This window comes from Clinocottus analis, unplaced genomic scaffold (genome assembly GCF_023055335.1).
Source record: "Clinocottus analis isolate CAN_PGR_092001 unplaced genomic scaffold, fCliAna1.0.p SCAF_9, whole genome shotgun sequence".
NCBI lineage: Eukaryota > Metazoa > Chordata > Actinopteri > Perciformes > Cottidae > Clinocottus > Clinocottus analis.
The window spans coordinates 9,147,219-9,291,397 of NW_027176251.1; the positions used below are offsets into that span (position 1 = coordinate 9,147,219).

General features: G+C 39.0%; 1 protein-coding gene across 2 annotated transcripts; it reads left to right on the forward strand.

Moving 5' to 3' along the window:
- The first annotated feature begins 24,190 nt into the window (after positions 1–24,190).
- Positions 24,191–111,517, forward strand: grik3 (glutamate ionotropic receptor kainate type subunit 3). 2 transcript variants are annotated; one of them, XM_068569179.1, is made up of 17 exons: positions 24,191–25,078; positions 73,411–73,584; positions 73,818–73,927; positions 74,030–74,075; positions 74,188–74,369; positions 77,223–77,276; positions 80,008–80,178; positions 82,242–82,385; positions 85,664–85,771; positions 87,815–87,928; positions 90,309–90,512; positions 97,807–98,030; positions 101,394–101,512; positions 107,061–107,278; positions 109,694–109,919; positions 110,156–110,406; positions 111,111–111,517. In XM_068569179.1, the coding sequence occupies exons 1-17, from the start codon at positions 24,964–24,966 to the stop codon at positions 111,474–111,476; spliced, it is 2,826 nt and encodes a 941-aa protein (XP_068425280.1). In that variant the 5' UTR covers positions 24,191–24,963; the 3' UTR covers positions 111,477–111,517. The 2 variants fall into 2 exon arrangements, with proteins under 2 accessions (XP_068425280.1, XP_068425281.1); XM_068569180.1 differs by having other exon boundaries at positions 73,818–74,075; positions 111,109–111,402.
- Positions 111,518–144,179: the final 32,662 nt, after the last annotated feature.

A 144,179-nucleotide genomic window follows, 5' to 3' on the forward strand; every position in this document is an offset into this window, starting at 1 on the left:
AGCAATGCTTTGTTTCTTGTTGCATTATACAAGAGTCCAAAAACATAACTTATTTCTAAATCCCTATGTGTTGGTATTAGACTCCTTTCAGAAACAATTGACCGTACTAATATTTTGTAAGTGTTCATGTTAGAATTTAGTTTGTATATGAGTGAATCATACTAACCATCTGAATCACTCTGAGAAGAGAAGGAACACAAACAGTCATGCATTAGTCAAAGATATTAGAGATGAATAGATAGATAGATAGATAGATAGATAGATAGATAGATAGATAGATAGATAGATAGATAGATAGATAGATAGACAGATATTATTATTATTGTCATTTGCACAGTTAACAGAGTAACTCTGTACAGTGAAAAGCTTATTTTGCTATTCCACACAGAGTTACAATAACTTGAAACTTATTTTTTTAAATTTGAATTAAATGCTAATAATATAAGAAAGTATATAAAATAAGGCACATAAATATGAGAACAGTTTTGTACAATCAGTTTCACTGAGTATATAAAGTGCACTATGCATTGTTGCAAACACTTTGAGTACGGTCGTGACATGAAGTCACAGCAGCAGCTGTTCACCGTATTATGGCTTCTCAAGCCTCTGTACCAAATTCACCATTCCAAAAGTAGCTGCAAATGTTTTCTGCCCTTCAATGTGATTGTAAATTATCTAAAGCTAAACATGTACCACATTTAATCTTAAATGAGACTGGTTCAAATTTGATCACATTTCCCTTTTGCAAAGCATCAGTCAGAATCGTTCACGCCTTGTGAAAAATCTGAAGCCATGATGCGAGACGAGTCTTATCAGTAAAGACAGATGGGATTGTCGATAGTTGACAGACAAGCTGATAATGGATTTTGGTTTTTATCTTCAGTCACTTCATAGGGTGGAAAGCCTGACAGCCTGCATCTTCAAAGCGACAAAAGGCCAGAATCACACTGTGCTCAAACAGATGGAGATCCTGTGTTTTTAATAACCTCAGTGTCACCACGGCCCGGCAATGATGCCAGACACGTTGGTGGCAGCGAGGGACATCACACTGTTGTGCCTTCTTGGCTCTCACATCTGGAAGGTGGCAAAGGTGAGATAATCTTTTTCAACATAAAAAAATATATGGCGAGAGGACCACTAGAATGTCTCCTTTCCATGTTGTCAGATATAAATGTGACAGCCAGATGTCGGCTCACACGTTTGCATTCCTCCGAGGTTTCTCAATTTGCAGATGGTTAAAGGCACCATTCCTAAAGGCTGTGCACTGAAGTTCATATAGGATGGCATGTTGTTTGTTTATTATTCACTCACATGCTGCAGCCATCGAGTAAACACAGTCAATGTCAGGTCAAAGCCATTTATCCTAAGTAGCAAAGCTCCATCCATGTGACGTCCCCACATCTGGACTGACATCTCAAAAGCTTCAGCAAAGCTGCTTTAACTGTCTCCCTGACAGTTACAGTAAGAGCCACAGATGACCGCAGAGTATTAATGTGAACTGATCTTGTCTCTTAACAGTGCACTGAATTATAATGCCAACAGTCATGCTCATTTTATATTAGCATTACGAGTCACTGCCTCGGCTCAACTGCCTCTACTATTGCTCTAATGACTCACTGCTGTGTCGGTTAGCTGAAGCACTACGGATCATTCCCTCAACAACTCCGGGAAACTTCTCGTTCTGTGCTTGACTTCTCTGGAAAAAATCCAGGAATTTAAAACCACTGGATATAATATTTAAAACAATGAATCACACATAGTGAGGCACTTGTGCTCCAGTTAAGGAGTGAAATTGAGAGCGCCGTAGAGAAAATAATTATTGACTGGCCATTAATTAATTATGTATAAGTCTACAGTGCAATTTAATGCAAATTGCAGAATGGATGCTATGACATATGTTGTATGTATAATGGGGCCACTGTTGAAGTGTTAATAGATATTATTAACAGCCATTGACGATTGACTTTACCTTCATTTGAGAATCAAACTGAGAGTCCAAGTTAAAGATGGTAAAGGCTTGCATAACTATAGTTAAGAGAGTGTTGAATTTAGCCTCAGGCATTTACAACAAGTTTAGATGTAGTGTATGTATATTTCAATTCTCATTCAAACATAAATGCAGCAGTACTAATACAGTTGTACTTTAGAGCTGAATTCCTCAGATGTATTTTTTTTCATTGCAGGCTATTGGAGTATACACAAAATTGAATGTACACCCAAGTTCTGACCTACCAAGTTGACAGCGTTCTCTGTAGGGCACACAATATGTAATATAGAATGTAATACATACAATAAAGACAGTCAGAACCATGTTGGTGTTATATATACATGACCCACATCAACATCCAGCATCTCTGTCCAGAGAATGAAACTCAAACTGAGTGGTAAAACGTGGACACACCTGCTTGCTGAAGGAATAAGAAGACCACGATTCCACAGCCACACAAACAGCTCAGTGAGGCTTTACTTAGTTTTAAACTCAGGAGTGCTTTGAGCTAAATGCTATTGTCAGCGTGCTACCATGCTCACAATGATAATACTAACATACAAAATGCAAAAATAACATTAACTATGGCACACCATTTTATACCTGTTTAGCCTCTTTACCTCTTTTGCTAATAACACGTGTTTCTTATCCATCCAATGATTGTTGAGGTATTTCAGTTTAGACAAACAGGGTGAACCAACCGATAGTGGACATTGCCATCCACAGAGCAATACTGCTGGTCTTGCACGTTGGAGGAAGTGACAGATTTGTTAGGTTCATTGTTTTGACTGAGTCGCTGCAACCTAAAAATATAATGTACTACCATCGAACAACTTATACCTCGAAAATGACAGCTGACTCTTGACGCGCAGAGGGAAACCTCAGGCTCAATCAATGCACATCTGTCAGGCAGGTTTGAGCAAAAGCTTCCTGCATTATTAATAACGCCCCGCTTAGGGAGAAGCTGGAGGCCAAGCCTTGGGATGACATTTGTCAAAGAGCAGCACATCTCTTTCTAGGCTGAGGTACTTCAGTCCGGACTGGCGTAAAGGAATGATGAGTGTTCGCATGAGGGGGGTTTCTCGGTTGACTCTCAGTTTCCTTCACCTTTATTCATCATCCATTCATCCTGCTGATTCTCTTTAATGATTGTTCTTTCTCTAGTGTGGTTTTACGCAGCTTTGTCAGACAACACACTTGAGGCTATTCTAGAACTCATTAGTTTAATTGGCAATAAACTGCAATTATTTTTGCAGCTGCGAACTGCATTTCTAAGCAACTACAAACACTGTTGGACTCGCGAATGAAAAGACTGCCAGCACCAGCGTCCCTGGTTTTCTCCCTCTACATCCTGCATGGCTGTATAGAGAGATAATAATTACTACTGAGGGGGTAAGCAAGTTCATCTTAAAAGTTCCCCTGCACCAAAAGAGTAAATTTCTTCTCCCCCCGCCTTACAGTAATAATAATACAATTGTGGGCTTGTCTGTGGCTTTCCATGACTCAATAAAAAATAGATGAATAAATAATAAGCTCAATTGAAGGCACTTGGTAGACATTCAAGCTCCAGCTTCTTCTCCCTTACATAGAAGCCTCCCTATTCCCTGCTCACATGCATTATTCATACTTTTAGGAATGCAAGTATGTTTTTGGAAACCTGACTGATGATAGGGAATTGTACACATGAATAAATTATGGTAGGTATACTGAAAACATAATATTTTGTAGAATTTTTGAGGTTTATTATTACAACCACTTGAGTCAAAAGCAAACGTCTTAGATAATACATGCAGTGGAGTGCATGATAGCGGCTAGCGATGCCTATACTTACAAATATAGATATTAACAGATTTTAAACAAGTACACAATGAAGTGGCACTCTACTCAGGAAAAACAGCAAGTTGTAAGATCCTCACTCAATGAAAAGGAAGGAGGAACGAGACAATCACATTAGTGAAGAAAATGGACCGACTAAAAGATCAAAACTCATTTGAGGCAAGTTAATGGCCACCTAGTCAACTGTATAATGTAGCACAAATAGGTACAAGGTCTGGTTCAAGAATGTTGTGTCAGAGGTTGTGCAATTAACCTATGTGAATGACTCTTTACTACACCAGGATGAATGGGTTGTGTGTGTGTGTGTGTGTGTGTGTGTGTGTGTGTGTGTGTGTGTGTGTGTGTGTGTGTGTGTGTGTGTGTGTGTGTGTGTGTACATTTTCTATGCATTTGTTTTTCACATGTGCTTGTGTACGTGTGCGCATGTGTGAGTATATCTCACAGGCAATGAGACCTTGGACAGGAGAGTAATTGATTCACAGAATCTTCAAATCAATTCTTGGACAGCTGGGACTGAGGAGATTAGAAGTGAAGCACAGGCGGTCCGGAGTGCAGTCAGACAGGGCCGAGAGCAAACAGTAATCTCAGGATTATAGACCTGGGGGAGATGTACCTGTTTTCTCTCATTTCGTTCCCTCTTGCTCTCCCAGCAGTGACAGTCTATATTCACAACTAACCATTTTCCCCTAAAATGCTGCACTCCCTTCTTCCATCTGTAGGGCTTCCCAAGAGAAAGGTAACTAAAAGCACTTGCTGACATCGAGGTAAGATTTCAATGAGACTTTATAAATGTAAGGCAATTGGGGGAGGATGTATAGCCTGGCTTATATATGCAGCCAGATGACTTTTGACCCTTTTTACTGTCTACATTTTCCTAAAATAAAGCTCATTGCTAAATTAGCCAAGTCAGAAGCCAATGTAGCTCAAAGAAACCACTTAACCTAATGAAGAAAATAAGGTAATGTGTTCAAAGGTCATTTGTATAATTGTTTTGGTTGGACTGAGTGCAGACGAATGATGCAGACCTTTGTCCCATGGCTGGAATATATCTCACTGACTTTTCCAATTGATTGAATTAAATCACAGGAGTAAATCTGTCAGCTTAATGGTGGAAAAATTGGCCTTAGAAGAAGGTAAGGAGAAGTGATTTTAAAAAGAGCTCAGGAACAGACAGCACCACAGGCTGCAGTTGACACAAAAGAAACCCTTATAACTTGCTGTATGTGCCGTACTTGCAGTTTGACTTCAGACTGTTTTTGTAATTCTGTCTCTGAGCAGCCATGAAAAATACAGTATATAAACCCTTAATTAACTAGAGCTGGCAAGGTCCACTGAATGCATCTTCACGTTCACAAAATATGGCAAATTCATTATGCCATCTTTAGTATTTTTTAAAATCTGAATTGTTTTTCAGGCGATTTTAATGAAGAATACCACAGCTGAACAGAGGGTAGTGGGGCAGTGCATAATCACCAATCTCTCACAAAAGGTATTCTCTAACTGAAATGATGCTCCGCTTCTCATTACCAAGTTTAATATTCAGAGAACCCATCCAAATTGTATGAATAAAGTATTTAAATATTAAAATTTAGCCTAATATCCCCCACAAATGAGCAGTAAATACAATTTGACAGTGACTCACAGTGTATTTTGCTCATGAGCATTTTAACAAGCTGTAGGACAAGTGTTTACTTCCACAGCATAGCGGCAGGTCTGGAAGAAAGAGATAACATTTACAAAGAATAACAACAGAATGCATAGCAGTACAATTGAGCTGACACTACCAAATGAGCAGTCTCCATAATGTTGTAAAGTCTTCGGGGACAAATGAGTCACTCATGCTTGACTTATCAGTCTGTTCATCAAACTACCTCATGTTATTTGGCACTGCAACACTGAAGACAGCTTTTATTTTGAAGCGTTGGACATTTATTCTGAGGAGCTGTTGAGATCTCTCTGTAGGTTAAAATTGAACAGAAGCTGCAGGGATTGTAGAAGCATCTTCATTAGTGCAGAAAGGATTAGTCGACCAAGACAACAGTTGATCAACAGAAAAGAAGGGAAAAGAATAATTTAATATTTGCAAACTTTTCAAGTTTGAGAAGCTGCTTATCTTTGTTTTATATCTTAAGTTATCTAGAATTTTAGTAGGGACAGAATAAACAATTTGAAGGTGTCACTTTGGGCTGTGGGCCAATTGTAAAAAGACTCCTTCTATTAATCATTAGTTGCAGACCTAATTTACATATATCTGAAACTGCCTTTTCTTTGAACAGTTTGAGATCAGACCTGGAGGTCCTCACACTCGTGTCTGTGAAAAGCTGAAATTGAAAATGTTCTGTGTGAGGAGATTAGAAGAGGAACAATAGCTAGAGGATGGATATCTCCGTCAGCACATTCCTGCTGGAGGGAGTTCCAGTGATGCCCTGTAACGGGATGAGACTTCTGTCAGCTGTGTGGTCACATTGATGAGAACGGTGGCTCCAACAACGCTTTGTCGAGGGCTTGACAGGCTCGTAAGGTGATTACGAGATGATTAGCATTACAGTTATCACAAGATGATCCCTGATATGGAAGTGATTGTTGCTTCACAGTGCACGGCCACGGCAGAAGCCTCATTTCTGGCGAGTGAGTGAGATATGGGCAGATGAGAAAACCTCTGACCGTGTTCATTGCCAATGGAACATGATCAATTGAACTTACACGGAAACACTGTGATAATGCATTTAGCAGCAAGTCTCTCAGTCTAATTCAGGCTGACTTGTGGTTATTCAGATACTAGTAGGGGATCTAATGTCTTGTGATAATGTTTGCTTTTTTAGACTCCCACATCCCCGGAGAGTTACTGAGATGTGTTTGTTAGTGAAATCTGACTTTGGAAGGGGTACTCTGTAAGGGGATTTGGTGAAACCTTACGGCCGCCACACCAAGCTGACGAAGCTGACGAAGCAGCCGTAGGGTCAACAGAGTTTACGTAAGTACTTAAACTTAACGGTTGCTTTGTTTATATTTTACACCAGCCGTATCCTCTCACAAGGGTTGTGGTATTATAACACTTTAAATTAAGTTAAGCAACAATGTGGTTCCGGAAATAATTAAGAAAACATGAAAACAAAACGATTAATTTTGTTCTATAACAGGCACGGTGGGGATTTCAGCGCACGGTTACCATAGTTTTAAACTATACTCATGTCATGTTATGATTAACTAAGGCCTAGTCGTGCGTTGAGATAAATCATCTTGTCAGGATGGTAATATGCTCACAATTGCCATGCTAATACTGTATGATCATTGTAGTTTAGCGTGTTAGCACGCTAACATTTGCCTTCAAAACACAAATTACAGCTCAGGTCGATGATGGGTATGTCAATAGTTATGCAAATATTTGTTCAAAAATCAAAGTACTGGATGAATAATGATTTTACCTGATGATGTTCAAAAGTCAGGGAGTTGACGATATTATTATAACCAATCCTTTGAAGGGCATAAATGCAAATAACAAACTGTATATCCATCAAATTATTATAGAAACATATTACTTAAAACTAAAATGTTCAACATAAACTAACTCTTGTGGGGACCATAAATGTCATGGTGAATAGTTATTTAGATATCTTAACTGACCGACCTGGTCATCCCTAAAGCCACTAGCAGAGCTAAAAAAAACCCAGATGCTGTCAACTTTAAATTAAAAACTACACTTCATAGATTCACTTATTCATAATATATGCAAATCCTCTTGCAGATTGCACTGCTGAAATAAGCAAATCCTTGCGAGTGGCACTTTGAAAACAGCGAGGTGTCCTTGGATTGACATTTCCCATTGGTGCAGAGGAAAAGAGAGAATCAAGGCATGGTGGTGCAATAGTAGAATGTTACTACGACATTTGCGAGGATTATTCCAGAAATCAGATGTAGAAAAAGAGAAAAGAGAGACAGACGGGGCTTGTGAGTGGGCACTGGTTGTAATGCACCACTGCATGTGTGCAGTGATCCGAAAACAGGAGGGATCGGATCAGGAAGAGAAATTAGAAGAGCTCCTCGCAAAGCTTTCTGCTGAAAGCCTGAGGTTTGACAAAACCGTGTAATTTTTATACTTGTCAGAATGTGTACCGGATGCATGACATGTAAATTAAACTGGCAACAAAACACAGCCAGTGGGCAATAAAGGCAACTGAGGTCTGAAGTTACCCTAAAATATCTAACAGTATTACCAAGGAATGCATTTTGAATGAGTGTGCCATCGTAGCTGCTGGAGGAGCTCCATTACTCTCCACAAAAAAAACATTTGCAGGGTTGAAATTCCTGCCTCACTCGTCTAACATTGCCAGTGGCAGTCAAAAAATCAATAACTCCAAAATAAGACCGCTGTTCCTCCAAATCCTCTATGATTACTCCCACGTCACCAATAACTACTGCAAACACTGTCCTTAGCCACACTGCCTCGGATAATCTGATATACAGTACGGGCCAAAATGACCCACAGCTGAGCATGACCTCTGTTTAAAGAAAGTGACAATGCGTCACATATCAATGTCTCTTTCGCTGCCTTGATGCTGAAACACAAATACGACAAGTACAGTTAATCTTAGTACAATAAAGGCAGGGGGTGGGGAGTCTTTAGGAGGAAAGTGGAGCATGGAGAAGGGCTCATTATGATGGCCCTCCTTCAAATATACCCCCCAAAATACCTACACTTGGGGAACACCATATATGCCATAATTTGGTATAAAAAACTTTGACATTTTGAGATTTCATCACATGACAACATCACATGAAAATATTTGGCTAAATCCACAATTTCAGGACCATTTAGGGACTTCAGTACACCTAATTATTCAAATACAGCATTTTTTAGAATATTCATAATAATACATACCATTCTGAACATGTTTACGGCATGCAAAAACTATATAGGATTAGCATGTAAAGGAACATTTATCTTTAACAAATATCTTGAGGTAAGAGGCACCCCATGTGAATATGGCAATGCTAGTTTTTACCACACCAAAATAAAGCCTAAATTCGGGGCATTATTTACACTTGTTCCAGACAAGCTAACATGACATGGTTGGTACCAATGGATGCGTTATCAAATTTCTTATAATACCAGCATTGTCTCAATCTTTCAGCCTGCTAAATCCTCATGTTGGCCGAGGATGCTGACTTTCTAAAAGATTTTAAGAGGTTAATGAGTCTCAACCTGAGCCGTTTTGCTCACACCACATTGTGCAGGCTTGTGGCAGGTGTGATTCTCGTGAGGTTAGCTGGCAAAACCTTCGCAGTGGAATTCTGGGAGGATTTCATGCTGGTGGAGAGAGGAAAGAACTGCTCAGCACCCCCTCTGTGATACGACTCTGACACTTGGATGCAATGTAATTGTATGTAATGTGTTTTTTTCAAAGCATCGTTTTGTGACAGGTCTTGTAATTTACCTTTTTTTCTGTGCCCACGTTTTTCTTTTATACAGTATTTATTCCAGAATGACTTTCTACAGTACGCAGCCAGAGATGACACCTGAACTTTTGTGGTTGAAAAGATTGATAGCAAAATAGTAAAAGTAATAAAGTGGAATTTTTTCAGGTCACAAAGAGGTGAGTTGCACCCATTACTCAAAAACTTGTCCTTCGTCTGTGATGGATTTCTTCCTGTATGATTGCTGAACATGGAGGAAACAAGGTATGTCTAGAAAGAGGTCCTTGCTCTCTGCATCTCAAGTCCTGATAATAAAACCTGATGTTTACATTGATGTTGTAGATAGCTTAGTTCCGCTCTGTCAAACTGCAAGATAGCTGCACTGAAAATATCTCAGTCACATCATATGGTCCATGGTTGACCAGTTATCCACATTTGATTTCAGGAGTTTCTTATGGAGCAGCCTTTTTTTTCCAATTTTCAGGATAGTGAGAACATTAGTGTGATTAGCAGGTGGCCCCAAATGTTGATTAATGTGATTTCATACGGGGAGATAATTCTGCCTGGTGCCTAATATTTAGCTGATCTAAAAGACAATGGACATTAATTATCATCGTTACTAATGCTTCTGGCTTCATATGTTCTCATTACCTATTTCCATCTAATTGAACACCAGGAAAAGGCAGAGAGAGAGCAAGAGAGAGAGAAAGAGAGAGAGAGAGAGAGAGAGAGAGAGAGAGAGAGAGATTTAGCAGACGACAGAAAATATGAGAGAGGAAAACAGTAAGAAAAAAAATCAAGTTAGATCGATAGATATTTTTCCCATTTCACCATATTGCCTGGAACAGTGATGTTATCAAACATGCTCCATTATAACTAAAATTACTACATCTCCACTAACATTAGCTTCATTACTTAGTCTTGGTCTCTTTAATTTCTCCAGCTAACTCATATTAAAATAGGATATTTTTAAATAATATTCATTAAATTAGAAATGACTCAAGGCTAAAGCTATACATGTTCTTACTAGTCATTGAAAATGGAAATAAAAGAGCATTATTGTTTTTGTGTCGCAAGCTGGATCTTTTACAGTAAAGAATTCTAAAATAAAATAATATTACACTATTATTTATTTCTAACATAATGCTAATCAGATAGTATACTACGGAAGAACTGTAGAATAGGTTACTTGGACAAGCAACAACGCTTGTTTTTTCTTATTTTCTTCTCATGAGAAAAGGATTCAGGGATGAAGCTAAACTTCCACAAGTAATTTCAGGTACATTTTCTTACATCCAATTAGAGTTTGGCAAAGCTAACAATGCTGCTGTGACTCTGACACAGCGACATCGAGGACCATTGATACACTAACTGTGATGCAAATGATGAAGACCTCAAAAAGACTGAAAAAGTCTTCTTGCATTCAAGCCCATAAAATAATAATAATAATAATGTAGCTACTAGTAATATGTCTGTGTATCACTGTTGATCCTGAATGGATTTTATTTTCTATTTAATTTTGAATCAATTCAGGATCAATTTGACAAGGAATATTTTAGTTACAATACCAATATGGTGTGGAGATGAAAGAGATACTCAGGAAACTAAATCTGTAAATTGCACACTATAATAATGATGTTTACATTCAGATTTGTGCCAAAAGCAGTAACATTTTTGTCGTTGTAATTGTAATACATTATCTGCCACAAGAGGTCATGGTCATTTTCATGTATTTCTGTGAGATCATTCTAGACGATCCCCGTTTGGGGAGAGGGGTTTGACGGGCATTTTATTTGCCGTTAAGGAGAGAACCTGAGCTATTTGTATGTTTGTAAAAAAAACGAAAATGAAAGGCATCCGGTAACATTCCTCACTTTCTTTTCACAGACACATTGTGATTCATAATATCACACAACTAAGAGAAATTTCAAACACATACAGCATTTTTTCTCTATGCAGGCCTCAATTTGGTAGCTGATGGAGGACATATTCTGAGCCTGTAATACACAACCTTTTTGTCCTGTTGAAGTGAGATAACCAATCCTTAGGCAGAGCTCAGGAACTGCCTCTCCTTGAGATGATAGAAGACCTGTGCAATGTCTCCCTATCCAGCATGCAATGGGAAAACAATAAACAAGCCAGAGGGGGAGACGGGGAGATTGATAGGCATGCAGTCCTGATCACTCAACCAACAGAAGCTCACTTTACCGGTTCTGTGCTTTATGCACATTTGTGTTTATGAAATTGAAATCGATTGTTTCAATTACATGCACGGTTAGACCATGGCGTTGTCCCAATTGATGTGCTACTCTGTGTCAACCTTTGTAAAAATCATTCAAGTTGTAAGAACTTATAAGTAAAAACTCATTTTTTTAGACTTTTACATCATATCCAACTGGAGTCTAAAACACTGCGGTAAAAAGTTAAACAAATACTCGACTTCTCTGTAGACACACTTTACTGTGTGTGTGTGTGTGTGTGTGTGTGTGTGTGTGTGTGTGTGTGTGAGTGTGTGTGTGTGTGTGCATACTAGTCTGTCTATTTCTGTGTAGGTACAATTAAAAGAAAACAGAGTTAAATGTGAATTTGACTCTGTGGGATGGTCTGGCCTCTTTGGGATTGAGGTGTTTCTTTATTTGATGTTTGGCCAAACTCTTTCCCCACAATTAAGGAGTTCAGTGATCTGAAATACCGTGGAGTCCAAGCACTATTTCTTCACATTGAAAAGAAACACTGAATGTAGCTGATGCACCATGTAAAACTCTTAAAAGAAGATCAAGCATGATATGCAGTGTTACTTCCTGGTTAAAAGCTAATGAAAGATCCCAAAATGTGTTGTGTAACAGTGGACATGGTGTTGCATCATAAATACTGTGCATAGGCCTCGTTTTTACTGACAGTTTGAAACAGCAACAGACTGAACTTAGAATCATAAACTGAAGTCCAGACTGACCAACAGAGCGTCTTCACAGTGGATTAGATGGGACGGCAATCGCTTACTTATGTGTGTTAGTCTAATTGGATGAATCTGCAATGCAAAAGGACTATACAATGCCAACGTTTAGTAGTTGTGGAGAAAAGGGTCCAATTTTGAGAGTTTCTATCTGAATGTACTGTAAGTGAAATATGCATAAAAACTTTAGAGACCTCTTGATGAGTACAGCCCTGATTGCTGCAGTTGCCACTATATTGCTCTCCACAGACTGGTGGATGTTATTTGGCCAAACCAGTGTCATCCCTCCTCCAATTAAGCTTGAAGAGAGCAATGTTTAGTGTTGTCTCTCCTCACACTGCTTAACCAAGTGCTGCTGCTTTTTGTGTGATTGCATTGTTAAATGTAATCATTGCACCCTGCCAAATGGCCACACAACTCCATACACTACCAATAATAGGAAAGGAAAAGAGAAATGTATTGAGACATAATGACGAAAACACATTTTGTTGTGTAACTCCGTCAGGAAATCTTTTGTTATTCTTGTGTTACTCTTTTGTATGACCACTGCACCTGTGTTTGGGTATACTGTATGATTTGGTGTGTCTCTCAATCAAGGTCAATTATGCTTTTTGTGTGTTTTCTTGTATTTATATTCTTTACCTAAGGTTTTAGTACAGAGGCAAAGACCTCGTGAGAGAAATACAAAAAAACTAGAGTTACCAACTCATCTGTCCTTTCCCACAACATATAAGCCACCCTCCCTCACCCAAAGTCTTACAATTTACTGAGGTAGCACTAAGGTGTTGCTGGGAATTTCGTTGGCAATACACAAATCCCTCCCTCTAATCCCCATAATTCCAGCATATTGTATTGTCATTGACCACTCACCGGCTGATAAATACAAATCCTTTCACTTTGCAGTCCATGGATAATTTCTGTAGCCTGTCCTCAGAAGCGTTTCCATGGGGAGGACCAAGCAGAACCAGGAAACAGGCACAGTTGCACTTGACACCATAATACGGAGCTACAAACTGGAGCTCACTGGGTAGCGTAAGGGAGGGCCTTGTGCAGGTCTGCCATCACTGACAGAGCACACAGTGGCTAATAAGACCGTTGCAACCTCCCAGTGGTGAAACACTTTAATGTGTGGTCTTTGAGTTGAAGCTCCAATCTTAAAGGCTGCTCCCTGGCGCAACCAGAGCTTGATGTTCTGCGGTTTATTTAACAAAACTGACTCTAAACTGAAGCTCCACCACTCTGCCCGTAGAGAAGAGTGAACAAATACACCATGGACTGCAAACTGTCAATAGCAATATACCAGGTAGAATGTCATTTGAAAGAATAATATTTAATAATAATATTTCTAAAAAGATTAGAGACAGAAAAACAACATGTTGCTTAATAAGACATTGTGTCCGCAACACTTTACATAAAATGTACATTCATGTCAGGTCATACCTTCGTATTGACTGTTCAAGTAAAGGAGGAGCACTCCTTTGCACTATTTCCCACAGGGCCTTCAAGGATTGTTATCGGGAGACGATGTAGGTTAATTAATTCTCGTGAGACTTGTTCTGGTCTATGATGGCTATGATATTTATGAAATAACAGAGCAGACTAAAAGAAAACGTATCTTAGATATGAGCAGCGACAGCAAAAATAGCATCAGTGGAAGCAATGTATGATGAAATAATGATATTCTCTAATGATTCACAGGATCATGCCATTCAGCAACAATTCAGTTCATATTAGTATTGTTTTTTTTAAATTAATATTGCTGTGGGCTCGTCCCTGATGTTGCACTAAACACGCCTGTGGAAAATGCCATGCCCTCCACATACACACCCGTCAGAGGTGCTGAGGGGATGATGGTATTTTTTTGTTTTGTCCATCCCTCCTCTGGTCTTTGTAACCGGCGCTATCTATTATTTTCTAAATGGTTTCCTGTAATATTTTGTAAAATGTCTTGTAATAATTTGTAAGTAAGACTATTGATCTGTTGTGGCATGAGGGTTTGGACCGGCTTTAAACAGCCTTTCCAGCATGAACAAAATAAAATTCAAATTCAGCTTCCAACCATCAAACCAACATTTCAAAAAGGTGGTTGAGTCACGGTTGATGACAACTAAAGTAACCTACTTTTCTATGCAGTCCTATTGTTTCACAGACAAGATGTACGGTGCTTCTGTAAAGATGTGATTTAATTTAATTCAGTTTTGAATAGCCCAAAATCACAAATTGTCTCAGGCTTTACAATCTGTACACATACGACATCCCTGTCCCATGATCTCACATCGGCTCAGCACATTCAATGAATATGAAATGAGATGGAATGATTTATATAATGAGTAGTAGGCCTGGACCACGATCCAGACAACCACGATCCATGTCAGTAGAGAGGAGGGGCATCACCAGGACCGGCTCAAGAAAGCCACGATCCATGGAAACTTGAGGCGAGAAAGCACAGAGGCTCCCGGGAAGAAGTAGAGTTAGTCATTTACTGTGTTGCAGGGGCATTATGAAAGTATTTTGAGCAAAACTGTAAAGCTGTAGTTTTTATTGGCTAAATTACAAATGCATTGTGTGTAGAATCACACAATTTATTCTCTCTCTCTCTCTCTCTCTCTCTCTCTCTCTCTCTCTCTCTCTCTCTCTCTCTCTCTCTCTCTCTCTCTCTCTCTCTCTCTCTCTGTCTGTACACAGATTTTTATTCTGCTTTCCTTTTCTTTCAATCCCCTTGTGACCCTTTTGATTTATCTCACCATCCTTGGTGGGTGGGAGTCCCTGAGGGTGACCACAGGTTGTGAAAAATGGCTGAGCTATAATGTGTACTTCGTTAGAGGTGAATAGGAAACATTGATGAATCCGCTACAGGTCATTTGTTATTTAACTGCACATCTCTCTCTCTCTCTCTCTCTCTCTCTCTCTCTCTCTCTCTCTCTCTCTCTCTCTCCATATATATATATATATATATATATATATATATATATATATATATATATATATATATATATATATATATATATATATATATTAGAGCTGTGAAAAATAACGAGTTAACGCGCTATGATTAAATTACAGGATTAATGCGTTAATTTTTTTAACGCATTTAACGCATGAGCAGAAAGAGCTTCTAATATACCTATTCAACTATTTCCGCTCTAATGCAGTCAGACGAAGATGTCCACTAGATGTTCACTCGGGAAGACGTTGTTGTTTCACCAGCACAACCAGCTTAAGTACCATCTCAACGCGCAGCATGTTGGTCGGCGAGGGGCGTTCAAGAGGAATGCGTCAAACCAGCCTCACTGAACAACAAAGACCCCTCACTAAGTCTGCCTGTGACAAGCTGAGTAGCACAGTTGCGGAATTAATATTGTTGAGGATGAGGGGATGAGGGGTTCAAGTTTTCTCTGACTGTAGAGAGAACTGTCATTGGTCGACTGATCTCAGGGTTGATAATTATCCTCCAAATACGACCATGTTGAGCCTTTTGTACGATACTACGCCATCACCAATCTGGCAACACTGAGCACCTTGTCACCTCCACTTGCGACGAATATCCTGTTACGCTCTGAAGAAACTAGTTTGGCATAAAACATCGCTGCATCAATAATCGACTGGAATTTCAGCGACAAACTTTTTTTTTGGTAGTTTAGCACGACTGTGGAGCGGGATGAAACGATAACGGGGTTCACCTCACGGCCTATAGTTGCATTGTTTACAACAGCACCCCATTGTATAAATGACAATGTATATATCCGTCTTTTATCATAAATCTTTATGTTTTTACAAAAATATACCGAGAATGTCGATAATTTGTGATTAGTCATGATTAATCCACATAATTCACAGCCCTAATATATATATATATATATATATATATATATATATATATATATATATATATATATATATATATATATATAGACACACACACACACACACACACACACACATATATATCCACTTCAACCAAATTACAGTAAGCCTACAATTGATTTAGAATTGCATTCCAGCCCTCCATTACACAGAATCAACATCAAACTATAACCGCAATGATGTGTGAAAAATGATTGGAAGAAAGTGCTTTTGATGTGTTCAGCTCCACACGGGTAACATCACATGCAGTGATTCAACGGATGGAGTCTGAGTGAGACTGACTCCTGTAACTCAATATATGCAAATGTCAGCCAAGCAAGGTTCACTTGTAGCAATTATCCATGTACAAGATCTGTGATTAAGCCAGCACGGTGCAGTGTACATTGATTGAAAGAGCATGTTTCCCAACGACCCCAGTATCTTGTTACGTTTTTAAGCGAGGTGGTCATTTCTCCAGTGTGCTTGATGCAGTCATAATCAGTCAGTCAACAAGAGCATGCCTTGTAAGCATCAACATGTAAATATATAGTTAATCTTACATTAATGATGTCTTGATGGTAAGAGTAACACAAACACATTTAAATATGTATACACTTAATATCAAAAACACTACACCTTGATTCATTCATCATCATGTTTATCTCATCAGATGCAACCCAAAGGTCTACTTAATGTTCTCTAAAAAAAATCCATCGCATATCATTTTGGATATTAAGAAATACCAGCGGGAAGAAAGTGCACGGATAGGAGATTTGTTGGTTTAAACCTGCACATTTCCAGCATGTTACAAGGTTATAAAGAAGAGGATACATGTTTTTAAAAATAGAAAAGGTGTTTTAAATGCTGTGTTAAATGTCTCATATTGATTTATGTGTGATATCTTTATGTGTTGGTCAAAACTGGACTTGAAGCAATCATAACCCGACGTGTTCCTTAACTCAAGTGTGACAAGAGGGACTTGCCCAACATGAAACTATGAGTGACTTGCTGCTGGTTGGTATGTGCTTCACTTCACACTCATCTGCTCCTACGATGATGGACAGCACACACACACACACACACACACACACACACACACACACACACACACACACACACACACACACACACACACACACATTGGTCTCCACAGGGAGAGCTGTTTCAGGCATAGGCCATACAAAACATAAATGATCCACGGTGCCTGAGGAATACGTTACAGTGAGTTCATTCATTCATGTTGTCAGCACTCTATCGCTGCTATTCACTTTCTTAAAAAAAAGAAAAAAGACTTCAGCTCCCCTGCTGCCTCCCAGCTTCTGTGAGCATTACACGGCTTTGCTACACATTATATTTTTAAATTCCTTATCATTCACAACACAAAGGGCAATCCCTCCCTGACATCAACACATACCATGGTGTGAGTTTATCTCAGTTTAATAAACATGTTTTCATGATTTAGGGAAGCTAGTCCTTGTACACCACCAGAGTGAATGTAATCGTTCAAGACTCCAGCAGAGACATTAATGCAGGAGAGCGTGTGCACTTTGTAACATAATTAAAAGTTGTCCAGGGGTAGGGACTGCTGCAGGCTGCAATTACTCATAACTGCCAATGTGATAACATGAAAGTCTGCGGATCACTGTATTGTGCACGAATGCAGGCACGTTTCAAATTAGTGAGACACTTTATTTCACAGGTTGTCTGAATGTGTGCACATGTGCGTGTTGGAGTGGGACTTGTTTTTACACACACACACACACACACACACACACGCACACACACACACACACACACACATGCACACACACGATACAACCAACTTGTGTACTGTTATAACAAACAGGAATCATACAGTTGATATCAAATGTGGCACACCTCAAGGTCCCTCTTTCTAAATAATAAAGATATATATATATATATATATATATATATATATATATATATATATATATATATATATATATATATATATATATATATATATATATATATATATATATATTTATTGTATTCACTCCTGTTTCAAAATATTTGACAAGTTCATGTCTGTCAAACATTACAGTTAAATCAATGAAGATCCCACAAGAGGATAATCATATTCAAAAAGAAAAATGCTGATTCTCAGAGCTGGCATACTGTGCAAACAACTTGCGCTTTCAAGATATCCATTTTATGTTGCTGCAGATTTTTTAATGGGCCATTGATTTGGCAGACGCAAACGAAAACAAGGTGGAAATGCATTCTAAACCATTTATAATGTAGTTTTGAAGCCACTAAGCGCGGCTGGGTTGGATGCTGCATATAATTAATTTTGAATTGTTTGTGTGAGACAGGGTCATTGAGGTTAATTGAGTCTTACTTCAAAATTCTGGCTCGGAGCCACACGTGCAGTCTTTACTGTATATTCATTTTAATTAATATAAAAGGAGTAAGCAGTCTTGCCAAGCCTAATGATGGGCAAACGCTGTGTAAACAACAACAAAGGCTGGCCCTGTTCAACCAACACAGCGTCTAATCGTGCTGTGGCTGTCACCGCTGCTCCCTTTCCGTCACTGATAGATAGGCTATTCGAGTGAACTGAGTGGAGAGCAAAGATAACCTCCGAAACAAAGCTTTGTGGGTATTGGCTGCTGGAGTATTTGCAAGGCATGTCATGATACAGACCTCTCACTCCGCCTAATTTTAAAGCCCTGAACGAACTCTCTAGAGATGGTAAACACACTTGAAGGGTGCTTCGCTGATGGCCTTGAAATTGTTCTAAAACCCATAATTATGTTTTCACACAGATTCATAGTGAAAACTGCCAGACCTGATAGTTTGCATGAAGCTCAGCACAGTCCACCTCTCAGGGAGAACATCAGTATCACTGCAGTCTTTGTACAGCATTATAAAGAAACATAGCAGTTCATTGTGACATCAGGGTTGGATGCCATTTCATCTCGAGTGTTGCAGTCGTGCCTCACTCTTGCTCAGTATATTTGAAAACAAACATTATCGGGCTTCTCAAATGTGGAGACTTACAGCTCCTTTGTCTTATATGATAGGATACTAAATATCGTTAGGTTCAACATCTGCATTATCATTTTTTCCCACTTTCTGACATTTAAAAACTTTTTTTTTCATCAGACTCAAAGAAATAATAAGCACATTTATGGACTGTAAAAATATGAATTACAGCATGTCCTATTTTGTTTGTAAAATTAGTGTATGGATTTGTGGTGGTCTTGTTGTTATTCTTGATTTTGTGTTTTTACGTTTTAGATTCTCTTATGTTTGATACTTTGGAAACAAAAAACAATAAAGAACTAGCAACAGCATATACACAGTTACAATACAAGCAGCTGAAAATACTCAATAAAAGAAAGGGAACATTGTCACTTGCAAACAAATCAGTCAAAATAAGTTTTGATTACCATAATAAAACAATGATAAAAGACTAAAGTGAATGGGTATATTATACTCAAACTTTAAAAAGCTGACATTCTTTGACTATTGTTGTATCAGGCCGATAGAAAATAAATGTAGTAAAAGATAAGGAAATAAATCATTCAAGATGTAATAATGACTTGAGAATGTGGGAATGTGTTTTATAATCCTACATTATAAGTGTTTTTTATTTGGTTTGATAGTTTGACAGAGGAGACCGACAGGATATGTGGATGGTGACATGCAACAATGGATATCACATCTGTGATTGTACCTTAGCGCTCTCTGCAACAGGGTCTTGTATAATATATATATTTTAAACTTTGTATAAATAAATACATAAATCAATGTGAATAGCTTCTGAATACATGCCTTTAACTTTCACATACTGTTGGTTGGTGGACAGAGAGCTCAGAAAAACAATGTAAAAAAAGCCTGTAGAAGCAGGCATATCCAAAGGGTGAACATAACTATGCAAATGATATGACCTCAGCATAGGACAAAAACAACATCCTGGCCGTGACTACATTCAGAGCACAGCATGAGTGTAGGTCCAGACCAGTGATGCATACGGTGCACGCAGGGTCAAGAATAATCACACAGGGTTTTGGGAGAAAATGAATCACTCCGTGATTGCACTCTATAGGTTTTCCCACCGAAGTGTTCAAGTGTGATTTTAATTCCCCAGTTTGCCTCCTTGACCTTAAGGTCTGCTTGAACATGAAGCACCAGTCACTTGAGAGATGAACAACAGGATTGTGTAGCAGCAGGAGAATTATTCTTTATTTGACAGCCTCATATAAGAATCTTTGTAACAACGAGATTCATCTTTTTTTCCTTTTTCTCTTTGCTCAAACTCCAAATATAGAAGTGTTGATTTGAAGGTCATGAAACTGTTTTTTTTTTTCTTTACACATGCATACAAACTGCTCCTACAATTTTAAACTGGCAGTAGATATGGAAGATAGATGACAGGGATGATAAAGATGATCACACTAATAATTCAATTGATAAATCAGGTTGGGTCAGGAATCTATTATTACTCTGTGCCTTTCTCATCTATAACCAGTGGCTGAAACCCCGCTAGCAGTCATTTCCCATCTCACAGACTGTCTGGATGACTGATCAGGGTTGTGATTGTCTCCCCTCTCCCCAACACACCACAGCTACATACGTCAGCAGCAGCACATACATCTTGAGCAGTCTCTAACTCCGAGTCAGAGCAGTAGCCCCAGTAAACGTTGCAATCAGCACCAGAATTGGGCCAATTCCTCATAACCTTGTCTGCACATGGCACCTTGCCTTGAATCATAAGAGCGTGAGGCTGTAGCAAGTGTTCAATCTATCAGCAAAACTGCTATATTGCCCCAGTACAGTTGAAGTGGGTAAATCAACGTTTAATTATCTGTCTGCTCACAAAAGCTGCATGGGCGTTGTAGTCCTTATGTAATGGAGTTGCCACAAACCCTGTCAGGAACGCAATATGTACAGACAGCAGCCGCATGACATTGAATCTCGCATAAGGTATGTTGAGTCCCACGCTCAGCCTGAGAGAGGACATGTATTTTGAACAAAGCTTTTTCAAATGTTTGAATTCTATGAAGATACAAAGCCTTTGCAAAAGACAGAAGCGTGAAATAGACATCGCAGGTGGACTTTAGTGAATACCCAAGTATGGATTATTTATTTTATAAAACTTATTTTATAAGTTTCTATGCCTTCAAACCAATATCTGATTCATCACTCTCTTTTCTTCCGAGAGATCAATGTAACTCCCTCATAGTTTGAAAAGTTGACTTTGTGTTTTTTTTTATGAAACAATTATCTCTTTTTTCTTTTTACAAAGCTAAAGCCGTCAAAAATAGTAAATCCAATCAAAAAGGTCTGAAAAAAAGCATCTAATTTATAACCACGCAGACTTAGACTTAGAAATGAGTTCCTATTGACCCATTGTTGAGGGGAGATGTTCGATCTTCAGCATTATGTTCAGTCTGGTGACTGGAGTTCTTTATGTTTCTCTTGAAGAAAAAAAGACAAAATCAATAATGAAAATGTTTCACATGATTCATTTTTGAGGCTCAATCGAAGTGCAGCAATTTCTCCAAATAATTATGAACAATCCAACATCTTGGATTGCACATCTTCTTCAGCCAATCATAGATGTATAAGCAAGCAGTGTATGAAAGCTGTCGTGTGGAAATTGATTGTCCTCTTTTGCCTCTCTCACAATCTTCAAAAACTAAACAAAATGTGCTGATCAATCCAGTCAACTAAGTACACCTCTTGTCAATGTCTCCAGCTTCACAATGGAGACTTGATGTTTCTGGAACCATTAGCAATGACCAACTTGCCAGACGAGGCATTGATCGCTGGCCGGTTGTAAATGCAACAGCAATCATTTCACAGGAGAAAAAAAAATTGAGCTGACGAAGCTGTCGTTTATGTATAGGTGACCTGCTTAAAAGTGTCAACTTAAATTACTTTTTAATTTGCTCAAGTAGAGACTGGACTGAATTATTTTAGTCCACTCGAAGGGTTTTATGTTATACGTTAGTGTCATTCAGAGTCACTTTAACACTTATTTTACTTCAACATGGCCTTGCACAGATATCCTATGAAAAACATTTACCAAAATAATATATTTTAGATATCAATGGGAAGTGTATTCAGCCATCAGTTCAGCCAACAAAGAGACATCTCACCTCTCAATTTAAATACCTGTTTGAAGCCTGTAATAATATGACCTTTTAGATTTATCGAACCCAGATTAGGAACCACTTCACTAAACTACCGTGTTGTAGATAAAGTACTAAGAATACGATACAGTAGTATCGTAAGTACTACTTACACATTATTGCATCAGTGATAATAATAACCTATGTATTATATAATTAAAGGAACACTCCTAAAGGACATTTATTCTGCAGAATGAGTAGGTTGTATTGATTTATGTGCATTCAGCTGATTTATATACTTACGTAGGATTTTAAAGAGGGGTCTTTATTTATTTACATAGCTGTATAAGTTGTTTACCTGAGTACACTGATGTCAGCCTTTGTGTGCAACATTACATACCGTACAGTATGTGACACGGATGTGCGACGCCAGCACTGCTCTGGCTCTGGTCTCCTCTAATAATCCTTGTAGCTCCACTGCCTCTCACTGGTGAAGTGCATTTTAAGTTATTGTAATGGCAGGTGACACTAACAATAACAATTCTTACAATGATAAAGGGACAGGGAGACCAACAAAAAAGGATGGCTGCACAAAGATTTAATTTGAGCTGCTGTAAGAAACACAAACAATGCCCATGCAGTTTGCTTCAACAACTATACTTCAAATGTAGAAATGGAACTGCGGTACTACGTCTTGTGCTTCTCGTTTCCTCTCTCCATGTCACAGCGGGGAACTCTCCTGCTCCAGGGTCTGACTCCAGTTATCAGCCCAGGTGATTGAGAGCAGAGACCGTCATCTCTCTATAGAGGGCACCCACAGACCCAGAATGTCTTGTTTGCAAGAGCTGTGTACATTTTGTATTTGAAAGAGCAGCAAGTCAATGAATCTCGATAATGCGAGAGCCGGGCCACATAACTCACGTTGATAGTCCTTACATTGTGCCAAGAGGCGATAAATCTGCTCTGGGAGACATGAATATGCAGTGGCAGTCAGTCTGGCTTGTTCTTGCTTGCATGCCCCCTGATGCACAGTTTATTCCTCTCCCTCATTCCAAACAGAAAAATAAAACCAATGAGCCACAGCACCATCTCATCAACAGTGTTCTATTAAGCACAAAGAAATGTAGCAGTGCATTTGCAGAATATGCTTAAAAAACGGCTAATCGTGAATGTAGGAAATGCACTGTATGGATTTAGTTTATTCTGAATATATAATTTAGAATATCTGCTTTTATTATCATTATTTGTTACGCCAATTGGATTTAGATTTTTTTCAGAAAATAACTATATATCTATTATCCATCTATATATCTTGCTATTTATATATTAAAAAAAGGTAATGAACACACCAGAACATATTTCTTTAAGAGCTTTCCGCGTTCTAAAGTAGATTTCAGTCTTTTGCTGATGCTCCAAGTTTTAGTTTTCTGTTTTAGAAAAAAAAATGCATAACTCACTTGCATTCAATCTGTGCCATAAACAGGTACTTCTTTACTTTCAGCTGGGCTTTCACTCCTGCACTGCAGTAGTGAGAGAGGAATGAGATGAGCAGCACTCACTGTGTCATTGTATATCTAACCTGCAGCTTGTATTTGAGGGCACTTTGTAAAGCATGAAAAATGGACAGACAGATAGGCAGCAAGCAGTTACGGGGGTTTAATGTACTCATAGACATAGACTGAATGTCTCAAATAACAACGATAAGAAGCCTGCTCTGTCAATGTCCCAATTCTCAGTTGACACTTATTTCCCTCATGCAAATAATTCATCCCATTCACAATACAGACGGGGGTTTCCCTGTCTGCTTTAGTCACAGAACATCCATCTCAGTGCAGTAAATAAGAAACAAATCTGCATATTTAAGAGAACACAAAACCCTACAACTCATAATATAAAATGTATAATATATCTATATATGTGGCAAGCGTTTACAACAACTGCAAAAGCAGAAGACCGGGTGTTTATTCGGATCCATCTCACCTCCATGAAATACTTCTTGGACATAGTTGACAAGTATGCGTAACGACGCGTGCCTCCAGTGGCACGGTGGAAGGAGGGTCGTCAGACGCACGCAGATGCACGGCTTTCTGCGCTGCCTTTCCATCCAGCACAAACTAGAAGGTTTTTTTTTTCAAATGAACACTGTGTAACAAAGAGCCTTTTTGTACAGATTTGGACGTTCTTCAATAGCCAGCCTCGTGCCATCACCGTGCGCAACTGGAGAGGAGCGTCGCAAAACGGCTTTACCGCCTTCTCAAAGCGCATCTGTGTGAACCGTTTTCATGACTGGAATGGGAGACTGGAGTGATTAAACTACAGAAATCCTCTTTTTTTAAACGTCTCAAGTGCGTTCATATTTCCCCAGCATTCATCGTGTGACGTGTTTCTCTGTTTGTCTTTTCGGGCGACAGAATCGTTCGAGGCGACCCAAAGTTCCGCAGGCGCAGTTCTCCTCCTCCACAGCGTAGCGGGAGTCCGGCTCGGCTGTTGCCGTGGTACTTGCCAGTAGACTGATAGCATCGTCGGTAGGAGGGGATACAGAGACTCCTGCGGGGTAATTGCAGCAGCCTGCGTTCGCAGGTGTTTCACTGATCCGCCTGTGCGGGGCTGCGGGCTTCATCCTGATCGAGCCGCTCTCAGACTTGTGAGTAACAGAAGAAGAAAAAAAACAAACAAAACAACTGAAGAAGCTTGCACCAAGTACAATGAGCGCAAATTCATCGAAGACACCCAAATCCATATTATGCTCCGTCGAATTCAGTTTTGATGACCAATTCTGAGTCGTCTTTGGAATTTTAAAAAGTGGATCTCGCGACTTTACAACCATGCGAAATACTTGGCTGTCTCCCCGGAGTGCGATTTGGGAATACTGGACATTGCTGATTGCCTGTCCCTTTTGGATTCACTACTCTAACGGGATGCCTCACGTTATTCGAATAGGTAAGTGTTCCACATTTACACACATACGTTTTTGTTCTTGAAAGTTGGACTCTGTTCCGCTCATCCGTGCCGTCACAGCAGCAGCGGGTGTTGTTTTGGGGGTAAAGCCGGAACGAGCAGTCCCTTTTTATTTCACGTTCGCCACAGTCGGGTCGTTATTTGACTTAAACGAGGGGCAGCTTGCATGCAACAAGAGAGCAGTGCATTATGGCACACGGTTACCTGTAAAATTGGGGGTGCCTCCTCCACTCAATGCCAGTGCCGTGACATCTAGTGGGTTAGTGTGACCTCTGTGCACTCTGCTTTGTCTGTTCCATTTTTCTGCAGCCAGCGTGTTGAGTCACCAGCTGAATTCAGGATCATTGCCATGCCTTCTGGGAGTGATGCTTGGCTTTTAAGAAGTCTGTTAAATTAGAAAAAACGACAGCATCACGTTAAGAGATACACCATGAGAAAGTTTCAAACAATTTCTTCAGTGGAGTGGAGTTTGATCTGATCTTATTTTATATTCTCTTCTCAAGAATTTGTAACAATGCAAAGTGCACACACGGTATACAAAAAAAACAATCTGTTCAAAGTTTTATTGCACTGTTAAATCCACAGTACCACCAGATCTTTTATACACACAAAAAGAAAACGCAGGGTCTGTGTGCTGGTGTTGTCTTTTTCCAATCACTCACTGACGAACAATGTGAGAATTGTCATTTGGAGGCTGGCGATGCGATGAAACATTTTGCACCACCAAGAGACAGGAGCAGAATGAAGATCAATAAGGTTTTTGTCATGAGGCAAATCGTTTTTGACATTTGGCAGAGTGCCATGCAGGACAATTACTCCAAATGGCATTGGCCCACATTAACATACCACTACAACGGCCGGGGTACAGACGGGGAGTGAGCGCAGCTTAATGGCATGGGGCTTTTTGTCTTCCAGTTATAAATGATGGGTGGAAGTGGATGAATGTTATACAATTGCATATTCTATATTCCAGTGCTCGAACTGAGGCGGATAGCCTTTCCAAATCGGTAGCCCCCTGCGAGACACATCTGCAAATCACCAACATCCCACTCTGATTTTGTAATACGATCCCTGTCAAGCTCAGTGTGTGGTCACTAAGCTTCATTTATTCAGATGAAAGTTATTAGACTTTAACAGGATGAAGTATCACTATAGCTATAAGCCTTCTGTACATTTGATACAAATTCCAAAAAAGCAATTCAACAGAAACACGTAGAATAAAGTGGCCGACCGTAGAATAATGTTTCGTGCTAAGTGTCAGGCAGGCCCGGGATGTCCCTGTGATTGACGGCTGCACTCTAAAGAGCCATGACTTCTCTGACATCGCTGTGCATGGACTTTGGTGATGTCTTAGAAACCGCATAAATCCTTAAAGCTCTCGCTATATACTGATGTGAGCTGGAATCGTTTGGTCAAAAGGACATTTTTTTTTCCTTTTTTTATTTTGTATTTCTTCTCTTTTACAGTGGCAGCAGATCAAATGAAGACCTGAAATAGAGTTGACAGGCTTTGTTTTTAAAAATGTCAAAGTGCTGAGACAAATTTACCTTGAATTGTGCTACAGTCACACTATTGCTTTTTATAGAATCTATCATTGCTTGTGGTGCAGGAGCAGTTTGTTTTTTTGTGTTCCTAAGATTGTATTTTGACAAGGTTGCTGATTTTGCCTCAATGCCAAAGAAAAAAAATCTAATTCAAAAGGCTTCCTATGATCTTTTGAAGCTGAGTGTTTACATAAACGGCCAAGTGTGCATCCATTTCATTTTGACCTGAGTGAAAATAACAAGAAATTGGAGAAAATATTCTCTGCAATTGCATTTATACAATTAAATAGTGTGTTTTAAGACGGTATAAACTTAGCCTGCTGATTTGTTTAGGCATGAGCGCTTTTTTAAGTGTGTTTAGTGCCCCCCTATTTTTGTTGTAATATGGTTTTTGGTATGTTGTGTGTGCGCGCGTTGTGTGTGCGCGCGTTGTGTCGCAGCCACCCCGCTAAAACCAACAGAGGGCTTTCTTATAGTCGGCGCATGATGGCCAACGTTGCTCTTCAGCACTGGTTACCGGCACAAACAAACCAGTGAAAATTGTGGAGGTGGGCGGTGGTATTTGAGCGTGGCGCTTTCTGTCTGTGCTGTGTCTGCTCTTGGTTAGGTGGCCTGTGCAGTTTTCCAAGTACACCATCTGGGTAATGGTGGGCATCCAAGGTAGAGTTGTTGCCATTGATTTTAGTGCTTTTACAGTGCACTGCTCTAAGTTGAGGACAGATGGTCGCTCCGTCTTGTTCTGTAGCTTCTATTTGTTGGAGGGAAAAAAGATTGCTCCTCCTGTATTTGTCCACTTACATGCTGTGCTTCTCTTTGGACTCCCTCCGCCTGCTTTTTTGTTAATTCTCTTTTCTCCCTGACATGTTGTGCAACCTCTCATCTCTTCTTGAAACCATTTCAGGCAATAATGAAATGTTGTTATAATAAAGACCAAACTGCTGGAGGATGTCATTTTTCTCCCAGAAGGTAGCATGTGTCGGCAGATAATTTGTATGTTTGCCAACGAGGAAATACGACTCAGTAAACTGATGATTTCCTTGAATATGATGGTTATTTCTGTGCTTGCTTCTGTTTCCCCACTGAGGCAGTATTTTATTTGCACAATTAATTATAATTCGGCATCAGATAGGGATTGCTCTATTTTGATCACATGAACATGCATTCATACATCGTTAGTCAAATCCTACAGTAATAACCGATTATTATATATTGTCTCGTTCATCTGTGGATTGAAGAATCTAATTCATCATTTGGTGTCTCTTTTCTCTCTCAGTAAGGTTATTCACTGCCTGACGGGGATTTATTGTATAATCAATTACTTTATCTACCTAATACTCAAAGCACTTAATCAGTGCCATTTAATCAATCTCCCTCATGATTTCATGTTGATTTCATTTCCTTTGCTCTCGCTCTGCCCCTACAACACCTGGTCACATGCATTTTTCATTTAGCCTCCCTAAAATGCTCTGGGCAGCCATGACTGCAGACTTAATTATTGTGTGTGAAACAGCCTGAACATTTAAATGTAAGCTGACAAATGTGCAGCACTTGAAGCTGTATGCAGTGTGACCACTCATAAGCTTCAGTGGGATAAATCGGGTCTGTGGTCACCACTTTGGTTGAAGTCTGCAAACACAGAGCCACTTCAGAGGCTTGTCTTTATCCCTGCACCAGCAGCAGAGAGAGACTGAGTAGTTTTCATGTGATTAACTCTTTAAGCGAGCTGTAGAGAGTGCACTCTCCACTCGCATGCTCCCCGAGATCCTTACTCCCCAGTTGTTGTTTTTTTTTTTTTTTGCAAATGTCTCATCTGAAATGACTCAGACATATTTCAAGAGACTGCAAAAGCTGTAATGGTACTTTGCAATTCTGCTTTTAACAAAGTCAAACCCAAAAGGCTGCTTGCATTGTGAATTACACACAGGAGAATGGCATGGTTCGCAAAAAAAAAGGGAAGAGGACAGTACAATAAAATAGAAAGTGTTTGGTGATGAAGAAGAACAATGAGGAGATGTTGCATCAAAAGTTCTATCAAATAAAGATGGCCATCAGCTGCTGAGTGGAAATGAATATTTCATTTTCATCTAAATTTAATCTCTCCCTAGACAGAGGGAGGAAGCAGGGAGAAGCCTGCTGGTGGAGGCTTGGGGCTGGGGAGTTGTCGTGGTGAATATGAACAAAGGCTGGTAGAGGTCACAGAAGAATTGGATACAGGGGGAAGCTTCTTTGATGTGTAATTCCATTATCTGTTAGCGAAAGCAGAGATTGAAGGGGGAAGAATACGACGGTTGTTTTACCTGCGCTTACACACTCCCCTTCATCCACTTGTATAAACATCAACTGCAAAGAAAAAAAACAGCGACCTGTTTTCTACTACTCCCAATCTCCAGCTACACACACACACACACACACACACACACACACACACACACACACACACACACACACACACACACACACACACACACACACACACACACACTTATGCTCACATTCTGTATAGAGCCATACTCCATCCACAACATTTTCAAAAACATATGTCTGGTCTCACTGGGCCTCTTGTACACATCCAATTCTATTCTCTCTGTCAGCACACTCGCGGCTCGTCATTAGCTTCAATCTCGCTGATGAGAAACGGCAGATGTTCGTTTTGTTGAGCAGAGAGCCCGTCTCTGAACGTCTTCCGTCCTCGCCTGTGATCCGGTTCAGGCGCATTAGAAAGGGACATTCTCCTTCCACAAACAAATATGTGCTCCGGGCGTGCTGTAGTCTGTATTATCTCAAGCGCAGAGTCTGTTTTTAAGTTGGTAAGTCAAAGTCAAACTGTACAAAATAAACTAATAAATGTGTGTCAAAGACGAGGTAAAATTAATGCGTAATGCGCTGAAAATGTGCTCATAATGCTTCTGATCACGAACAAGACTTAACTGCGTCAGGGAAGTGCAGGTACTTAGCTTCTTGTTCAGTCACACATAATAATGATCATCCAATAATCCCAGCCACTAGAGGCTAATGTAGCGGATCTACCAACCAGTAAAATAATCCTGTGACACAGCAGGGCCCCATCTAGCCCCAGCTAGTGTAGCCTAGCCGCTGCTAACACACCAGATGGTGTTTTCATATAATACTACAAAGTGGGTGCTCTCCAGTGAAAGGCCTGCTCTCAGCATATGCTTCTGATGCTTATTGACATAAATAAGGTTCCGAACTCCTTCTGGCTATACATTGATTCTCTTAATTTCGAGAAAAAAAAGGAAATCACTGCTGGTGGATATTATTTTGCACTGTTTCATTTCCTGTCATTTGACCCTAAACAGGAGCTCAATTGTCCTCTTTGACCAGTTTAGGCTTTACATGCTTTTGCCGCCACTGAAATTACAATGCAAGTCAAAGGATTTTGGTTTGTTGGGTTGACAGCATTTATAATTTATAATTAAAATTTTACTCGATAATCTAAATAACCCCCTTTTTACAGTTTTTGTTGGAACTATTTATGAGGTATAAACAAATTTCAATAAAACCTGCACATAGTTTATGGAAAAACTAAACGCTAACTAATGTATTTTTAGTACATTAAATTTATACATTAATATTTGTTATTCATTAATATAATAATAAGCAAATTTATATTACAATTAAAGTGTAACTAAGGTAAAACTTTGTAGTGCATCAACTAATTGGTCAAACCATAATCAGAATTACTATTATACTTTATACATTATCACATAATGTATAAAGTATGTAAACATATCGTTTAATTGAACCGATACCCAATTGAGCTACTTGAGTCTCTATCAGCGCGATATTCAACATCGGTATCAGTGAGTCACTACTGAATGTAATTCTTTATGCCGTGAGCCCTGAGAAATAAATTCCTTCTGCAAAATCTCTGACAGACGATATTTATACAGAACATTTAAAACAAATAGGAAGTAAACAAAGTGCTTATAAACAATCACAAAATTACAATGTCCAAAAATAATCACGACATAAAATCACTGCAAAATAATATACGATATAAATACTAAAGGAAAGGGAGGAAATTAAAATTCATTAAACTGGACTAAGAGACTAAATGACGACAACAATTAAACTGTGTGACAGAATATACTGTAATGTGGTAGAATAAAACCCAAATTATCTGTTTGGCCTAATCCCGTAAATGGTACAAAAAAGTACAATAATTTGTAAATTGGGCAAAGCGACCCTTTACTCAACGTGGAAATGTCCATCAGAAACAACAGTCTGATTGATTTGCTCCACAAGCTGCCAGAGTCCCCCTGCAGGCCCCTCTGGGACTCAATGTCATTATCGCAGGACGTGTGCTTTTTGGATTTGACAGTGTTTTGAAATTCATGGCATGTCAATGTTGGCCATTTCCCTGTGAATGTTTCTGTACCAAAGGCAATGAATCAAATTTCATGCTCGAGCCATTTGTCTTTATTATGTGCCCTTGTCCTTTCTATTTGACTCTGCCATCTCAGCCCTCCTTGGGGCTCTGCTGGAAAAGTCAAATAACATCAAAACAGTTTGAACAAAGCTCAATCACGGGGCATTTCGCTCTTAGGGTCATGCTAGCAATATAACAGTTAATTACAATGATCTTGTTGGAGGTAATTTAGTGATTTCCCTTTTTTTTTTGTATACACTTTTTCAGACACTATTTGTTGGAAAAATGCACATAGCAGCAGAAGAGACCAAGGCAGGGAGACAGAGAGAGGGTGGTTACAGAGATGAAGCTAGGGGACTCTTATTTAGCTTGTTAATTAGCTTGAACCTTTTGATCCCAATTTTAAAACCCGCCACGTTGCAATGCTGGCTGCCTTTTGTGTGTTGCCCGGAGCCAGATAAAGCTAAGCTTTATTCCTGTGCCTTTCAAACACCATGGCATTCACCGGAGCAGTATTAGCTTTGCTTTCCCTCCCCACGTTAGCGTCATCCTTATCTATTCCCAGACGCTCTGTGTAAACTCGGTCACCTCTGACACCTCAGTTACATGCTGTTACTCACCTGCATTACAATAACAAGACCTTTTCTTCACACTGCTTTAAAGCAATCAGGAATTGACGGCGGAGGTATCAGCCACAATGCACAGGTTTAAATCCTATTTAACTTTGGGCTAAGGACAATGAATGGAGGATGACACTGTTTCATTCTGCCCTTTTAATCAAGCTCTCATTGTTATAAATGTCAGGTCTTGGTTGTGTGATTCCCTCAAATTGCTGTTCCATGACTGTAGGGAGATGTGTGTGCATGAGTGTGTGTTTAGGAGAGAGAGGGAGTGTGAGTATGTGCATGACAAGGGGATGTATAAGGGGAGCTGGCATAGAATCCCTGGAGCGTCGCGGTAGAGCAGGAGTTACTAATCAACTGTGAGAGAGTAGGCTGGAGAAGTCTCACCCTCTATTTTCCCTCAAGAGAGAGAGATAGAAGCAACAGATAAGACAAACCTCTTCAGGCCAACACCACTACAAATGAATGGCTATCACCAAAAATATCAGGGGCAAAACAGAGATATTTCCTCCACATTCTACCTCACATATCTTTTTCTTTCTTCTTGTCCCCGTCTCTATTATTCCGGCAGTAACAAATGTGAGGACGACCGCAGAAAGTGCATAAGACTCTGCGGTTTCCTCTCTTGCCTCTGTGCTCGTCCCTCCACTGATGGATAGCCAGAAGGTTGAAAGCCAATGTCAATTAAGTTAACACAGCCAATACCCAGAAGATTTCACTCAGCACTTGCGCTGTGTGTGCAGGCAAGACGATGTGGGATGGTCGCTCCTGTCTCAGCAAATGTTTTACCGGCTGCGGATCTACTGTCCAGGTTGCCCCCGGAGAGCAGTGTGGTTAACCGCAAAATGTTCCCCAGTGACTCATCTGGAGACGGCTTGTCTGCATGTGACCTGCCTCAGATATATGGAACAGGACAGAGATATCCCTGACAAGGAGACGATGAAGAGAGGAGATTCTGGTCAGTTTGAGGCTCGCGGCACATTTTAATACAACTATGAGTGATGTTTGGACAAATGTGGGCCTTTAATGCAAAGCTAGAAAAAGGTAGTGACTGAACCGTCCTGCAGGTTTTCACTCGTTCAGATAAGGTTGGAGAATTAGAGATGTCTGTCATAGTAACCAAGTAGAAAGTGATTGGTGGAGATTATAGCGTGTGATTAGACTATCATCCAAGCAGCAGGTTTTTTTGTCTTCAAATCAATTTTCTATCAAAGAGAGTTAATGAAAAATGTGGCTTCTGATTGTTTTGTTCCTAAATCATGTTTTCCAGTCTCAAGTGTTTCTGTTTCTTCACTTCCAGCCTTTTTTAGAATCCTTCTTTACTTGATCAGTCTGGCGTATTGCAGTCCTTGCACCCACTTTCATTTAAAACCTAGGTAAATTGGTTCAATAACTTTATGATTTTTTTCATAATTACATAATTCATTATAGCGCAGTCATTACAATGATTGCGTGTGGGCTATACTAATCCAGTATATACATACACACACATATATACGAAAATACATTGCTATGCAATGTGTTTTTTTCACTTCCTAGGTATTCACCACACACATTGACGTTAACACTATGTTTTTACTCATCCAGAGCAAGAGAAATAAAAGACAGTTAATTTTGTGAAAGCTGGATAATTTCTGTATAAAACCTGGTAAAATACCAGCTATGCTCCTAATTGCTTTTCATCAAGAGTGTAAATAATATCACGAAAGTGTCCTGCATCGAAATAGGATGGAATCAGCAAGTATTATCTGGTTTGATGAAAAGGATCAGTTGAAGTAATGCTGCAATAATCATATGCACATTTAATGAGACATCTGCAGTGTATTAGGCTGACTATTTTCTTTGGTAAAGCAAACAATGCAGGTCCTTCTTGCCTTCCATTTTTAGTAAAATATGCAATAAATAATTATCATAAATATAATCTGTCATCTTCAAAACACTGTTTCAATATTTTTAACACGTAGATGATTAAACGTCTTTATCAGTTATATATATATATATATATATTATTAAGCATATATATATATATATATATATATATATATAGATATATATATATATATATATATATATATATATATATATATGCTTAATAATAATAATAATAATAATAATAATAAATAATATTTTGTTCACTTTAATTACATGTCTAGACTTACAAATCTATTAGGACAATTTAAAGCGCAACACAGTTTTGAAATGTCAATATTGTAAATGTCTTAAAAGGTCAAAAATAAATGTCAAAAACTATATGTAAGAGGGAGCAAGGTTCCTAATGGTGGCAAACACAGAACTCCATCACTATCATTAAGCTGATGAAAAGCATTCCTATACTAAGTATATGATGCACTTTATTTCCAATCTAATTTACAATGCAAATTTCCTTTAGGTTTTTTTTTAAACAACAACATAGCTGTTCGTGCTTTTGCTGAAGAATTTCCTTTTTAAATGCCTTTTCCATTTCACCAAGAAGCTTTTGTTAGCGTGATTGGTATATGGAGAAATTTACAACCATCAGAACATTGACCACATTTAAAATAATTGGCGTCATGCTGGCTTTACAGAATTAATGCTCAGTTAATGTCCTGCTCAGCCTCCCTCTGCACCGTTCACATATGGATCGGCTGTCTGCCAGAGAGGTAATTACTTCAAATGTGGTTTGGACCGTTCCTGTAGAGCTGTAGTTCTGGAGAACACAGGCTACACTGTACAGCATGAAAATAAGCAATCTCTTAATGAATACATTTAAAATAGGACAAAAGGATTAGTTAGTCGACAGAAATTGTCTTTTTGTATCATTAATTCACAAACAATATATGTGTGTGTGTGTGTGTGTGTGTGTGTGTGTGTGTGTGTGTGTGTGTGTGTGTGTGTGTGTGTGTGGTAAATCATATGTGGCTGTTGATCCCTCCACTACAGATCTTACAACTTATTTTAACATTTTATAGATGAAATATATAGATTTATCAATATATTTGGACCCCAAAAATTTAAATCTAAAACTATTCATAGACCAAACGATGATAGAAATAATAGGCACAGTTTAATTAATGATGAAAATAATCAACAGTTTAAAGAAGCATGTTCATCAATGATAAACCAATTGTTTACTTGTGGCCTGAATACAAAATAAAGTAGATTTCATCACAAATACTTATATTGTAAAACTGCAACATTCTCCTTTGTTAGATGAACACATGTCCATACCCACCATGGTGGAGATTTAAACACACAAGAAGGAGGGATGGCTTCAAAAAGAGAGAAATATGATCTTCTGTAAATCTATCAAGGCCTTCAGGAGGCCAAGAGACAACCAGCAGGGTTTGTGAGCTGGATTTCGAGTGACGGCTGGCTCGTGCCCAGACAGATCAGATATTACACACTCTTTGTCAATATTCTGCCTCAGCATCGGAGGACAGTATAGGGTGACAAGATAAGCCTGTGTGTGTGTGTGTGTCTGTGGTTTTTTGAGTGTAACTTATTAGTGCAAGGTGTCTCTTCAGCCACTGTCAAACTTAAAACAGAGGACAGGAAGACATATTACCTCTAATTATGTAATGTGATGCATCTGTGAAGTCTGAGCACTATCAAGTGTCCGGGCTGGCAGACTTTTGTCTGTTCATGAATATGTTTTTGTTTCACATTATACATATCATGATAGAAAAGGAGCCCCCACTCGGCATTTCTTGTCTGCCTTCTCTATCACCCATCTTCCTTGAAAAAAGAAAGATGTCATGACAAGTCATGTTCTTCTAAGAAGGTAAAATGTAAGCTTTTGTTTAGGTTTTACTCACTTTCTCTTCCCCCTTTCTGACCATACTGAAGATGTGACTCTAACATATGCTCATTGTGTTAATCCTTTGTCGGGGTAAAATGAAAACTCCCTTCTCTCACCTATCTTGACCCGTACCCCTTCTGTCTCCTCAACGCACTGTATTACAAGACTTACATTTCAATTTGCAAGCCAATCACAGGGATCTTCTGTGCTGCTGGTTGGAAAGCAATTGCGCCTCATTCAATCTGTTCCCCTCATGTTTCCGATCCATTTATGATTATTTAAAGATATGAAATGGCTTGAATTAACCGCATGCAAAAACCAAAAGTTTTTTTCTTTCTCTTTTACCCCCTTTCTTCTAATTTTTTTTCACACTTTATTTGATTGCACCCCCACCAGCTACCTTTGCTCCATCCAATGCTTCCCTGGTCATCTGTGCACCTTGATTTGAGAGACGAAGGTGGGGGTTGGCAATAACCGCACATGGAAATGGGCTGGTGATTGCCTTCCTCCCCGCGTAGTGATAGAGGGCTTGAGTGATCGCTACCCTCAAGCTCCTCCTTGGTGGTTGATTAGCTGTGAAGTCCTGGAGCTCCGGAGTGACACACTGGCTCATCAGACCCCGCTCAGCCTGTCAGGGACCCCCTGATTGCATGGTGCTTCATAATTGTCCCCTATTCTGGTCTAGGGTCCGGTGTGCTGCCATCTCATCTTTGTGTCAGAGAGTGCGACCTGCTATGCTTGACTTTTTCTGTTGCTTTTTTAGAAGGTACACACTTAAAACGTTGCCATATGAAAACGCTGCTTAATATAATGTCATCCATTGGGAAGATTTGATTTACTAACCGGAGATAACACGGTAATGCTTTTCCAGACATTCAATGCGTAGTTTTCATTCAACAGCCTTTAAAACGTGCTATCTCTCTGAGGTCTAAAATGATCTCACAATGTCCAAGGCATATAAAATGATCAATTTAAATGATCAAATGATGGTCAAAGGAATACTGTGTTATAATAATGCATATTGAATTGTGACATTTATGTCAAAAAGTGCTTCTTCTCCCTCCCTTACCTTGCCAGCAACAGCAGCTGCAAATGGGGCCGGTGTAATGTCTTTTTTTTAGTAAGGCAATTGGAAAAGAATTGCCATCGTGGCATTTATAATCATTGAGTTGGTCGACATGATTAAAAGTTAAAGCAGTCAGAACAGAGAACTCTGAGGGCTCAGGCCCAGGTTATTGATTCTCATAGCTCATGTGGGTGAAATGCCCAAGGTGGGGAGCTCATCAAATAATGGACTGTCTTAATTTTTTTTATGTCCTGGCATCAGCCTCTGAGGACACTTGCATTTCTTTAACTTTCTTAAAGACTTGTGGCCATGCCATTGCGATTAATCTGTGACACCCGGCCTGATATCAGCTTCAAGCAATTCTTTGAACCCAGCACTGGACATCTGGGGGTTAGGAATCAACCTATCTGAATTGATTCAAGGATTCAAATGTTAATTTAACACATAACAAAACGTAAAGCTGTGTTAAAGATTAGAGTGAAAAAATGAAATAATGATATAAATTCAAGATAAAGAATTGATAAATACAAAAACACAAATGTGCAGAGGAAAGTGAACATACAAGACATACAGAGGACAGAGTCGACGAGAGGATTTCCTGAGTGTAGAAGCTGGGGTACTGTGAGTAAGTCCTGCAGAGTGGGGAGTGGAGATCCAATGGTCTGCTTGGCTGAGTGACTCTGCGTCAGGCTTTATGGTCCTGAGCAGAGCATTTCCCATACCAGTTGGTAATGACCCTTGCTTTCCACAGCACCGGATTAAAAGGTCTTTTGAACCCCAGAGATTTTTTTTTTTTACATTTCTTAAACCGTCAGAGGTGGTGAAGGGTTTGCCTTTACTTGCCAAAATGCCGATGGCTACTTCGGCCTTCTCGTCATTGTTGGTGATCCAGTCGATCATTATCACAAAGGAAGGTGTTTCGTCCTAGTTCTATCAACATGCTGTTATCCCATATGCGTCATAGTATGTTTCAGAGCAGGTCTGACATGTCTACACATGAGTGTAAGGCTTTTCCACTCACAAGATAGTTGAGATAACCTGCAGTCACTTAGCTCAGCAGCTGTTTGTCTTTTTCACTCATCCGAGACATGAAATGACATCTCTCCTCTGTTTTGGCTCCTAGAAACCATTTCCCCATGTTCAACACACCCCCAACACCAATGGAGTAAAACTTAAAATGTAAAAAAACAAGCTCTGTGTTTTGTTTAAATTAAGCTTGCCTGCATCGATGATGTTTGCGATTGCATTTAACTGCATGCCAGCTTTTATCATATTTCCAACTAAAGAAGTGGTGGCTGCAGCCACAGGCTTTATCATGTTCAGACTTCAGTTTAACTCACCTTCCTGTTGTCAAGCTTTGGCTAAATTCACTTGCTAGTGTTTGTTGGTGCATTTTGTTTTATTTATGATTCTAATTTTTCTCATGCCAAAAGGAAAATAATGGTCTTCGGTGGCTCATGTCTGTACAGGTCTTTTCTCGCTTCTTTAGCTTGGTGTAATATTCTATCAACAATGGAACATTAGCTTTATCCACCTATTACAGTTTCAGTGATTTCACCTGCGACATGTTTACTAGATTTTCAGCAAAAACCGTGTCTGTTTCCTTGGTGTTTCTTTGCTAGAGATTATAATGTCACAGCTTTCAAATGAAATTGGGCTCAGTGTCAGCCTTGTACGGGATGATGGACTTTACAGTGCTGGAGGAGACTTGCATTGAAAAGTAAATCCACCATCATATTCAGCACAAACATTTACATAAGAAGTAGAAGGCTGGAGCAGATGAGTGGTTTGTCGTACCATTACACATTTGTTCAGTCGAAAAATGAGCTAAGGTGTGTGTGGTGCATCAAAAGAGGAGCCTCAGTGAAAATATTGGCTTTGTAAGGTCCCTGTAGAGTGCTGCAACCTGGGTAAAAATGACATGTTGGTTTATACCAGCTCTCCTTGAGTGTCTGTGTTCGTATCTGTCTGACTGACAACAGAGGGAGGATGAAGATACAGTCTTGCATATTTGCACAAACTGGAATATTTTGGATTTGCCTTGTATTAGTGAATTGATTTAGGTCATGGCAATGATGCATGAAGATACACTTAAAATTATTTATTTTTTTATGTTGTTGCCCTTTTCACACATACTCTTTTTGTCATACATTTGAACTATTTAATTGTCAGTGAAAGCATCAAAGCACACTGTTTTCATATCAGAGCTCCCGATAATTCTGAAGTAAATCCTTTGATTACTGAAATATTTGTATTATTGCTGCACAAACTCAGTATCAATTGTCAACCTCCATTTTGGATTATTCTCACCAAATGGAATGAGAGATACAGTTACACACACACAAATAAGACAAGTGACACATGACGTAGACCAGTGTTCACGGAGCCACTGAGACATGGTCTGTGTCTGTGTTGGGGAACAATACTAAATAAGGGTTGTCATTAAAAATTGGTTTCTATTTTTTTGAGAACTGGAGAATAATTAACAATTGTGCTGTTTTAATTCCACTACTTCTAGAGAGGAATCAAAACATAGTGGTTCATCATCCTAAAGCAGGTGGAGGTGGTAGCTTGTTGACATAGTGCACAGACACTGAAGAGTGAGTAGTCACTTGATGACAAACTATACAAGAAACGGTGACAGGAAAGTATTGTGTTTGAAATAACACGTGCTCAAAATCCACCAGACCTCATTTCACCCCTGTGCCGAGCAGATAAGAGGTGTTGCTTACGTTGGTACCATGTTGGATGTTTTGACACTTTTGCCTCAGCTTGTTTGTAATTGGGAAAATATAAATGACAGCCAGTCCTTACAAATATTACTTTATGCAAGGCAAACATTATGAGGCCTTTCACTTACTGATGTAACATGAAATATGACTTGTAAGTCCAATGCCCACCATGAGCATGTTCCTGCTTTACGGGCTGATTCATATGTAAAACCATGTAAAGCTGCACACCTTTCTGTTAATGTGTCATTGCTGGAGACAGATACACTCGCCTCAGTTCAAAGTAGGGCATGTCATTTTGTTGACAAGCTGTAGCTGGGAGCCTATGAGAATGTTTGTGCCTGGATAGACATGTAATTTCGAATTCTCTCTCAGAAAAATCTGCATTGTGACAGAGAGTCTGTCAGTGCTGTGCGCTCCGATCACTTAACTGGAGTCCCAGAAGGGGCTGATTATCAAAGGCCGAGGAATGATAGACCTGATTCAATGTTTAACACATAAACAGTTGCTTGTGCCTGCTGATAATATAGGTAAGAAACAGTGTGGGTTGCACATAATGAATAGTTGCTTAATAATACATTACCAAGGAGAAAAGCGCTGGTGCACCTTCAAGGTCAGCCCACCTTTAGTGAGCCTCATGTGTCTATCACAAGGCACGCAACCTCGCACCTCCTAACTCTTCTGAATGTATGAACTGTGAGTTTAGTTTCCTGTTTTGTACTGCAGCTCGTGGGTAAATGATAGATTTGGCCATTGGGTTATCGTTGCAGCTGAGTGGTCTGTTATGCCTTCAACCACTGCAATAATTGAACTGCATGCGGGACAAATGGTCTCTTATAGAAATGGTTAGTGGCTCTTGGTGGTCTCAAGCATCTTCCTGCGGGAAGCAACTAAAATCGTCGGTGGTTAACTGCCTTGCTCAAGGGTAGGTTTATTGTGTTTCTTGGATGTGAGATAAGAACCCCTTTAGGCTACAAGACTGACCTCTTGGTTGTAAACCCAAATTGCCGACCTCGTCTCTCGGTGTTAAGCCAAATGAATGTTGAAAAGAAAAATTGTAACCTGTGGGGATTGTGTGCATTATGGCTTTGCTCCGTGCAGTGCTGAAGGTCAACGTTGATGCACATGTAGCATTGTCCTACCTGTTGTTTCCCAGACTACATTAAAACACTGAAACACTCATAAACTCTCTGTAGCTACAAGGAATGTGTGAATCAATAGTGCTTGCTGGCATCGTGTGGGCACAGTGATTAACTTGTCCAGAAGCTTAAGGTACTGTATGTGCGCTCAATTGAGGACATGGACTTATTGGAGACGTTAGTTTTCTGCACTGAATTTGGTTAAGAACCAAGCAGTTAGCATTGTGCCTAGCAGTTATTATCTTGTTGTGATTCAATATCTTTTTAAAGGTGACTCCTTTCCATTCTTTGTAGCCTCTTTCAGTTTAAAACTTCCTGGTAATTTGCCATTCTGCGCATATCCAGAGTGTAAACATTATCACTTGAACATATTTATTGTTAAAGTGTAATTACATTTACCGTTTCAGCCTGCATGTCTCCACCTAAGACACACTTTTGAGAAATTACCTTCAATTAAATTTCTGCCAAAGTGATGTCAGTGTATCTCCCAATGTAATCAGTGCAAAGTTTGTTCAAATATAAGAAGGAAGTGATACTGCTCTTCACTCCAGGTTCCCCTTAATTAACAAAAGGGTATGCATTGCATTCCCTTCCATATCACCTCACGGTTGTCATGCTCTTTGACAGCGTTTAATTGAAAAAGAGTGCATCTGACTTTCACGTTAATTCCAGATTTTCTTAATGCTCATACTGGTTTTGTGTTTTTTGAGCCATGCGATCTTACGAAAAGGTACTCCTCATTTTTGGTGTGTTTATGACAAAATTCATCAACATAACAACGCTTGTTACATGTATATGAAACTCGGTTAGGTCTGGGCAATAAACAACTTAGTTGGGATAGGAAAAGATCATTGTTTGGGTTATAATAACCACAGCAGTGCCCATTATTGAGGTACTTAAGTTACGTGACAAAAACATAAACATTGACTTTTTGTTTCACAAAAGTAAACAGTGCTCTTCCGGATGAAATATTGCTGTTTGGGGTGATCTGTAGGCTTTAGATTTCATTGTTGTTTTGTTTATGATGCTGAATCATTGTGACAACCTGGATATATCCTTCAAACACATATTATACACCCTATGTCTGCTTCTTTTTGAAATAGCTTACACCAACAAATGCTCTTGGGCCATTCTTTCATTGTGTCACTTTTCATTGTTTGTAGAGTATAGCTAAGTTAGCTAGCTACTTGGTGTTGGTGGCGCATATTGTGCAGTGTTTGCCCCAGGTTTACAGCTTCAGGAGGGGGGGGCGGCACAGACCCTTATTGCAGTGGTTCTCAAACTTTTTCTGTAAATAACATCATTTTGTGACTCCCTCTCCTTTTATAGTGACAGAATAAAGGAAATTACAATAACTTTCAAGTAAACCAGGTTGCTCCATCAGACCAATTTCTTTTTAAATTGCAATTACTTAGAACAATGAAAATAACGTTCTAACGTGCAAAAAATAACTAATATTTAGTTACTACTAAATAGGTCATTGTGGAAAACTATGAGCTAATATTTTTTTGACAAAACAGAATGCGTGCAGATATGTGAGCATCAGGTTGTATCTGTATTAGTGGCTGTATTGAGCAGCTTTCCTCTACAAATATGAACTGGGTTGTAGATTTGATACGGCCGCTCTCAGTTCAGGCTCCATGTTCATCTGAGATCTGTTTTCTGTTTCGAGAGACGGAACAGCGGAAAAAACCCGGCGAAGACTTCTGGAGATTGACTTGGTAAAACGCCAAGAATTGGCGAGTCGCGCATGCAAGTTTAACCTGTTAACGGCGTAACTAAACATTTACCCGACAGTACAGGCATTTCTTCATATATTTATTAATGACTTAGTTTTATGTCCGTGTAGTTTTATGTCCGTGTACTTTGTACTTTTGTAATGTGTGAAGCCAGCAGCTTATTGTTGGTACAAGACACGAGCACTTTGGTTCGTTTTGCTTTCAATTCAGAGAACATCGTTCAGAGAGCTGCTCCGGCGCTCCTTGCAGGAGAGCTACTGATGCCATCTTCAACCTGGGAGCATTTAAAACGCAGATATAATTTAGTTGTTTACTTTTCACGCGACATATTTTTCGACGCTCTCTGTCCGCTGCTCTGCGTCTGTGCGCATGGGGCGGAACTCGTGCAACCATGTAGAGACATAAATGACAAGCTGTGTGTAGATCCGATCAATAAAATACGGCCGTTTAGTTTGTTCAATAACAGATAAAGGTGTAAATCTGTTCTACGGGAAAGAGAACCGTAAATGACATTTTGTGATCTGGCGCTATAGTGAAAATTACAAGCGGGCGGGAGGTTATTTCAGGGGGCGCCGCCAACTTTGGTCCCATCGGGGATATTGGAAATTGAGGGACTTCAGTTCACAAAAAGTACTCCAAATAGTATTGTTGTAGAATCTGTAATACATTCAATGCAATACCCAGCCTTAATCTCCCTCTCTTCTCCTTCATTTGCACGCACACACAGACACATACACACTTCCTCACTCAGATAAGACATGTGTGTTTTTTAGCTTGTGTTCTTACATCAGGCAAGCATAGATATGAGACAAGTCAACCATTATAAGCACTTGATTGGTTCTGTAGTGGCAAATATCACAGCCCTATTGAATAGCATCACCGCACACGCACACACACACACACACACACACATATACACAACTCCGTGCTTCCTGCCCCAGCCTTTTTCATAATTTTCTTGTTAAGCATAGTAGACAGCCTAATGCGAGAGGCCAACCACAGAGTAAACAGTGGACAGATTTTAGATGTATCACTGTAATGGAGTAATTACCCATCAGGACAAGGATTCTTTCTAACTCTGGTTCAACTGTATCAAAATGAATCTTCAATTGAGTTATTAAAGTTTAATTAGTAGCATCCTTTAGCAGCTTAGTTTGTAAAAGCACAAGTCAGTCCATTTTTCAACCTTGATGCTATTTCCCCATCTATCTTCATATCGTCCACTTCATAAGGCTTTAAATACATAGATTATGTGTACGTTATAATTAAAGTATCCACTGACAGAGTGACGTAATGATATACATTGAGACAATATACATCTTTAAACTGTGATAACATTCCCTTTAATACCGTCTTGTGCTGAAGAAAGAGTAGTAGTTCTAAATGAACGCACTGCATATTTAAGTAACAATCAAATACATTTCAATGTGATTAGGTACTTTGATTTGCTGCATCAGACAAACACAGACCTCCCTGCCTTGTTTTTTTTTTTATCTATTGGCAACTTCTCAATAGATTTTTTTGACGGGATGAAAACATTGCAGGAATTGTAATAGAGGATTTTATCACTCACCTAACCCTCATAAGTACCTTTTTATAGCAAAGCAGTTGTCAGGATTTTGGTCGAAATCGATCAGTATAATGAAAAATGATTGCAACATAGAGATGAAAAAACAATGGAGGTAATAACCATGTGGCAGATTTTTCTCTCACTTTTTTTTCATTGGGCAGCATGCACTGGGAGGTATGGGATCACTCTGGTTTCGACAGTTTGTGGCGGCCGCCATACTAAAAAAAAAATATTAGATTTAATAGTATGTAGGGAAGAGAAAAGCAATGAATAAATAAGAGGTTATACAGTGATGCAATGCAAATTAGCTTGGATTCAATTTGTCGATGGAATGGTAATAGTAAGGATGCAGAGAGGAGGCAAAAAATGGTATATGATTTCCCCCACTCACTTGCATCACACCATGCTAATTTGTGTTTCATGCTCTGCAAATGCAAGCCAAACTGCAATGTTTCTCTCCCTCAACCCTGGCGCACAATTATGTCTTTTTTTGTTTGTTTTGTGTGTTCTATAATTATTTATTAATCCATTTGGTTACTTTGAGAGCATCAACCTCAAACGCTAGTTTGAATGGTCGTCTTTCACAAGAACTACTTTCAACTGGAGTGGCGGCTCACATTTCGTTTTCATGATGTCTGCGTAGCCTCGTGGCTATCTTCAAAGACCACAAAAAAAAGTGTGAATAAGAAAAGTACAGTGTAAATGGCCTTCCTAATGACTCTCAGCAGGACTACTTCTTGTATCTTTTATGAGCCAGGAAGAAAGGCGCGCATCATTATACAGTGCCCATCTGAAATCCACCAGCAGCATGATGCTCAACAAAAAGAATCCCCTCCCGGCAAATCGGGCGTAATGGGACACATTAGCGTATCGTTAGCCTGTTAGCGTGCCTGGAGGTCAGACACTGCCAAATTCCTACTGCTGCAGAAAAAGAAAAGCTGGCTCTAGATGTCTGTTCATTCATTTGTGAACAGATAAAACACAAGCGCAGACATGTCTTTTTGATATTTTGAATATTTCTCCAGGATTTAGCATGGATAGTGATTAATAAATACATTCACATGTATTGTGTTGAGAATAGACAATCGACCAACTCAGCAAACAGCGACAATAACAAATGTCTCTCAAACTAAATGCTGATGCCTCAGAGTAACAGCTTAGTTACTCATGCTTAAATACAAGCAATGGGAAATGTTAAAGTTTATATGCATTAGGAGCAAATGTATTACTTTTCTTATTTAAAATAAACTCAATACTGTTTTAGCATTTGCATCCAATAATAATAAAATAATCTTGGAAGTCTTTGGCAATAATGCGATGGAAACACTAACTGAAGAAATAAATGTAGGTTAACAGAGGAACATTGTATTTCTCCATCCATTCTTGAAATCTCTGCTGGGGACATACTATACGACAGGTGTGCTTTGTTTAAAATGTCACCAGTTAGAGCTCAGCAGATGTGAGTATATTATAGATGACAAGAGGCTGCCCATCAAATTACAGTAATCAAAGCAAATCATTCATATTGACAAATTCAAATGATGAGTTCAATATACATCCTAACATTACTTTTATGGGTTATGTTCATATACATCCTTATGCTGCAAGAAATGAAGTGTGGGAATTGATATCGTCAGTGTAAGAAATGTGTGAAAAAGCACAAAGGATTTACACTAATGTAAATTACAGGACAGCGAAGCAGAGATTTATAGGAAGATGTATGGAAGCCACAGCTACTGATGATGTAGATGACGGTGGAGAAAGAGAGAGATTGATGGTTGCGCTCAAAGAAAGGTTAATAAGGAGAAAGTGAGAAAAGGCAATGAGGGCTGTGACTGTAGCAGTCACCTAGTTTAATCTGTCACTCTCTCTTTGATGCTCTGTTGATGAGACCCAACCCCAAAATATCATCTAATTTGATTCACCTTTAAAATGATGCGCACCATCAGAGGGACCAGCGTGCGCTGCATTGTGGGAACATTTCTGAGTGGTAAAATAAATGACCTGCTAGGTCTCGATGCAGTATGGAGTAGGAGATGCTTTGATATCCAAGGAATGATGTGCAATGCTTCAATGTGTCATTGTGCAATCTAGTGAGGGTTGAAAGGTGGGAGAGTGGGGAATTGTAAGGCTAACAAGTGCAGGGTCTAGTCAGCAAATAATGGGAAAGTCTACTGTGAGAGATGACTATCACTTAAAGGCACTTAAGGTGCTAATGATCAGCAAAGGGTTCCTAATGAGGATATGTGAAGGTGGGATCACATTTCTGGAAGTCAAGTGCGGTGTTAAGATTCCAGCAGTATGCTAAAAGCCATGAATGCACACAGGCACACTCATAACACTATCAAGGTCATTAGACACTGTAATCAACTTAGCTAGCACTATTTCAGGGCGAAACAAAGTCGCTGTGTTTAAAGCAGCGATGGGAAACCGTGTGCTGTCGTACAGCAGGTGATTACATTAATTAGTTCCTTCTGTCAGCTGGAAGGCATGCTAATCAGTGAAATCGCCCAGTGTAGTGTTTGGTTGGAATGAAAACCTGCACACTCTCGGCCATTTCCTGTCAAATGGTTGCATATTCTTGCCTTTATTTCAAAATTGGGGACAATGAACGGATCTCAAACTGTTATTTTTTGTCTGCTTCAATATCTATACTTTTCAAAAACAAAGGTTGAAATACTATAATACAAGAAAGAAAAGTATAATATTCTATAATCTTTTTTAAAAGGGCTTTTAAGACAAAACCATATTTTTTTGTAAGACAAAACAAAAATCCCTGTTTAAATCTCTGTTTAACAATACATTTTACATACAATAATTCTTCAAGATGTTTTTCCATATAGCTGTTGATGTGGATTTCCGCTGTGCACCATATGTTTCAAGCTTTAAAAAACCCTTCAAAAGTAATACCCTATTCCATTAGTCTTAGCGACAGAAGTATTGTCAAAGACTAATGAGAACTGTAGCAAACAGTCCTTCATCTCTGTTAAAGCTCCACTAATCAAACTTTTTTAAGCGAAAGTGGTTTCTCACAAGGCTAAACTCCAAATTAGAGTTTTTATTTTCTCTGACCTCATTGTTCAACTTTTAGGGCCAGCACGTTTATTCTACATCTTACTGCTCTCAGCAAACCTGTTTTCAGCAACACACTGTACACTTCCAGCTCAGCACCAAGCTGACACAGCTATAGTGACTGGCTGGTAAAGGAAGTTGAACATCTACGGAGCTAAAGACCTTTCTTCAGCTCGGTGCTGACTCTCAGGGATTGGTGGAGACCAAATCAGAGATTACTAGAGAGTAAATATTGGACTCTCAATCATCAAGGTAATCAAAAACATGACTACAAACGCTCTGCTCGGTTTGCTGGACATGAAAGGTTAAAAGTCCCAGGTAAGATTATGAAATCTAGGTCATTAAAGACTGATTTTAGCTGTCTACCGGCTTCTTCTTTTTATTTTTTTGGACAATAATACTACTATATTACTGTAAGAAACCGGATCATGCGGAAATAGTCAGATCTACATCAGTTAATGAGCTGTGTAGGCACAGTGTGGATAAAGGACTGCTCTGTCTGAGCTTTAGAAACGCACCATTGTCTGTACGGGAAAGAGCATGATACAACTCAGCACTCAGCACCTCCGGGTATTTGATTATCTCCGTAGCAACTTGCTCACTGATGACCCCCATTACCAACCTGGCACACAGGTCAGGCACGTATTGCATCAAATAAAATGTACTTCTTGACAATCTCAGACACAAGGCCACAGAAAGTGTGGAGGGCCTGGAAGAGAGTCCTCAACAACAATGGGACCACCTGTGCATCTATGGCTGATTGAATTGTAAGTTGCGCTGCTGTACACTATAATGTATTTCCCAGATGTCTGTTTGGTGTTCAATTACAGTATATTTTTTAAATATGTCTTTCTACTTGGGGCCATTGGAAGAGCTTGATATCCTGCATTGCAAATGTAATTTCACTACCACTTATCTTTGCTATCTCTCACGCATATACCTCTAAATTCAGAAACCTTTAAGGTTCCAGAGACATGCAAATATTAAAAATAATATGCACCTTTATTTTGATTGTTATGCAAAGGGATATATCGGCGTGATTTTTGACATTAAAGGACACAAACATTGGATTCATAGATGCAATGGTGTGTGCCTCTTAGGACTTGCTTGCTAAACTGATCTTGCATCACCTTCCCAAAAGGCCTCTTATATCGTCACAGAGACCACACACATGCTCATATGAAACATCCACCCTGTATTGTTATAGATTTGCCTTAAGCAAAGATCTGGTCTCTTCTTCTAAGAAATTTCTAGCAGACTACACACTGCAAACCATTTTTTTTGTCTCTCATGAATGCTTTATGCTTTGTTTCCAGTGGAGTCACCAGCAACCACTACAGAGATGTGCCAAATGACCATAACAGGAATATCCAGGATTAACACTTTAATTTGAATACAGCGAATGGCAAGTGTACTGGTTTGGATTGACAAGACTCATGAAAGGGGAATTTTTCTGATCCAAAGTGGTGCCACGTTTATGAAATTTGGAGCACACTGAATACTTTGGGATATGGAGCAACAACATGCTGCTTTGTATTTTACAGAACCATGAGGATGTTGTCTGCGATCAAGAGTTGATAATATGAGAAAACGCTCCCCTCCATTACTTTTCCATTTTGATATGACCACAGATGTGATGTTTGCCATGTGCAACAGAACTAGGGCACAAAAGTACATCCAATGTCAACAGAACTGTGTGGCTCCATCTGTTGGTTCTACATTTACCAACTGTAAATCCATAGGAAACCTCGTCTCGATACTGGCATCATTTCAGGGAGTTCATTTTCAAGATCAGTACATGTGTTAATGAGAGCAAGCCCCCCCTGAGAAAAATAGAAAGTGAGTTTGTGTGGGTGCCAAAAATGTAATTTTTCAACTATGAATATCATTTTAATAGTAGTGTTTTTCACCTAGCTTCCTTTGGCAAAGAAAAAGCGTGACTGAGTATGTCTGTGTCATTTGGCCATGTGGGTGTTTTGGTATGCAAGCTTTCTCATATATTGCAGGTTATTTTTTCATTCATTCAACTGTTAAGAAAATGCTGAAAACATAAGCCAGTTATTATGTTTCTCTCATAATAACAATGTTTTGAAAATGGCCCTGCGCGTTGCACAATGGTTACGCTTCTCCTGAACTGTAAAATTAAGTCATTCTCAGTCTGCCTGTCATCTTAATGGCAAATAAGTTTGTTTTGTGTTCCTGGTAGTTCCCCATTTATCATTCCTCAAACATTACATTTAGCCATACTCTATATCACACTATGCCACGCTTCATGACACAGTCACACCCAATTAAACTGCTTAGGATATTACATGCAGCAAAGAAAATCATTGTCTCTATTTTCTGCAATGTTAAGGAGATCAGAGACAATAGTTTCAAAATCAAATAAAAACTGGGCCAGGCACATTGTCAACTTCTGCTGTGCACTACTGGCAGAGGAAGCCATATGCAAACATTGGTTAAACCTTTTCTATATGTAGCTTGGTGAAGTCAAGCAGTACGGTGAATACAAGAGACTTCGAATCACGAACAGGACTCCATACAGTGTTCAACAAACTGAACAACAGTCATGGCCCCTGGATCAGGCTCTCAAGAGAAGTCCCTAGCACCCGCCCACAGCTTCCAGGGACCGGCCTTCCTGCGGTTGCCTCTCCTCTTCCCCCTCCCACTGGCAGCAGGGCGGGCGGTAATTAATTTCCACATTTTAACTGGGAGGCAAAACGCTAGCATCCTGGGACTGAGGCGCGTGCCACCAGCCTACATTCTGGATTCAAGGGATTAGGATAATTAGCCCCCGGAAGAGTGGGCAGACAGATGGAGAGAGGAGATGGTGGCACCTCGTGGCCGGGGAGGCTGATCCCTCCTGTTCTTTCCTCTCGCTTGTGGAAGCAAAGACGCTGTACACAATAGTTTCCTTACCAATAAAGAGTAAACAAAAACTAAAAATCCGAGCACAGACAGATTGCCAAATACTTTTGCCTCAGGATAATCCACAAGGGTGTGTCATAACATAATTTTGGAAACATTTCAAACGGCTTACCCTGAAAACTTAGGGTGCTAACTCATCGCAGACATAGAATGGAGAATTCATGTGATATTGTCTGTGCATTTTTTTATAAGCACAATGTAAGCGAGCCCTGTTATTTCTCAAAATGGGCGCCTGCTAATGTGTGTGACGGCTGGGCAGGGTGTTTTGACAGCAGCTCTGCTCCCTGCTCTGCACAGCCTCCAGGATCCCTCAGTCACCTAATGAAAAAGAGAGTGGACTTGTTGCAAGTCACTGATGCAGAAAACAGATTAACTCTGCTGAGCTGTACTTGCCCAATATCATGTACAACAAAAGCATCACCTCGATAGTGGGCATGAGGGGAGAAAGCACAGGAGGCATAGAGGACCGGTGTATACTATATACTGTGTATCAGAGTTGAAATCAATATGACAATATTAAAGTATTTCTCGAAATCATTGTAAATTGAATCAAACTGAAATATATTAGACTAAACTCTTTAAATAAAACACAAACTTTACACCTGTTTCTTTGGTTATAAGTAAGATTTATAAATAGTTGCCAAATACCACAACATGTATAGTCTTAATAAGTTCAAGTCTTTGCAGGCTTTTCATATGAATACATAGGAATGAAAGAAAATGATTGACATCTGAACATCTATGACTCCTTCGATTCTCGTCGGATTTCTTTTCAACACTAATTTTAAATTGATCCAATGGTCCTTTTTTAATTATGTAGAGTGCAAGGAAGTCTACATATTGACTCCCCGAGCACACCAGACATTTGTCCTGAGGAGGTTTTTCTGAAGGGCACCTTACAATTCTCTGTAGATGATTCTCAAGTTACGGAGAAAGAAACCTCTATACGGTTTCATTATACTGCGGCACCTTGGGAGTTGGTTATCCAGACACTTATTGTAGGATGTTTGAGCAAGAGATGTAGCGATACAGCTATGATATCAGATATTGTTCCGATACTGACTCAAAAAGCTCAGTGACATACTTTCAATGAATAACAATCACATTTCTCTTTACGTAATTGGTTGTTATATTTTCTTTAACAAATCTAAGAAAGCAATGTTTAGGTCCAGCCTGATGTTGCCTTCTACATACAATAATGATGCAAATCACTTACACACAGTGAGGCATTCAGCTTCTTTATTAAACACATGTCTCGGTATCAAGACTGAAAAAGTCTGATTGCATCCCCAGTACAAACCTGCATTAGCTGATTCATGTTTGCTCCACTTGTAGGGAGTGCAACAAGCTGTAAGCACAGCAGAAACATATGTGCCTCATTAGGTTGTGTATGTGCTCATTTAAACATCCGGCAAATACAGAGAAACATGAAACTTCATCCTGACCTCTGGCCACCGGACATATGTAAATGCTAAATGGAAAAGAGTGTTTTCCTTGAAAACAGCTTTCTACTATTGCTAAACACTGGGGTTGATAAGTGCTTTGAGAGAGATCTAGAACAACTCTAAAACCAAAACAATGAGCTGAAGACGATACTATGCTCCATAGTACTGAGAGGAACTGTAAAGTCTGGTTTATCAATTATAACTGACATTTTTAATATAAGTAAATAATTTAATCTATGATCAAACTATTTTGTGAAAACGGCAACTTCCCATCCAAAATATTCAATATATGTCCATTCTTTATATGTAAATGATGAATAAGATATAAAAGATGATGAAGCACACACAGCCATTGCATATTCATCATTAGCATACTGTAGCAGCATCCCGAACAATACCAATGCTACATGCCTCCCAACAGGTGTATGCCTTAATCATTTCTGGCATTGGCTGCTGGCTTTGGCCATATCTTTCCTTCCTGAGTGTTTTGGTGCTTTCCAATCGTTTTACTCAAGAAAAGCACAGGGAAAAATAAATGACATTTAGCTCCAAAAACTCCAGCGCAGTGGTGCACTGTGTCTGATGCTGGCATCTGACAGAACGCAATAGGAGCCCTGCATTGTGAATAGGTTTGACTAGTGATGGTGGGAGATGGGGAATAAAGGAGTACACTAAAGGCTTCTGACGGGTAGACAGCAGGTGTAAGTAAAAATGATACACTTGTTCATGTCAACATGTTTTTTTTTTTTTTTTAATTGGCTGCTGTTTGTAAAACTGTGTGGAGTGTGTCCGGTTCTCTTTCTCTTTCTTTTCCATTTCATTTATGGCAATTTATCCATCTATTCTTCCTGTTCCAGTGGCATGCTTTGTAGATTTCAAGTTGCACTTTTAAAATGTCAAAGTAAGGGGTTGTTGTTTAACAGTAATTGTAGCGACCTGCTGTAATAACTCTCGTCAGTCTTTCAACTGTATTGGAAAAATCAGTGAATGAAACACTGCCTTTGAGGTCATTGAAGTGCTACTGTTTCCATTCTGTAGACACGTGTAATTAGAGTTCACTCTGGAGTGAACTGTTTCACATGAATTAATTCCCTGTCCAACTTTTACTCTTAATCACGTTGACCTTCAGTTTGCATTGAATTCACAAGTGCTGCGGCTACTTCACTGTAAAGTCGGACTTCATTGTTCCTCGTGAAAGTGAGATGTTTATTTGGAAACATGCCGCTGCAAGTATTATGTGCTAACCCATGTGCAGTAAGGTTATGTCTCATAAGTAAATTGCCCTGTGAGTTGTAGAAGAATGCTGAACCTGTAATGAATACCCACTCTGTTCAAGAATAAGGTGAATGCTGACCCAAGCATTTTTCTGTCTTAATTTTATTTTGCATGAATGCTCTCAAAGGCAAGTAAAATTTGAGGTTAGTGTCAAAATTCATACAGCGAGTTCACTACAGATATTAAGGGTAAATGTGGGTGCTGAGCAAGCTTAATTGTCTTGTATCTCTTAAGGTTTGAAGGGTAAGAAGATAAACGTGTACATTAAACTGAAGCAAAATAAACCTACAGGAAAGCATAGCGTGGCAATCCTAAATGTCTTCCATGGAGATCAACAACATCTAGAGCACCTGCATCATTTCCTTATGCTCCAATCTAAACTTAGCTATTTTCACTTGGGAAATACATAGACTGGTTCTCTTTACAACAACACCTGGCATAAACCAAATAAACTCCTTAGATACTGCACAGTAGACCACAGATTGAAAGAAGACTAATTATGTCCAAATTACCTGGTAAGCAATCATTTAATTCCCCTTGTCACGTTGAATAAGGATTAATTTGCAGGCAAATATTACACAATGAATTATTGAATAACTCATCTCCCAAGTCAAATTAATCTTGAGGATTGATGGCGTGGATGTAACCTGTGATCGGAGTAGCATATTTCATGAGTCATTGGTGGCGCGCTGCACATTCACAAGGGCATTACCGAGTGATGACTTGATTTTGACTGACTGTCCCCATTTGAATTCAGGTTAGACAAACAAACAGGGGATGTCTGTTCGGCAGTAGAGCGAATTATGATTGCAGAGTCACTCAGCGTTTTAATTAAGTCCTTTAACGGATTATGACAGCGCCTAAAACATTGCTTCACATGTAATGACTCATGGACCATTCCTTCCTGATTCCTCCAGACACCCGGAATGATTTAGTGCAGTGTCCTTTAAAAGTTGACAGTGAGACTCCCTTGATGTTTGGGATTTGAACTCAGTGATGCACAACAGTTATGCAGCTGTACAACTTGATTTTCTGCAGTCTGCCATGCCCCCTCAGAAAACTGTAACAGGATATTATGGACAAGGTAGAGCAGTTCATATTTAGGTTTTCTTCAAACATCTTGGCGCTTCAGGCCCTCTCTGCTTTGAATGACAAAATAGGTCCTTGACTCCATCCACTCATTGGCTTTACAGTATCTCTGCTTTCACATTACAAGGACTGCTGCTGGAGTGACTGTTACTAAACTAGTGCCGTGTGAAAGTCCTTAAGGACTTTCTCTGTGAGCCAGTCTCCTCTTCTCACCACACTGTTGGCTCTCTTTAGGCAAGGCGTTCGGCTTGCTTCGGTCTCTTGATCCCACAAGCACCCTTGAGATTGGCCAAGCGTATTTAGTAGCTGCCTCCTGGCATATGGCCTTTTTTATACTGCGTTAGATTGGGAGAAGAAAACAATTGCACCTTCCTCTCTGTGTGTTGCAGGCTACAGCGCAGGGTCCCATCAAGTTTCAAGGGTGTCTGCAGTAAATAAATAAAATCCCACTAGCATTCACAAACCTCCCACAGTACAAGCCTGTCTCCATGAAATGGCTTTTATATAGAGTTGTTTTTAGTATACAAAGTGTGATATTTATGGTGCGCAAACAAAGATCAGATCTTGACTGTCTTGAAACCAGAGTCGGGTGTTTGAATCCTGATTTCTTAGGTTTAGCTTTAGGCAACAAATTGACTATGGTACATCCAAAGTCTCTTAATTATCATTTTCAGAGGGATCTCTGAGGAGCCATGAGCAAGGATATGTGAAAGAAGCCTTCACAGACGCCTTTTAAGGACTGACACGCCGCCTCATTGTTTATCAGTTATCTAAATGGACACTGCAGCTGATCGGACTGATCAGATTTTTGTTCAACATCACTGGAGTTTCATACCAGACAGACAGATCACAGATTAAAGGCAAGTTTTATAGTTGATTTGTTTTCCGATTAATTTTTATTAAAATATACTGTATCTTCATTCTTAATTTATAAGAATGATTTTTCTTTTTATGATCTGTTATTTCCCTCAATACCTTTTAAATATAGAAACAGAGTTTGTGTCTTTTAGCAAGAAGTGCCATTTACAATATCATCATTTCAATTCCATCACGTGAGGCTGCGGATTCTTCAGCTAAAACATTGAACCTAATAAATTAATTCCAGTGTGCAAAAGAAACCCTAATCTTATTCTGGGTTATTTCATAATGACTTCACAACAGAATTTCAAAACGTACAGATGCAAAAAATAATTATAAATGCATTCTGCTGTGTGTATAAACAGGACACAGAACACAGTATGAATACTCAATTTGTTACAGGCCACAGAGAAAACACCTGTACTCCGCAGTGATGAGGACATTTGTCTTTATAAGTGTAAGTACAGTCAGTTGTGGGCCACAGATTTTTAAACTGGGCCTGCAGTGGATCAGCTGTTCACGCAAATTTCAATTATAAAATAGCTATAAGTTTGAGATTCTGTTTAAGACCGCAAAGAAGGCTTAACAAGCCCTGACGGCCCGCTACTGAGTACAGTTCATGTGTAAAGACACAAACTCTGTCAAACGTCTCTCCAGCTGTTTAAGCCGATGGACAGCTGATTCAGCTGTGATCAGCGGCTACCGTCATCACACTACAGAAGAATGGACGTCTTATTTCTCTGAAAAAATATTTCCTTGTTTCATCTCTCCATGCGTCCTCGGTGGGAGGGACTAAAACTCAAGGAAAAGACGCAAGTGAGTGTTTTAATTAGTGGGTAGCTGTCTTTGTTTGTATAAAATGACGACAGAAAGAAAAACATGCGAAGGTGCTGGCGTCACGATTTCCATTGCGCCTTTGGTAGAACATTATTCCACTGACAGTTGGTGATGTGTCAAAAAATCAACAACATAGTAATGCACCAACAAATGCATTGAAGAAATAACTATACGCGAATAAACATCAGCAATGTAAATGATTTATGAGGAAAAGATGAAATTGAGAGGTTTGTTTGACCTCATGGATACACACTTTCAGTGAGAAACCCAGAATGTAAACATAACTTTGGTTTGTTTACAGGGAAATTCCACAGGATGCTGTTCTTAAACGTATTTCACCTTTTTAATATTTAACCAAGACAACAATCTTCTCCCAACTATTAATGAGTGCTATTGGTGCCCAAACATAACTAAAACTACATTGCGTTTCTTAGAAAACCCATTGGCTGTTGCAAATGAATGTATATAAGCACATCTATTTGGAGACAAGTTTAAACAGTATGATTCATGCAGTTGGGGGACAACTATGGAGTCTCCCATGAAATTATCTTTGTATGTTTGTATGCACATGCATGTGTTGTACCTTTTTTTTTTTTAAACATGTGAGTTTGTAAACTCATGCTTAAAATATCTTGATTTAGCTCTCCATATTCATCAAAATGTGTTTTGTATGAATCTGCCAAGCTGCAGCCTCTGCAGCTAAATAATGGAACAAAACATACTTGGTTTGCAAAGTATAAAAAAGCTTGAGTGAGAGAAGAGGAAATATGGGATTAAAAAACATGACCTCGATTTGACATCAAGCCACACATTTTGTGGTGGCCAGACAGAAACTGCAGCATGTGCAGTTATTTTTTTGTAACATTTTATTAGGAAAAGCCTCCGAAGAAAAACTGTTAGCCAGGTGGTTTCAGCGGGTAATGAACTTGTCAGCTTTCAGGTTTTAGAGTTTGTTGGCTTTGTCGTTTTTTTTTGGTATTATTCAATTCAGCACCTCGGTCGTTCTTTTCCCCGATGGATTTCACAAGTCTCCGCTTGGTCGCTTGTTCGGCACCAGGATCACATTTTAGCTTCTCCCGTTGGACTCAAGGTATCGAATTTCCTCTCATTGAAAATAAATAATCTGCTCCCATAATGCTCCTACGGTGTATTCTCACAATGCTAAGCAGCCAAAATGTCGTTGTAGCGAGGGGATTTTCTATTCTTTTTCAACAGCCCATCAATATTATTAGGCCTGCGAGATAAAAGCACTGAGACTTGACTGCACAAGAAGGGGAGGTTAGTATGAGGTATGGATTTGCCTCAGTCCTTTTTCATATGAGATTTCTTGCCGTTTTCATTTGGCGGAGGAGAAATGCCGTCGGCACAGGTAGCATACATTAGTCTGCATTGGGTTTTTATGATGTATCATATGGCCTTGTGAGACTTTGGAGCAAATTCATGAAGAAACACAAGATCTACTGATTACGTGATAATCGTCTGATTGTGTTGTGACATTGTAGTTTAATAACAGAGTGTGCCACGATTTTACTTTGTGGTTTAAAAACCCAATAAACACACAATACATAACAGCATTACATTATAACATTAACCAGACAATAACATAATTGTCAATAATTTTGACTATAATGAAGTGTTTATGTTTGTGAGTTAATGTACATGTTTCTGAACGGGGTTTCTTTAAATTAGAATAGTTCAAGTATCTTTAACAACATTTAAGGCCGAATGTTTAAAGCCTGGCCACTTCTTATACTTTGAAGTCATCGGTTATTTGTAAATAATCCAACTACTAACTAACCACAGGGCAAGAATATGAAAACTTGACCAAACCTCTGAAACTCTGCATGCCGGTTAAGTAATACTGCTATCTTTCAATATTTCACCTGAACGCTCGCTAATCTCAGTTTTCATAGTAGCAAGAAAACAATAAGATCAAAATCTTATATCAACGCCATGTGGAAAGTTTTTTGGTACAGTTTGTTTTGTCATTAGTTGCAATAAAGAAACATTTCGCTAAGCAGCGATTATCGTTTATCCGTGTTCGCTGTGCCACTAACCGGGACCTGTACGCTTTGACAGTTTGTTTCTTGAATTAAATCCAAAGTGTCGGAAACAAAAACAACAACTTGTATCTTCATTTTGTCCTCCCCGGCACCAGAAGACTACTTTGCCAAAAGGAGAGCATGTGGAAGCTCGGGAGACAGAAAGTCAGTTAGCAAAGCTGTCGCAACTAAAATTCAGCCAGCGCGTCTTGTTTCTGCCACCTTGGATTCATCACACTAGGAAAAACAATGTGCAGATGTTATTTTTCCCTCTTTTATTTTGCAATCTGAGTATGTTTGGGTTCTGGACTGTTGGTTGGACACAACAACATATGTGATGAGGTCACCCAGGGCTCTTGAAATTAGTGAAATTGTCATTGACATTTTGTAGACCATAAGCAGAAAGAATCAATTGAAAAAACAATCAGGAGAAATTCAATGATAAAAAATATGTATTAGTCACAACCCTATTAGCATCACATGTCCTCAGCTTATTTAGCATTTCCCAAAAAAGATTCACTATAAATGGAATAAAAAAAACTGTGGCTCACATATGAATAATAAACAAGGTCGAGAACATAGTGGTAGTCTGCTTCATTGGAAAATAAAAATCATAGAAGTAACCCAGGTTCAACATGCTCCAGAAGGTATGAGAGTATTTTCAGCTCATGTATTTTTTTTTTTAGAACTGATGTCTAACTTGACCTTCAGTGACAGTGATTTAAAATATTCACCAAACATCTGAAACAATGACATTCTATATTCATATCACACAGTCAATTTATTCCACAAACAGTTTATAGTCTCAAAGTTGTCTGGACTCTGACTGGAGATCATTATTCTGCTTTAGACACTATTCCCAGTGTCTGTTTTCAGGTGGATGACCAGACACGATGCACAGCTTGTTGCAGAGGCGATGCGCAAGGTGCACACATGTTATGTGTTCTCTTCACAACAAAGTGTCGGCTGGTACTCCACACGGGGCTGCTTTAGCGGGATGCCATGTCCATGTCAGGGATCAAAGCAAACAGTGAAGACAATTTATGCTGTGCAGCGTGTGTGACCGGGTGTGGAGCAAGTGATGTGAGAAAACATGTTGCGTCGTCACAAGATGTTTGCAAGAAGACAGTGCTGCTGTAAGGATGCCTTTACCTACAAAGAATAGTTTTTAACTTCAAATAATAGTTTATTTTGATAAGGATGGACGAAAGCAAAGCCAGAGGTCCACTTTATGTTACCATCAGATTGCCGAACACAAAAATAGGGTTGATTGCACAGTTTGACCTTGAACTTTGCTCCTTTTGAGATTATCTAAACATGTCACACAAGGTTGTTGTAACATGAGCTGCTTGGAAGCTAGGATTGTGAATTATTGTTTGAAGATGAACTGCCATCCATTTCTAGATAAGTTCAGTGACCTTCAGGCCTGAATATGATTTGTGATGTTTTATTGAAATATGTTGAATTATGTCCCGGAAGGGTGTTTCTATGAAGTACAGATACATACAAATTCATGCTAAAAGACTGTATTGCAGCATTTCAGTTTCAAGGACACATGCACCTGACAATAAAATATTGTTGGTGTATTTCAGAGAGAAATAAAAAATAAGGCCGAAAAATATATAATCTTAAACATTTTCCACATCATTGCTTTAGGAGTTTATCAGGGCCAGTGTAATGAAACACATACTTAATGGGTTTGTTTAAAAAGGCCTAATGGTGTTCTTGGTCTGTGTCCAAAAATACTCAGAGAGGCAATACAGGAATAATTTAGACATTTAACTTTGGGCCGTATATTTTTGTCAAGGTCACTGATCTCATTAGAATTATTGCCTTATGCCACTGACTGACGTTGCTTTTTGTACTTTGGCTTTTGGACTCACATGTGTTTCTTTGATTTCGTTTTCTCCGCGATCGATGGTGCGAGAGAACTTGGCACTATGAACAAAGATCAGTGATGAGACTCGTTGCACCTGTCAGAGTTGACCAGATCAGGTAATGAGGAAAGTCCCTCAGGATGTTAACGAAGCCATTAAGCACTCATGTGTGAAACTACTAGGAAGCCGGCGTGTTAAATTGGAGCGGCCAAATTAAAATTCACTGCACATGGCACTGAAATGTAAATATCCTGCCTTTGCAAGGATGAGCTGGCCTCCTTCTCTGTGCTCTAATCGGCTTTGGAAAGACGGTGCAAAGTGCTTAGGAATAATGCTTGTACTCTCTGATAAAACAGGCAGTTTTTTATTAGAAACTTACAATAGTCAAGCCATGTTTGAAAAATAACTAAAATATAAGCTCATGCGTATTTTTTTCTCCGCACTGAAAATATTTTTTTTCCTCATTCAGGACACGGCGTATACGCAACAACGTCTTCTTATTTTCTTCTGTCTTATCGTCCTGAGGATAATCATGATGTGTCTGGAAGCTGAAGATCGATACGTTAATTTAACAAGTGGATTTTCAAATAGAGATCGTAAAAATACATCAATAAGATAGTTCTTGTATATCTGTGTGAATCAAATATAGACCCATCTTGCCGTATCCGTTTCATGAAACTACATGATATGCCATGGATAGTGTGTTTACAAGAGAGGCTTCATGTCGGCTGTCAATCACATCAGTGCAGCGGAACATGGAGATGTTCATGCAAACATGAGGAAATGTGCTTTGAAGCTGCTCATGAGAGGGTTTTTTTTCCCTGTCTTTTGTTGGGCTTTTTAATATGATATATTGGACTGCAGTGTCTAAAATGAAAACGTCTACCTGTGTTAACTTCAATTTAGATTCTATAAATGTTGAATTTTGTTCAGAAGGTATCAGTTAATGTCCCTCGGTTGACTGGTCTCTCATAATTCATAGCCCCGTTCGTTCTGCTAATCCTCATGAGTACATGGCCCCTTCTACTTGACCTGAGGGGAATAATCTCCCTCCTCATACCACCAGAAAAGTGGAAGAATGGGAATAGAAATGAGCGCCCAGGGCTTCAATTCAGATGTGTTAAGATTGGTCTTGTTCCAGAGGATGTGAACGCTCTCGCAGATACAGTGAATTTCCATTTGAGTGCCTCCTGTCCCAGAAACTAGCCAGAGGTGTCCCAAATGATCTGACCTGCACCTCCCCCTCATTTGTCTACATTAACTTTGCATGTGTGGTCCGTCCAATAAGAAGTGGGACAGATTTATATTTGGCTCTTCCTGCAATGACTTTGAAAAACAGGGTGACTCGTCTCTTTGGACCTCTGTCAACTCTCAGCTCAAGGCCCTTATCTGTCTCTATAAAATATACTTGAACTGTATTATTAATGTTGATGTCAAGATTATTACAAATATTGAATTGTCCACATCTTTTCTTTATAAAGTTTACGTTTAAGCTCTAAGTAGTTTTCCGTCTTGCAGTTGGAAGTGCCATAAAAGCCGGTCTGAGATGTTTACTTCCTTTATACGAAAGTAAGACAAGAGATCATAAAAAGATACTTACGTCCTGTTTTCATTATGCCCCTGGCAAAAGACAGTAATTTCTGTAGGTGGGGGACGATAATAGCACTGTCAAAGAGTTTTATACGTAGCTGAACTCAAACTCTTGTTCTAATTATGTTAAACATTAAAGCAACTAAGTGGTTGTCAAAACTGCACAGCGATAAGGTGGCCTAAATTAAACAAGGCCTTTCCATTTTAGTATGGACTTTGAAGCAGCCGGCAGGGATAAACACAGACCTTGATATTAATTGCACCTTTAGTTGTAAAATCAATGTCAATTACACCGCACAATTTTTTCGCGATCCAGACTAGTTATCTAACCTTCCACTTTAGAGACTATACATCCAACTGTGGTGCTTTAACCCTCAGGAGGAGTCAATTGGTCTGCAACAGGTTTGTGACAGTAAAATTAAAAGGCCCTCTTAAAGTGCTTCTAATGAAAATGAAGCCCCGGAGTCCCCAAGTGACAAGGAAGTCACAAGGAATATGAACATAAACCTCGATGTGGAAGGCTATTACAGTCCGCCTCCAGGGCTTCTGTTTTGCTGATACATTGATTGTGACATAAAAACGTAACATGCAGTAATGAAACAATTAAGTAACTTAAAATAAGTTCTTTAAAGTGTTTACAACTCTTAGTGTCGGCCATCTTGTAGCAACTGCTCCAAACGACGTACAAAGAGCGAAACACAGACTTCTGAAGGCAGTTTGAATATTGCGAGGATAAAACAGCAATATTTAGTGAGTGTGTTTTGTGTTGAACAAAGTGTGACAAGTTAGCGGGAGCTCAGACTGAAAACAGCCCTGCATTAAGAACGTCGAGAGGCTGCGTTGGTGGGGGCGTGTTATTGCAAGTTCCGGTGAGATGATGAGATGCAACACAGACCAGTTTAAGCAGTAGATCCTTTACGCTGAGGGCTTATCACATGCCAACACTGTGCATATACTATAATACTGTGACGAGGTAACAACTCTCTGGGAAAAAAAAAATCACAGCGTATAATTTTATCCTCCGTCTCTCGGATCTGGAGGTAAAGAGTGTGCCCACTTCATTGGCCAACGCGGCACTTTGCCACGTTATCGCATCACACTGCAGACAAAGTGGAGCCAGGTTCTACTTGTTTTTGTTTTTTTTGCCCAACAAGCCTGCGTTCCTTTGCCAGATCCCTCTGTGGTGGCACTTTGACGGTGTCAGAGCAGTGGTCTCATCGGAAGGAACAACACGGTGCCGCTGTCTGTATGAAGGCGGCGTTCACTTCCCGCCGCAGTAGCAGCTGACGTGCCCGGAGAAATCACTGTGTTTTGCTCGCTTGGCTGATGCAGCTCACTGGGGGGCCGGCCTGGGAAAAGGAACACAGCCATTTGTTTATGGGTGACAGCGTTTATTTTCAGACCACTCTTAAACAAACCATACTCAGCTGTCGTGCACAGACTACAAGCTGGTGTTTTGGGTGTCCACCTCATGGTTGTTGCTTCAAAAAAAAAGAAAAGTTGTATAAAATGTGTCATACTTTCCCTCTCAAGACTAGAGGAAAGCCCATTTGATTGCATTGAGTTACTTGCAAATGAAAATAGTATCTGATGCCAGTTTCTGAAAACATCCTGTCTCTGTACTTTCAAAAATAATCATGATCATGGTCTGTCACTTTTATTTCATGTTCTTTTCTCATTGTTTTTGCACAAATCCTGTTACGTCATGAATTATTTATTTGACTGACACTTTTATTTTCTTAGCTGATGAGAAAGACCCGATGTGAGGCCACTTCATTCAAAGGCTCTAGCTCATACAGTAACGAGGTTTCTGCATTACTTGCTGTAGTGATGAATTACCTTTTACAAGTTAACTGTTATCAGGTCAACTCCAGGAGTTTACAGGAATGTATCAGGTTATGTTGAGATGGCGACAGAGGGTGTACGTGGCCCACGGCTGAATGCAGTAAGTGAGAGTCCTCACAGCTGGTATGCGTGACTCTTCTCTGCAATATTACATTGCGGTGAGGTTAAAGAGATTATTTCAAATGAATTAGCCAGATAAGACCTTTAATCATAGTATGTATCTAAGTTGGGTGTGTGGGTTAGAAATATCTATCACAAAACAAAATGTACAATTTAGTTTTGTGTTACAGTACGTAGGTTGAGAGGCATTTTATTGCTATTTGACGGGACTAAATACACACAGCACACGCAGTGGAGGCAGCCGCAGCATAGCTGGTGAGTAAGTTTGTTTGGGGTCATGATCACATTGGTTATTGACAAATGTTGCCGAGGATGCAATATTTAACTGTATCCTGTATTTATTTTTATGAAGGTCCACTTCCCAAACAAACGCACGCACGCACGCACGCACGCACGCACCTTTTTAAAGCTGTTGTTTCTGCACAGTCTGCAGCTTGTTCCTGCTAATGGCCACCTTTGTGTCCATCTCTGACAAAATGCCAAGGCTGCAGGTCTGCTGCATACTTTCTGCCACCATAGGTGGACAAAGGAAGGCGGTAGTGGGTGAGGAGAGGCGCTGGGTAGGGACGGTGATGGACACAGGTAGCTTGGCACAGCTCAGCGCCCCTGTCCACCTGGCATTAGTGACCATTGTCTCGCTCCCCGTTTCCTTGGCAGAGCCTCTGATTGAACTGGCTGTGAGGTGAGGATTTGGCATTGGGAGGATTCTACCTCCGCGACAACAATAGGCCACAGATGGGGGAGGTGTCTGTTTGTATCAGGCATTGTGGAACAGGATTTTCAAATGGAGGTTCACTGTGCATTGTGCAGTGTTTCTGGAAAGGGATTTGTGGTTTGTAAAAGGGCATCCAAGTCCCACCGCTCGGTTTGGCTAATCAATTCTGTGTCCTCGCCGGGTAGTCCCACAATTGTCCTCATACAGTATGAGGCAGTTTCTCTTTAGTATGGAATCTAATTGACACAGCCACGTTTTTATAGCATGCGGGGAGAAAGATATACTCATTACTTCTAGTTTGGCTTAAAGGAAGAGGAAAAAAGGGATTTTCATTGCAAGCACGCCCTGACACCCCTAATCATGACCGGGGTGCCCTGTACGGTGCAGAGCACAGGCTCCCGCCCTGACAGATTATCCGGTGTGAATGTTTGGGAATGATAATGAGATCAAAACACCTCACTAAGCTGGGAAGAGAGGGTGGAGACTGGAGAGGGAATAAGCAAAAGCGAGCAAGAGCGAGCAGGGGAGAGGGTGAGCGATAGCTGCGATAAATTGCAGAAGCAGAACCACTTGAGCATAAAATTAGATTTTACAAATGTGTTGTTACCTGACAGTCTTCTGACAGAGAAGATATCACAACATTATAGGGCTGCATGAGTACTACTAATCGTATCAAATAAATAAGAATGCCTCTCAGCTGTGGAGCTGGATGGATATTCAATATGGACAGTGAGTTAGCGGGAGAAATAACATAATTAAAACGGCCTTTCTCATTATGGACTCAAACATTAGAGGCCCAAATTCAATTTATATGATAATATATTATGATCCGTTAAGGCTGTACACACAACACATTTGTCTAAATGCTGTGAAACTTAAAACATTGTCAACTAACTGCTAATTTCACATTTTTAAGGAAAAGATTTAGGGAATTACGAAAGTAACCATTTTCTAATCGGGATAATTCTCTTCTTAATGTGCCTGTATGGTATTTTTTTTATAATGTTTCTAATCGGCAAAAAACCTTCAGAGCAGTCTGTGCGGCTCAAGGACACGCGTGTTGGACAAATACTTGATATTCAAGTGGGCTTGAACCTGAATATCTCTTCAGGTCAGTCTCTTCAGTTGCGTACTGCTCCTGCTCCCATTAATTGTGATTGTTTTAAGATAAGAATCTCTTTGCTTTGTAACCTGTAACACAGTGAAGCTCGTTGATAAAACATTTAAGCCATCAGTGGTTAGAATAAAGTAAATAATAGAACAAAATATACATTCACTATAAGCACAGTCTTTCAAAGTAATGAATAAATAAACCCCCGCTCGACATAATAGATTTCTGCAAGTATTTGAGGTCACAATTATTTGACATGTTATTGGTAGTTACAACTAGGAAGTTAAATGCATCATTAACACAACAATGACGACTGCATGAATCAGTCTGAGTGACAAATGGAGGCTCTAATTCAAGTCGGCTTTGCAAAGAAACATTGTGTCTGTGAAAGACAAGTCACAGAGGCAAACCTGGTCTCCGGTGTGCTCCGAGAAGAAATATTGTGTAGGTGTGTGCAACAGAATAAATATATTGAGGGTTTTATTCCCCAAGGTGATATGTTTACGGGTAAATATGTTGCCTGTTGTTTATTGCCTGAGATTTCAAATGGATAAATATGGTTGTATCGGTTGTAGTGTAGTGCAATGGTCTTCACACTAATATTGTCAGAAATAATCTGTTTTAAGACACGTTTTACGATGTATCATTTTTGAAAGTTTTCATATATTTTGGAACAATTTTATTTGTCTTCAAGTTTAGAATATTGCATTTGGAAGTAAGGTTTTCACATATGAAAGCAAAGTGTGTCATTTAATAAAGGATTATTTTATCTTATATTAAACTTTCCTAAATTCAGACTATGCCCCTGACAAGAGACTAAAAGCCAGATTTGTATATCATACCTGTTAACCAACTATAAAAGCTAATAACATGTTAATTTCCGCATAATGTGGGGTTGTGGCGAAAATTAAAGTGGCATTAAATAATGGTTTTAATTTGAAGAAAGTGAGTTGCTCTTATAGAGGGTTATTTGTCACGGCACATTTTATATTTCTATTCTGGTTTGGAACATTAGACCAGTACAATCTCAATTTAATTCAATGAGACTGTTGGTAAAACCAGTCACTACATTATGTTAAATGTGTTACAATTTACTGATATATTATGACAACAAATTTACCCTTGGGGATTAATAAAGTATCTATCTATCTATCTATCTATCTATCTATCTATCTATCTAATTCAGTTATCAAACTCAAACCATGTAAATAAGTGCTACTTATATTTGATATTGAAAACATAATCTAGCAGTACTGTCACAGTATCTTCATACTGCCCAGTGACATTTGAGTGTGACATTATTAAAGCATAATTACTATGCTGGATAATAAAATCCATTTATAAGTGTTGTCCTATATTATTAGAGACTGAATAAAACTGTTTTGTGGTTTTAAAGGGATTAAACGGGCATTTATAAGAGCTTTGTATAATGTCACTGTTGACTACAATTGTCACGGCTATAATGAAGCTGCTATTGAACTTAAGTGCAGGCTTTATTCTTCTATTTATATTCATGTTCATGCATTATCAGTGAACACAAACACTTCACAGCAGATGTCAACAATAGCATGGCCTCTGTTATAGTTTAAGCATGCCTTAGCTGTCAAAGGCAACATGATCATCCAAATTACCAAAACCTTTAAGAAGGCCTATTTACAACAAGAACATTCTCCTTTTGGTTGAACATGTTTACATTTGTGGGTCTGTAAACATAAAAGGGGAAGACAAAGACTGAAGCAACGTGATATATCGGCGATATTTTAAATCCGAAATAAAACATGTGGTTTGTGATTTTGGATTGAACTAAATAACCCCAAAATGCTTTCAGCAAACCTACTTGGTGCTGCCACCGTCTGACTTATGTGTGGCTGCAATGCACACTTGCAAATAAATGATAAAAAATAACACTTGTGTGATTTAAAAGTCATTCAGCAGATTGAAGTCTTTCACACTGCGAAGAGTCAGTTCAGGTGTTTTGCAGTGAACATGTGCAAGCATTAGCATGTTGGCACATAGCCGTCAGCCGCTATCACACTTTTAGTGTAAACATCTTTAACAGCAGAGACCTTCATGAGCCAACCAGTAACACTTTGATGAAGCCAGAAAACAGAAAAGCATTTTGAAATCACATTACATAACAGACAAAACATGATTTCTTTAGGAAATAAAGTTGGAACAATGACAGCTAGTGACCTTAAAATAAACCTTTTGGACACTGTATCCAGGAGAGTCATTTCTTTCTATGTTCAGCAATATTAAAGATAGTTATTTTCAATGTGAATACAGAAGAAAACAGCAACGCCTTCACAATTCACAACTCGATACATGTGTTTCATTTCCACATGCACACTCCTCATGTGTGCTCCTCTAATGCTAACATTTAAACATGAATTTGTAGGGATGTTAAATCATCAGTTAGCAGACCATGAACAAGAGTAATGCCCCCTTATTGTTCAGGGTGACTGGAGCTAGGAGAAAGACATGGGCACCTGAACAGGTCACTGCAAGTCGACAAACACATGCACACCAACACATAAAGACTTGTAGGTCCACCTGACCTGCATGTGTTTGAACTGCGGGAGGAGAGCAGAGCCGTGGGGGAACATGGGGAGAAGAACCAGAGCTAAGATCAAACCCAGAACCTTCTTGCTGTGAGGTGACTTTGCTAACTAATGAGCCAAACACGCTGCCAGACACCATTAATTAACAAATACCCTTAATTTCCTCTCGTGATACTTATCATTGATTAAATCTAACAGATTACTGGCCTGCTTTTTATTTTACCACTGGCGGAACAAACTGCAGCATCGGGTAACTTAACCGCTGGTCTCGGTATTGTATAACAGTTAGTCCCAAGTGTTGTGTTGTTATACATAATTATGAGGGAACATATCTTCTCGAAATTGGCTGCCTATCCAAACGTTCATGGCTGTTTGTGTGTGTGCTTTGTACTGGTCATTATTTGCTGCCATCATTGTGTAACTGAGTGTTGTTGCACATCCAGGGAGACAGGAAGCTATTCATAGGGAGATTGGGAATCCCACCAGTGAAAAGAAAGTACAAAAGAGCAACACTCAGAGATGCAGTGGGCGAGCACATACTGTATGTATCCAAGGGCATAATGAGCTAGTTTCATTGTTTGGGTAGCAAGGAGTTTGTTTTAACAAGCAAAATGTCTCATAAAATGGAGGGCAATAAAAGTTAAATATGTGCTCCATCCACTTACAATAAATGTCCATATATTAGGGTCTATATCCAGAAGTTATGGACTATCACATTATGTAAGATATACTACAGTTTTGGAAACTGCAGTATATCTTATTTGTTGTTTGATTTCAACTAAAACAATAACATTGACTGTTCTGCTTTTGAACAACTCCCAATATGGGGTTACGCAGGTTTAGAAGGACAAGCGAGGTAATAGAATCATATAAAAAAGCTTGTTGCAACTGCAAGTATGGTCAGATTGTTGCTTGGCAGAAAATACTAGAAAGATTATTGATCTTGCCTTTCCTCTACACATATTTCATATTGAAGGGCAATGTTATCACAGTGTTTAACTCAGTAGTAGAAAGTGCAGATGCCAAAAATGACCTTGCCTTCCTTAAGAAATGTGGGTACTGCATTTATTTGAACATATATTGTTGGATGGAACAAAAAGAAAAACAAAGAAGTGTTTAAAGTGTCTGAAGTAATATTTTTTTCAGCTGAAAATCTAAATGTTCTGATTCCTCAAGACAATGGATGCTATTCTGACTATTTTTGTGGTGTGGAGTGGTGCGATTGTTTTAAGGACAGCGACACACATTACCTCGTACACGTCAACGTTTACATGACATTGCAAACAAATATGACTTATCCAACATCTCCTGGATGTTAGCCAAGACAATCAATTAATGAATAATTATAGTTGGGAAAACAACAAACCAGACTCCATCTTTTCACAAAGCAGCTTTCCTTTAAGTTAAAAAGCAGAAATTGCTTATCAATATCGTCAGATAGTATGAACAAAAAAATCCACATATATTTTAAGTAATTCAATTTCCTTAGAAATGAGAAAATCTGAAATATATCCAAGTGTAATTTTGTAGACACATGTTAAATGTATTTGGCACAACATTATTTTTCAACTGTTTCATGTCTATATACCATAATGTTGTAAAAGTCATCAAACCAGAAAACTGAAATAGCAAAAACAACCCCGACATCAGTCTATTTTGAAGTTGCTTTGTTTTGGCAGATTGTCACTCTGTCACTCAGATCTCTCTTTCAAGTTTTTAATGCAGTAGATGTTAAAAATACGTATTTTCAGTGGTACCCAGTTGATTCCAACCTAAGCTGGCTCGCAGGCAGTGTGCCACTCCTCAAAAGCAGACGGCAGGTTTAGGCTTGTGCACTTGCCCACGTTGTTTGCGGGAACATCACATGTGGGGCTTTCATGTTCCACATAGATTTTTGGAAGGGCACGTGCAGCTAAAATGTGCAACCTCTGATTTTGACTCCACACAGCTTGTCTCTGTCCATTCCTTTTGGTCTTCCAGACCTCTCTGCAATCACAGCTTCAATTTAAGACTGCCAAAGGTTTTCATTTGCATGCATGCTATGTCCTTTATCATAGTATAATTGATGAGCTTAAATATCAACTTGTGCACTTGTAATCTGCACTTTACTCACATTTCTTTTTTTGACAAATCTTTGTGAATACTGTTGATCTTTTTTGTCCATTATCACAATAAAAAAGTATAATATATGCTGAATGTCACTACTATCAAGCACTTACATATGGCTTTGTATTTTTTAACCTGTGTGTGTGACAAGGTCTTAAAACCATGTTAACGTATATTAAAATACATACAATATAATACATGCATGGTTACAACACCACAGGATGAGGATTTTGAAACCAGGAGCACAGATTTTTTAAAGAAATTAGGAAAATACGTGGATAAAGTTTCATTATATTTTACAGTAACACTTGTTGTCCCCACTGTCTGTTATTATTTCTGTAAAGTTAGTAATCTGGTTTCACTTCCTGCAGTATAAGAGTCACATTTTAGTCGTCCTCTCCTCACATCCATCACTCTGTGCCTTTTGAATGAAGCTGATCCACATAGTCCTCAAAGGACAAATTATGGAAACAGCTGCAATTAGCGGCTGATTTATATATTGTGGTAGGACCTTAGAGACTAATTAAAGCCCTTTGTGTTCTTGTCTATTGGAGGCATGCTAATTTAAAGCCTTTTGACTGATTCACAAGAACAAGTCTAAAATTCATGCATCTCAATTCGAACGCTGCAATAACGAACATTCAGTGTCGGTTGTTAAAATGGGAACTTGTAAACATATTCCATAATATCCCAATCTCTACATAATTAGAGTAGATTTTGTACAATGCTCAAAAATAACTGTGTATCCCTTCTTGGAAGCAGTTGCAGGAGCTCTTGTACATAAAGGCTTTCAGGCCATTGTGCTTATGGCAGATTTTTCAAAAGGGAAAAGCAAATTATCCGCAGGATTTTCCCTTCCAAGGAGCAGGTTTCCCCCTGTTTATTAAATTTGTTAAAGTGCTTCTGAGCAATGCACATTTTATCCTCTTAACAGTCAAATTGCTATATACTCCAGCAATTACTTAATGTACTCTAATGAGATTTCCCCATGAAATGGAAGGATTCATTTATTTTAATGTGACGCATTCCACCGGGCGGTTTATGCATCACGTCCTCTTGCAATCCAGGGAGGCTTTGAGTCATAAATAGTAAGATGAGCATGGCTTCCAGAATTGCCACTCTGTATACAGGAGCACAGATATGTGAGTCAGTGATCCAGTAACTGGGGGTCTGTTCAGGGGCATCAGCAGGTCACAGGTGCTATTTCCAAGCTCAGCTCTCTGTAACCAGGTATTCTCTCGGATTAGTGAAATAATACCGGGTTGGCAGGCAGTATTGTTGTGTTTTTCCTAAACACAAATAACACAGCAAAAGACTAAAATAAAATAAATCACTCTGTGCTCTTTAAATCCCATTAGGCCTAATTAAATGAAATCCTTTTTTTTAAAATTGATTTTATTTCTGTGCCTTTTAATATATATACATTAATGGTAAGCATATAAATACAATAACTGTACTGGCAATAATATAAATAATATAGTGAGATGTACTAAAAGTTAATCTACTCAAACTAAGAAAAGCGTTTGTTGAAATCATTAGTCAATAAATAGATTAGTCGATAAGCATTTTTGCTAAATGACAGAAATTCAATAACAATCAGAAGGACGAACATTGTCATGGGTGCAGAATCTTAAATTTGGGAATGTGTTTCTTTTCTCTTTGCTGTGCCTTTTGTAAATTGGATATGATTGGATAAGGTTATCCAAAAGAGTGATGTGAGTCAAAATCCGCATAAAGAGGCAGCAGAAATGAAAACAAAATTGTAATTAAAGATATCTACTGCGTGATTTAGTGTTATTTAATGATCTCGATGCGGGGAAAACAGGTTTCAAAAGGCTGTCTCTGTAACTTAAATGACGGCCATACAAGATAAACTTAGTGAACTTTTTCTCTTTTTTTAAATGAGGGAAGATACAGAGACATTTTGCTTTGTTATTGAAATCAATGTTATGATGAGAGTGGAGGTGGAGGAGCCAGGCTCTCTATGAGCTGATGTTCCTACAGGCATCTTTTAAGAAGCTGTCTAAACTGTCTTCTTAAAGACTGCAGCTGAGCCACAGAGGGACTTTGTTGTCTTACATTTGACAGTACTCATGCGTTTGCTACTTTACCAATTATACGTAAATGGCGGAACTTAGATCTAAAAAAATGTCAGACGCAGAGGTCGACATGACTGTGAAATATTGCCAAAGAAAATATTCTGACTTCTATATAATCTGTGTATGAATGCAACAAATATTATTGCATTTCAATGGATGCACAGTAACACAAACATCAAACAAACCTTCACACAAAGCAAACATTTTGGCTGTGTTTACTCACTCAGACAATTCAGTAAGAAAGAGAAGTAGTGTGAAGGTCAAATCAGTGGCAGGCTGTCATGGCCCGCTCGGCCTTCTCTGATGGCCTGAACATAATATTTATATTTATATTCTTTAAATAATTAAAAGTTATATACATTTTATAATGTAATTGTTTTTCACTAATACACTACATGTACTATAATTATTTTTCCCTATTGGCTTATTTTCTCATTGACAAGCTCCTGTCTCCTGTCTGTTCCTCATGGCTGTTCAGGCCAGCAAGCTGCTCGCTGCAATAGAACGGTGTTTAACCGTTATCCAATCAGATCTTACCCCACTCTCTTCACCGGTTAAACAGTGAAGGCCAGCGGCCTGGCACTGTGGCCGTTTTTCACAAAGAGCGCAATAGACCGTGCACACACACACACACACTCCGGTACTTTAGGTGGCGTCGTATGCACCTAGTTAAGTTGGTTGCGCTACTTTAACTTGTAGAAGAAGAACACTTTAATTTGTAGAGAAGAAGAGCTGGAGACTATTCCCTGTGGACTCTGGTGGCACATTTTACCCTACTTGTGAGACGCGAGACGGAAACTGGAAAGCAGGTCTGCTTAGCTTGCTGTCAGCCCAGCCCCTACTCCCTCTATGCTCGTGGTGGTGCCGTTTGGCGGATATATTAAGAAGCATTCAGAGAAATATTTTCATCGGTCATCTCTACGGCTCACTAATTAAAAAGCTGGAAACATGAATTCACGATAACCCACGGCCCACCAATATTCATTGGGCAAAGCATATAGGCCGAGCTGTGTGCCAGTCAATGACAATTAGTGTCTCTGTCTGTGCTTTTATCTACTTGCTTTTTGTTTTGTTCCAAAAACATTGGATCATATAGTTCCCAATATACAACAAATTGAATCAATTTGTTAACCCCTGGCCACTTACATTCTTTCAAGCTCGATGAAATGCAGGCCCTCTATTATAAATTGCAAGTCTCCAAGACCATCATTATGACATCATCAATTAAAAAGCTATGTTCACATAATGAGTAATACGCTCCACAATAAATACAATGGTCTATATAATATTGGTGGCCTTCCACTTTAATTTAATATATTGTGGTTGTTTAAGCTTCATTGTGTGCCCTGCAAGCCCAAAATATAAATAAAAACTAATTCATCTGGCCAACTATTGAGAAAAAAATATTTTTTGCTCTAAATTGAAGGACGTAGTGCAGCACTGATGGTCTGATATCGGCAATACTCTACTTTGATGTGCACATTGACATGTTTTGTAAGTGTTGAGCAGTAGTCCAGCCCATCTAAAAACTGGAAAAATACTTTCCTTTGAATTTGATATAAAAGAAGAGTACTCAAGTCCAGTTATCTGCTCCTACAATGTGGTATTCCGGTGAAATAAAAGGATATTTTAATGGAGAGACAAGAGCTTGAGATATCCGGCTGCCCTGATGGACCAGACAAACACACACACACACACACACACACACACACACACACACACACACACACACACACACACACACACACACACACACACACACACACACACACACACACACACACACACACACACACACACACACACACACACACACACACACACACAATCCTTAAATCCATTATGGCTTTAGACTTCAAAGCTGATATTAGTTTTTTGAGCATTCACTGAAAAAGGAGAGGGTTGCTCCATGTTTGCTGAGCAAATTTAATACCTTGTGTTATGTGTGCTGCTCCCCTCACTGCTAGTCCTAAGTGCCGACGCCTCTCAATATTGTTCTCCATTTAGCCCTACCAGGAATTATGTCTGCATTTTCCTTATGCTGTGGTTATGTTTTGAGACCGATTGTCATGGGCCTCACATGTCTGTCTCTCTCTCTCTCTCTCTCTCTCTCTCTCTCTCTCTCTCTTTCTCTCTCTCTCTCTCTCTCTTTTGTTTGTCTTTCAGGTGGGATATTCGAACAAACAGAAGGACCCGTTTCACTTGTTAGCGCGGAAGAGCTTGCCTTTAAATTTGCTGTCAATAACATTAACAGAAATAGGACTTTGTTGCCAAACACAACATTAACATATGACATACAGAGGATTAACATCTACGACAGTTTTGAGGCATCAAGGAAAGGTGAGTGGCTGATTCTGCGTTCATTTATGGATTGTGTCTACGCTGTTGAGGATAGTCAAAAGACATCAGAAATCCAAAAAGTTTGATAATCATGATTGGGTTTTTGGCGTTTATATTAAATCTGGTAATTTAGTGGAACAAACCTTTGTTATATAGGAATCCTTACTAAATCCATCCCAAGTGATTAAAGAGCTAACTATATTCTCAAGCTGTCTTCTCTTGCTCCTCTCTAGCATGTGATCAGCTGTCTTTAGGTGTGGTTGCAATATTTGGGCCCTCGCATAGTTCCTCGTCAAATGCTGTGCAGTCCATCTGCAACGCATTGGAAGTGCCGCACGTCCAGGTGCGGTGGAAACATCACCCCTTGGACAACAGAGACAGCTTTTATGCTAATTTATACCCGGATTACTCTTCACTAAGTTATGCTATCCTCGACCTGGTGCAGTTTCTCAAATGGAAAACAGCCACCGTTGTATACGACGACAGCACAGGTGAACAGACGATTTCATTATTATATATTGTGCAAAATATGAAACAGTGGTATGGCATTTTCTTTGCGGCGCTCTTGGCCACGTCTTCACTTGTGTCGTGTCTCTTCCTCAGGTCTGATAAGACTACAGGAGCTGATAATGGCCCCGTCCAGGTACAACATAAGGCTAAAGATTCGTCAGCTTCCTCTTGACTCGCAGGACACGAGACCCCTCCTCAAAGAAATGAAGAGAAGCCGGGAGTTTCGCATCATCTTTGACTGCAATCACCAAATGGCAGCACAGATTCTCAAGCAGGTTAGTGAGAGACTGGAGAACAGCTGATGTTGGAGCTCAGTATTGAAGAACGCACTCTTCCTCTTCCACACACTCGCTGGCACCGTTTGATTCTTTAACATTCAGTTGACCAGATGTGTTGAGGATCAAAATATGGAGGCTTTAACTTGGCAAGAACGTGGAAGGAGAGTAGCAGCAGAAGGTGTGTCGGTAATAATCAAGAAGCAGTGAATCTCTACTGGGATTTCCACTTGTGCCATCTGCTTGCTGAGACAACTACAGTCATGTCCAACAGTAGATGTAACATCTAAAACTGATTTATTAATATTTGATAACTTGTGTAAGATATACATCCTGGCGTGAACAATCGTATGGCGTTCAGCAGAGAAACCTGATGTTGAGCTGTTTTTGCATCTGTCGGCACCGTCTTTGTTGTCGAGATCAATTGTTGTAAATCAATGTCTTTGAAAAGCGTAGTTCTTACAATGGTTCTTGGGCCTTCACCATATGATACATCCATGTGTTTGCCATATGTTTTAAATTCTATGTGAAAATGAAATACAATGCAAAGCAAAGAAAACAATGCTAAAGAGGGTCATATTTTGTTTGTAGTATTCAGGTATGGCCTTAATATGTTACTATGTGTACACACAATCAATGTTGTTTCAATTATAAACAACTCTTTTAATGGATGGCCACACTTTCACCTACATGCCTCAACAAGCACATGAAGAGTTAACTGATGTTTTGAGACAAATAATGCTCCGTCACAAAGAATAGTATGATGCAGAGAGTAGATATTGTGTAGGTGGTCAGATGCTCTAAAGACGTCAGAAACGGGCTGGTGGATGCCCCTCCCCCTGCCCCGAGACCTCCTCTATTCAGTGTGCTGTCAGCTTCTGTTAACATGTTTACCAAATGCATCATCTCCTCCCAAGTTATTTAAATAACCCAGTCCTCCAAAGTTATTAAGATTTGAGTTGACACATATTCGCTCGTGGCCAGTCTGCACATCTAGCACGAAAGAATCAGTGTCCTCTTGAGAGAAGAAGTGAGAGAAGGTTTTGAGGCAAAGATGCTCCTGACAGTTCCAGTCCTTGACCGCATTGTCAGGCTGCTGTGCTGTAGCACAGACTGCAGCTTTTAAAATAAGACAAAACAGGTGATTGGTTAGGAGTTTGACGACCTTTTGTGCATCTTGGGTCAGTTACAATACAGGCCACGGTGTGTATGTGTGAAAGCTTATGTTGCTCAATAATGTCCATTACATGGTTGTTTTGTTGTGAAATACATACATTGTGATACCTCAAGGAAAAGCTTTCATATTTAATTTGTAAAAGATATGTCAACGTGGCAATATTGCCTGTCTATCATAGTCATTTGATATAGATTTGGGTTGCAACTGAGGTGTATTTTCATAAGTGAAGAGTATTTTCTTAATCGATTTGGTCTGTAAAATGTCAATAATAAATAATAAATGCCCATCACAAGAAAAACAATTGATATATTCAATTAGTTTGTCTTTTTAGTTTGTCAAGAGACCCACACAAAATGTTTTAGAATCTAAGAAAACTTAGACAAACTCTAGAGATTAAAACAAACACACATAAAGATAACATAGATACAAATTAAAATATATATCTACTACCTGGTAAATGCAGCCACGATCAATATTGTGGCACAGAAAGTATGATCTCTCAATACAATTTGGTGTGGGAGTCATGAAAAACAACTTTTTCACTCAGGGATATAGTGTGGATATCATCGTCGTTTTGACAAAATGTACCAGCTACCAAACTGCAGTAACATAATATGTGCAGGCAGCTCCATTTACAGCTTTACAAAATAAGTAGCAATCAAAGGACTGAACTAAGTTGATATGTGACTTGACTGGGACAGCAGCTGCACGCGTAAAAAGGAGGATCTGACGTGACTATTCTAAAGGGTTTGAATATCAATGATGTATTATGCCCTTGGGGTATTTCGTTTGTCATGACTCTTAACAATGTCTTCACCCTGACAGACTCACCTGCATTCAACCTGCCTCCCTTCAGTTACACTTCCTTTCAGATGGATAAGAATGAGGAAGACTGTTCCCGGTGTGCTCTTTATTGTCCTATGTTTGCTACTATATCGGTGGAAGCGTGGACATATGGGGGTTTACTAAAATAAAGCGTTGATGAATAGAAATGTTAATAGTAAACTATTATTAAATATGGAAATGAATACTGAATAAAACAAATTATCCTGCTCACAATACACAACATGACACAGAGTTTCAATGTCATGTATTTGGCTTGATGTCGATAGATGGAGAAGTGAATTTGCCTCAACACAAGCACAGCATCTTATTTATATAACCTTGGCTTTTTTTTCATGACAGATGGTACAATTAAATAGGCAGAACAGCCGCCATGGGAATGTGGGGCCTTTGAATGTAGATTGAGTGAAACAAGTGGCAATGATGGAGCGTTTGGATATGAGGCACAGATTACTGAGCTCTTTTGATTGAAGGCTCTCTTCTCTGCTGAAATAACGCTGTGTGCCCCGAGCCCTCACACACCATTTAAATGCATAAAAAAGCATCAAGTACTGCTGCTATTCTCTGTAATACCGTGGGCCACATGGTGCGGGAATCCCAACAAGCGATAACACAAAGTTGTGCACAAAATGATCAGCGTGTTCGTCAATATGCTCATTAAAACCTGTCCATTTGTCTCTTGACTGATGAAGTATTTGTGTGCATCTCTTTGGTATTGTTTGTTCTGACTGTGCTGTTGTTTCTAAAATACCCTGAAGTGACAAAATGACAATTTTCTCTCTCCTGTCTCTACTCATTCTCAACTTTCTTTCCCATTGTCTGCATCCTTTCAGGCCCAGACCATGGGGATGATGACAGAGTATTACCACTACATCTTCACCACTCTGGTAATGTACAATGTTTGTTAATGAAATAGAGTCTTGTTTGTTCTCATCTCCCTACCGCTTAAGTTTTTGATGAATAGTGGCTAATTGCCAATGGGGTTTGGATCCAGTCCATAATATCAATTTAGTTTGACAAGCTGGGGGCATAATTGAATCTTCAGTGTGCTGTAGTAAACACTGCCCTTTATAGTGAAGTCAAACGAAGGCAACAGCTTGAGACTCAAAACTGAATGTGGCTTCGAAGTTACAAAAAAATTAATGTATCCCCTGTGAGGTCTTACATTCTACAATTAAATGTCTTATAGGTTTATGTAACCATTATCAACATGTGAAAAAATATTGTTAATCATCTGTTGATTTACCTTCATGGACATCCTGGAGGCTGCAGTCTTTGGTGCTGTCGAATTGTATTGTGTCATACTGACAGGCACTTTTATTTCTTTTGTCCACCCCATGAATATCAATGAAGGGCAGGCTAAGCAACTAACACACTTATGTTTAATGTAATACAATTCATCAGCAGCACAAGCCTCCAAAATAATCAACGAATGAAGGTTGAATCAACAAAAACTGGAGATTTATGAAGAATTGCATACAGAACTGTTGTGTTAGACTGCATTTCCTTTAAAATTACAAATAAATCTGGGCTTGAGCATTATTTATTTTTTTCAGTAACAGATATGTTACTATTTAATTCCTATCCAAACCATTTTAGGTTCTCACGGATAGTAAAAAAAATCTCCTGTCTGACTGATACAAGCAGACCCAGCAGGGAGCCGCTGCTGCTCGTCACTGGGACGCTGACTATCTGGAGACAAACAGACTGAATGGGAATGAATACCAGCATGATCTGTGCTGTTCCTTTCACTCTCTGTTATCATCAATGTTTCTGCTTCTCTCTTTCACACACACCCTCCCTGTCTCTCCGGACTCATCCAGTCTGTTGTGATAGTGTGACATGACATCAAATGTCCGAGCGTCATGTTGTCATCAGTCCACACTCGACAGCGTGGCTTTGACAATGTTCTGCCATACGTTGAATCTATCGCTTAATGGAGGGGATTCAAACACTCCTTTGTAATATCATTATATTGGTTCATGTGTTTGAGTGGAACAGTTTCCTAACTGATAGAAGGGGAACATATTTACAAGAGGATTAACTTACAAACTTTCATTTGATAGGATTTTCTACGAGAACAACATTTTTTACATGAAGGCAGGATATCTTCATAGAATCAGAGTGTGCTATCAACGTGATGCCGCAATAAGCTGTCATATTGATAGACACACCATTAAGGAGATTATACCTGGCGGCCCGATTTGATCCAAAATGATGAATACTTGTGTGGTATACATGGCAATACAATTTCCTCTCGATGGAATTCACTGCTGTCTGTGTTTTATCTTCCGAGGGTAGGGAAATGCTGACTTATTAGAGCGTGACAAGGCAACGGCGGTGTATCGGGGTAATAACTTTCTTGTCCTCTAAAATGAGTCTGTCAAAGCTATCTTTGAGAACCTGAAGCTGAGAACTTTGTTCTGCTTGCCACCTCCATAACACTCCTGTATGCACTCAGACACCTACAGCATGTTATCCCATGTAAAGATGTATGTAAAGATTTCAACGTTATGCTGCGGTAAGATTATGCTGATTTTATGTTATAAATGTGTGTTTGCAGCTATGCAAAACAAATAAAATAATAACTAATAATTGGAACAAGTCACTTTTTTGACATCCTAAAATGCCCTAATAGAAATGAAGATGTCACAAAAGAAAAATTATATTTTTACAAACAACCCTGTCCCAGTTAGTTTGTATTCTTAGCTTCAAAGTGAAAGAAAACTTGTAACCTGATCTACTTTTCTCAACATTTTTTAACGTCATACAGAACAACAGTGATTTACTTTGATCTCTGTTCACAAAAGAGAGTACTGTACCACGATCTGGTGGGAAAGAAATAAAAGAGGATACATATTTCAGAGACTGGCGGCGACCGTTCCTTAGTAAGTGTCTTACACGCTCTCGTTCCTCCAGCTCGAACCCCACGGGGTGCTAATGAAATATCTATGTTCATCCAAATGTCTTTTCCAAGCCCCCTGGCCTATTCCGGCACGACATGTGTCAACATGTGACTTCACACTTCAGCTACAATGGCTGCCCCAGAAATTACAGCGGCTCAAATTGAATTGCTGAGGGAAGTTGCCAAGGGAATGCAAGTGTTGAATTATTAATATGATCCAACAGAAATTGTGTTTCTTTTTTATTCTTGTTCTTTAATATGTCTGAGCAACAACTAATAATTATTCCCAAATAAGAAACCTTTAAGAATTCCCTCATATGAACATGATTAAGAAAGACAAAATATATCACACGCTTGTAGTTTGTGCAGTGTAATTCATTATCATGTAGGCAGAAAAACAATAACAATTTGTCAATTCTAAAAGGGTTTGCCAGCAAAAAAGCAACTCCGCCACCAGAGCCCTTTTATATTTCATTTATCACCCAGACACTGCTTCCAGACTCCATGCTTAAATCTTCTGTTTTGACATTGAAAACTACTGTTTCTCCTCCCTTTCACGCCATTTGGTCTTAATATAGCATCTCTTTAATCAGCAGCTGCGTCATTCTCTTTTCATGTGAGGAGAAAGCATCTAGGATGAATACTTAAAACGTGAATGCTCGATGCTGGCAGACTAAACGAATCCGCCCTTCGTTACTGTTATCTCTCAAAAGGACCTGATGGCCATTGACCTGGAGCCGTATCGCTTCTGTGGCGTCAACATGACCGGCTTCCGAATCCTCAACGTGGATAATCCCCAGGTCGCATCCATTGTGGAGAAATGGTCGATGGAAAGGCAGATTCCACATAAAGCTGACTCAGGCCTACTTGAGGGCGTCATGACGGTATGTTTTATTACTTTTGTGTTCCATCTGAAGACAGTCACAAAAATGTCAATATAAAGGGACCATCGCATCTATCTATCTGTCAGTCTTAACTATCTATCATGGCTTTTGCCCATAGTAAGAATAAATAGCTTTAACCTTAAAAGGAAACCATAACAAAAATACAAGATATCAGTATTTACAGTAACCACTTTATTAGGTACACTTTCTGATGTATACAGACTGTTTGACTCTTTCAGGCTGTGGCTTATGTATAAAGAAAAAAATGTGTGAAGAACATATTTGAGAAGATATTTAAGAGGTTCAGCTACAGCTCGATTAATTGTTGAATCGGGAAGATGCATTTTTTAAATAATTTAATAAGGGATAATACTATTAGAACCATACTGATTGGTTATAGCCCCTAATAAACAACTATTGTCCTGTAATGTGTGCACCCCCAAAATATTCTAATTACTCACAGTTTTTATTTTTAGAGAGGTTAGAAAACTTTAACCAGTCATGCTTCCATATAGCAAAGGTATGCAAGTTATGTGCATAACTTAGTGAACCATGGATGGATGCACAAGGTCTCAAAGTGTAAGCTCTTATGCATTACACCCATGAACAGCATAAAAAGGGGGAAACAATTACGAATATAAAAAGAAACACTGGAACAGCACAAAATAAGCACACAGTTATACAAAAGAAAAAGAAACTTACACATAAATCATCCAAAAGGTAGAATATGTGAAACTATTCAAATAAACTTGAAAACTGACATAAAAGGTTCACTGATGTACTTTGCAATCTAATTTATTGAAGAGGAAGAAACATGTCACCTGACGGCTTGTTGATGGCAGGGTCAGATATTGGCAAGAATAGCCCAAATCCACTAGGTTATATTTTACGCTTTCAATGATACAGATATGGGTGATATAATGCTGTAGAGAACATTCAGTAAGCCCTTATGCACCAATTATCCTCCGGACATGCCATTCTCCCTGCACATTGTTTCAGAACAGGTGCATCCCTTTACAGCCAATCTTTTTCAAATGGATAGTTTATAATGGATAATGCCCCATTGTCTCAGTATGTTTCTAGGACAATGATAGGGACTGTGGTTTCCTCCAATGGCCACACAGTCCAGATATTACTCACTTCAGCCCGTTTGGGATGATACAGGACATGAATATGCTACCAGTAAATCTGCAGAGATGTAATTATGCAATCCAAACAGAAATATATTGAAGGCATGCAGCCCTTCTTGAACTCATACATTACCTACTGCTGTTCAGGCTGCTCTGGTGGAGAACTTAGACTGTCAGTTTGTTTTGACAGTAAGTAGAGGTATAGTTTGAAATTAATGTTTTTGTCATAGTGCAGGATTTAATAAACAGGGGGCCATTTGTGACATAGTGACTAATTTAACATTTCATAAATATATACCATATTACCATACCAATTCAATGTAAGCATTAAGATCTATTGTATATGTAAAATGTCCACTAATTTGCCATTTACATGGGTTTTTATATTACACATCAATCATTTCATTGTTGTTTATTTTTCTGGAATCAAGATTTTAAAGGTCTGTTATGCAAAATGCAGAACTATATCCTGATTGTTAACCTTTTTTAAATTGATTAAAATATGTTGCTGTACACTGGCTACCTAAAACTGAGTCTAAATAACTGACGTTGTCTAAAGGTGTGGAGGGCATATGTCAGCTATGTAAACAAGACATAAACAATACTATACTAAACACTATATATACACACATTTATATGTATATAAATAAAACATTTCCTCATTGAATAATGTATGTCATGTATGTAAGTGCACCTTTTAAGTAAATCTGACTCTGTCATGAAATACAATAAAGAACAATCATAAAGTATTTAATTGGTCTTAAATTAATTAATTGAATGAAATATCTGCAGTAAAAAATGACTTGAGAAGAAATCTGTCAGAATTCCTTTGGATTTTTTCATATTAGCGTAAAGATTAGTTTGATGTGACCAAACCATTACATATGTCTTTCCCCAGGCATCAGCTGAATTAATGTTCACCCCTTATTCCAGACAGATGCGGCTCTGACCTATGATGCAGTCCACATTGTATCCGTCTCGTACCAGCACGCCCCACAGATGACGGTAAACTCGCTGCAGTGCCACCGCCACAAACCCTGGAGATTTGGAGGGCGCTTCATGAGTTTCATCAAAGAGGTGATGGGGCATATTTGGCCTGTTGTTATTTGATTATTGATATTAGAGCATACTTATTGAGTGGTGAACATGACAATAGCGGTGGACTGTGTAGTCATTTGGGACTTTGGTTATTTACCCAGCAAATCAATCATATCCACACACAAAGCAAACTAAGCCTTGATAGACACATCAAAGCGGTGTTGTTGTCAGCTTTATAAATCCCCTGTATTCATAACCTATTTTCCAGAAAAGCACGTACTGTAACCTTTTGAAAGCATAACTAGTGTAGTCGGCTCTTATTTAATCTAACATGAGAGTCTGACAGTGCCTCAGAATACACAAACAAGCCTGTGCAAAATGGCAGATTAAGGGTGTGCATAGATGCTACTATTTGTATCTTGATTTGTTCAAACAACAAAATATTTTTTTATTTGTCTTGGGTGCGGTTTATAAACTGTAGGAAATCCATTTATTTTTCTCTATTATAATAGCCACTATTATCTCAAAATTAAATAATTAACCTCCTGGATCTATTATATTTCACACAGACGTCGCCCTCTAACCAGAATCCCTCATCTGTGGTAACTGCCCAATAGATTTGCATATACCCACAGAGCAATCAGAAAGATGGCTATGGGGGTAAATAGTTCCTTATCCACTTATCATTAGCAAAATGGCTGACAACATACTTCAGTACCCATGGCTTTGTCCAACGATTGTGTCCTGCACAGGCGAGGTCTTTGCTGCTGGTTTACGTGCCTCAGCGCTAAGCATCCTGCCGGAATTTGCGACTATTCCCAAGCATGCTTTTTGGCTTATTTTCCAGCGATGATCCCTCTTGAGGTTTTCTGTGATGACAGTGAGACTGGCCATAGATCTTCTGAGCCCTACTCACCTAATCACTTAATCACTTTAAAAAGTAAAAATGCAACATCACTGAGGAACCAGGACCAAAGTAAGAGTAAGCTGCCATTGTGGCATGTGGCTGGCTACCTTCAGATGACACACAAAACATAATTCATTTGTCATACTGTGCCTTTGCCTGGCATGCAGTGTTCCTCAATTTAGAAAGGGGAGGCAGCATTGGGTACTGAAGGTCCACTGATCTGTTCCTTCAATCCAGGTGCACAGAGACATGTGTGTTTTGCCCCTCTTGTGAAAATCCTATATTTGTGTCACTTGAAGCATCTCCTTTGAAAGAAAGTATGGATGAGTGGAAGGTTAGAAATAGCCAATGCTGATGGCTCCTCCAAGGCTTTCCTTCATCAGCAAGCCACACAACGTCCTTCAGAGAGCAAAGGCTGCTCTTTCATAGTGGCAGGAGGCTCGTTCTTTTCACTGGTATTTAAAGACATGGAACAACCACTTCTTCTTGAGTGGCAAAGATAGGAGTGGTTGGACATATGTTTCAAACCCTCATCCTTACTGTTTAAATGCAAGGGTAACAGTCCATGTGTATTCAGGACTTTCTTGAGGTCAGTTCATTGCACTAAAATGACTGGTGTTGGCTATTGCCAATAGCTATCTGTAGTTATATTAATTATGTGCCTTGTGTCTTTTGGTCTTGTCATGCATTGCCCCTTAAGTCTATAGAGGCCTCTTAGATGGATAAACCTTTGTGAATATATAGTAACCCTGGCTGTGTAAATACAGCTTGGGCTCTCAACCCATCCTTCCCTGCTGCTTCTCTAGGTTGTGAAGAATGAGCAAAACCGAAGAAAGTGAGGGCAAGAATATATTGTGTAAATTCTAAAATTGTGCTCTGGTAGACCCCATATAATTATGTTTCTCAGATTCACATCGCCAACTGGCACAACATCGACGAAAACTATTGTGTATGAGTTGTAACAACAATGCCTTCTTGTCTGCCAAATGTGCAAACACAGTATCACAAAAGCCCATACCATTACAATGCACAACAAACAATGTCTTGTGTGGTACATAAGGTCAGTTGAAACAGTGAGCGTTGTTAGCTATCCCAACAAGCTATATGTACTATGAGCAGCTATGGTGACCTGTAGTGATCATGACTAAAGGCAGTGAAATAGTATTGCATTGTCCCTATACAAACATACTTCAGTGTTTGGTTATAAAAACACATACTCAGGGCTGATTTACACTCTCTTTCAGACAGGCGTCTGACATGTTCTGAAGGTCGACATGGCCCTTCGGATGTGGCTGAGGCATTTATGTCACTCTCTGAATTAGAGCTGTTTGAACATGCCACCCACCTCGGTGGCGATAGGCCAGATGGAATGAGGTATGAGGGGGTTTGAAAAAGGAGAGTGCCACAAATTTCTCCTTGAAGCTTCGATCTTCTCACAACACATTCTGGCAAGCAACAACAAAGACAAGGGAGAGCTATTGCCTGTAGGGTTGTGACAGTTTTAAATTTTAAAAATCATAAAAGTGCAGCCACTCGACACGCAAGGATTGATAACTCTATTGTACCAATAGTCATTTAAGATCTAGTGCCTGCTTTACAGACAACAAAAAATGATGTTTATGCAGAAAGATCATAAGAGACAAACAGAGTAAACGAGTAAGCTCAAATATATCTTGGCATGACATTTTAAAACGGAACTCCCCCCCCCCACACACACACAATTGTACAAACCAGATACAGGTAAGAAGCCTCAGCAGCAGCTTGGGTGATTCATGTTTTTCTCCATGTTTTTCTTGGTTTAAGAAGAACTGGTACTTGTAATAGGGTAGGGGCAGTTATGTGTCCACCCCACATTACCCCCCCCCCCCCATTTACCCCCCCAACAGAACTCCCCCATGGGGAATCAAGCAAAAGGAGGTGGTTGTTAATTAACTCTGTCGTCCGGAGGGGAAATGCGTTGGAGGCGTTGAGATGTAAAATGTAATTAAAAAAAGGAAATGCAACCTATACAGTTTGTGTTTGTACTTTTGATCTGGTGAGCTAGAAGTTAGTAGGTGTTCTTGTTTGCTTTGTTGAGAGCCATTGTAGATTTCTCCCGACTTATTTGTTAATTATGTTTTGTTATATTGTAATGTGTACCGACTACTTTGTTGTAGACAGTGGACGTGTCACAATGGTGGGCACATGATATATTGTAATGCAATGTAAACTACAGCCTCACCGCTTGGAGGAATCAGCATCTTATAAAATCTGATTGGGCAACAACTAGGCATTGTATTATTGAATGCATGAGATTATACAAGTTTAGACTCTTATGTGCAGTATTCTACATTATCAAAACACGGTTTGTTATGTTAACCCACTAGATCAATGTGTTTGAGTATAAAAATGGAGATGTATTATCTTTCAGTCCCACTGGGATGGCTTGACGGGGAGACTGTCATTTAACAAGACGAGTGGTCTACGTACAGACTTCGACCTGGACATCATCAGCTTAAAGGAGGACGGACTTGAAAAGGTACATTTTTGTCTCTTGACTTTTTGCTTCGATGGAATAAAAGCACAGCAGCAATGTGTCAGACATGCATGTGACATGCAGTGTAAAAGAAAGTGGAACTTCTTCGATGAATACCCCATAGAACAAGACTTGAATGGATTATAAATTCACGAATCCGTTTCAGATTTTCCTCTTCGTGTGGAACAAATAATGCAAATTTGACGGTATCATTTACCTCCTAACAAGGAAGCAAATTGGGTGTTTCAACATAAGCATAAGTTAGTGGATCATAAAGTAAATTGGATTAGGGTACACATTAGGGTGTTAATTGCAGCCTCTCTTAATGATAATTTGAGGTGATGCCCAAAATGCTGTTTGGTGGTAATGAGCTGTATAAACATGTTTTACAAAAAAAAAAAAAGGTTTGTAATGTAGAACTTATTTTATTATACTGAAAGGCAAAGTACCCCCCGGACTATCACAGCTTTTCTCTACTAGAGGGCTTTCATACATTATGAATACATCAAATAGGGATAAGTCCCATTATGACTTCCTCAAGTACTCCCCAAAGGCTCCACGCTATAAAATAGCAGCAGCTTTTCAGCTTGTAACCCTTCTGTTCAAGAGTAGAGCAAAAGAAAAGTGCTGCTTTGAAATGATTCTTCTCTATTTCACAGGCATCTTATCTTGTGTGTGGTCAATTAAGTTGAAGCACAGACATCTAGCAAACGTATTTGATGCCATATTAACATCTTCTCATTGTGTCTGTGACAAATCCCACACTCGGGCATGTTCGCGTTGATCCAGCAATGTGCTGAGGATTTTTTCTCTCTTGTATATCCGTGGAATCGGCTTTAACAGTTTGAGCCGGTTAAGATGTGGACTTTCCTCAACTAATCCATTGTAATTGAATATTAGCCCAAGTTTAAAGCTTATGCTGGAATTATGAACAGGTTCTCAGAGTGCCACTTCCACTTAACACCAGCATACTCAGGAGAGTGAAACAAATGCAATGCTCTCTATGTGGTTGCATGAGTAAATAACTTTCGAATCAAATATTTGGCTAATCATGTTTAAGGAATGGAGCTAATTGTAATTGGACACAATTAGAAGAGAATTTTTCCAAAACCGAAAACATTCAGAGATATTTTTACATCTCTCTCCTGGAGTCCTCTTTGATTGTGTGACAAGCTGTAACTAATGTGCTTTTCAAATTAGAGCACATGCCTCTCTCTGGATTAGGCATGGAGGACATTAACAGACATTTTCAACCTTTTTTGTCCGTGTGTGTGTGAGGCTGTGTATTTAAATGGATCTACCTCAAGCACAAACCCCAGTGAATATCTGTAGTAATAAAGAAAGCAGTAGGGATTGGAAAAGGGTTTGGTGGAGGGCTCGACTTGCAAACAGAGATTGTTACCGACAGCCACAGGACTATTTGTGCTAACGATATTTTCCAGAGTGTGTCCCTACAATATGCAGAGCTTTTAGCCTGAGGGCTCCGTGCATGTATAAATCCCTTTATTTTTTTTCCAAATCTCTGGGCTTATCTCACTGTGACTGCGGAGTAAATTTACTTTTACAGTATAATCCAACGTAACCTTTTTACAACATTTGCTATTTTTAATTATCTTTTGCTCGTTTCTGCCCCATTGTTTAGCCTTGTGTGTATGTTTCATGCACTTTTACACCTGGTCAGAAACCATTACAATACAACTAATCATTATCTGTATTCTTAAATCGACTTTTGTAAAATATGCATACATTTGCATTCGAAAATGTTCTCTATTTTGGATAGAATAGGAATATGTTAGTATTCATTGTTTTAACATAATATTCATCAAATGATTGCTCTTCATGCTTGATTTCTTTCAAGACATACACCTTCATACCCCCTGCTTTCAAAAACAACCTGCTGAGATAAAGGTGACTCAGCCAATCATCTAATGCTGCTGGAGAAGTGTTCAACTTGGCACTAATGTGGGAGACTGGTTGGAGTCTGCTGGGGTCTTAGGACACCAACAGAAACAGAACACTTAGCTACATGCTTTTCTTATTCCGCAGGTGGGGAAGTGGAGTGTGTCAGGAGGTCTCAACATCACAGAAGTGCCAAAGCGAAAAGGGATAAACATCACTGATTCCCTCGCTAACCGCTCCCTCGTCATCACCACCATCCTGGTAGGTCAACTGTGTAGCCTCGCGTAAAAGATATCTTATACTTCATGTCTCAGTATTCCTTCAGGTAACATAGAAACTCAAGCTTTACAGCAAGGTCTTATGTTTAGCTCTTTCCAGCATTAGCCACGTTTTATTCTATAGTTATTGCAGCGTTTGTGAGTAGTGCATGAGGATGCTGCGCAAGAATGGGAAGCTTTACAGGTTCAGTAACAGGAACTTCAATTATCAGTGATTCAGACGAGATTTTAAAGTCACATTATGAGCACGTTAAATGAGGCCTGTAAGCACAAAAAAAACAAAGTAATAGACAGTTACACAGAATGAACTATTCTTGCGAACACAATAATTACATGTGCAGATAGAAAGAACTAAGTGAACCCTCCCCCAGCTCCCCATCACATTCATTTCATCCCTGGTTGTATGTACTTAACGCTGTCACTGGATGTTCGGGTCTTTATGGAGCTACCAGGGAGGTGCTGACACAGATGCTCCCCCTCCTGCACCTTTCCAGGATAGATATACAAGCTGCTACGATAAACACCATCATTATGCCTATATTGGACCACAAGGCTGTAATTATGACAAGTGAGGTCAAGGCAGGACATAATTAATGCCCGTCAGGTGCCGTCCATGTTAATTCCGCCTCAAAGAGGAGAAATTGAAGAATGATTTAAGTGGTATAATGTTGAACTACTGCAGAAGGAAATGCCAGCATTGGCTGATTATATGTTGCAGTTAAAGTGGTGTTAATGTGTTTCAGTTAGATTTCAAGTTACCTAAAATGTTTGATCCTTAAAGTGCATTTGAGTATTTTTGACATTAGCTATGTCGTTGGGATTCATTAGTTCAAGATGATAACATTGCCTACTTTCAAATTGCTAAGGAGATTTTTTTAACTTTAATATCAATCTCCCCCAATGTAATGACATTGCATCAAACTGATTCCAGTGATGCATGAACAAGACGTCTGACAGCTTTATAGTGATAACTTTCTCGAAGAGATTAAGGCACTTAATGTGTTTTCCCTCTTACATTAATTGTTTGCACTCCATTGCCTGTAATGTTTCCGTGTAAGCCCACCTCCCTCCTCGTTCTGTGATGCACGCCCATGCTGCGACTGTGAGGGTAGAACTGGTATAAACACTTTGATTTCAATCCAAACCTTGGGGAAAAGCAAAAATTGGAAGGCTAGAAACAGATGGTAATGACTTTTTCCCTTAACATGCAAACTTTTTGATCATGTTAATTGGACAACTTGAGCAAAGTTTGTGGCAAAGCTCTCTAAATGCATTGTCATCAAGTATTCATAACGTATTATTCATTTAAGAGGCCACCCTAATTGTGATGTCCAATTGGCTTCATATTTTGAAAGATGTTTATCGTTCTTTTCTCTGCAGTTTATTTTGTTAGAATTTACAGAATAAATCCTGCCTTGCTTAATGTTAGTTGTATACTGTCCTTTGCATGCAACTGAGCTTAACAGTGCGACTGTGTCAAATGCTGTGACTCCCTATTTTTTCCTCTTTCACTATATATTTTTACTTAGTACCTAAAAGGCTGCAGTTGAAAAAAAAACAACAACCACAAAGCAAGGGTCACCTTCACGAGAGAATTAATTATGCTGCCGCTGATCTCAGTTTGTAAAATATACACCTGGCTGTTGGAGGCTGTAAATTGTATTACAGTTCTTGCATACGTGGACCAACATGTCTTGCAATGCACAGTGGGACATGTAAATGTATCAGGCAGGGAAATGGTAACAGGCACTAAATAAAGGAAAACATTTATGAGCTTTTCTGTGTCAGTCATTGTCACTGCAGGCGCCATTTCTGTTGCTCTCCCCTGGAGATTGGTGTCAAGTGATGAGGGCAACGTTGTGGGCATGTTCCATTTCACTGAGGCATTCTGTTCCTAATCAAGCTTTTAAATAGCCCAAATTATGAGCAGCCAGGCAGGATATTACAGGCCAGTAAAGAGTGTCCGCTACCTGACCATAAAACAAACTGACCTGTACACCAGCTAAATGGGTCAACGGAAGAGAGGCGGTTTAGTTAGCTCAACACCACAGGCACATTTATAGTATAAACATGCATTTGATGTGCATTACCACCACTATAGCAAGACACTTTACATTACAGACTTTAATTAGCTTGGTTCTCCTTTCTTTAATACATCAGTGGAGGAAAAATCTCAGCCGTCTTTCATATTTTAACACCCTCTATAGCCACACGCTGAACTTGAATCTGCTGTCACTGCCTGTTAAATGCAACAGTGACTGATCAACTCAGATAATTTTGCTTCAATTAAGTGCATGTGCTGAAACAAATTAAAAAAGCTGACCTCAACATTGCTTTTCATTTGATCTTTTTGGTCTGTGCAGGAGGAGCCATACGTCATGCTTAAGAAGTCTGACAAGGCGTTGGTTGGGAACGACCGTTTCGAAGGATACTGTGTCGACTTGCTTGCAGAACTGGCCAGTGTCCTTGGCTTCACGTACGAGATCCGTCTGGTGCCTGATGGGAGATACGGTTCCCAGGACGAGAAGGGCCAGTGGAACGGCATGATCAGGGAACTTATAGAGCATGTAAGTTGTACTTCCTGTTGTCTGCTTCACATTTTTCCTTACAGGAACAGTTTGACATGTTGTGAAATATGCCCATTTGCTGTATTGCCAAGTTGCAAGCTTAGTAGGTGCCAGGAAACTCCAAGAAGTCGCAGCTCTCAGCCAAGGAATAGAATATAAAAAAAGTAATTTTGCTTTTTGTTGAGATTAAACAAATTAGGTTTTCCGTTCATTAGTGGGCTTCAGAAATACTGGTAGTTTTGTAACCTTTAGATGGGGTCAGACACATGTTTACAGTCTTTATGCTAAGCTAGTTGACTGCTGGCCTTCACAAAAGATTTTGATGTGCGGACACAGTAGAGATATAAATCTTCTTGTCTAATTCTCAGCAAGACCGCGACTGATTGTATTTCCCAAAATGTCAAACTATTCCTTCATGATGTGCTGCATCTCTAAAATTATGCAGCTTCACTCGCCGTAAAAATGTTTTACATCATCACGCAAACTTACAAAAGCATGCCATTGAACTAAATTGAAGGTTATGTCCTCTGTGTGGGCAGTGATATAGTTATGATTGAATACAAGTCAGCAAGAGCCTGCAAAGCTGTCAGTTACATTTATGGCACAATTATGTCAAGGTTGCCTAAAAGTTACTAGTGTGTTGATGTCATTCAGCGAGGCAAACCCTTTCCTTCAGTGGCATAAGCCAAAGGTCCAGGATGAGCATGTGATCCTGCATATATTGTTAGGATGCAGGAAACACACTAGCAATCATCTTGCTGAAGCATAGTGGGCATTTCGGCTGCCTTTGTCGAACTCAAAGCCTCAGCGGCCATGATACAGCCTCACACTGAAGTGATGGTGGCAATTCTCTGCTGGCATTTCAAAAGTGTCCCTGTCAGTGCTCTCGCTTTGTCCTCAGCCCCGTCAGGTCAGCGCTGTACTCAGCTGAAAACTTGTAATAGCTTAAGTGGCATTTAGTGCAGGGAATCGTATGGCAGGAGTCAATGGCTTGGTGCTGAAAGGGTTGGGAAAGGTGGGCTTCCACTGCAGCACTTTATTTCTCTATCCAAGCTTTTTGCTAGATCCATGTTAATAACAATAACCTTGAGGGGAACAAATGGATTACTAAAGGCAGAGAATTCTGGCGAGATATAGAGATGCATGACTCTGTCGTTACACAGCAGTGTTCTTTGGTTTAAAAAAAATATATTTTGCAGGTGGTCACAGAAAGTTCATTATCTTACAGCACACGAGAGAAAAATAGTGTTTTTGCTGTTTTTGTTTGTAACATGATTTACATGTGTTTAATAACAATGTAGCATTTGACAACGACTGAGACCTTGACTGAGCTTACTGTAAATATGACGGGAAGCTGGTGAACAGACAAACAAACACACTCATGTCAACAATTTGTTATCTTTGCTTGTGTTTTACAGGAGTTAAATAATCAATCAGAAAATAAAATACAGTTAAGAATGAATTGAAGCAAGACATCTTAGATTGTACTTATACTTAGATTTTAGCTTTTTTAGTTGGTTTATTGCCTCTGTGAATAACAGCAGAAGTGAAGATTAGAATCTACACAGCTATTTATTGCTTTTACTGCTCCTTATCGCATGACCAAGGGCGCATGAAGTCTGCTTTGTGGATTTTTAGTGGATTCTATTTTGTGGTCTGGTGCTTTTCTTACCCCTGTCGGTATGGATAAGCTGATCCGTGATTCAGCAGACCTGAAACATAAACTTTAACTCAAGCTCAAGAGATCTGACCCTGGAATGATATGAGAGACCAATATGGCTCCAGATTCCTTGGGAGTAAAGCTCAAACTACCTTATCGTCGACACTGAGCTAATAATTTCTGTATTTCTTCCCAACTCATACAATAACTGATATATATATATATATATATATATATATATATATATATATATATATATATATATATATATATATATACATACAATACATACACACACACACACACACACAGTTAGATCTTAATTCTCACAGCAATGGCAAATTTAGGGCTGTGAAATGATTACAATTTTTAATCAGATTAATCACAGGTTTCTGTGGATTAATCACATATTATCGGTATTCTCAGTATATTTTTGTAAAAACATAAAGATTTATGATAAAAGACGGATATGTACATTGTCATTTATACATTGGGCTGCTGTTGTAAATAATGCAACTAAAGGCCGTAAGGTGAATTTATTCGTCGCGAGTGGAGGTGACAAGGTGCTCAGTGTTGCCAGATTGGTGATGGCGTAGTATCGTACAAAAGGCTCAACATGGTCGTATTTGGAGGATAATTATCGTGCATCTGGCAACCCTGAGATCGGTCGACCAATGACAGTTCTCTCTACAGTCAGAGCTCGCGCAAGAAGATGAACGTAAGATACCGTTTCAAAACTTGTAAGGGCGTAATAACTAGTTTGTGAAAGACTCAGAAACACAAATATCCAACGAGGCAAAATCCCGGACGTTTTGGAATCCCGGCCGGACTCATTTTTTAGGTCTCTAAAAGAGGACATGTCCAGGAAAAAGAGGATGTCTGGTCACCCAGGTAATTCTCATTACTCACAAAAGTCCAGTGATCCCCTGTCAGCGCCACATGATCCGTAGCAGCCAAGTTTTTTTTTTCGTTTTGTTTTTTCCAGCTTTATACAGTTGGTGGATTTGTGTCATGATTGTGTGTCTTTGCGGTGCTTTGATGCTCGAGTCCCCCGTTGCCACTCGCAAAACTTTGGTGAACTCCTCATCCTCAACAACATTAATTCCGCAACTGTGCTACTCAGCTTGTCACAGGCAGACTTAGTGAGGGGTCTTTGTTGTTCAGTGAGGCTGGTTTGACGCATTCCTCTTGAACGCCCCTCGCCGACCAACATGCTGCGCGTTGAGATGGTACTTAAGCTGGTTGTGCTGGTGAAACAACAACGTCTTCCCGAGTGAACATCTCGTGGACATCTACGTCTGACTGCATTAGAGCGGAAATAGTTGAATTTCCGCTCTAATGGAAGCTCGTTCTGCGCATGCGTTAAATGCGTTAAAATAATTAACGCATTAATCCTGTAATTTAATCATATATACACACAAAATACTCTTTATGAAAGATATTCTATGCATTCATTGGTTACTCCATATACAAAGAGATAGAGAAGGGAAAGTAAAAGGCCGCTGCTGTCATAATTTTTATCTGTTCAATTTGTATTCATAACTACTTTCTATTAACCTCTTAAAAAACTATTGCCCCTCATTGTTATCCAGACGGATTAGATGTATAACAGTTTTCTAAAAAAGGTCCCATCGTTAGATAAGGTGTGAGGTAGAAAACTTGGGAAAGCGGTTGGTTTGAGCTGATAAAACTTGGCAAACCACAATACTCATGCATTAATGCTATCAGCTCACATAGTGGACCGTCGTAAATCACAGTTTCCTGTTACTGTGCATACTGGGAGACTGGGACGTACTGGACACATCACATAAACAAACCACAACATCTCTACTGGTAGCATTTAACTATCACCAAGAAAACTGTTATTTTGAACTGGAAAAACAGAAGTCAACTCACCATTTCACATGGATTACATCTTTTAAAAGAACAGGTAACACTGGAATGAAACTCTACAAAAACAACTATTTGAGCAGTTCAATGGTAAATATTAAAATAATATTACTGTCCCATAATGATTTACTTAAAATGTTTTTCTTTCCAGATTAATTTCCATGCATTTATTGACTCATTCATCAACATATTTTATTCAGTTTCCACAACAAATGCCTTGAATACTTTTATGCCCAAACTAACTCCACACAGCTGCTTTCCAACAACGATTATTCAGCACACATCTTCCTCTCAATATACATCTATAGTTAATGGCTCTATTTTAGTAGTGCTCTACATGTCGTTAACCTGTATCCAACCCACTGCCCTATCTGTATATCATTTCTTGTAACATTTAAAAAAAAATCACAGTTGCATTACACTATTTCACAAAACCGCTTGACTAATCACTTGAGTTCATTCATATCAGATGAAGCCTTCATTCATCTCTGTACTGCCATTCATCAAGTTAGAAGATGATGTGGCAGAAAAAAAACACTGTAAAAGTGTACTTTTGGATGCATATAATACTATATTGCAATGTTCTCCCCATGTAACTGACAATGCAATGTTGTCAAATGCAATGATTTAGCACTGGGTAACATGCAGCCTTTATTTTTTATTCAGTGTAGTCACAATGCGGTGCCAAAGGGCATTGTTTGGAAGGTGCTAAATGATGCAACAGGCCTTGTTAAACTTGATTTAGTCATAATAGATGATCACTTTAATCATGCTGTGATGCAAATGTTAATAGCGTGCTTAGCACAGCATTTGTTTCTGTCATGGCAATTCCCGTTTCCCTTGACAGATACGCTTGAAGGTTGCAGCCAGCCCGCATCATCTTTGAAAGACACTGACTAGTCGACGAGATTTAGGTCTGATTGAAAGGCTGCTCTTTGTGTATTCTGGGAAAACACACACATTTTGAATTTTTGTGCTCATCTAAGGATTTATTTTATGGTAAAAGCCTGTGACTGCATGTAAATGGACAAGTGATATTTTGATTTTGATCTGAGACAACAGGATGACATGGTGGTTGAAGTGGCTGACCCATAGCTGTAAGGGCAAAAGTTCAACTGCCTCAACAGCAAACATGTCTGTCAAAGCCCCCCTTCAGTAAATCACAGTTCCAGGCCAAGACGCTCTGAATGCCTGCTAATGCAAAGTAACAGTTGCTGGATTGCATTGCATGTGCTATATCATTAGCCGTTTGTGGAGTATGGCATTCAAAAGCCTTACATAGGAGACATATCTACACTGTGCATGCATTCATCACCAAGTGTCTTATAAATGCTACTCAGCACTGGCGAATCAGACCTTTTTATATTTCTTATATTTCTTCAGCATCCCTGTTGTAAAAATTGCTCTCCGTTTACAGATGAGCAAAGTGTGTTTCTGAAAATGCACGCCATTCTACTGAATATATATATATATATATATATATATATATATATATATATATATATATATATATATATATATATATATATTCACACACACAGACTGTATAGCATGGTGTGTAAATGTTTGCTGAGAGATAAAAAGCCTTGGTTGTAAGCAGTATGTAATTACCGAGTTTGGCACCGTAGCAAATGCACTAATGTCCTCTGCTGTTTGTCAATTCGGAAAAACTAAGAATAAGAAAAACCTCACTGCAATAATGCTCAGCTACTGTTCAATGTGCAGTCAATGGATTGGAGAGGCATGGATTGTGCTTGTTGTAACTTTATCATCAGGTGAGGAGGTCCGGAGGGAGAACACCACTAAGCCCACCATCTGCAAACCTAGATAACACTGAGCCATGTGGCACGCAGCAGGGCACTATCAGGTGATCTTGATTGTGCCCAGTATGTGTAGTAAGCAGAACAAGCACATGCAGCATGTATATTAGCGCACCGTAGGGATGTTTGAAATCGCATGCTGGTTGATCTTCCAGCTGAGTGGCAGGTCGGTTCAAAGCTGCAGTTGGCAGCACGGACCAGAGGGACCAGTATGTGATGTGCAAATTTGAATAGTTTAAGAGGGACAGCAGATGCACAGCAGGCTGAATCGGTTTTCCCATCTTTCCATCTCTTCAGAGGCCACCGTGTATTTAGCTACCATGGTGCTGACCACAGGAGTGCCCAATCCACAGTGCCAGGCGCAAAGTGGAAATGTTTTCTTTCTGACCTTTGTTTACTGCTATGGAGTAGTTATCGCATGAATCTGAGGAAAGAGCTTTTTTCAGCCTTATAGTGGTGGTAGCCCTTTATTGGGTACACATTGAAATACTTTGTGAGGAAAATTACCATACATGGTTACTTCCACAATAAGGTTAAGGTTTAAGGCCTTAAAAAACTAATAAGATGCCATAAAGTGCAACACATCACAAGAACTACGGAGGACTTGGCTATCTCATTCAGCTCTCTGTCTTATTGTCTTTTTGAAGTTGTGTGTGCTTCCGGAACCAGCAGATGCAGTTCCTGCGGTATCACGTCTGATGGCTTTGCATAAAGACCCAAAACAAACACGAGACCTCAATGTATTTTGAGGAAAATGCTGTGCGGTGAACAAGCCCTGTTCCTCTTTCGCCGCTCAGCACGTCGGAAGAAAAGAAAGCTTCCCCCTGCGAGTTGTGTCGTTTCTTGGAGGAAAGAGCTATCCGAGCGTGAACCAAGCAGCTGGTTTCATTAACCTCCTGTCCAGCCGGGTTGCAGGGGAGTTGTGAGGCCCACACATTTAAATGGTAACCTTCTGAATCTGCAGTCATACGCATAAAATAGTGTCGGCAACTTATTTGTCACGCTCAGCTGTGTCCATTGAATAATGCTATATCGTGTCATATGTCATTCTATTGACACTAGATAATGGCTTCATAGCCTGAACTGTATCTGATTCATTGGCGCAATGTAAAAGGGATCATCAAAGGGACATATTTCACATTTCACACTCACTTTTCATAGAGAATGACATCCCTATATATTATTGTCTGTATCTAAACTTCAAATGAAAGGCAAACCATATGTAGTCCAGTTTTATTCTCCCTATAAATAATTGACAGTATCAATGATATAACGAAGAGTCTACAGTGGCTGTGTGAGACAATGCTTGGACATAGCTTTGACATTGTTTTAGTTTGCATGCTAACAATGTTCTTGTGACGATGCTAACATGCAGTTTTTTAACATCTTCACCATCTCATTTTAGCATGATCGGATGTTATATTTTCTAATTAGCACTAAATGAAAAGCTGAGGTTGATGGGAATTTCATTATTTTTGCAAGTATTTGGTCATACACCAAAGTATTAGATAACATTTCAATTTTAATCTGATCGTAGTGTTACATGACAAGTTACAGAAGTTAACTAAATTCATCTTGAGCGGGAAGAGAATGTCAGTACTAAACATTGTTGGAATGAATTCAATATTTGTTGATATATTTTACTCAACGCAACAAAGGTCAATCTTATGGTAGAACTAGAGGGTCAGGGGCTCACAAAAATCCTTGTAATTAAAATTCTAGGAAACTACAACTATCTGCCAAACCAAATGTCATTGGTGCGTTCCAGTATTTCAGTCTGGACTAAAGTGGTGGAACAAGAGAAAGACGCTGTGAACTCGAGAGCAACGATGCAAGCTTTGCCAAAAAAAACAAAACACTGACAATATTAAAATATAAATCAGATGTTCTTTATTTATGTTCTATGTTTTCTTTTCCGCTACAGAGAGCAGACTTGGCAGTGGCTCCTCTCACCATAACCTACATGCGTGAAAAGGTCATCGACTTCTCCAAGCCCTTTATGAGCATGGGCATCAGCATAGTGTATCGCAAACCCAACGCCACCAACAATGGCTTCTTCTCCTTCCTGAACCCCATGACTCCTGACATCTGGGTCTACATCCTCTTGGCATACTTGGGCGTTAGCTGTGTCCTTTTTGTCATTGCCAGGTAAGTAAGTCCACACGAGGCATACTGTCCTATCCGTTCTTCATAAATGTATAATTGAGGTCTCTCAATAGACACAGTAATTTACTCTGATATTATCGCAGGCTGAGATTTGAGTAAACCAGCGTGTTTCTTATACTGTTTTAGATGCTGGGTAGTAATCAAGGCAGTTATGTCTGCATAGACGGTGGGAGGAGAAATATAAATAAAAATCCTTCAGTGGAGTTACAAAGTTCCATCCAGTGTGCAATTTCTCGTTTCCTGTGTGATGTCTTTCTTTATTGGCAATGTAGCTTTACGATGCACTTTAAAATGATTGCCTAAACTGAAAAAAAATACTTGCTGATGCAAAACCTAAATTATAACCTCATGATCATATTCAGCAGTACAAAGAGAAAATATATACACCTGATGGGAAATGTCACATACAAGAATATAATTCCTGGCAGTAATAGCTCATAAAATTATTATGGTTGGAGTTCTGTTGATTAGCTGAAAAGTTGATTGGCTTAAAAGTATTTTTTCTTCTTTTCATAAATATGATGAATATCCTGTTAGTATCATTGTGAGTATTTCCTCCTGCTCCTCATGCAAAATGATGCTTGAGGAAGTTCTGGAAAAGCGGGAAATGAAAGGCGTTCTGGGACTTGAGAGCAAACAGCTGCACTCCTCTCTCGTCATTTGTCGTTTGTGAGACCAAACAAATATGGAGTGGCTTCACATAAGTACAAAATCATCTTAAATTGTTGCATCAGTTCTTTTTGGAGGCTGGCCTAGAAAGCTCGAAAGCTGCTGCATCCCCTAAATCGTGTGAGCATAAAACAGACAGCGGTGAACAATAAGAGGGCTACTTCAGCACAAGTAGGTAATTTTAAACACTGGACTCATGTCAATACATTACCAACGATATTAGGCAGAAAACACTTTGGCTTCCAAAAGCTATGCTGCACCATAATTATGTTGCAAGGTACGCTTCCAAAGCTGGAGATGAATGGCATGTAAAATAAATTGTAAGTCAGCCTATATTTAAAAACTAAGGAGGATTTAAGAGGACGCAAAGCAATATTATATTGTTTCTTTCACATTCAACCCATAACTCAAAACCTGGAGAAACACACGGGACCAATTATTAGAAGATTTCTGTAACATGTTGATGTGTAAAAACATTTAAGCCCCGCTAAGTGTGGCATTATGGAGGTTTCTCCCTGCACTTATTATCCCTCATAGTTACACAGGGACCAGGTTTTGGCTTGTGTCTAGACTGGTAATAACTCTATTTCTTATTAATTGGAGTATAATTTTACCGCCAACAAAAATATTGGAAAAAACAAAAGTGTTTGACTGTATAAAAGGTAGAGAGATCAAAAGCAAGTACATTTGTATTGTTGGAGAAAATCAAGCATTTAAAATGAAAGCAAAACAACATTAAATCACTTTGTGGCCTTTAATTACTACCACTGCAGCTCTTATGGTTTCCATAACCTATGCGATTTATTTTTAGCCAAATATTTGATATATTTTGACATACATATGCAAGTGTCTATGGGTATTTACATCTTACCAATAACCATTAACTACTAATGTAGAATAGCTGCATATGAAATGATTTAAATAAAACACAATTACAGTGTATGTGATGTGAAAATAAATTCCAAATGTAAAAAAGGACATTGCCTTTGTGTGGCTTGTTTTGGTCTAGTTCATGTGTAATTGTTGATAAAACGCAGAAAGCCTCTTCTATTTTCCATGCCTCTTCACTAACTTCGCATATTATTTGACCATGGCTTTCCATTTCACATTAAAGTCAAACAAAATGAGACTGAAGGAATTAATTGGAATGGTGAAGAGACACATTTGTACAACAGCTACCCAAGGCGTCTCTGATGTCTGCAAATGTTATTAAGAGGACATGAATGTTAAGAGAAACACTTTGAGATGAAAACACTACAGTGTATTTTATTTTTAATAATTAAAGAAATACAATTTAGGTATGCTAACATTGAATAAAAGCACCCTCTTATTGGCCATCAGTTCAGATGTCTGATTATCTACAATGAGAAATACTGGCGGGAAAAACTCAATTTCAGAAGCTTTAAAGGCCTGTTCAGTGTCTGATTAAAATAGACTGCTGACATGTTGGAAAATCTTTCTGCAGCATGTAATTAAATTGAAGTGTATCTGTCTCTTGAACAATATACATTCCAGTCAGTTAAATCTTTCTTGACAATTCTAACTATGTACCATTGTGGGTTCCAGTGTTGTTGGGCCGTTTTAGTTACTTATCTAGCTTTTGAGATGGGGTTTCTTTCTATCATTAGCATTTTCTACCATATCTCATCAAAGTAACAGATATGCCGCACATTGGGTAGATTCTATCTGGAGTCTAAGGGATCCAATTGTATCCAGAAGAGCACCCAGAGTAAAGAGGCAGACAAAGATATTTCACATTATATGAATACATTGGAAAAAAGGGGGGAAAGTAGTGACATTTAGAATGTTTTATCTCAGAATCTGCCTCTTAAAATGGTTTGTGCAGCTGGTGTCAAACTAAATGGCAGAGATATGGAAAGATGCTTGCTTTATGGTTTCATGTGGAGTCTTAATGCCTCACATTCTCAAACATGACATTTTATACTCTTTAATTTTTAAAGTGATTTCTGAGCATACATATAATGAATATTTTTTTGAGCTAAGGCTATATCATGAACAGATAATTTTAAAATGTTTAGATATGACATTCGATAGTAGTTGTTACACTCAAAAAATCAGTAAAACTACTGCATATAAACAACTCAAAATGTATGGGTGGGTGATCACATTGTTCCCAACATGTTAGGAAAAGTAAAGTGAGCAATGGATCAAAATACTATGTTTTATTTGAAAGCTGCTGCTCATCGGGATGAACCCAACTCTACTAAAGAGACAGGTATTTATCTTCGTAGTAGGTGGAGACCAAAACAGAGTGAATATCGGACAATATCAAGTAGCCACAAACAACTAAATAAATGCTGCTATTTGTGTTTGCTGGATAGATACATATCAAAGTTGCTAACATGTTTGCTACAACAACTCTATAGAGTTAATCACGGTTGTGTTTACTGCTTGTACTGCTGCCGCCATATGGCCCGAATAATCAGTTAATGCTGGTTTCCGCTTTGTAGAGCGGCTGCTTTATTGCTGTCATCAATATTGTAGTTTCGTTACTACAAACCAAAAGTGGAACTCTAAAATAGTTGTATCTCTCAGAATAGCTCTCAAGCTTGTATGATTCTGTTTTCAGATTCTACTTGAGGAAGGAATAGTGTTCAATGTTCATGAAAATAAAGATTAAAAAAGCAGCTTTCCAACTTCCTTTCTCGTTCCCAGGTTCAGCCCATACGAATGGTATGACGCCCATCCCTGTAACCCTGGATCCGATGTGGTGGAGAATAACTTCACCCTCCTGAACAGCTTTTGGTTTGGAGTCGGTTCCTTAATGCAACAAGGTTTGGCGGCGCACACATCCTCCTTCCTGTCAGAAACAATACTGTCAAATCACCCCTTTTCCCCTTGCACTGCGAGCTCTCTCTTTTTCCCTCTTTAACTGACAAGCTCCATGATTTCCATTCGGTGACTGTTTCATAAGACATTTACCTGTCAAGAACAACAGCAGAGCTCAGACTTACATGACAAAGGAAGGCTGTTGTCACCTACCTGCTGTTTAAAAAGGTTAGAGTAGGTGCCAGGCACTTGTCAGAGATTGTCAGGAAAGGATGAAAAACATTGCAACATTTATTTCTCCATAACACAGTCACTTGCCAGGCCAAGAGTTTTCCAATTGCTGGGACGAAAAGGGTTAGTTGAGGAACATGTCTGACAAATGCCAGCTGTCAGCCATGCTAGAGCAGGCGGGTGTGATGTTTTCAGCGCTATGCGGGAGAAAATTCCTATGTCTAACACCTAACTGTCCAACAAGTAGACTACCAATTAAATGTCATTGTGATCTTTAATGGTGCTACGCTACGGATTTTTGGAGCCAACCACAGATCGCTGAAAGCAGAATTGTCCAATCTGATCACTGATTACGGGATTTATTTGAAGCCATTTCACCACTTAACAAGCAAATTTGCTCCTCTGCTTTTTGGACGTGTGTATGTACTTGTGTGTGTGTGTGTGTGTGTGTGTGTGTGTGTGTGTGTGTGTGTGTGTGTGTGTGTAGGTGTGTGTAGGTGTGTGTGGGTCCATGTGTCAAGAAAGATTTTTAATGTCTGTTTGCAGCACGGAGCAGAGCAAAGACAGGCAATTGCTACAAACAGGCTCGGGAGTCATATCATAGCCTACCATTTGTAGAATTAGATTCCTGAGGTGGCTGCGTAGGATTGGTGAGAGAGGGCAAACTTAAATTGTGGCACCGGCGCCTCATAGAGGCATATCCGGTTGCACCTGGCGGCATGTCCGGTTCCCACCACAGATGCCGGGGCATCTCGGCAAAATGCCCCAGCATCTGCAAGATGCCCCAGCATCTGAGAGCAGTTGCCACTAATTACGTAGCGGCACTTCCGGTTCCCACCTCAGATGCTGGGGCATCTCAGAGAGCCGCCACATGCAACCGCAAATGCCTCTATGAGGTGCCAGTGTCACGATTTGAGCTTGCTCCTACTGAGATTGCTTCCAACTCATGTGAGTCGAACGTGTCCAATAACATGTCCCATAACTCCAGAACATTGTCAAGTCCAAAAGTCAACCTACAAAAAAAGAAGTGATGTAATTGACATCATATTTCTGTCTAAAGAAGTATTTAGCATCAAATCCATATTCGATCTTACTTATTTAAATGAGCGGTTCAAAAACATTAAAACATTTTCACTGCGGTCAAAAAAAAAGAATCAGACGGACAAACGACCACTTGGGCCGGCGCTCCAGTGCTTGTCAAGCTGTGTTGCTCTCAGAGCCGCCGAGACTGCAGACAAATGAGTATTGAAATATTTCAATTTAGAATCAATGCGACATCTCATCGGCCGATAATTGTCAGTGGCCGATCGGTGCACCTTTAGTCGTGTTTGATGCTGAAACCAGTAACAACAAAATAAGCAATTTCTTCATTCAGCATGAGGACCCACCATGTATCACCAAATCTCCCACTGCAGATTTAATTGTACTTTTTGACTGAAAAACCAAAGGGAAACAACACATTTTCATTTGCTAGATGTCCCTTAAAGGGACAGGAAAGTAAATGAAGGCCCAGGAGTAAAATAATGAAGTCAACTGTGGAGGAAAAAGAAAACCCAAGTAATAAAATGCTTAACCTCAATGTAACAAGACAAATCAAAGAGGCTTAGTGAGACTTGACAGTGGATCTTTGCCCATAAGGATAGCAAACACATTCAGCAATTCATTAAGCACAGAAGCTCGGCAGCACTCTTGTGAAACTGCATAGCAGCTCTGCCAATTTGCCGTTGCAGGCAGAGGGCTGCGAGCGTAGCACCAGCATGGCGGGAGGCAGAGGAGAGAGAAAATCAAAACAAAATGAGCTAGTTAGTAGCCTTTATTATTAAACTAAACTGTGATGAATCCCCTATTATATTTGTTATCGTGGGTCACAATGTTGTCTGTCAATGCCTTACATTTACAGTCATCAACTGAAACTGCTGCTGGTGACCCACATTACAGCTGATATTAGGATCATGTGTACGTTCTAGCAGGTTTATTTGCATTATGAATTTATATATGATGGGTATTTTCTTTTATGCTGCATAACTGTTTCTACATGATTTTTAAATTGAGTTTTGTCAAAATGATCTTGACAATGATTTGAAAACAACATGTAAATGATCTGAGTTAAAATTGATGGACTGATTTTGGCTTTCCGTGACTTCCATTTGTACTGCAGCACCTTTTAACACATGCTGCATGGTGTTCTCTGCAGCAAGGTGTATTTTGTCTGTGTCACATTAACAGACATCCTCTACTTGTCTGCCAAACACAGTGACAGCCGCTGAGACGGAAGCCATTTCCTTGACGTGTTTAAAATGCAAATGGGCGCGTTTGAGGAGATGCAAATAAAAAAATCTGATTCTCCCAGCTTGTCTGTGGGAGGGAGGTGTCATAGACAAGACAACGAACGCAAAATATGAGGAGGTGCAAAACCAAACACTTTGTGTACTTCAAATGCCTTCTTGGGGGTCTCAGTAGGATGTTGCTCACAACAAACATATGTCTGATCATTTCCTGTAAATTGGTTTCTCCGTGTGAAATAATTGTAGAAAGTATGTTTGCTTCATGAGTTTATTTATTCCCTATTCTCTCATTCTGTCTGACATTATTCTTTGATTTTCTAAAATATATTTGTACTCTAAATATTATCAAGATGCATTGTTAAAGCCCAACATATTATACTCTGTATCTGGTTCTTCATGCGCAAACTAATATGCACTGACATTTCGTCTGTGTTTAAGAAACTCCAGTTGTGATTTTGCCCCTTCTTGAGATTCAGAACAAGATTTACTTGCAATGGAATACACATTTTTATTCACAAGTTTTATTATTTAAACGCAATTAACAAGTGAAAGCCCCAAGCTTTGAAAGGGAGTTATTGTGCAGTGACTCCACAGAGCTAAGTGCAGGTAATCATTCTCATGAGAAAGCCTCGTTTTCTAGCTTGTGGGCAGAAACACTAAAGAAAACCGGGACATCATGTTTAGCACAATGCACTGCTGAATCCACAGAGACCAGCTTTTTTTCTTCCCAGACTGAAAATTCAAAAAGCATCATTAGAAACTAAACATCCTGTTAATTTATTTTAAAAGAGAATATCAGTGTCAGACTGACTTATTCTTAGTGTTGCCTGGCTAAAATGTAGGAACATTCATGAATTACAGAGAAACTGTTTAAAAAAAGACTGGAAAAACAAGGCTCACAACTCCATGTATACCTTGGTATATAAATCCTAAGCCTGGTACAAAAAATATAAACGGAGTTAAACGATGCAACAGCACTGTTTTTTTCCGACCTCAACATAAAGAATTTAAAATGTCAAAATGTAAAATGCAAGTCTACTTTGTAATATAACCAACAAATAAGCTGTAGAAAGCCTTTTGATGATAGTAAATCGGCCTTGAGTTAAGATTTGTTTTGTTTTTGTCAAAGCACTTTTGAACCATCTCCTTTGGAATTAAGACTTTATAAAGACAAACAAGATAGATAGGAGGTTTTGCACGACCCTGACTGTGAGTAGAAGTTCCCACTTTTTTCTCCTGAGTAAACTGACACAAAGGTTGTCTGTTAATGCTGGATATTTAATTATGTGTTGAGCTAATATTTGCTACAGGCTGAACTTGCTTAAAGCTTGTTATCCATGTTCAAAAATGTTATACACTATCTAATGCCTTTAAAGGTAAATAAATATACTTTGACACTAAAGTGTTACTGTTTACAATTTTAACCCTCCTTTTGTAGGTTTTTGCTCATCAAACATATTAGTGTACTTTTTCCTGCATCTTTATTTGTGGCTTTGCAAAGCACTCTTGGCTCCACTAATACGACATAATAAGAATTTTTGATTTTCAATTACAAGTAAATTCCTGAGTCTGGTCTCAAAATTAAAAATGCCTATTTTGCGACAACACACGTTCCACTACGTTACTTGCCCTTCAGTGTTGTGTAATAGTATGTATAATCATAGGCAGGTATTCAAAACATTGATGTGAACGAGCAGTGCAACAGTCAATGAGATTGATGTGACGTTGTGGTTTCTGAAATAGAATAAGGATAATCCTACAAACATTTATTTATCTACCTCGGCTTACAAGGTCTGAGTCCTTCCTTGAGGATATGTATGTATATTGATGCCGTTTTATTTCCCTGGCACCATATGATTGATCTGCTTTTTTGTATTTATACGTTCTCTGATCCAGGGCCATATACTGTCCCCTGCTGACAACAGCATTGTATAGTGTGGAATTCAATTAACTTCCCCATTGCTTCACTTCATTTTCAGTGCAACAAGAGAATGCAACTGGACTTCCATGCTGTGAGGACAGTGAATTAAGTGATTTGACTGTCTTCCCTTGTTTTGTAACCATGTAGTCTTTGTCAAACCACAAAGGTCAAATCCCATCAAATTTGGTAGAAGAGGTTAAAGAGCCGACCACTCTGCCGCCCTTCTGTGGGCTTTTTACTCTTTAGAATTGCCCTCATAAATCTTCTTAGTAAAGTAACAGTGCACAAAGCACAAGGGTATTTTAAAGGTTGTCAGATATGAGATATAAAGTAACTTTAACACCAGTCAGTGAGCCATAATAATCATGGTATTACTTAGCAGAGGACCACTCAAAGTCAAGGTTGATGCTGAAGTGTACTGTCAGTCTGGCTTTGTAGTATATTAAGATACATCTACACGTAGACCCGATAAACATGATGAGCTCTAAATGACATAATGGAATAAAGTGACAACCGTAGTAGTGTGAGTTACATAATATTCTATGACATGTCAACTGGTTCAGAAAAACTAAGTTCAGATAAAAGATTCAGTCCTAGACGAGGATCAATTGCATTGTATTCATCAGTTAATCGTTCATGATTTAGCGATGATTAGGCAGCAAATACTTGACTTAAACTAAACCAACTACTGAAGTAAGGTGTAGGGGTTGATTTTGTACTTCCTCATAAAAGGTTTTTGATAAACATAAGATTATTATTTAATACACTTTGTTACTGATGTAAGTCAACAATATAACATAGATGTTATCTGCAAGTGTGATTGATTACATAGTGAGTCAGTAAGTTATTGCTCAGAAAGCCTAATGAACCCAATGTAAAAGCCTGAGGAACACGCAGTGTAATAGTCTGATCTGCCCATTCTGGATTGTGAGCTTAGATTTTGGCTAAACTCACAAACTGGCTTTATTTTCAGCAGCACTGCCAAAAACATTTGTAGGCTAATTAACAAAACGCAGATCATCATGTTTCTGCATTTGTTTAATTTGGTTACAGTGTTGGCAGGTACAATGTTATCTAGATAATTGCTTAATAGTCTCCACTTTGTGTTGCGTACAGGCTCAGAACTGATGCCCAAAGCCCTGTCGACCAGGATCATCGGGGGGATCTGGTGGTTCTTCACACTCATCATCATATCGTCCTACACAGCTAATTTAGCAGCTTTTCTCACTGTGGAGAGAATGGACTCGCCTGTGGACTCAGCCGATGACATCGCTAAGCAGACCAAGATCGAGTACGGTGTGGTCAAGGACGGCGCGACCATGACTTTCTTCAAGGTATAGTATGCACAATAAAGAGTATATCTACTTTTTGCATATCTAAGTTTTGAATTTAAAAAAAATACAAGTTTGATACATTACTGAAGTAAGATTCAAAGAAATATTAAATACAATATATGTCAGCAATGTAGTCACCCAGATAGGTTCCAGTGTTAAACAAGCAGAGTGTAGCTGAAGCATGCCGAGAGTGAACATGTACAGTGACAATAATGTGAAATGTATGTGAAATTAGGCGCGATAGGTTATTGTGTGTGTGTGTGTATATGTATATATACACACACACACACACACACACACACACCGTTAGATCTTAATTCTCACAGCAATGGCAAATTCTACAGCTTCTCCATATTTTTACACTGTTTGATGTGTTCCTTCATAATGATTTTTTTATTCCAAAGTTTCAGCGTGCCTGCAGGGTCTTTGAATTTATTTTATTATTTTGAGCTTTGCTTTAGATGCTTTTGCTTCTGTGGTGCTGAATAACACATGTTCCAGAGTTACAGTTTCTCTGAGTAAGAAAATGAAAACACTGCACATTTCAATTGAAGGCAGTCCATAAGCTTATGAAATTCAATAGCAGGAAAGCTAAAAATTCTTCCTGGGCATCTATCTGCTCTAGTTTTAATGCCCCCGAAAGGTTGTAGTGGAACTCATGAACACAGCAAGCCTCATTGTTGAATCTGCAGAATTGTGTGTTCTAAATCCCTCAGCCTTGTTAATGCTATTGCATTCAGGGTTATTGCTGATAGCATATAGATTTAAAGACTATCAGTGTCTTGGAATTGTAGCCACACTAATCACAATACTGTAAGATTACTTACGTTTTGCATTGCATCCCATGAATATGAAATGTTGTTTAATGGCAATTAGTGCACCTGGATCCAACTCAACTCCTTGACACTTTAAAAAGAACTCAACTTTTTGTTTCTCCGAATAGACATGTAAAAGAAAGTTGAAGTTCTTCGACAAATCATTGCTGTGATTGTAGCGTCGTAAATGGGAGAAACAGGTGTTTAATTACCTCATCAGAGTTGCATGGCTCAAGTGCCCTCTGCTCCCACTTGCACTTCCAGAAAGGCCTAATGAAGTCAATTCAATGAGGCAGAGAAACATGATAAATACTGAGGAGGCCGTGAAGTAGATGAAGGCTTTGCAGATGGATGTAACTGGATGGATTTGGTCCTTAATTCGGGTTTCAGAGACATACTTAACTGTTGTTTTTTTGCTCTCAATTCTGCTTGATTTTTGCAATTTGAAAAATAAAACCACTGTACTGTAGTTATACACCTCCAGATATGCATCCTGGCACCCAAAGACTACGACAGGAAACTAGATTCTCCTGGGAAAAAAATTTAACTTTTACCAGCAAGGAACAGAAGTTATTTAAGTACAAAAGAGAGAATAAAATGCAACAACGAATTGGTTCCTTTTTTGAAAAATCTACATTTTATTGCTTTCATTGCAAACAATATTATTCTCAAAACAAAACCCATTCAGTGCGTAAGTGGCACATTACATTCTAGGTTTTAAGAATCCAGACCAACTATTTTCATCACTATGCCCAAAACGTATTTCAACAATCTTAGTCAGTGTAAAGTTTAAAAAATATGTTTTTAACTTATTATTTTTAATTTAAAGTGGTTATTTAAGTAAAAATAGACATTAGTAATGAAATACTTGCTTTGCGTATAATTTTCTTATCGCACATTGCTGTAATGTGCCATCTGGTCCATTTTCTTTCTGACCTTATCTACTCATCTCTGGCGGCAAGAATGCCAGCTTGGCAACATTTGCAATACATCCTAATTGGTACTTTTAAGTTTTAATATCAGACCATCATACCTTAGTTTTAGGCAAGCATGACTGTGCTTCTCCCATAGTTACGCATGATGGAGGGCTTTGTATAACAGCATCTTTCACAATTGGAAATGGCTTATAGTCTTTAGACAGTAATTATCTAGGATTAGACATGGCATGAATGTGACCTCATACAGAATTGCATGAAATACCACGTAGCCTGATGCAAGACTAATGGAGAGGCATTCTATTATTGCAGCTGCGGTAGCACTTACGAGAATAGATGGACACAAACGTTCTATTTACTGTCCTTTAATCCAGAGATACTGAAGATCAGCAGGATGTAATCATGTAAATATATTTTATCACTGGCTAAAATGTGTATTCTTCAATACTGCAAGTGAACACATACTATATGTATCACCTTCTTATGCAAACATTAAAAAAAATCCCCACAAGTTACTCCGCCATTCATCAGAGCTACAGAGGTACCAATGTGATGTCAGGGTTGGAATTATGTTCAGCTGTAACACCTTTGTGCAGCCATGAGATTGCTCAAATTAGGTTCAAAGGTGCATGTTTTCCTAAACTGTCTCATTCTGTCCCTTCCAGAAATCTAAGGTTTCTACTTTTGAGAAGATGTGGGCCTTTATGAGCAGCAAGCCGAGCACATCACTGGTGAAGTCTATTGAGGATGGGATTCAGAGGGTGCTGAAGTCAGACTATGCCCTCATTATGGAGTCCACAACTATCGATTACATTACCAGGAGGAACTGTAACCTGACACAGGTGGGAGGGATCATCGACAGCAAAGGCTATGGCGTTGGCACTCCTCTTGGTAAGACCTGTGAATACATTTGAGACCATCTCCTAATGAATACAAAAAAGTCAACCTCTTTAATCTCCTATCCTTTTAAATAATGAGGGTGATGGTTTGCTTTTTAGACGCGGTAGCATAAGATGTTTTTTCAGCTACCAGTTAGACAATATGCCACAAAGTGTTTATGAACCTTATTAGCACAGAATCCAGCTGGCATATCTTCCAAAGTAAAACAAACCTTATGTTGCTTCCAGGCTCTCCATACAGGGACAAAATCACCATAGCAATCCTAAGCATCATGGAGGATGGGCGCCTACACATGCTGAAGGAGAAGTGGTGGAGTGGGAGCAGCTGCTTGGATGAAGAGCATCACGAGACAGGCCCCATGGGTATCCAGAACCTGGGTGGTATATTCATTGTGCTGGCATCTGGTCTCGTGCTGTCTGTTTTTGTGGCGATCGCTGAATTTGTCTACAAGCTAAGGAAGACTGCAGAACGTGAGCAGGTATATGTCCCCATAAATCACATGCCGAATGCTTTTTTTTTTTTTCTTTATTCGATATATACTCTGTGGTTTGGAAAATTTGTCCAACATTAATTCAATTGCACTCCACTAGCATTTCAGTTTAAGTCACCCTTGATTTTAGCAAAGAAGCTGCTAACCAAGCCTATTGTGTGTTGATACTTCCACATCGCCTCTAAACCAACGCCGTGCTGTGGCTTTCAGTTCAAACACATTGTAAAAGGATTTTCATGCCTTTGACTAATCCCTAGGAGTACTTGGGCCATAACACCACAACATTTACTTATTTTAATAGGCATACTTGCAAATTGGAGCAAAGAGAAATAATACATTATAAGTCATTGGCATTGTCAGAATAGCATGAACCCCTTAACTGTCACTAATTACAGTGCATAGTTGCATGCATGCTCATGCACCACACTTTTTTACTCTTTCTAACACATAATGATCCATGTGCACGTTCGTGGTGGTGGTGCAATTTGACATTGCTGACAGCTATGGAAGCACACACACACACAGACACAATCACTGACACAACATGAATGTTACATTCTAATGCATGTTGTGCTTTTTTTGTGACACTCTGCTGTCAGAACAATTTAAAGCTAAGGCATTTACCCCCCCCCGTCCCTTTCCCCCTTTCTCTTTCTTGCTCCCCTCCCCGCATCCTCCCTTTTCGTCCAGAGGTCTTTGTGCAATGCCATGGTGGACGAGATCAGACTGTCGTTCACCTGCGAGAGGCGGGTGAAGCACAAGCCTCAGCCTCCAGCCATGGTGAAGACGGATGCAGTGATCAACATGCACGCCTACAACGACCGACGACTCCCGGGAAAGGACAACATGAGCTGCAGCACTGGGATGACTCCCGTGTTCCCGTGACAATGTGTTCTCCCCAGGGCAAGAATCTCCTGAGCCACTTGTCAGGGGCGATGCCGGAGACCAGAGACAATGGCATAGACGGGATCACACGATTCAGTATTAACCACAGTGACATGGGGACACTAACAAAACATGGGCAACTCAAAATGGCAGCATCAGCCACACAGGTATGACAACATTCACCACTATAGTCCAACCCTGAAGAGGTACAAATAATATTTGGGGGGGGGGGGTTTGGGAAAACAGTGCACCCAAAATAATCAGTTTCAAGTCTGATGTTTACGAGCGCAACACAAAAACACAAAGAAAATACACTTTGTTCAAGGATAGTTTTATTGGGGAATATGGACTGAAGCGAGATGAAAGGCTTTGTTGAGAATGGCAATAAATGACAGATATACATTGAGGACAAAAAAAAAGAGTTGTTTTCATCAGTTTTGCCATACATTGAAATTATAATATCAAGTTCTCACATTTGTCCTGTTGATTTACATAAACTCCTGAATGGCCTCTGATGGCAGAAACTAATGGTACATTAAAAAAGATGTTGAGGCTCCACTGTTTATCTTGAAGTCCTAAGTTGCAGGTTAAGAAACTGGATCTTTTGAAAGCATGGTTCACAGGAACACATATGATAACCTGAGAGAATAATCACTCAGTATGTGGAGTACTATTGTTGGTGGAAACCCATAAAGAGACAGAACTGCTCAGCAGTAAATAAATGTTTGTTGAATTTGTCATGTGAAATGAACTATATTGTTACACACAAGCAATTAAGCAATTAATCAATCATTGATGAGATTGATGTGAGAAGAACATTGTATGTCAAAAGGATTTTTTTTACATTATTGAATTATAATCAGTTCACAAAATTTATTGCCAAAGATCTGGTCATTAAACAGAACTAGATACAGTACAATTTGTGCCAATTCCTGCTCACTCGGCTTTTTTAGAAAGCACTAATCTTGTGTTCAATGCAAAGTAAATTAGAGTAGTTTAAAAGGGACTATTAAGGGATTTTACTAGAACGGTTTTTCCAACCATGCAGGGTAATATGTATTCAAAGCTAATTGTAATTGGCTCAGTCATGGCACTGTAATGTATTAGCTGGTTTTGCAAACCATGTCACCTTAAAGTATTGTTATCAACCTGATAATGTAAAACAATCATTGAATGAACTTAAAACATAGACAGAATAACAGATACTGACAGAAATATGAACCAATTTCAAAAAGATTGTGCTCAACTCTGATGACATGGTAGTATGTGTGTACTTTTACTCATATACATGTCTATATATGCTTTTGTATATGCATATGCATAGACCGGGTTGGAAGTCATTGGATCAGGTATTTCTGTTCATCATATGTTTGTTCAATACATAATAAGTCACAGATAATGACTAAGAGACTGTGAGCTTAAAACTAAAGTGTATTTTTTGGATTTGTCACATTTGTTTTGATGTATCCATCAAACGTGATGCTGGACTTGTGTGTCTACAGGACTATTGAATGTCCAAAGTACTTCTTAACACATTTCTGGCTACCTTTTTTCAGGTTTGATCAAGAGACTTTTTGGCAGGAAACTGATTGTTTTGCATTACAGGTGTTTATGAAAACTTAGCAATGGTTTGGTTTAAGGTTATCTCAGACTTGAAAGTCACAAGCTTTTCCTGGTGTGGACAGAGTAATTTCATACATGTAGTGTGTGAACATGCTGAGAGATAATGTGGTGAATAGATAAAAGAAACATGATGATTTTGTGTGGTGAGGTTGAATTTAATACTTATCGAATAATTGTTTATCTTCAGCAAATGTCAATGCCGTAGGATGATTTGAGGAGTCTATGAGCTGCTATCATCTGGGAGCCCAACTAACAGCAAACCTCTGTGAGGTTTATAAAGTCAATAAGTCAAGACAAAAAAAACAATTTCACAATCTAGGATTCAAGAAAACTCCAATCTGTATTACTTAGCATTGGTTTGGTAGAGATTTACTGTATAATTGTCTATGGATTCCCTTCTGCAAAGTATAGTATGTAGATAAGATCAGCAGGAGAAAATGTATTTTGCTAAATTTATACTGTTATAAATGAATTATGTTCACAGTCAAATATGTTATAGATGCTATTTATTTCATTAGAGACTCTTTAACCTACTTCCTTACTTTACCCCAGTTCCACAGCCCCAAATCTTGTTTATTTATTTAATAGAAATGCATTATATTATGGTATATCGGATTACTATCATCCACATGGGAAACTGTATGTAAATCTTATTTTATGATGGCTGATATATTTCTTTATGGTGAATATGAAATGGAACTAGAGATTCCCCAATAATTTGGAGGACACTCTTAAAATAGGAGGAATAGGGTTTATCTTATGTAACTGGACCTTTACCACTCTTGAAATCCCAATCAGGACGCAATCTAAAGTACAGCCACAGCTGATGTGTGGTTATACAATATTACTGTTACCCTCATGTGTACTGTAGCTTCCCATGCAGGTGATTGCCTCTTGTATTCACCTCTGTAATATGTGAAAATAATTGAAAATATCATCCTAATCCAAATTAGTTGGAATTACGACAGGGTTTTCTGATTTGGCTGATTCAGTCAGTTTGGTTGCTGAATATATACATCTTTTTTTACAAATTTATGTGAATAATAATGTCATTTTACACAAAATTGTATGAAACGTGGGAGAAAAGTAATGCAAAATGTAAGCTACATAATCTGTGTTCCATTAGCAGTGTGTGATATGAGTTTTGATTTTCCAGCAGTCACAACGGTATGCCTTTTTATGTGTACCTTTTTTATGAGTTGCACAGCTTCCATCATTTGGCAGAAAACCTCTCAAACAATACGATAAATATGTTGGTGCCAACCAGGGTTTTCTTTGTGGACATGCAGAATTTCTATAAATATAGTTTTTGTAAGGTTTTGTAAAAAAAAAAGGGAAAAAAGATAATTTTGTTTTCCTCGTAACTGTATGTGTTAAGAGTACATTAGAATAACTGACATCTGAGTAAAACATGGGGAAAATTCAACGAAATATTAAAGAAAAGCTAATGAATTATTTTGTTTTTAACGCATTGTGAATAATTCAATTGTACAGTTTGCTGTATGGGTTATATGAAGTTTTAAATAAAAAATACAAACTATATCTCCGGCTAAGCTACTGATTGATTGGTGTTAAGTTACCATGGCCTTTTATCTTGACAGGGGCCAGAGAGTTAACTTAACTATTTTCGGGCTCTTATTTGAGTCTCACAAAGATATTTTGAGCAATGCTGTGAGTATGGTTGGTAGGCGCAGACCTACTTCAGTATTACGATTTAGAAATGAATTAAAGTAAAATATTTATTTCCAACTCAATTTTAAAACCCAGTATTTTTCATGGCGACTTTTCCAAATTAACAACAGCGTGATTACAATAATGTATATCAGATGAGATATTAAATGACCCAATGTGGATCACAGTACCATGTAAGATGGAAAAATACATGGCTAATGAACATCCAAAGAACAATTCATAATTAAAGCAAGCGAATGTATCGAAATACAATTAAAACAAATGGAAAATCTGTTAATGACTTATCCTTATGTATAAGTGTACTTTGCTCTTATTTTATCAGATGTCCGATGGAAGAATGTATCTACAGATGTTTCCATGCATGCAGATATGAAAATATCACTTTGTGAAATTATTAATCATTTGCAAGTTGCAGATTTAATTTTTAAATTAGTATTTCCTTTGAAGAAAACAAAGAATCATTGTCCAGCACTCATACTCAGTTTATTCATTGTATTTTAAGTAAATGTTGCTAAAGTTTGGTCAACAGATCATTCTGGACCAAATATCATCCTAGTATATTTTGCTACAGTCATTATTAAGGTCCATCTAAACAAAACAGATAACGCTACAATGCTCAGAATGAGATGGAGTGGAGATGAGAACACGGCCGGCTGGACGGGCATCTTGATTCACTAACAAACAGGTTAATGCATTGGCAGCCCTGCGTGCCGAAAACAAGAAATGGAGAAACCTTTGAAGGGTGAACATGTAAAGACCTCTCAAAAGGGGAGAATAATATATAGTGTTGTATGTACTAAATTTGGGAACACATTGTTTTGTTATGCCATGTTATTTTCTTTGGAGTCCACAAATGCCAATCAGTATGTTTTATGTGTGCATGGAACAGCTGCTGCAAAAGGCTGGGTGTATCATGTAAAACACTGAGCGTATTGCACAACTAGAAAGGGGGAGAGGAATAAACATGTGTGCTTCAAATGGTGTTCATGCATGAATGAATATGCTCTTTCAGGTAGCCAATCGACTGCAAAAGGCGGAGATTAACCTTGCAGGTGTTAGGATGGCAGACGTGCGTGTTAAAAAAGCATGGTGGAACCCCAGGCCATGGCGTTAAGGAGCAGCGGGCACATAATGAGCGATGGGCAGGGGCATCGCGCCTAATAGGGAGATTTATTATCTCTCACTATCAATTAATCCCTTCGGACAGACCGGGGCCAGAAGGGGCACATCAGGAGTATGTAAAAGAGAAAGAGGGAGGCAGAGGGAGGACGCAAGTTGGGAGGAGGAAGAGGAGAGGACGGGGGTGGGGGGGGAGAGAGATTTGAAAGAACATGAGAGGTGGAGGAAGAAGGAGCAGAGGAGCAAAATGAAAAAAGATGGGGTGAGAATAGGAAAAAGGCAAGGAGAATGAGGGAATGATTTGAAAATAATACCCACAAAGATGTGAGATCTATACAGACAGTGAGGTGAGAAGAACAAAGGGTTAATGGCAAAGTGAAGAGAGAGGTATAGTTTGCAATAAGATATGAGCCAGGAAAAACAATGCAGGAATGCAGAGTTACATGAAATAAAAGGGGGAGCATATAATGAGTGAAGCAACAGTATAAAGAGAGCTCCAGATCTATGGGAGACCCAGGGAACATAAAACAGAATAGGGAAGACTGATACAACACTAGGAGCTACTTAGTGCGCATGCTTTAATGATTAGCTATATGACCAAGAGCCGGACTAGTGATGCAATATTGTAGATAATCTCTGGAAGTAGGTCAATGAATATTGACTATTTAAGAAATTAGTATTTTGAAAATAAACTACAGTTACTAAATGGATTTAATGAAAATAATGATTCCATTCAAAGGAAGATGTATATGTGGTGGTGCTACATTATGTTAGAGTGGATTATAAGAAAAAGGAAATTTTCCTTTTTTCATGATGGAAAGTCTGTGTTTGATTTAATGTTAATGGCACTAATGGGCCTAATGTAGAATCATAAACTATTTATCTAGTGTGGTTTTTTACAGTGTTCTTGATGTTGTGAATAGCAGAGGCAATGAATGGCAGACAGACTTTGCAGTTGCTTTACAGTTCTCAACGTCATGTCCTCAGATGTATCCTCACATATTTCACTTTATACCGAGCACAATAGGAGAAGGGCTGCATGGAGTAAACACAACCTAAAGCCAACCTCCATCTGAATTTGACATTATGGAGACTGCTTCGGTCTGTTGCTCATGCACACTCCTGGCGGTTTTTCTCACTCTGATGGCACATGTCCAGACCAGTGCTCTTTTTGATGACCTTGACAGGGCCGTCAGTGGGTGATGTTCTGCTTGACACTCCAGGGCAATGTGCCTTCGCTCAATGGCTGAGTATCATCGACCCATTTGGGGGTGACTGAATGCCCGACCCATGCCATGCCCATCTCAGTGGTATCACTGGGTGAGAGACCCATCTTAGCTGGAGCTGCACCAGAGGATTGCCTTGATAGGAGTCAGTGTGTACTGAATCTTATTAGAAGAAATGTCATCATCGCAGAAAACTGAATTCCCTCCAGGAAGTGCAGGATACGTAGTTGTAAAGGATGCAGCTGAATAAAAATTGTTCAGGAAAAATGAAGGCAAATATCACCTTCAAATGGAAGACCACATGGTATCACAAACCATGGACTGCTAAAGTTATAATCCTTGCCATTTTTACATAATCAAACTCCACTTGATAGAATGTGTGGTCAGCATTTGTCATAAATAGTCATTCAGTGTGTTTTCACATTCTGCAATTAGTTCTCTATTCGGTAGATTTGATTTTTCAACGGTGGAGTCATTTGTAAAGGAAATAATCGCACACTCAATGCCGCAATGCACTTTAAAAATAAATAAATTACCATTTATTTAAATAATTTAGTAAATTATTCAATCTTTTTTGCATTGTGGCTCCGAGTGTGACTATTTTCCTTTACACTGGTGCTATTTGTTTCCTCTCTTGCGCATATTGAGAGAAAGAAAGGCAGTGTGGCACTGACAACGTATATCATAAAATAGCGTCTGCAACAGAGGGCAGCAATGTTGTGTCAGTAGACGATTTCAAATGTTTTGAAAGGGAGTAACGGTAACAAAAAAGAGCCACATTGAGCGGTAAGTTGAACCCGACGACCTGCACATCTCTGCCTCCTCAGCGAGGAAAAGTGTCGCTAACAATTATTCATCAAGTGTAAGTGATGCAAGTCAATTGTCAAGATTGACTCCGATACATTTTCACTTTCATATTTGGGCAGCTTGCCAAAGAATGTGGATTACAAGACTACCAGAAGGTCGATAGCGCTGTCCGTCCCAATAACATAAAAAAATGCTAAACAATTAATAAGTGTGTAATTACAGCGCACCATAATGCTGTCATGGTGTAGCACCACAGAGGGAATACTCATGCATATTCTACCTTCCATAATGAGCTTGGCATTAGGCTACATGTATCCTGTTTGTACAGGGAGACACCATATGGCAAAATGTCTAAATGAGAGAAAAACATTGTTTATTCCCGACCCTGTCTCTTTTATTGCAAATCACAGACACCACCAGTATCAGAGCTCTATCCACAAACCATCATATTGAATTATCCATTTGACTCTAGGTGAAATAGCCTGATAGAGACATTGCCCATGAAATACCTTAGTGACTTGCTCTTTCTGTTCTCTGTCTTTGACCCTGGTAATAACTGGAATAGAGGTTTTTCATGAATATAAATATAGAACTAGATGAAAAGCAATTTTCTCCAGTGTACATAAAATAACACCCTTGAACATTTAATGTGGAGTAGTGTTTGTCAAGAAGGTACTGTGCTTTTGCAGTTTAACGCTGCTTCATGCACTCAGGGGCACAGCACCTCTTCATTTAGGTAAATCGCCTGGTCCTCTCGAGAGCATGTCACATGTCAATAAAGCCAAAGCAAACTGTGCTTTCACTCATTATGAAAGCTTAAAGTGAGAATGCACATGAAGCAATAATTACATGTTGAAATACACAATGGTTTGTGCCAACATCTGAGACCTTAGCAAGAATTGTGCAGCTGACAAAACACATGCAGTCAGTTGCAGTGCTGAGGGCATAAACACCTTATTCAAAGGAGGTGTCAGGGAATGATAAGACTCATTCAAGCTGACAGGCGGGCCACAAGTACACAAAGCATATCCGGTACAACTGTAATGTGGAAAGGGCATCTCATTAACAAACAGCTCACTGAACCCTAGAGTGGCTAGGTTGGATCAGAAAACGCTGCTGAAGCTATTAAGATGTGTGATGAAGGAATGGAAAAAGTCTGCATGGGTTTCTAGTCCAACATGCTAAATGAGGAAGGATGTGATGTGGGCAATATAACTCCATCTGATGGTAGCAGTAGTGGTCGGGCTGTATTGATTGTTTCATTCCAACATTTCATACAAAATTAAATACAATTTGAATGTTTTTCTTGCTATATGTAGCATTAAACTATCTTTGCAAATGGACATTTCAAGTATTGTGTATGTAGATGTTATACTACATTAAATATCCTTATCAGTGCTTAATGTTAGGTAAAACTGAATATATATATATATATATATATATATATATATATATATATATATATATATATATATATATATATATATATGTATGGCTTAACTTCAGACTCCAAAAGCTTTTATAACTCATAACACTCATTGTTTTCAGTTTTGCTCAGTTGTCACCAAAATAACCAGATTTGTTACAATGTGCTGATTTCAAGTGATTTGGACCCAGATTGTGTGTCTCTACACATTCAGAAATTGTTGTGTTTTCTGCAACAATAATAAACATACCAGTTTTGCATCTTATGATGCACTTAGTTTGTGACCCAATGAACACAAACCAACAAAATGCCTTTGAGAAAATCTGGATGAAATGTTAACAACATGTATGTTTCACTGAAATTACTTTAGAAATGCTAAATGTTATCCAGTAACCATATCCCAAGATCTCTTGATCACTTCTAGCTTATTGTTGAGTCTGCATAAGTGGTCCTGGCCAGGTTTACATAAAATCATGGCTACTGAGTATGTTTTTTTAAGTTTTGTTTTGGCAGGCCTCTCTCATCCTCAAACACAAACTCCAAACCTCTTTGCTCACTTCTACCTGAGAAGATACTATCAATGTTTTATCCCAAAGATGCGTGCAGCCTACAGCGAGACTGTTTGATGTTGGCTCAGGACCAGACTTCGTTTCCAGAGGGGGATGAAGTTCACCAGCACATGATTTGCTATTCTCATTCAAACTCAATCCCTACATTTCTATCCCTCAGCGTGGCCCGCTGCCAATACACGCAGCATGTAAAACACATTTTAAAATTTGAGAGTTGTTATGAGAAAAAAAACATCTAGATTGCACAAAGGCCGTGTCCACCATTAATGGTTTGACTTAGCTTTGACCATTATGGGTGAACGGGTTTGTACTGAATTCTGGGCACAGCCCTGTCAGTTATAAGCTAAAAGTACATTTTCAGAATTGGCTAACAGCAGTTACCCTGGCTCGGCATTTTCACTACAATGACTTGATCAGTTTTATATGTTTAATGGAGGCTTTCATTTACTACAAGAGTGTGAGGTCAATTTAGCATCACTATGGCAGAGGAACTAATTATACTAGAAACTAAATGAAAGTAAGTCTTTCACTATTGTTTTTCTCGTCGGTAAAGAAAAATCCTTAGTGATGGAGGCCAGGGAGTCTCTTTCCTCTATCTTCCATAAGAGGACATTATATGGCCTGTCCACAGGGAAGATGCTTAAGGTCTGGAGGCCTAGGGGAAAGTTTATTGGCTGTGAAGGCCAATTTGAGCAGCCTGCAGAGTCCAAAACCGTCATGTCATGTTCTTCCCTCTATCGTTCTGCAGTAGAACGTCGACAAAAAAGAATAAAGTGATTATAACCAAAGAAACCAAACTGCTGTTTAAAACTATTGGACATTTTGAGTGGTAGTGGCATGAATTTGTGTACCGTATAATGCTCATCAATATTAAACAAGGAAGTGACAGTTGGAGGGACTTGGCAAACACTCTTGGCACCTCAAGCAGGACTGCAAGTGATGGCTGGGTGCTTTGTTCAACCCAATATGTGGTGGTTAAGTGAAAGAACAGCTGCTTTGGACCTCTAAGACCAAGGGTGCTGCTTGGCAGTGTCAAGATAATGTGGGCCAACTGAAAAAACCTAGTACCAAGGGCATTTTATAGATAGGTAAACACATATTTTCTTTTATTTATTTATTTCATTTATGTATGATAATTCTTCTAAATTAATAGTCTGATACATGTTTTTTTAGAGTTGGTTTCAAGTCTTTTGGATCCAGTGTCCGTTAGTATATCTTGGCTGGGTTCCCCTTGATTCAGACAGTGAACTAACATCACCTTATGCCACATTATTAATATGCAGTTGCAAACCAAGCCGCACACTGTAGCCATAAAGTGCATGATTAAAATGTGTCCTGCTTTCAGTATTTATGGCATATGACTTTTGTTGTGCTAGACTGGTTTTAATATCCACACACAAAGCTACAAACATGTTAATGTGTAGCCACTGAAAATAACAATTTATGTCCCCCATTGTGTTTTATTTTTGTGGCTCTGTGATGCGGGTAAGGCCAAATGTAAAGTCATATTTAATTATAGAGCATTATTGCTCAATGAGGCTTTGTTAATGCAAGCTAGTGTCTCTGATATAAAAAATAAAGAGACAGCAAATGTAGATGGGCATAAATGGGACAGTATATTCCCTTTTTTATTCAGTGACTAAGAATAACAGACTAATTCAATGTATTAGTCCCTTTACAGTAGTGAATTTGAAGGTATAATAATTAATGTATAAGTATTGTTAATTAAATTAGTTAAAATACAAATAATTGTTGATATTTTTGATTTGTTAACTGAAGGCGATCAAAACTCGTCAAGTGCGGGTCAGGAAAGAGGACTGGAAAGCTTCTTACTGGAACTCCTCCAACCACTTAAGTCATACTTTGCAGTAAAAAGCCTGCAGGTGTGAGAGAAGATTTGGGACACCCACAACAATTCCACAGCATTGCCGTTGACTATCCCGACTAAAAAAACCGTTAGGAGACGCTGTCTGGCACGAAGCGAGAGGCATGGACTTCGTTGGCGGTTTGTGGCATTGCATATGGGAAGTCCTTCAAAGTCAGCCGTCGTGCCGCAGGCAGCATTCTAATGAGGTCATCAATAACCTGCAACAGCTGCTCAGAGAGAGAGACCTCATCTGTTAAGCTCTAGCCACCAGTGACTCTGCTGTAACTGAACAAACCGCTCCAAAATAATGAGGTATTCTGTGAAACATACAGCATCACCACCACCACCTAACCATTAATTGGTGAAACTGCAGTACATTTAAAAAGTGACAGCAGTGACAGTGAATGAAAAGGTTGCATGTAAATCCCTCAGGATCTGTCAATTGTCCATTGCAATACTTTGGTCCGAAAAGCCTTTCGAGATGTCACATTTTGATTTTGACTACGAGGATGCAGTCCAATTTTCGGCCAGTCAGGAACAAGTAGATAAACGTTGTGGCTCTGAACAGTGCATTTAAAAAAAAATTCAGTCTTATTTGGTTTTAATTTTTTCCTCATTTTTATCCATACACATATTGAAAAACATAGCCAAAGTTAACATAATTCTGTTATGTTTTAACTACAAAGGTGCAGCATCTATCAGCACAATCAGCAGACAATCACAGGGGCAGGAAGTGTAGGAAACACAGAGGACACACAAGACAAGGACTTCAAAATAAAACATGAAACCGACAAACACCTCATTCCAGGATGTTAAAAATCTGATTGGCAACATCTGTAATAACGTTCATTACTGATGGATGGACACAGACCAGACAGACCAGAGGAAAGATAAACGAGGGCCAATCCACAACCTTTGCCATAATTCATCATTCATCAAGGAACAGCAGTCAACCAGTCTAAAAGAACTGGTTGGTTTCTAGCGTCTTATCGACAGCTATACATGAAAAGGCCACAGTGACCTTTCAATTTTAACATTGGAGGCAACATTTGGATGAATGACTTTTGATCTTCAATTTCCTACCCTCAGACATGTCACTTTCAAGATTTTTCTGGTTTCACCATGTTGTATGTTATTGGTTTTTATCATCTTTGCATGGTTGACCCTGTACTGTCCCAGTCTTGGAGACACCACAAGCTCATCTATTTGTGCGGTATTTGTGGCATGCCACATGTAAGCTGGAGGGCTTTTCTTACGCCTCTGTAGCTGTCAGAGGAACATGAGCAAAAGCAGCAAGATCTCTCTTCCTTTTCCTCTCTCTCTATTTCTCTCTCCCTCTCTTTCTCTCTCTCAGCTGTGGATTTAGCCCACAGTTCATTCTTGCTATGGTGAACCAACACTAAGACACAAAACAGGTGCAACTCTGCTTGCCAGCAACAAAATGTCTGCCAGCCTACTTAGAAAGCCTTTCTAGGGAATACTGTTCAAGTTTTATGAATGTCTAGGTTGAACTTATAGTTGGAGTACACCCAGTGCAATTCATAAGCCTGCCAGAAGTACAACTGCTGAGCCGCTGTAGGAGTTTTATCCTTTAATAATTCTGCACATAATTTACTTTTGAGAAATGGGATATATGATATAGTTTTGTGTATTCATCCTTAACAGTCTTCACAAGTAAATATTGTATGCACAAATAAAACATTGATAGTATGAATATGAAAATATGAAAGTCTGCCCAGTTCTGCTTCCCAATAAAGCTGTCATAAAGGATCATCTAAGTATCAAATTGGTTGGGTAATGTTTATGGGTAATACAATTCTGAACCCTAGCAATGGGTTTGATATATATTTTATTAAAACTGGGCAAAATTTCAAAGGGAAAAAGACTGAAAAGGATCAAGTCATATATGTATTAGGCGATAACATTCGGTTGTTCCTGAAGTGCCTTAAGCTTGTTTTTTTAGTACCCAGTAGGGGGCAACACCTCTGGTTGTAAAAAAAAAGTCTGATTGTATACAAGTATGTGAAACAATGACCGTACTTATCATGAGATGTATTATTAACATTATAAACATTAGCAGTTTTTGTTTCTTCATGTAAAGTAAAATGAGTAAAACATACATTGACACGGGTTGCTTTAGGACACAGATCTTGTGATTGACAGGTCGCTATCGTGGCATTGTTTGGTCTGGGAGTTTCGGTGAGTTTCCTTGTTTTTGTCTTTCCAACTGTAAGCCTTTCACAGTGTGTTTTTGTAGTTCATGTGAGTAAGAAGGTTGCACTTAAGCAGCCTCTTGTGTCATCCTTGTGTCACAAAGAAAAGATGGTGACAACCAAAATGCGGAACTCAAGGTTTTATCAGAAATATGTCCTACCTTTATACACAATTTCAAGTCAAATAGGGACAACACCTGCCATTGGCATTATGTTTCCGATGTCCTATATTCATTTTGTGGTACCATATATTTGCTCCTTACTGAAACCTCTTGGATAAGAAGTTTCACCCATACAGAAGTGGGTCTCCACTCCTTCCCACTATTCATTGAGAAGCTGCAGTGAACCCTGGCAGGGCGTCCAGTGCTTTTAGACAAAAACAAGAGACATTTTATTTGCCATGACTTACGCCTTGCACCTATACTTGTATAATAATAATAAAATAACAACACGCTGCTCTGTTAGGTAAGACAAGACAGCAACCACTTTATTCTTGTCTCCCTTTTCACTCGAACAAATCCTCCTCCCATCGTGATGATTTCCAGTGAGATATAATCAGATTTACTGACCAGGTAGTCAGTTTTATCATTTTGTATGTGCGTCCCGCCACACATACTGGACTATTTTCTCTAGGCTACTGAAATGCGATACACAACGTTTGGTGGCTACAACTATTTTGTCCTGTAGCCAGATTGCTATTACTATTTAAAATGTTGTTGCTGGTAACCATAGGTAATACTCAAGGAAGTACTGCATCTACAACAATGTACATTTCATGAAGTTTGTCGACCCACCGCTGCGCGTCGGGCAGAACAACACCCTTGAACAGTACATTATTGACGATACTGTACTGCCTCTTGTCCCTTATTGCTTAATTACATTTTCATTCACCTTACATCTCATGCAAAGTATTCATTTAAAATTCATAGCAACACAACTGTTACTACCGGTGCACATTTGAATCCTATTACTTTTAAGATAATTCTCTCGGAGGAGATTTATCCTTTGATGGTGTAGTCAGTCTCGCTATGATGTTAGGCAACATGAATAACGTTTGTGATAAGCCCCTTTTTCTCTGTAGTTCTGCCATGATGGCTCACACGCAGAGACAAGTAGGGAGGTGGTGGAAGGATTAGGAAGAGGTTATATCTGAGGCTCTCTTGCAGTAAGGCACATTGAGGATGGCAATACAGGTTCAACAGATGCTGCTGGAGCCTGGCCACAGAGTCACAGATTAAATGTGGAGACCCTAGCTAATTATAAGAATTGCACCAGCTGACAGCAGCCATGCCACAATACTAATATAAATCCAAATGTGAAGTTAATAAATGCAAAAGGGTTTTTAAATAAATGCATGCCGTCTTCTCTATTCAAGTACATTAATACAACACATAAATCTGCAACTGGTGCTCTTGTGTTAACAAAATAAATGTATTCTGAGCATTTAGACTCTGCATCCCTCCATCATCTCAGATTTATTATGATGGTTTTCTTGCCTTAATGTACCTCATCGGTCAATTAATCACCTAGATTATACCTTTATTTACCTAATGAAATTTACTTAGACCTGCCAGTCCTCTTCACAATGATGTATTGCTCTTATTGATGGACTGATTTCTAAACATTGCTTGTGTTCCCACTAATTGTCCTCATTGATTAATTTTCCCCATCTTGTCACAAATGCCTCCTTTATTTAGTCTGCACATTTGTGTAGGCACATGTGTCAATTACATTAACAGTGAACAGGTATTTCCAACCAGGCTTAGGACAGAGATCACCGTTCAATAAAGTGGTGAGGGATCCCTGTTTTGCTGACATAATTGGTTAACTCCAATTCAGTAGCAGCACAATGTGCCTGATATGATTATGACATTTGATGCAGGCAACACTGCAGTATCATTGAAAATACACCTGCACACAGCAGTGAGGTTAGACTGAAAAGGATACTGTACTTGAGATAAGACATTGGACACATTTTGGCAAAAAGTGAGTGTAACCAGCAGAGTGACCTCTCCTTGTCCTCTGTAACTTCAGCAATAGTTAACATCATAATGTTGCTATTTATGGCACCTGTTAAATAAGGCAATATCTCAGAATCGATTTTGCTGCCGCTTGCTCCCCCCTTTATACTCTCTTCCAACACACGTTGGATTTGATAACTCGAGCTCTATTGATTTTTCTATAAGCAAAAATAGTCTGCACAGAGGCATAAACAAAAGATATTGGTTGTGTCCACATACTTTTTTTTTTAAAGGATCAATATTTCAATGTTTTTGTTCGGTTTGTGTGGGACTAACACATAACTTTATATACTTTAGGATACAGTACACTTGTACAGTGATACATTATTTCTGAAACATGCAGAAGCAAACATGTAATAAAAATTGTGGAATCAGGCCGTATCAAACTTGGTTGTTGCGTCAACTTTTGCAAAGAGTGTCTCTTCTTCAGCTGCAAGATTGCCTTGTATGCTATACATCTTCATGAGTGCATTAGTCGGGGATTTGTTTTTGGGGGGATGATGCTGAACGAATGGGGAGAGATGATATACAGTGAGATTGCTGCTCAGACACAAACAGAAATTTCCAGTATGCAACAAATGTAGAAAATGTAATGACAGTGTTTGGAAAGGTCTAGTGGGATGGAGAAAAAAAGATCTGGTGGGGAAAATGGAAAGAGAGGGACCATAACATTCTAATGGCAGATTGGGATCTAGTTTCCTGAGTTGGGGAGAAAGTGACAGAGACTAATGGATTTCTGTGCCTGGTGTGATTAAGAGGCTGTACTAAACCTGAGATAATGTGCTGATATCTGCCGCGAGCTGCTTGACGCTAGCTGATCATAATCAGTGGACCCAAGACAGTCGAGAAGCCGATCACCTCTCCGCAGCACACTCAGCGCGCCCTACATGTCCTGTCTGGTTATGTCTGCAGAAACACCCGCATCTTCTCTGCAATTTCCTACTATTACAACAGTATGGTGCTGATTTGGTTAATCGGTTTCAGCAATGGAAATGTGTGTCTCTTGTTGAGGATAATGGAACGCATAAGAATGTAGTTCCCCTTTATATGTTCTGTGATGTGTAGCGCAAGTGAAGGAAACATTCTATTTCCGTGATGCTATTTTAGCATCGAGAAGTAAGAAGAACTCGAAAAGCCACTCGGTGAGCTGGCAAAGCAAAACTTTAGGTTTCATGGAGTAAACAGGCCGTGGTGCATTAAACATTGCTGATGTTCTTATGCATGGTCCTTGGGCTTCACTGTGCAGTTGCACATTTTAATTTTAATCTTAATCAATGTTCCGTGCTCTAATGAGAACACTGGTTTTTACACGCTTGTTGACCTGCCAGATCAGGATGCACTAAATGTGATCAAAGGCTTATTAGCCTTGGGAAGGTAAGCAGTAGCCTCTAGCACCATAACAACAACCCCGACTAATGCTGCAAGCCCCCACCATGCAAGAAATACCACAACAAACAGCATTTTATTTCCTGACGGGATGACTCTTTGATTAGTTGGCGCATCGATTTTAAAAGGCCACAAAATCCATGAGTGGGACTTCAACATAGCACCTGTGGAAATATGACTCTCGTCAATTCATTCCATACTGTCATTACTACTTAACTGGTCCAGTGGGACTCCTTTACAGAAGAATAACAAATCCCTGCATAGCAACAACCATATGTCCACACTTTCCCTGGGGAAGACGCCTCCGGCTGTCCAGATCCCATTCCTGTGTTGTCAGTTTTAGGCAGAAGAAGCCTGACAGTTATATGCTGGACCATCATCATGGTTTGGATGAGCTACTTTGCCGACAAATCTGGATACAAATCCACAATTACAGTATGATGTCTCTGCTGCGTAATCAGAGACATCATTATCAATTGTGTGTGATCTTGCGAGAACTTTTTGTGTGAATAACAGTATCTTGGTCTGCGTGGCATGGCTTGGAGCATATTTAAATATATTTAATTGTGACATCAAAGGCCATGACAAAATGCAAAAAGTGAGGTGCAGAATATTCACAGCATATGTGTGTGAGCATCTGACAATACAACAGATTGCTTTTGGGTGCTACTTTATTGTACTGTGCACTGTGCTATTCCAGGCATTTTACAAGCAAGCTTTTAATATTACTAACGCTCTGTGTGTTGACACTTACACTATGACTAGGAATTAATTGCATAAATGAGTAGGATAGCTCATTTGTTCATTTTTTTCTTCTTCTTGATAATTATTGAATTAAACGACACAATCCAATTAGTAGTGTGCATTACAGTTTGATTAAGCAAGTAAAATATTGAGGCGGATGCTCAGCCAAATTATGTGGCATTACAAATCCTCCAAATCATAGGGATTTGTATTCATGTGCAAAGATATTACACTACAGAATCTCTCTGAGCTGCAGGCTGAGAGTAATGGCTTCATCTGACAGTAGTTGTGTATTACTACCATATAGACTGACCTGTCCGAAGAGGTCTGGTTTATACAGGCGGCTCCCTCGGGTTCTGTAAAGCGAAGCGTCTTAAACTTGCATTATTTCAAATGTTCATCAGGTGGCGGCTCCTCTGTTAAAAGAAGTCCAATCTTATTGTATCAGACAATTACACTTGATGTATTACTTTAATATGAATTATTAATATGAATAATTAATATTAAGTATTGTTAACATGAAGTTGTGTTCTTCAATACAGCATGATGTTCATCGGTTTACTTATTGTCCCATTTAGAGTACAATAGATGATAACAGGGGATACTTTAGGGCGTGGCTTCCCCAGTGTCTGGGAGTTACTAGTCTTTTCCATCTTTGAAACTTGAACCTCACGGTGTGTTTCCAATTCATGAGAGTTAATTCATTCATTCATGTTGGTTGCCTAAACATGTATTATTCAATGTTCAATTATACTTCACCCCTCATGTCACTTCTGGTTGCAAAACAAACAAGATCATGTCAGCAAAAACCAAGATGTCGATTGCCAAAATGCCACTAGACAAGTACTATTAAAGTAAAAACAACATGGCATGAATGTATTTATATGCTACTTTCTGCATTGTAATTATTAACATGTCTGATTAAACATAACACAAAATATTTTCTTTGTCATCAAAGTAATATGGTTTTCCATCCTCAACTCTCAAGGTGCAACACTGACAAACTGTGTTTTCATAGTAAATCAAGCGATCGCCTTACAGGGTTCTCTTAAAACACGCTTCACCGTTACCTAACACATTACTGTGACGGCATGTCTGCTACAGAACAACAGCTGTTGGAATATTGAAGGGCATCACTTCTTATTTCCTCAAAAATGTGGCAGGTGTCATTTATAATCCACTGACACATTGCTGCTAAATTCCTTGTTTAAGAGGAATGGATTCAACACGAGGGGAACGACATAGGCTTCTTTCTCCAGCCATCGACTGGAGTGAATAAACTGTCGGACAATATAACATATGACGGCAATCTTTCTGATGCTGGTGACAAATGTCTCCTTTTTTCTGGTCAGAGTGAATGTGAAGAGGTTTACCTTCTCTTTTCACCATTCTTTTTGAGGCTTGGGACATTAATTTGACAAAGTGAGTGATCTGGAATCCGGGTGAATGGCTGTGTCATATTTCAAAGATCAAAACTCTTGGCAAGATTCCTGGTTTCAAAACTGAAAAACCAACAGACAAAGAGTGAAACGCCTGCCTATGCTGCTTACAAAACTCCAGAAAAAAAAAAAAAATCTGTCCCTGGCATGCAAAGGAACACTTGCTTTTAGTCATACTGGTGCTCTGTATCCTGATTCCTGAATGATATATTTCATGGTTTACAATTACCATATGTGAGACAAATATATCTGTTTCTATCCATCTATCATTTATATATTTAGACAAACAGATCTTACAGTGTGGCATACTTGACCACTCCTTAAAGACAACAATTGATACACAGGCTTTCAATTCAACAAAAAAAAATCTGTTGCAAATATAGGCAACATTCGAAATTACAGAGCCCAACCAAGGCTTTGTCAAAGGGACATCAGCTGAGACATTGAGCACTCAAGAAACAATGAAATAGAAAGGGAGAGCATCTATTTGCAATAATAAAGTGCAAATACAAACAGCCGGTCCTTAATGGAACTCCTCACTGTATCGCTCATTGGTGGCCCCCTCCCCCCAAGGCTTAGCAAGATTGAATACACCATATGTTTATCTGGAGCTTTTCTCCTTGTAAGTGGCACTGACGGCATAGTTTTGGCACTACCCTTGTACTTCCTATAATGCATCAATCCAAAAGCTCATTTAGGCAGTCACTTCCAAAACACCACACACAAAAAAGGGACTGTGTCTCTAGATAACCGCTAACCATCCAATCTGTATATCTTAAATCATTCAGGCTTTACTTTCTTGTGCTGTAGATGTACAGAATATCACATACAGAAGAAGATTTCACTTGGATGACCAATAGATGTCCAACCATTTCTCCTAGACATTTTCTTTGATGCCTGGATTATGTACCCTGCCAATAATTTTGTATGGTACAGTTTATATTTCCGACGTGGTTTCATGTAACAGATTCAGATATGTTATTTTGACTTATGACCAGTGTACATTCTAGAGCTGTCCTCGACCAAAGGAATCTTTCATCACCGAACATTTTTGTGTCGATCCATCGATTCCTTGAGTTCTCAAAGCATAGCACAAAAGCACCACCTTGAATCCTGTGGTTACCAGATATGCGCTCATACGTTTCTTGGTAGAAAGTCATCCAGCATGAAAAAAGCACAAGACAATGACTTATTGACTCATGAAATCTAAGACAACTAAGAATAAAATGACTAATTAGTCCTCTAATCAACAAAGTTTATCGTGGAGTTCTAAACAGGGTTTATAGGAGACATGGTTGTTATGTCATTGTACTACAATTTGTCAATAGTACTCTACAATTTGTTAATCCACATGGTCTCCCGCCTGCTACGCTCTGTGTGAGTAAACTGATTATTATTTTGTGATATCCGTATCTCATCTAACCTTGTAATGATATTCCCTTTTCCTGCCTCAGCAGCCCTCCCCCTGCCCCACAGTTGCCCTGCTGCTGCCGTACGGTCATTTTTAGCCCCATAATTTCCTTGGCAGTAAGCTCCTGATGAGGTTGGTCAGGGATGAAGACTTCTATTAACTCAAATGTTGTACATGAAGGGAATTGCAGACCCATAAAGCAAGGTCTTGTCAGTCTCCCAGGTGAGCTCTTGCATGAAGAGCATAGCCTCCCTCTCCTCCCACTGGCAGATTTGCCTTAAAAGTTTCAGTGCCCGAGGGGGAAGGTAAAAACTTTGAGAAAGCTGCTTGATTTTCCCCTTCATTTCTCCTGCATTCATGCTGCATCTGCTATTAAGTGAAACTGACTCTATCCATCACTACAGTACAAAAATTGCTTAATTTGTGAATATGGGTATCATACAGTATAATCCATGTCGACATGGTGTCCCAACAAAGTTTAAAGCTTTCAGACTGTCCCAGAAGAAAAGTTTTTCTTTCAGTGCTCTGCAATTTGTTTATTTTGTGCACGAGCACAAGGATGCTGACCGAATACACAGTTCTACCAACTGGCAGTAACCATCAAAGCAGGGAAAAGGAAGACTGCACGCTAATGGATGTATATGATGATGGATTTGAAATATTACAAATGTTTCCTCAGAAGGGACATTTGATCGACTGTTAGTAGTGGTAGGCCGTCAGGGCCAGCTAAGCCTTCTCTGCTAGCCTAAACAAAATCAAAAAGTTATATATGTTTTATAATTTAATTGTTTCTCACAAATACACGGCCGTGTCTACTACCGCGCACTTGCGTACTTCGAGCACTGACTTTCAGTGCTTAGTGCGCCACACTAACAAAACCAGCAGAATTCAGTGCACTGAAAGTACCCGGATGGCGCACTGCAAACGGTCAAAAAATGTAGTGTAAAGCAATGGACACTACTCGCACTGAACGGGCGCCATCATGGCTACGTAGCGGAAGAGGAGGAGCCATTTCGCCAGCTTTTTATTAATTTATTTAAATCCCCCTGCCGCGATTGTGGAGGTGTTGCAGTTCCCACATAGGTTGGAGAAAGGGGAACACAAGGGACAAAAAAAGGGTAAGAAGTGCATTCATTTTGTCAGTTTTAGTTTCGTGGGTATCGCGAGCAGATTTGCGTTCGTCACTTCCGCCAATTGGTTAACGTAAGTGTCCATTTGATACAGCGCTTATCAGCGACACAGTGCACTAAATATGTTAGTGCACTGTGTTACATCAGACGGCACAGAAGGCCCAGGTTGAAAATGCATGGTTAGTGACAAGGCCTTTTGGTGAGCAACACTGACTTTTTAATATTTGTTATTATTAAAACTCAACAGGACACTTTTAACTTTGTATTACTAAATAACAGCTTGACTGAGTTAGTCGTTACTTTTTTGTTGAAGTGAAAACCTCTCAAGCCTGTTCTCACTTCTACAAGTTGATGAGTGTTTGGTGGATATCACACTTATACTGCTTGTGTTCTCATTTCCTGAAAAGCTCTGGGATTTGGAGGGAGGCACTGAGACTTGTCAGTCCAAATGTCAGCTTGGAAAACTCATTTTTTTAATCTATCATCAGTTTTTTTTCCCTTTCTTATCTGTGGACCAGGCTGTGTAGTATATCCTTCCAAATGCCACAGTTATATTTCATTAGAAATTCACCTCTAGCTTTTCTAACTTAAAGGTACATATTTTTTGAAAGCTTCCGCTATGAGATACACTCTTACACATCGCTGCCATTAGCTTAGCTCTGGATGAAACGCAAACTCAAGGACAGAAATTAAAAGCGCACTGCTAAGCACAAGGTCATATGTTCATTTGTGAATGGACGAATACATTGCAGAGAACAGCTTAAAACTAGAATCTTGCATTAGTCATCTATCTAGACTTGAAGACGGCAGCTACGTTAGGTCACATTCAAACAATTAATCATTACATTATATTAGAGGATACTTATAGTGATTACGTCCTGTTAAACCTATGATCTTTTTGATAAAGACATTTACTCAAAACTGAATGACAGTGACGAAACACATTCTGTATTGCATACTGCATACAGTTTATTGCCTCATTTTTATTTCGCTACAGCTTGTATTCTATGGTATGCACCCCACATTCCTAGGACGACACAGAAAATCATGTTGGCAGTTGCAAAGGATTTGGGTGCAGAAAAATATTGCATATATTTTCCTGGACAGAGCACAGTGAGCTGTTACGCAGACTTTAGAAACAGTGTTGCTGATGGCATAAAAGCATATTTTCAGGAACAGGAAATAATCTTTGCAGCTGGAATCAGAGATGATGTGTTTTCAGACCACTGCAAGCAGATTAATTTGTTGGAAAAATAATTGGTGAGTTTAAAAAATATGATGTAATGAATTAATGAGGCATTGCTACTGCCTGAGGGGTTGATTTGGGATTCAAATTATTCTTTTTATACCTGGTAAGAAATATACACATTTACACACACATAAAGTAGTTACCATGTCTTTCTCTAATATTGATTTTCCTATTCACTCTTGGGAAAGCATGTACACAAAAGTGTTAATATATTCTCATGCATTTTTCTTTGCACCACTGCTTCCAGTTTGACTCGACTTGAACATGTGCAGCCAGGATATCTATGGATATTCCACCCACGTAAAGTACTGAATGAACTCTTATAATTTGGTTGATAACCTCCTCTGTTATGTCAGCAGTATAACATTTCCAGTGAGGTGGATGTAGTGTAAACAACAGTGATTAAAGCGCGTTATCTATCCTGCCTTTTGACACTTGTATATCTGAGGCTGGGTTAAGAAGACACATGCTGTCAGGCAATGAATCTTAGTAATTTCCCAAGGTCTAACCATGTTTACGTTTAGAGCGCTGCCTTCAGTTGTGTGGAGAGTAGTATCTCAGCAGTTCACATCAGTGTTTGGGGATGTGTCAGTACCCTTTCTTTCAAAATAAGTTGTTCTCTTAAATCCAGATATTTCGTAGCAACTTGCCGACAATCTGCAAATGTTTTCTATGTATATATATATGTATATATATATATATATGTATATAATATATATATATATATATATATATATATATATATATATATATATATATATATATATATATATATATATATATTATATACATATATATATATGTATATATATATATATGTATATAATATATATATATATATATATATATATATATATATATATATATATATATATATATATGCATATATATGCATATTAGGGCTGTGGAATGCTTACATTTTTTAATCAGATTAATCACAGGTTAATCACATATTACCGACATTCTTGGTATATTTTTGTAAAAACATAAAGATTTATGATAAAAGACGGATATATACATTGTCATTTATACAATGGGGTGCTGTTGTAAACAATGCAGCTACAGGCCGTGACGTGAGCCCCGTTATCGTTTCATCCCGCTCCACAGTCGTGCATCTCCGCGATCTTTAGCTCGTAAAAAAGAACGAGTCGTGCTAAACTGCCAAAAAAAAAGTTTGTCACTGAAATTCCAGTCGATTATTGATGCAGCGATGTTTTATGCCAAACTAGTTTCTTCAGAGCGTAACAGGATATTCGTCGCGAGTGGAGGTGACAAGGTGCTCAGTGTTGCCAGATTGGTGATGGCGTAGTATCGTACAAAAGGCTCAACATGGTCGTATTTGGAGGATAATTATCGTGCATCTGGCAACCCTGAGATCGGTCGACCAATGACAGTTCTCTCTACAGTCACAGATCGCGCAAGAAGATGAACGTAAGATACCGTTTCAAAACTTGTAAGGGTGTAATAACTAGTTTGTGAAAGACTCAGAAACACAAATATCCAACGAGGCAAAATCCCGGACGTTTTGGAATCCCTGCCGGACGCATTTGTTAGGTCTGGAAAAGAGGACATGTCCGGGAAGAAGAGGACGTCTGGTCACCCAGGTAATTCTCATTACTCACAAAAGTCCAGTGATCGCCACATGATCCGTAGCAGCCAAGTTATTTTCTGTTTCCAGCTTTATACAGTTGGTGGATTTTTGTCATGATTGTGTGTCTTTGCGGTCCTTTGATGCTCGGGTCCCCTGTTGCAACTCACAAAACTTTGGTGAACTCCTCATCCTTAACAATATTAATTCCGCAACTGTGCTACTCAGCTTGTCACAGGCAGACTTAGTGAGGGGTCTTTGTTGTTCAGTGAGGCTGGTTTGACGCATTCCTCTTGAACGCCCCTCGCCAACCAACATGCTGCGCGTTGAGATGGTACTTAAGCTGGTTGTGCTGGTGAAACGACAACGTCTTCCCGAGTGAACATCTAGTGGACATCTACGTCTGACTGCATTAGAGCGGAAATAGTTGAATAGGTATATTAGAAGCTCTTTCTGCTCATGCGTTAAAAAAAATAACTTATTAATCCTGTAATTTAATTTAATTTAATTTATTTTTTATATATATATATATATATATATATATATATATATATATACACATATATATATATGTATACATATATTAGGCTAATTATGTATGCAAGTATATAATGACAATTTAAAGTAACATTTGTCAGTCAAGTTTGGTTTGAACGACAGCAAAACTGTTTATGCTTAGACAATAGACAAAATGGAGCAGCAGTCTTTACATTTTTTTTAAAAACCAAACGTGCGCCCTTGAAAATAAATCATGAAACTGAACAGAAATAGTTATAGTGCACTGCCAAATATTTCTTCACACTTTATGAAGGATTTTATTGCACATTTAAGGGCATACTACAGAAGATTATGCATGTGGAAAATACTCCACCACAGTAAACAGTGGGTTGTACCTATGAAGGTTTCTGCATGCCCTTTAATGAGAGTCGGGGTAATGGGCTGTTTAATCTGCCCTCAGAGCTTGGATGAATATTATGATTAAGAATATGACAGTGCAACTTCCACACCTTGAGAAAGTGATGATTCTACACGTGTTGGTTGTCGCCTTGCTTTAAACGGTTCTTTCATCACTGTCAGCGACAGATGCTGCGATCTCACTCCCGCAATACTGAGTTGCTGCGGAGGAACCTCGTCACAACAGACTAGCATGACAAGGGGAAGCGTTCATTGGTGTGAAATATACTGATGTATGTGTTTTGTGACAGCAGAGTCCTGTTGCCTCGGTACTGTGTGTGTGTGTGTGTGTGTGTGTGTGTGTGTGTGTGTGTGTGTGTGTGTGTGTGTGTGTGTGTGTGTGTGTGTGTATTATAGGCCTTTGGCTGAGTGAAGCTGAGGGGCCATCACCCTAACTGGGAACACCTGGCCAGTGTTACTGAGCTACTTATTGCCCAGTGGGTCGCTTATTCAGCCTTCATCCAGCTGATTGTATATTTGTTGCGTTGCTTTCTTTTTGTTTCACACTGAAAATACCTGCCTTATATGAACCACTGCATTCCTTCACCTACATACACTACTGATTATGACTTCCACCTATCATTGGTATGATCATTTGTAGCTTACTTTAATACAATTTTGATCACAAAGTTTTGGAATACCTCCCTCTTTTGTTGTGGCACACAAGCCAGTCGTAATAGATACAGTACAAGAGTTACTTTATCATCAGTACAGGACTTACTGTATCATCCTCAACAACAAGTGTCCCGCTGCTACCTTGCTCAATTTGCTGTCACAAAAATGCCTCTACCAAGAATGAGGCCCATTCACTACCAGATCCCCAGTTGGAAATGTAACACTTGCTGTAATTCATCACTGGTTTCAAGAGCGGTGCACTGCCACCGGTCATTAGGACCACTGAGGGTTTAACCACAGTCCAACAATGCGTTATAGTCATAAACTACTACAGCGTAATCATGTGAATCTGTATAAGCAGGTTGTGCACTCGGTGATGGACTGCACAAACTTCACTGAACCTCTAAGTTGGCCACCATTGGTTCATTTAGACACCATGCTGTTGGATAGCAATATAAATATTGATTGTTCTGCTCACACTGGGGCAAAATCTATAACCACAACCTGGGAGGCTTTGATCTTGAGCTTACATATGACCAAGGCCAGTTTTGTTTGCTAAAGATCAGAGTAAACTACAAAGAAACCTAACCTCTATGGATTAAATAAGTACACTTTTGCGTTTGAGAAGGAGGGAAGAGAGTTTGGCATGAACAACACAGTCCACTGACGTGAGATGTCCGGTTATCTGATGTCCTGTAGAAGTGAACACCTTTTCTGCGTTGCTCTCCACCTTATAATTTAGTGCTAAATTTGCTCTTAATGCAGCTCGAATGACAATGTTTGGTTATCTAAATTCACTAAAGGAGGTCAAAAACACCCGGGCCAGAGAGGTTAACCGAGTTGTAAGCATAAACAAGACCCTTTTGTTCAAGAGACTGAACTCCCACTGAACGCTGACATGATGATGGAGGGAGTCCGGATGGGGACCCTGTAAGGGGGCCACAGCGCCATCCCCCAGAGCAGCGCCACAGCGGATGAGGGTGCCACCGCTCTGGCCGTTAACATAGAAAAAAATGAGAGAGAGGTAAGCCGAAGACTGTAAAACAGGGTCAGTGGGGACTCCCTGTGTCTAGTCCCACATCAAGAGATGAGAGAAGACACACAAGCCTGGCTTTTACACAGAACACATTCACAGAGCAAGCAGTGAATGGAGCTCTGTCAATTTGCCAAAGTAGCTTGGGTGATTAACATTTGAACTGTGGCACATCAAGAGGCCCCTGTGGATGAATGGTCATTCTATCAGCCTCATTAGGGGGAAACCTATTTAGGGATGCCAAGCACAAATTGCCCAGGCCCAACTGTAAAGCTTGGGTTGAGAATGACAATGGCAGCCCAAAGTAAACAGTCGTGTCTCGCAGAACGCTCAAATCCTCCAGTAAACAACGTTCAGAGCCAAGATAAGCAATGAGCTTCTTAAACTGATGGAGTGTTTCATAATAATAACCTGCGTAGCACGATGGTAAATCACTTCAATGTGGTCCCCTCCTCAGACTAAGTAACGACATGGGACATATATATATATATATATATATATATATATATATATATATATATATATATATATATATATATATATATATATATATATATATATATATATTCGTTAACATAATTAAAACATAAAAACATTTTATTTTAGCTAAAAGGTGATCTTTATTTTATTGACATGAATAATTTGTAAGGTGAAACACCATGGACTTTCAATGATATAAAAAAAAGCTGCCACAGTTGATGAAAAATAGAAGGCCCCCTCATCAACAATGTCACTGTACTTAAACATACACAACAACACAGGCCAAGAAAAACAAACATCAACACAAGATACCTGTTTTTACATTAATATAAAGAACTACAAGCACCTCAAATCAAAGAAAATACAGTCGAGTATATTCTTATGAGGGTTACATACAGTATGAACACTCTCTGGCCGATATTTTCATTTTCCCTTTATATTTATTCCTGCAACACAACTACTGCAAAACTAATGCTATTAGAACGTTGGGGAAATGCTCAGTATTTATTTGAAAGGATTTGCATGATCTGTTTGTGCTTAATCAAGATTTTTTTTTTTTAGTTACGATCTCTCATTCCCTACCAATTATATTACATTTTCTCTTTTTGCTTGTATTATTATGGTTGAATATGTGTAATCCACACTTTGTAAAATTTGCTTTATTGATAACACCCATTTTCCCTCATATTTCATTGTTGTATAAAAACATACAGATGGTATACTGCTACACAACTATAAGAGCATGCAGTATGGCTCAGCTTGTATCCATGTGCTGTTTAATAAAACTATGATTATATCAAAGGAACGAACAGTGTATACCATAAGTGGATTGGTTTTTCTTTTTTTCATCCTGGAAAAGATAATGTTCCAACGTAAATTAATTCATAGGGGCATTCGGTTTTGCAAGATAAGAGCACTAGGACACAGTTTTTCTCTCCTTTTAGCATTAAATTGCTGCTTTTAGATATATAGATTTTTTTCTCTCCCAAGCCCTTAGTGGGACCACAGTCATTTTGGCAGAGAAAATGTTCATAGTTAATGATTGCTCTCCCATATTTGTTTTTTTTTTTCTCGTTCTCTTCTCTTTGCAGTTAAAACAAATCAGCATGATCTTGTTTGATAGACGTGTTTACCCAAGCTCTGGATGGAATTCATTAGCCATAATTAAGCATTTACTTGATCAGGAGGGTAAAAAAAAAGGATTATGTGAAGTCAGATTAAAGGGAGCTGAGTGAAACCAACGAAGAGATTATCAAGCGCTGCCAGGCAAGCAGGCTGCCTTTGGAGTTGGGCCTTCTCTGATCGCTATCTCTTTCGTGCTTTATTCGTCAAGCGCAAGCTCAATGCTTAAAACAAGCTTGGCTATCCAGATTGTTCTGCAAGACTATAACTCTGGAGATCTAGTATTGACCGATCATTGCAGTGGACGGACTGACTGGCTGGAGAGGCCAGTGCATTTGCTAAGCCCCTCCCTCCCTTGGTTGCCAGTTTTGCATCCAGTATGTCAATTTGGCATTAATAACCATATTAATGACAGGTATTCCAAAGGAATTTTTAAAAAATAATCGGTAGCACTTCATAATAACTACACACTATTTAGCATCAGTCACGCATGAGTAAACACTTAAATTATAATTTATAAAGCATTGTTCGCTCATGAACCCTCATTAGTATGCAAATCATAAACACAGTTATACATTTTTTATTTATGATTGATCAAGAATAAAACATGTATAACTGTGTTTATGAATTGCATACTAATGAGTTACTCATAAGTGTTCATGTTGGAACAATGCTTCATAAATTATAAATTACATGTTTACTTATGCTTTACTAATGTTACATAATATGTAGTTATTATATAGTCCTCCCAAATAATATTTTAAATTATAAGAGAGCGTTAGATAAAAAGGACTTCAATATGGATTTAAGAGCTACTTTCCAAACATAATTTGTCGGCAGAGTATTGTAAATGAAAAGGTCATTAAAATCTGACCTTCCGACAAGTGTGGAGAGTCAAGTCGCGTTTAGAGTTCAAATAAATCCTTTCTGGCAGAAAGCTCTGGAGGCAAACTTCTCCCGTGTGCCAGATTCCTTAGACTACACAGCTAAACATGGACATGAACTGGACCTCTCGCGAACACAAACAAACTCTTGTGAAAGTTTCACACAAGACACATCCTTTCTCAACACGACCAGTTGACAGGGCCGCCGCGACCTAATTATGATTACTAACGTATTGAACATTCTTGGGAGGATCTGAGAGAAGGGTCAATTTGGTTTATTTTGTATAAGTAATACATGTTTTAAAATCAAATGTACCCTTTAAATTAAAAAAAAAGAGAAAGGGAAACATTTTTATTTCGAAATGATTCATATCTATACTTAATTTTGACCTTTAGCTTATAGTGAATGTTCTTTTACGCAGGGGTATGCTGAGATCTATAAATCAGATCAATCAACTTGTAGGAACTGCCCCTGTACAGTCTCGCCACTGTTGACCGTCATATTTATATTCTGTTGCCTTTGCAAAGGCCTCTTTGATTGGGGGTTGATTGGACCATGATAGGAGTTTTGGTCTGGCTGCTCTTTGTGGAGTTGGAGGTAGACTCAGGTATTCTGTTAGTTGGTGAGTTTTTCCAGGGAAGCAGACCTTTATGGTGTTTCCATTTTTAGACCAAACTTGTTTACCGCGCGGCTTACAAATGACTTTTTTTTCTCAATGTTTGGCTCTTGTTTGTTCCAGTTGGACTGTACCAATTGTTCAAAACTTAATTCATAATGGGGAATTACTTATTTTTACTCACTTATTTGTTGGCGTTAAGCCTTTCATAAACTACATTTCAAAAACGGTTTACTCTCTCACACACACCTGTATTAACTTATCCAACCGAAACAACAAGCTGATGAATGCGACACAGCTAAATAGAGCTGGAGCGAACTGCAGCTTTGAGTGACAATTCTCTGTGGGTTTGTCACTATCAACAACTCATTGGATCTTACACATTTGACCCATTGTTAATTTACACATATTGATTAGTGCAGCTTTAAAGTTTGAAAATTAGGGTTCGATATTAAAACTGAAATAAGAAACAAAATTATACCTTTCTTAACTGGTAGTTCATTTTTAAATTTAGTGAGCAATTTATGTTGTAATGGCTAGATCCATATAAAAAATGCCACAATGGATTTCACGCAGTCAGAATCCGACAATCTATTTAACTGCAGGTTTTCCATTTACCTCTTGGAAGTCAAATGCACCCACTGTTTTTTAAAAATCCATCAAAAAACACGCTGCTGAAAACCTGCATTACAGACGACATGAAGAGCTTCTGGCTGTTGGAAATTTCTTGGTTTAAAGTCTTCATGGGCAGTAATGCTGATTGGGCAAACAATTACACTGCTGCATTTTAAGTTGACAGCCGCTCGCTTCTTACAGTTGATAACGCAAACATTGAAACATCCTGACTTGCACCATCTTGCACCATCACTGTACCTACATTATTCTGTAGACATTTTAATACTCATCTTTTATAGAGACCTTTTTGTGCCGATGTCATGATCAAGTCGCACTGTTTGCCGGAGAAAAAAAACTAAGGAAAGAGTGCAGGCGATAGAAGGCTCAACTTTTTTTTTTTTTACATGAGACACAAGACTTCAAAATAAACCAGGAAACATAAACTCATATCATGACATTATCTTAACTATGCTCACTCAATGTATGGTTCACCCACAAACAAATGTCATGTTTACAATGAGAAAAGAGGTCTATTGTGGTGGCTACAGAAAAAAAAAACGCCTTGTGAATACTAGAACTAGTATTAGTTAGTGAGAAACATGTTATGGAGGGAACTGACCCTTTAAGTGTCACTATAATGTCTCTTGTATTAAAGGCCTCAGTTTCTTTTGGTTGCTTGCCTAATGGACAAGACGTAGTTGTCAGCAGATGAGTAATTCCTTTCACATCGCCTTTGCACATCCCATCCGTCCAATTATTTTCTCCCCACTGATCTTGGTCAGAACATTTTATATAGGAGATCAGTAATAGAAAGGGACACTGGCATGCCTTCCTAGACACGAGTCTATGCACAGTGATTAATGTTAAAGTGTGATTCTGGCCTAACATTACTGACCTGTTGATTGGAGGGTTGCAAAGTAGTGCCTGTCTGATCGCTGCTGGAACACTTAGAGGAACCTGTAATGAGACCTGTGAGAGATGCCAAGTTGTTGGAAACCGAAGCCTACCTGATGCTGGCTGAGATACACGGCAGCCAGGCAAGCCAGATTTATGGATTAATTCCTTTTTAGAAGGGAAAAAAAGATGATGGATTTAAAGTTAATTGGATGCTAGATGTTCAACTTTGATTCTAACGTTTCTTTTGAACACAGATGTTTCTATTAGTGCTTCTTTTTCAGATAAAGTATCATTTAGTAGAGCCAGGGTATGCTGTTTGAACTTGTTTTTCATTATGGCTTAAAAACTTTAAGGATATAGCAGTCATTGTAAATCTGCAGTACTGTCACTCAGTCGGCAGCCTCATAATTTAAACTTTGGGTTAATAGTTTAGAAGCCATATATACTTGTGGTCCTGGAGGTGTGCAAACAAGCACAAGAATGCTGATTAGACCTAGGACACTGTCTTTTATTGTGTCAAACATAGCTAGTTGAAAATACGACCACATGTTTCAGCTAACATACATTGTTGCACCACATATACAGACATCAACAACCTTTTTACTCTATGTTGATCGTGATCAAAGTCTTAAGCTTAAAATTGCTTGCATACAGATTGATGTGCTTCGGAGACCAATGGCAAGGCATTAATAGAAACATATGAACAAATTCGCTCACCTTTTTGCTTTCTTAAGTCAATGCAGAGTTTAATTTTTTTATTCACCGTTTAAAATTGATAAATCTTATTATTTCATATGGAAATATTGGTCAAGGACAACCAATGTTTTTGCTTCTGCTGAAGAGCCACAACTATTGAACTAATTCATACTGTCAACTTCTAAAATGAGGGCTCATTTACCTAAATATTCTCAACATTTTTCTGGAGCCTCCAAACATATCATATGGTCTTTTGTGAATGGAGTTTACTAAGTTGCCATGTGCTATTGGTAAAAAAAATATTTTAAAAATACCAAGAAAGCTAACCAGGAGTCTGTGCATCTGGAGGAAGAGCATCTCTGGACACAGGACCCATATACGACCACTTGTTATCACTGTGAAGGAAGTACGGTTCCTGAGGTCATGGGAACTGAGCACAGTCCATTCACTGAAAGAGGCCTTGAGATACAACCACTTGCACTAGCATTTTTTATCCCACTTTTTCTCGAAGGCTACACACATCCAAACACGCTCTCGCTTCTGGACACACAAAGAATATGGATCTTATCCATTTGAAATATTAAACCAGAATATATTCCTTAATAAACAGGAAAGTGGAAGACGTTCGAGACTAGAAAAGGACTGGAGAGGGAAAGATTCCTCCATACAGAACAAGAAGCAGCTCCACCTAATGAAGCAGTCTGTATGTCCGCGTTTTTGAGGACACTTTGAGATGAACCCTTAATTGGGATCGGTAAATCCGGCCTTAATGTTGTCTCATTTACACTGTTTTAATCAGAACCAACAATGTGAGAGAAAGGATTGTGATCTCCTGCAGTCTTCTTCACACTGGACTGTCTCACAACTGTATTGTTGGCTTTTATCCATTTCCTACAGCACTGCCACCCTGCTGACATTGGCACTCCTTTCCCCAACGTGTTCACTTGTGCACAATGAAATGTTTGCGTGCATGCAAATACAAATACTGCATACACACACCCTGATAAGCAAACTACACGAGGCTAAAACAACTTTCACTATGTGGCAAAAAAACAAATCAGCTTGTACTTGAATATCTGCACATCAGAGCAAAGCCCTTTGGTTATTGTAATTACAAAGAGCAATAAATCAAAATAGAAACTGGATGTGTTTGTCGTGGCTTTTCTCTCTCTGCAGCTGATTTTTTTTCCAGAAGATTTTAACTGCTGATGCAGCTCTTCTTGAGACAACAAGCCTTGGAGAATTGCGTATGTCTCAGCAAATATGAGAAATCGACATCAGGGGTAATGAAGTGACTAAAGTAGGAGAACAGGCAGCCATATGATGGTAATGTACTTCTTCCTCGGGATCTGATTTCAGTACTGTGATTACAATGCTTTTGATCACCTTATGACAAAAGTCTTTAGCTCCTCAACAGATGTTTCCTCTCCAATGGACACCAGGCACTGCATAT

Bases quoted from the DNA above. Each gene is read 5' to 3' on its own strand.
- grik3 (XM_068569179.1), top strand. From the start codon at position 24,964: ATGCGAAATACTTGGCTGTCTCCCCGGAGTGCGATTTGGGAATACTGG. The intron at 73,585-73,817 runs GTGAGTGGCTGA...GCTCCTCTCTAG, and splicing joins TTTTGAGGCATCAAGGAAAG to CATGTGATCAGCTGTCTTTA. The intron at 80,179-82,241 runs GTATGTTTTATT...CCCTTATTCCAG, and splicing joins TACTTGAGGGCGTCATGACG to ACAGATGCGGCTCTGACCTA.